This window comes from Peromyscus eremicus, chromosome 1 (genome assembly GCF_949786415.1).
Source record: "Peromyscus eremicus chromosome 1, PerEre_H2_v1, whole genome shotgun sequence".
NCBI lineage: Eukaryota > Metazoa > Chordata > Mammalia > Rodentia > Cricetidae > Peromyscus > Peromyscus eremicus.
Window position 1 is genome coordinate 93,525,393 of NC_081416.1, and position 122,386 is coordinate 93,647,778.

At 37.8% G+C, this 122,386-nt stretch overlaps 8 protein-coding genes across 8 annotated transcripts; 5 read left to right on the top strand and 3 right to left on the bottom strand.

Moving 5' to 3' along the window:
- Positions 1–11,322: 11,322 nt before the first annotated feature.
- Positions 11,323–12,267, bottom strand: LOC131900462 (olfactory receptor 5P4). Its single transcript, XM_059251674.1, has one exon. The coding sequence runs from the start codon at positions 12,259–12,261 to the stop codon at positions 11,323–11,325; it is 939 nt and encodes a 312-aa protein (XP_059107657.1). The 5' UTR covers positions 12,262–12,267.
- A 17,557-nt stretch (positions 12,268–29,824) lies between these two features.
- Positions 29,825–43,577, top strand: LOC131909244 (olfactory receptor 5P53). The gene is made up of 2 exons (XM_059260752.1): positions 29,825–29,911; positions 42,627–43,577. Exons 1-2 carry the CDS (start codon positions 29,825–29,827, stop codon positions 43,575–43,577), a joined length of 1,038 nt encoding a protein of 345 aa, XP_059116735.1.
- A 5,154-nt stretch (positions 43,578–48,731) lies between these two features.
- Positions 48,732–49,670, top strand: LOC131900472 (olfactory receptor 5P56). Its single transcript, XM_059251683.1, has one exon. The coding sequence runs from the start codon at positions 48,738–48,740 to the stop codon at positions 49,668–49,670; it is 933 nt and encodes a 310-aa protein (XP_059107666.1). The 5' UTR covers positions 48,732–48,737.
- Positions 49,671–58,774: 9,104 nt separating this feature from the next.
- Positions 58,775–59,740, bottom strand: LOC131900479 (olfactory receptor 10T2-like). The gene has a single exon (XM_059251697.1). The coding sequence runs from the start codon at positions 59,738–59,740 to the stop codon at positions 58,775–58,777; it is 966 nt and encodes a 321-aa protein (XP_059107680.1).
- A 13,753-nt stretch (positions 59,741–73,493) lies between these two features.
- LOC131900485 (olfactory receptor 10T2-like) lies at positions 73,494–74,459 on the bottom strand. Its single transcript, XM_059251709.1, has one exon. It carries the CDS (start codon positions 74,457–74,459, stop codon positions 73,494–73,496), a length of 966 nt encoding a protein of 321 aa, XP_059107692.1.
- Positions 74,460–95,153: 20,694 nt separating this feature from the next.
- Positions 95,154–96,098, top strand: LOC131900495 (olfactory receptor 5P6). Its single transcript, XM_059251721.1, has one exon. It carries the CDS (start codon positions 95,154–95,156, stop codon positions 96,096–96,098), a length of 945 nt encoding a protein of 314 aa, XP_059107704.1.
- Positions 96,099–107,276: 11,178 nt separating this feature from the next.
- Positions 107,277–108,218, top strand: LOC131900504 (olfactory receptor 5P4-like). The gene has a single exon (XM_059251733.1). The coding sequence runs from the start codon at positions 107,280–107,282 to the stop codon at positions 108,216–108,218; it is 939 nt and encodes a 312-aa protein (XP_059107716.1). The 5' UTR covers positions 107,277–107,279.
- A 9,093-nt stretch (positions 108,219–117,311) lies between these two features.
- On the top strand, positions 117,312–118,256 carry LOC131900510 (olfactory receptor 5P50). Its single transcript, XM_059251747.1, has one exon. The coding sequence runs from the start codon at positions 117,312–117,314 to the stop codon at positions 118,254–118,256; it is 945 nt and encodes a 314-aa protein (XP_059107730.1).
- Positions 118,257–122,386: the final 4,130 nt, after the last annotated feature.

Consider the following 122,386-nt stretch of genomic DNA (forward strand, 5'->3'; position numbering starts at 1 on the left):
AGATAAAGGTAAAATCAGTAAATCAGATTTACCCACAAATCTCAAAACTTACCACTTCAAACAAGAATTCATTATGAAATAAGAAATTCAAAGTCACTATGATTTTATAGCTGCAAAGCTGTCTCCACTGTCATTGTTTGTCATTGAGAATAAGTCCCTGCTGAGGCTCTGCATTCCAGTGTGAGTTCAAATCATCAGGGATCAACACATCATTCCTAATGAGTGATGAGCAGTTCATTTCACACATACACAACTTCTTTTCAAGGAGTCTCTCAATCTCAAGTGGTCTTTTCCTCTTGTGTAACAATTAACATTCTTCCATCTGATAGTTGTTCAAAGCAAGTGGTAAAATTATCTCAGGTGAATACTGTTTGTTGTGAGACAATGTGTAACTCATATTTTTCACACTGGATTTTTGCACATTTTTATTGTATTGTATTCTAAATCTATTCAAGAAATTACTGTATTTTTATTATTTCAGACAATTTTTAAATTTAAATGTTTTGATCATGTTCTTTCTCTTCTTAAGAATTTACAGGTCCTCTCCTTACCCATTCAACATTAAGTTCTTTCTCAAACAAACAATACAACAACAACTACCCCACCCCAAAAGCAAAGAACAACAAAACCACATCTAAATAGAAAGCCAAAACATTGTGTATATGTACCACATTTTGTTTATCCATTCTTCAGTTGAGGGGCATCTAGGTTGTTTCCATGTACTGGCTATTACAAACAATGCTGATATGAACATAGCTGAACAAGTGCTCTTGTGGTATGATTGAGCATTCCTTGGGTATATGCCCAAGAGTGGTATAGCTGGATCTTGGGGGAGATGGATTCCCAATTTTCTAAGAAAGCGCCATATTGATTTCCAAAGTGGTTGTACAAGCTTGCATTCCCACCAGCAGTAGAGGAGAGTTCCCCTAGCTCCACATCCTCTCCAGCATAAGGTGTCTTCAGTGTTTTTGATCTTAGCCATTCTGACAGGCTTAAGGTGGTATCTCAGAGTTGTTTTGATTTGCATTTCCATGATGATTAGGGATGTTGAGCAATTCCTTAAATGTCTTTCAGCCATTTGAGTTTCCTCTGTTGAGAAGAAAAACAATGACATCATGAGGTTTGCAGACAAATGGATGGATCTAGAAAAAAATCATCCTGAGTGAGGTAACCCAGACTCAGAAAGACAAACATGGTATGTATTCACTCATAGGAGGATAGTAGATGTGCAACAAAGATGATTGGACTGCTACTCACATCACCAGGGAGGCTACCTGGAAAACAGGACCCGAAGAAAGACACGGGGATCGCCCAATGACGGAGAAATGGAAGAGATCTACATAAACAGCCTGGACATGAGTGGGGGTAATGAAGGGCGAGGGTTGAGGGAAAGAGAGCTTGGGGGAGAGGGAGATTCCAGCTGGATCAACAACTGAGAGGGAGAACAAGGAATAGGAGACCATGGTAAATGAAGACCACATGAGAATAGGAAGAAGCAAAGTGCTAGAGAGGCCCACAGAAATCCACAAAGATACCCCCACAACAGACTGCTGGCGGTAGTCGAGAGACAGCCCGGACTGACCTACTCTGGTGATGGGATGGCCAAGCACCCTAATTGTCGTGCTAGAAACCCCATCCAACGACTGAGGGATCTGGATGCAGAGATCCGTGGCTGGGCCCTGGGTGGAGCTCTGGGAGTCCAATTGGCGAGAATGAGGAGGGTCTATATGAGTGAGAATTGTTGGGACCAAGGTTGGATAAAGCGCAGGGACAGGTAGCCAAACGAATGGAAACACATGAACTATGAACCAATGGCTGAGGGGTCACCAACTGGATTGGGCCCTCTGAATGGGTGAGACAGTTGATTGGCTTGGTCTGTTTGGGAGGCATCCAGGCAGTGGGACCGGGTCCTGTGCTCATTGCATGAGTTGGCTGTTTGAAACGTGGGGCCTATGCAGGGTCGCTTGGCTCAGCCTGGGGGGTGGGGGACTGGACCTGCCTGGACTGAGTCTACCAGGTTGATCTCAGTACATGGGGGAGTCTTTGCCTTGGAGGAGGTGGGAATGGGGGGTGGGCTGGGGGGAAGATGAGGGGGGCTGGAGGCGGGGGAACAAGGGAATCCGTGGCTGATATGTAGAAGTGAATTGTATTGCAAAATAAAAATAAAAAAACAAAAAAAAAATTAAAAAAAAATCAAAACACCAAATTGTAATCAAGTAAAAGTACACTAAATACTGGAGTCCATTATATGTTGTTCAGCTTCTCCTAAACATTCAGCACGTCCTGAAGTGTCACTTTATTGTAGAAAACCTAGTGGCTAGTTTTTCACTCATTCATTCACTTATTTAAAAAAATAACAAAATAAAATATAATGAGATAACACACAGACTATCACTTTGTATTTGGACAAGACAAACCAAGGAAAAAAGACCTAGAAAAGGTCCAAGAATCAGAGACCCACTCGTTCTCACACTCAGGAATCCCATAAAATCACTGAAGTGATAACTGCAAGCACAGAGAATATGGCGCAGAGCATGCTGCTTCAATCTCTGTTGATTGAGAGGGCCTTACATACTTTGTAGCTGAGTTGGTGTTTATTTCTCTCCGAAGTGCAGAGTACCTTCCAGTGCAATTAACACTAGTCAGTAAGGATGAAGGCTCTAGTTAGGCACCAACCCAACTTATTCGTGATCAATGAGATATGTAAGTGTTGTCTTCAGCAGTGGGGCCTTAACATCAGTTTGTGGAGAGCAATCAATAGTATTGGAAATAGCTTGAGTTTTTTGGGGGTGTCCACTAGGCACCTTTGGCCAGAAACTCAATTAGATGTAACCCATTTCTGGCACTGGAGGTTTCACTTGGTGGTAAGAGATGTCCAGTTGGGCTTTGTCTCCCCAACTATTTGGTAAATCCATTTAGGTTTCTTTCATGTACTTATATATTTAAAGAACCAATAGGTTTCCATATGACACCTCAAATGGCCCTTGGAGTTAGTTGGCATTTCCTCATTGCTCCTTTACCTCCGTGTTCCCTCACCATTTAATCCACTTGTCCCAGTATCCTCCCACTTTGTCTCTAATTATATATTCTATTTCCATTTCCTTGGGATATCCTTCCCTCCATGCTAGTTTCTTCCTATATACCTAACTTCTGTGGTTATACAGATAGTAGCATACCTATTGAAGGGTTAAAATCTAACACTCTATTTAAAACCTAACATACTCTATTTGTCTTTGGGGGACTGGGTTACCTCACTCAGGGAGTTTTATTCTAGCTCCATCTATTTATCTGCAAATCTCATTATTTCATTTTTTAAACAGCTGAATATCTCATTATATAAACGTACTACATTTTCCTGATTAGTATAGAACTATTTGCAATCTTCTCCATGTTCATAAAGTCCTTTCCCGTGTTTAAGACTATCCCCCACTTTCTCTTCTATCAGACGCAGGATAACCAGTCTTACATTGAGGTCTTAGTTCCATTTGAAGTTGAGTTTTGTGCAAGATGGTTAGTATTGATCCATTTGCATTCTTCTCCATGAAGTCATCTGGTTTGAGCAGCACAATATTTTGAAGAAGCTGTTCAGTCCATTTGTTATTTGTATATAGGAAGCTCTGATTTCTACATATCAATTTTGAATTCTGATACTTTTTCTGAAAGTGCTTATGAGCTGTAGAAGTTTTCTGGTGGAGTTTTTGTCATTTCTGCTAGTAGGCTTTTCTGTATTTACAAGAATTATGAGACTTAGCAAAAAAGAGAAGGTCTGGAATTTTATAGCAGTGTGCCAGGCTGTGTACATGGAGTTATGTGTATTTGCCAAAGATCACAGTAGAGCTAAGAATTCTGAGACCAGGATTCAGGAGTGCAAGAAACTAGAGAATTGAATTTGAAATTCTCTGAGCCATATTTTACTAAGAAATTTGCATATTTTCAAGATGCACAGCAACTGGCTGGACAAGAGTCAACTGGTAATCTGAGTACAGATTTTAGTTTTTGTAGTTCATTTGTCAGTAAGGTAAGTTTGAGAAGGGAGTGAACCAATAACACCATCTTTTATTTGTGATACCTTTAGTTCAGGAAGACTTTAGACTAACCTAGGAAGACATGGTGCTCAACTACAAACAGCAGCCCAGACTGCAAGTGCTACCTGTAGTAGATTGGAATGCAATTATATATATTATACAAAAATATATATTATACTATATGCGGGGACACCAGCTGCTTTCCTGCGTGACTGGCCTGTTTTAGCACAGTATTCCCGTTTTCTCAAAGGGGTCAACCTGATATTTCAATTTCTTGGACTCCAAAATAAAATGAATAGTAGAAGAAGATATGTTTGTCTCATTTGTGTAGTGTTTATCTTCACTGTCTATCACTCAATAATTAAAAATAACAAGGTGTGCAAAGGGAGGGCCAAATGAAAATAATTCAGGCATCACAAATACACACACACACACACACACACACACACACACACACACACACACTGAAAATGGAAGGAAGGAAAGACATCGCAGCAGGGGCAGGGAGAGAAGGATGAAAAGGGGTGGGACAAGAAAAAGAAAGTAAAATTGAATCTGAGACATGAAACATAATTGAGGGATTCAGTAGGAGTGTTACTCGATCACAACAGAAATTAGGGTTGTAGCTGACAGATGTGTCAATAGAAAATTGTAGCAGGAATCTTAGAAGGTCTTATTAATAAAATAGAACCCAAGGCCAGTTATTGGTGTTAATGCTGGTAGATCAGAGAGACAGAACAAGCCACAGCTAACCTCACCTTGCCAACTTCTCAGCTGGTCTTGTTTCCTCAGACTGGAAGCCTCTAAGTCCTCATCCAGAATGGGTCTCAGCTGAATTGCTGCTAAAAAGCCTGAAAGCTTAACCAGGCCAAATGCTTAACCAGGCCAAATGCCTCTTGTTTCTGGTCCTCATGCCTTATAAACCTTTCTGCTTTCTACCACCACTCCCTGGGATTAAAGTCTGCTTTCTGGGATTAAAGGCGTGAGTCACCATGCCTGGCTGTTTCCAATGCGGCCTTGAACTCACAGAGATCCAGAGGGATTTCTGTCTCTGGAGTGCTAGGATTAAAGGCTTGTGCTACCACTGCCTAACTTCTAAGTTTAATATTGTGGTTGTTCTGTCTCTGACCCCAGATAAGTTTATTAGCATGCACAATATTTTGGGGAATACAATACCACCACATTAAATAAATATTACAGGATGAAATGCAAGTAGCTCAAGAGCTTCCTAAGAGATGTGAAGTGATCTAACACACGGATAATTGAAGTTCAAAATGGGAGGCCATGAGGAGGAAGACACGTTTGAAGGCAGTCACCAATAAATTCCAAAATTAGAGAAAGAACATGAGATGAAAAATTTTTTTAAGTCTGAAAAAATCCAAACATGGTAAGTATGAGAACAGTTTACATTTAGGAAAATTATGAAAAAACTATGGAAAACCAAAAAGGGACTGAGGGCAGAGGTTTTAGTTCAGTAGTAGAATGCTTACTTAGCAGCTGAATTTGATTCTCAGTGTTATAAGAAAGAGGTGAGGGAAAGAGACGGAGACAGTGACAGACAGAGAGACAGAGAGACAGAGAGAAGATAATGGAAGATAAAATGTGTATTCCCTTTAAGAAGCAAAAATTAGAAAATGACAGGTTACATTGTTTTGCTGCCTTGGGGACCAGCCTCCAGACAGCCTAGAACTGGAAGTCACAGCTTCAGCATGTAGTAGACTTTTTTTTTTTTATCTGAGCGGGTTGAGGGAAAATGACACTCACACACTCTCTTGATGGCTTCCTTCAGACCTTTCCTTTATTCTTCTTTTGCAGTCTCTATTCTTTATTTTCCTTGTGATTTCCTATTCTCATTCTTGATGTTTTCCTTCTAACTCTCTTTATTCTTGATGTTTCCCTTACAATTCCTTCTAACTCTCTCATTCTTAATGTTTTCCTTCTAACTTCTTAATTCCTAATATTTTTCTTCTAACTCATTTTAATTCTCTCATTCTTTATGTTTTCCTTCTAACTCTCATTCTTGACATTTTCCTTCTAACTCATTATTGATGTTTTCCCTCTAGCCCATTTTAACTCTAGCTAACTCTATCTCTATTCTTTCCCTTACAGCTTATACACCCCAGCAAAATCCTTCAGGCAAAATAAAAATTACAATGTTGTTACATTCTTTTTTCAAGTGAATAATTATAATGAATACAAAACAAACAGTAAAAAAAATGTATGTTTCCAAATCCTTTATATGATCAAGCATTTTATATATTACAGGTGAAAAACAAATTGTCCCAAGAACCTACATACATTCATACCTAAGCACCTTGTTAGAGATTAATTGTGTAGGCAAGCAAGATATTTTTCTCAGTCAGATCTTTTACTGGCAAGCTTCAGTTTTGCAGTTACAAAGAAAGGACCAATTACTTTATTACTTACCTTTAAAGGTAATCTTATAAAGAATCTTAGAGGAATCACAAACGTAAACTTTTATATATGAAAAAGAATCAGTTAGCTCTACTTTAAATCTTTGGGGTGCATACCAACTCATCAATAGATTTTTGTATCAGGAGATCGAGGGCAAAAATGGGCACAGGCAATCATCACCTTTGTCATCAACCAATCCTAACAAGGAAAGTCCATCAGCTAGTAATAATTGTGCTGCTTTATTCTTGTTCCCTGGCCTTAAAAAGTTCTACCTTAACTATGTGTCTTTCTAAAACTTTAGATTATCTTCTTGGGTTTTTCACCTCAAAGCTATTTAACAATAACATCTTAGTCTAAGCTTATTTTCAAAGCTTTGTTTCAACTGTAATTCACTCTGAAGACTGTGAACACATCTACCGCCACTAAGGTTAAAAGAATTTAAGCTAGCAGGGCTAACTGGGACTCAACTGATTTTCTTAATCATTAACCTAAGCCACAGTCTGTACAGCTCCTCAACAGACACTCATGTGTTCTAGTTGTGTGACACTTCCTTGTTTATTTCTTTATCATCAAAACTCTATTTAAACTAACATTATTATTATCAATTAAACAAGACAGCTTAGGAAGGAATCATCTTTATACTAATCTATGGGTAAACATGCCCAGTAGAATGGGATGTTTCCATGACATAAACACACTACGTTAGAGGCAGTGGGGATCTCCTCACACCCATTCATACCATGTCAGATACCAGAGGAAAATGGCAGCAGGAAACGTGAAAAGGCACAGCAGAAGCAAAGACATTCTGGGACCGTAGGTCTCGGGGTCTTGCCTGTCCAAGATTGGCCCATCAGAGAATTTCCTCCTGGTGGTCTGACACCTTGAACTTCAGTTGCCCCCTGCTGCTCCTCTGACATGGCCACTGGCAACATTGAAAAGAAATGATAAAAACTATACTCGAGTGAAATTTTCCGTGAAAATTTTTTAACTGTTAACTCAGATTTCTATCCCAAACAAAATATCACTCAAAATTGAGGGTGTAAAAAGGAAATTTTTGACAAAAAGTAACCTGTTAAAAATTCATTATCAATAAACTTACATTATGGAAGGAACAATATTTTTAAATAAAAATCAATTGAAGAAAACAATGGATTGCAAAATCTAAAATCCATATATAGTAAACTAAGTGAGGTTCAAGAGAGAGTAGGCAGTAGTTTTGAGAAATAATTAGCAGTTTTGGCTTGTGTGGGTTAGTAGCTGATGTCTCTGCCAACAAGCTTGTAGAATCAGGTTAAAATGAGAAAAAAAAAACAGCTCTCATAAGTAATCTTCTGCAAAGCTTTACTGAAAATGATCACATACACAAACTTAAACATGTGACTGATGATTTTTGACTAGCACATGTGCTCCTGTAACTATTACCCCAATTACAACCCTAGGAATTTATCCCCTGCCCTTAGACTTTTAAGCATCGGTCCATTGCTGTATTTTAAAGAAACTTGAGAAATTTTATGGCTCTGAAGTCCTATCAATTTTAAGGGAGGGAAATTTTACTGTAATTTATATAGGCCAGGAAGTTTTCAAAAGAAAAACGGGTTAAAACAAAAACAGATTTTAAATATTTCCCAGTTGGAGATATCTCTCTCTCTCTCTCTCTCTCTCTCTCTCTCTCTCTCTCTCTCTCTCTCTCTCTCTCTCTCACACACACACACACACACACACACACACACACACACAGTGTATGAGAACTTTGGATTGCTCTCAGTGGGAGTAGAATCATTATCATTGGTTCTTGTTTATTAATCTGTTCAGATAAAATTCTTTTCATTGCTCCTGATATTCTTTTTATTTTTGTTATTTCTTTTTTAAAGAAGGCATCTTTTAGCAGGCATTCATGGTATCCTTCAAGCCTCCATTCTCCTCTCTTCCAGGAATAAACTAGCTGATAGTGAAACTTGAGGGTAAAGTAACATGCAATTGTATTTGTTTGCTAGGGCTACTATAGTCAAGTGCCATAAGCTAGATGTCTTATATAGATGCAATTCATCTTGTATTTCTGGATGCTTAGAGTCCAAGAACAAGGTATTGTTAGGACTTCTTCTCAGGGTTCTGAAGGAGAATCTGTTCCATGTCTTTCTCCTAGCTTTTTGAATTTTAAGGTAAATGCTTGGCTTTCATTGGCATATAGCAGCAGCATCCATATCTGTGTCTTCTTTTTAACATAGTTTTGTCCTTTGTGATGTTTTCATCCAAAACCAGGCCTTTAGTCATACTGGATGGGGAGCCCAGTTTACTCCAGTAGTTATCTTCCTAAAAAATTATATCTGCAATGAATCTGTTCTCAAATACAGTAACATTCAATGATCCTGAGAATTATAAGTCCTCCATGCATATTTTAGAAAGACACAATTCATCCCTAAACTGCACCCTAATCCATCATTCCCTTTCTCTTGGGAGTGTCCACACCCTCAGCACTCTAGGCCATATGGTAAGGTAATGGGTAAAGACGTTTCTTTGGTAAGGCCTGAATGTCTTCCCATCACTGGAAGGTAAGGATCAAACTTTAGATCTCAGTGTATAAAAACAGGGTTGGGAGTTTGGCTAAGTAGTAGACAGCTTACCTAGCATCCACAAGATTTTCGGCTCTATGTCCAGCAACAAACCAAAAACAAACATGAAAGCATGTGGCCATCTACACAAACTGCATTTTCTAGCATCGGTTCTTTTGTTTGCACAGGTAACGTCTTCCTCTTTCATATTTATTCAGAACAAGGGAGAAAAACATGAATCTACCTCATTCCCAATGCCAGATCTACCCACACCCCTTACAGCTGGGTGAGTTAAAACTTGGATTCCTTAGAGGTGAAACACATGAGACATATCTCTATATGAAATTATAATAATCAGTTGCGGAAATTTTAAACTTCCAAACAAAAAAGGCTCAGATAAAGATGTGATAAATATGTCACATATCTTCCTTTCGAATGAAGAAAAAGGATGGAGGTAGATTGACCATTTAGATGAGCATGCAGTAAGGTCCATCCATGTCTGTGAGAATATACTTTTATAGTTTGTATATCAAATTCTATGTTCCATTTCCCCCCACATTCTCAGCTTATGTGTTTGAATATTTACTCCACGGCTAGTGGAACTGTGTTTCAGGGAGAAGGCTGTGGAATCCTTGGGGCTGTGGCCTAGCTTTTGTTGGGGGCATGCCTTGAAGATGACATTAGCTTCTGCTTGTGCCCTAAGATCTCTGCTTCTGGTCTCACCACAATGTGATAGGCCATAAGCTTTTGGCACCACAGGCCAGACATTCCAGGGGCCATGTTTTCCCACTATGATGGACTTATAATCCAAAATAACTGTTCCTCCCTTCAGTTGCTTCTATCAGGTACTAGGTCACAGAAATGGAAAAAAAAGATGACATTTTACAAAGAGGTGGTATGTATTAACAAAGGAGATGAAAAGGGATTATTAGTGAGAGATACAGCCAATTCAGTAAGACACACTGGGTTTGAGAGTCTTGGAGCAAAGACCAATGAAGAAGTTTGTCTGTCCTCTAAGGAAGATTACTTTTGGGGACAGAAATACTATAGCCTTCCTCAAGAGCAAATTGTGGAAAACAAGATGAAGATGACCAGAAACAGACAATGAAAATCTTCAGCCAACAGAGTTCAGACTCCCAGAATGATGCTGAAAGTCTTTTCCCAGGCTGAAGTCAAACCCTAGAGTGCCACCAGCCATGTATGTCTGTGCAGGCTTCCATTCTAGAATTACTGCATTGGTGAAAGTCTAGTTCCACAATGATATAGGCAGGGAGGTATAAGTGAACAAATTTCAGAACCATAGCGAAGAAATCCCAAGGCAGCTTCCAAGAGAAGAGGACATTTGCTCAATCTGACCAGTGAAAAGTCAAGGATAAGAAATCAGCTTGTGCAATGGTGTTGTCTCCAAACCTTTACAGGGTTTGTCCAACACTACAACTGTGTTAATAAAAATGCATTCACCAAAGTTTTAATCAGAAATCACTGTTAGAAGAGCTACAGGGAGAAACTGCCACAGACAGACTGATCATGAGTAGGGTAATCAGCGATCACAGATACCTCCATGAGAGGTTATAAGAGAGTGGTAAGGGCATTCTCTGATTGAGCCATAGTTTCCTGCCTATTTGCTATCATACAAAGACAGTTTCACCATCCTGTTGTCATCCTGCGGAACAATGTTTGATGCTAAATTACACTCTAATACCTATGTATGCAGACCCCAGTCAGCAAATCTGGATGAGATTCATTTAGTTTCCTCTATTATCAGGTTTGTATCTTGTAATGGCAAAATACAGGGATTATGATTTTTTTTCATTCTGAATCAAATTAAAAGAAAATAAACAGATTCTTTTTCTGAGAGACTATCCTCACTGTTTCCAGAAGTTAACAGAGTCATTTACCATGTAAGAGCAATACCTTTAGAGAGGAATGACCTGAATCCCTAACTTGTCAGACATACCATTTGTTACACATTTACTGGAAATTTCATTCCTAAGTGTTATTTTAAATAGGAGATTGAAAGACATTTGAGCTTTGAAAGACATCTATTCAAATAACATTACAAAATTGGCAAATGGGGAATATTTAAAGTTATAAACTATTCTCTGAAGTTTTCTTACCTTTACAAAAATCCACATTTCACTTGGATGTAGCAGGTGTCCATGTAAATGACACTTTTTAAATTATAAATGGAAATAAACATCAAATTTCTGTATGCATAGGAGCTTCTCACTATGTAAATGTTCAGGGTATGGATAAATAACATGGAAATATCAATCACCATTGTTCCTTACCATCACTGAATTTATTAAGTATGGAGTTTTGTCTGATTTACTTCAAGGGAACCAAAGTGTTCTGGCCATTAATTTTTTCATAGCCTCTTTCACCTCCTTGTTCCTCAGACTGTAGATAAGAGGATTCAACATGGGGATCACCACTGTGTAGATCACAGAAGCCACTTTGACCTGATCAGCTGAATAGCTAGACTTAGGCATCACATACACAAATAAAACTGTCCCGTAAAACAAAGTAACTGCAGTAAGGTGGGACGTGCAGGTGGAAAAAGCCTTGTTCCTTCCCTCAGTAGAGCGCATCCTTATGATTGAGAGTAGGATGTAAATGTATGACACAATGATGGTAGATAGTGTGCTCACAAGGACAGATGCCGAAGAGATGGATGGTGATATTTCAGCAATATAAGCATGGCCACAAGAGAGTTTCACAAGTGGGAAGAGGTCACAGAAAAAATGGTTGATTTTGTTTGGGCCACAGAAGTTTAGGTTCACAAAACAGCCTGTGAATGATGAGGCGTTCATGCATCCACCTAAGTAGGATGCCCCCAGCAGGAAGAAGCAGACTGATGGGGACATCTGAGTGGAATAGAGCAGGGGTGAACAGATGGCCACATAGCGGTCATAAGCCATGGTGGCCAGCAGGAAGCATTCTGTAGTTCCAAAAGCTACATCAGAGCCAAGCTGGGCTGCACAGCCAGAGAGAGGGATAGTAGTTTTTTCTTTTAAGAAACTGATGAGCATGATGGGTGTAACCGATGTGGAATATCCAATATCCACAAAGGCTAGATGGCTGAGGAACAGATACATGGGAGTGTGAAGCTGTGGGCTGCTTCGAATTAAAAGGATTATACTGATATTTCCAAATACAGTCACTATGTAAACTGGTAGAAAAAACACAAATAAGATGGCACGTAGTGTAGGACTATCTGTTAGTCCCAAAATAATGAATTCTGTCACCATGGTGTCATTTTCAGTCTCCATTCATTTACCCAATGGTGCCCACTGGAACCAGAACCAGAGGAGAGTCATTGGCTGAAATGGACCTGCAATTAACATATGCACCTAAATGTAATCTTATAATTAAATTTTAAAATGGCAATTTTCTTAGTCATAGAATGCTTTGTAAATTTTCTTTTCAAATTTCATAAGATATTATAATAAGAAATTCAATTATTTTAGGATCCAACTGTAGTTGTTGTAGTTGTAGTTCCTACTAGCATATGATACAACAAGTTTATTCCATGTATATACAGGAAATACATATATGGGGATCCACAGTAACATTTATTTTTATAGCACAAACTGATTAACCTAAATGTTCATGCAAATGTTGACTCTTAGTTTTCCTATCCCCAATCACAAACATGCCTCTGCCCCAGTGTTCTCTCCTCCAGTAAATATAGCTTCCAATTTTCTACTTGTCAGGCTAATAACAATAGAACTAACTTGGACATTTTTATTTTTATGACCTGCTAAAATAAAAGAAGCCAAATTCTTCATTAAAAAAAAAAAATCAGTACCAAGAACTGAATGTTGTCTGTATTCAAGTTAGAAAGACTCATCACAATTCTTATTATCACTCTGGTATAAATATACTAAACATTTTGCAAAGTGTCTCAAGACTCTTCTTTACTCCTTTATGGGATTGTAGGAAGTGATAGGAGTCTAGATATTGCTATATCTTAACATCAAGTAAATAAACAGAAGCGTTTGGGAGCTTGCATTAGATATGTTTTCATATCACCAGTTCTAAAAAGCAGTGGTCAGGAAAGGGAAGGGGGTGCATTTGGCATAGAGTAAGAGAGCTAGAGTGGTCTGGATAGAAGTGGGAAGCTATAATAACTAGCAAATTATAATGAAAGAAAGGCCAATTCACATTTCAAAATAATGGTCCCTTCGTTCAAGATACAGAGCATGAACCAGGACAGGGAAAATGTTAGTCCTATCCACCCATTTTCACAATTCTAAGACCAACAGAGTCTTTAGAAATATTTGGTTTTTCTTCAAAAACTTCTACCTGAGGTCCAAGAAACAACACATATATAGCAATCAGCAATGCATATATTTTATTGAAATTTATCAAGTTGTATTAGGTCAAAGTTTCTCTAGTACTGTGAGTCACAATTCACCAATTATTGTGGCTTCTAGACAAAGATCTATAGAGACAATCTTTCTTAAAAAAATAAATGTATGAAAGATATAAATGTTTTCAAGGTGGGATGTGGCTGCCTGCAAGAAGACAAAGCAATATACAGAAATATAATGGAGCCACACAAACTGAGAGCCAATTTGTACCCCGGCCCCCAGTGCATGGAAATACAGATAAATGACAAGGACTTTTAACCTCCTGTTTTCAACCTGTACAAAGGAGAACATACATACCACACTTGATTCCTTTGTTTATTTATAAGTATGAATAAAACACTGTTCAAACCATAAAGAAATAGCAAGAAGGTCTCAGTCTCTTACACTTTACTCAAGACAAATAGCTTCCGTGACACTTAGGAAATTCAAGTATTCCTCTATCCTTGAAATGCTAGAAGTCTAAGTCAGTAACACATCTATTACAACACCCAGAAGGGGCTCCAAGGAATTCTTATTGCACAGCAAAACTACTTTTAAGTGAGTTTTTTGATCATTTGGGATACAGCCCCAAGTAACTTACTTCCCTTAAAATTACAAGTTAATTGCTTCATTTCTTTGGGAGAATTATACTGACAATCCAGTGGGACAAAGAACTTATGAGTATTCACCTACTTGTCCAGTGGGACAGAAAAAATAAAATGTGCATGTGATTATATATAAGTGTATAGATTAAATATTTTTAATTACCCATGGGTTTAATTTGTTTTTAATAAAATGATTTGCAAAAGGAAATGACATCATTTGGCTGTAATTTAACTGTGGCACTTCCAAAATATGGTTGTATTCTGTGGTCCAGATTTCATGTTACCTATTCAGAGATGAGTTGGATTCACCAGAAGAATTTAGTTTACAGCCATGCATCCAACAGATCTGAAATATCATTTTCAATAATGAAATCATGTTCATTTTCAACATATTATAAGTTTGTGATAGGAGACTTGAGATGTAAACTACACCTGCAGGCAGACACTCTCCGCATTCTCCATTGCCTATTAACATTTATGATTTACAACAGAATAATCAAACTTACGCTAGCATTTTAATGACCCTGCCATGCACACTGACAAAGCAACTGTCAGATTGTCCTAGCCATGATGGACACTTGCAATGATCTTAAACTGGGGCTTCATTTTCTCTAGGCTAAAGTTAGTCTCTTTTCATCTTGGGTTTAAGGAGTCCATTGATCATGCCTCTTTAGTAAAATGCTAAGCCAGGCAGCCCACACTCAGAAGATGTAGAACTTTAAATGAACCAAGTCCAGCTAACTAAGAAATTGACTGCAAAGCTTCATCTATTCTATAAACACACAGTTCATTTAGGTTGTAAGAAAGTGCAGAGACTGAAGAATGGTGTAAACAGCTGGCCAACAATTAAGTTAAAATATTCCAAACTGCATGAGAGAATGAAATTAATTTCATATCTGTCTTCCCACTAACATTTTGTTCACAGCAGTTGATCTGCATGTCTACTATCTGTGACTTTTTATATGCATATTTAATGATCCAATTCTAGAATACAGGAAGAGTTAAATAGATGTTTGTTGAATTCATGTCAATTTGCTTAAAATCTTTCACATATGTCATGGTTAAATGATGATGGGTTAAGGAAGAAATAAAGAAAGAAATGAAAAAATTCCTAGAGATCAACGAAAATGAAGACACCACATACCCAAACTTATGGGACACTATGAAAGCAGTACTAAGAGGGAAATTCATAGACTAAATGTCCACATAAAGAAGTTGGAGAAATCTCACACTAGTGACTTAACAGCACACCTGAAAGCTCTAGAACAAGAAGAAGCAAAGTCTCCCAGGAAGAATAGACGCCAGGAAATAATCAAATTGAGAGCTGAAATCAATAAAATAGAAACAAAGAGAACAATACAAAAAATTAATGAAACAAAGAGTTGGTTCTTTGAGAGAATCAACAAGATAGACAAGCCCTTATCCAAACTAACCAAAAGACAGAGAGAGAGAGAGCATCCAAATTAACAAAATCAGAAATGAAAAGGGGGACATAACAACAGACATTGAGGAAATCCAGAGAATCATCAGGTCATACTTCAAAAACCTCTACTCCACAAAACTGGAAAATCTAAAAGAAATGGATAATTTTCTGAATAGGTACCACAAGTTAAATCAAGACCAGATAAACTATTTAAATAGTCCAAAAACCCTTAAGGAAATAGAATCAGTCATTAAAGGTCTCCCAAGCAAAAAAAGCCCAAGACCAGATGGTTTCAGCACAGAATTCTACCAGATCTTCAAAGAAGAGTTAACACCAACACTCTTCAAATTGGTCCACACAATAGAAACAGAAGGAACATTACCAAACTCCTTCTATGAGGCTACAATTACCCTGATTCCTAAACCAAACAAGGATACAACAAAGAAAGAGAACTACAGACCAATTTCCCTCATGAACATTGATGCAAAAATACTCAATAAAATCCTGGCAAACAGACTCCAAGAACACATCAAAACAATTATCCACCATGACCAAGTAGGCTTCATCCCAGGGATGCAAGGGTGGTTCAACATATGAAAGTCCGTCAATGTAATTCACCATATAAACAAACTCAAAGGAAAACACCACATGATCATCTCACTAGATGCTGAAAAGGCATTTGACAAAATCCAACACCCCTTCATGATAAAGGTCTTGGAGAAATCAGGAATACAGGGAACATACCTAAACATAATAAAAGCATTTACAGCAAGCCGACAGCCAACATCAAATTAAATGGAGAGAAACTCAAAGCTATTCCACTAAAATCAGGAACAAGGCAAGGCTGTCCACTCTCCCCATACTTATTCAATATAGTACTTGAAGTTCTAGCCAGAGCAATAAGACAACATAAGGAGATTAAGGGAATACAAATTGGACAGGAAGAAGTCAAGCTTTCCCTATTTGCAGATGACATGATAGTATACTTGAGTGACTCCAAAGATTCCACCAAGGAACTGATACAGCTTATAAACACCTTCAGCAACATAGCAAGATACAAGATCAACTCAAAAAAAAAAAGTAGCCCTCCTATATACAATTGACAAACAGACTGAGAAGGAAATCAGAGATACATCACCCTTTACAATAGCCACAAATGATATAAAATACCTTGGGGTAACACTAACCAAGCAAGTGAAGGACCTATATGACAAGAACTTTAAGTCCCTGAAAAAAGAAATTGAAGAAGATGTCAGAAAATGGAAAGATCTCCCATGCTCATGGATAGGCACGATTAACATAGTAAAAATGGCAATCTTACCAAAAGCAATCTACAGATTCAATGCAATCCCCATCAAAATACCAACACAATTCTTCACAGACCTGGAAAGAATAATACTCAACTTCATATGGAAAAACAAAAAACCCAGGATAGCTAAAAGAATCCTGTACAATAAAACAACCTCTGGAGGCATCATGATCCTGACCTCAAGCTCTACTATAGAGCTACAGTAATAAATAAAAACTGACATGTGGACCAATGGAATCGAATTGAAGACCCTGACATTAATCCGCACACCTGTGAACATATAATTTTTGACAAAGAAGCCAAAAGTGTACAATGGAAAAAAGAAAGCATCTTCAACAAATGGTGCTGGCATAAGTGGATATCAATGTGTAGAAGGCTGCAAATAGATCCATATCTGTCACCGTGCACAAAACTTAAGTCCAGGTGGATCAAAGATCTCAACATAAATCCAGCTATTCTGAACCTGCTAGAAGAGAAAGTAGGAAGTAGTCTTGAATACATTGGCATGGGATAAAACTTCTTAAAACTAGAAGGCTAGCTGAAAAAAAAAATGTTAGTAAAGCATTGACTTAAAAACAAACGTGTGTGTGTGTGTGTGTGTGTGTGTGTGTGTGTGTGTGTGTGTATGTAACCATGTTGGTGTGGACTACAGAGAAAGAAAGCTAGAAACCATGAAGAGAGTGGATTCTAGGATCTCATAAGACTAAGGAAATAGAGTGTCTCTTAAGCTTCTAGAGCAGATTTGTGCTTTTGACTCCTTGGCTGCATATCAGTAAGAGTCATACTAGACATTCAGAAGTATAAGATAACACTTTTGTATTTCTTTAAGCCACTAAACTGTATTAACTTCTTTTTTTTTTTTTTTTTTTTGGTTTTTCGAGACAGGGTTTCTCTGTGTAGCTTTGCACCTTTCCTGGAACTCACTTGGTAGTCCAGGCTGGCCTCGAACTCACAGAGATCCGCCTGGCTCTGCCTCCCGAGTGCTGGGATTAAAGGCGTGTGCCACCACCGCCCGGCTGTATTAACTTCTTATGGTTTAATGTAACAGTCCACTCCTTCCTTTGCTGCTTGGAAACTGATACCACACATACTGTCTTACACTTTTACTTAAGGCACTTTTATAATTCTTCAAGATAACAATCCAAACTGGCAAGTGTTATCTTTCAACTGGTACCATAGCCAAGTCTTCCTCAGGCTGGAACAACTTGCCACCAGATGACCAGGTGAATCTGTGAGAGTGGAGCTGGCCTAGGATCTAATTGAAATATTTTCTTGGCAGGTGGATAGTCAGAAATGGTGGTATCCAGACTGGTTTTGGTGAGCTGAAGCCTAGAAAAGACTTCATTTAAAAATGGAAGATCCCATCTAAGACCCTTATTGAGTCTACCAACATGCTGCCTTCTCAGATAAGACTATTTCTCCTTGTATGTTTCCATAACATCTTCTAAAGACCTACACTTTATCACTTGGTAATATAAACTTCAATTCTTTTTATCTGTCTCTCGTGACTGCATGGTCATCACTTTGAGGACTAGGGCTAGAACATTCACTTATTTAACATCTGCCTCTTGATAACATTTTAGACTTAATCAAATCATGAACATCAGGTGGATGAGTGGGCATAAGGATGAATGTTATACATGAGCTTCCTAGAACAGAGTTCTGAGACACTGATAATCTATATTCTAAAGATCTAAGACACTAAAGACAGTTGACAGTGTACAGGAATTGTATAGGATGCATAGAGTTCATGACACATTTAATCTGAGAAACCTCAAGTAACTTGAATTAATAGCTTTAGTGACCCTATGCAGAAATTTGTTTGTCACACTGGGAACTCTGATCTCTTGATCTCATAGTGTATTCCCCTCATATTCACATATTCCTTCATATTAGATGAGATTCCATACTTTCCCATAACCATCTTTTACCTAGCTGTACCCCTGAACTCCTAATCCTTTATTTTATCCTATTCTACTGGAAAAATCTTAATACTCTATAAGTAAATAAGCAGCTACTTATGTAAAGAAGAAAGAACAATCATACTGAATGGACTTTCCCAATTTCATCTGAAAAATATAGGTAGAGTTAGGAATGATGAGGAATACAATAAAAGCATGTGCTAGATGATGGAGGAAAAACTAAAACTTTCATGGACTTAATACTCAATATACCTAGCTCATTCCTTGTCAACTTAAATATACCAGCTGCAGCTACATTAGGAAGCACCTTAGGCCATTGTGTTTTGTATCATAGGAGGTTTCAAAATACATACTAAGGACAGTCTTAAATGAAATCTGGAAAGGCTATGTATGCAAAGAATCCTCCTCTGCTTACTTTTATATAATTACAAAGAAAATAAACATTTACTAATTATGTTGCTTGTTTCTTTATTCCTAAGCCACAGTGGAAATAAAATTTTATCATGTGCATTCACATAACGTAGTCACTAAATGCCTGTGAGGACAGAACGATCCTCTAAGGTCCAGTGTGACTTTCTCTTTTCCTATTATGCTACATAGGAAGTAGTTGTAGACAGCACCATGGTATCCAGTACTAATTATGTATGTAGTGCTTAGCCCTAAATAAACTTATATGGGTACTTTATCCAGAGAGTTAGCATCTGAGTAGAAAACATTCATCCCTCATTATTTAGAGCAGAAAATAATTTAATTTGTATTATTTGATATTAAAACATTACTGCAAAATCTGAAAGTAGAATTTATGAGGCTTCCATCAAATTTTCAATTTCAAGGCCTTACTGCCACAAGTGATTTTTCTCCCAGCACTCAGAAAAATTGGACTTGATATTGAAGACCGTGAAATCACTGCACATTGTGTAATATAAGAAGTATTAAGATTAATCAAATATTCACATTTTCACTAAAGAAAAAAGTCAGCTTCTTCAAACATTATACTTTTTCTTTAAACGCATTTTTCACAAAAGACAAATGATGTGTGAGCACCAAAAGGGGTCTAATATAACACAAATAATTTTAAATTTTAAAAACAAAACTTAGTCTGATTCAGAGAAAGAATTCCAAAAACTGTTTTTCTAATGGAATTATGCATAAAACAGTGAAAATATAGGGCTGGAGATATGACTCAGCAACATTTGTTGCTCTTGCAGATGACCAGGGTTTGATTTTGCAGATGGCCAGGGTTTGATTTTCAGCCCCTACATGGTTGCTCACAACCCGTGGTAGCCCCGGTGTCAGGGTATATGACACCCCTCCCCTGACTTTCCTGGACACCAGGCAAGTACACAGTGGGCAGGCATACATGCACACAAAACACCCACCAATATAAAAATAAATAAATCTTAAAAAAGAAAACAAAAAAATCACTTCTAGAGTCAATAAATAAATTGTTCAAAAACACTATAGAATTATGCATCATATAGTTCTCAATAGTGAAACAGCTCAAGAGTACACTAAGTGCTTCATCTCCACAGGAGTAAGGTCATCCTAATTATCCTCAGTAGGATGTCCTTATTAACAGATTACTAAAAGATAAGAGCCATCAACTAAGAGAGAATTTAGGTTATCTTCCAAGTTGGCTGGGCTACAGTTAACTAACAGAGGAACCACAAGAGGAATCCTGTTGAGAACAGCATCTGTTTTAGTTAGGGTTTTTATTACTGTGAAGAGACACCACAACCATGGCAACTCTTATAAATAAAACATTTAATTGAGGGTGGCTTACTTAAAGTTTCGGAGGTTCAGTCCATTAAGATCATGAAAGGGAACATGGCAGCATTCACGAAGATTTGGTACTGGAGCTGAGAGTGCTACATTTTGCAGGAAAAAGGAAGTCAAATGACTCACTAGGAGGTAACCTGAGCATAAGAAACCTCAAAGCCCACCCCCACAGTCACACACTTCCCCCAACAAGGCCTCATGTCCTAATAGTGTCTCTCTCTTTGAAGGTTATTTTCTTTCAAACCACCACAGCATCCTTCCAACACCAGCCCCATTTAGATTTCTGTAAAGCTAGAGACCATCTTTCAGACTGATAATTGATGGCAATGTTATCCTCATTCAAAGGATTTCAGAAGCTTCTACCATTTTAATTCTAAAGGCTGCATTCAAAGAACACAGAATTTAGGTGAAAATATTTATGCTTTCAGATGCAAAAAAATGGTGGCCAATGAAAGGATAAAGAAAAAAATCAGTAAGTGGTGCTATCTTAGTAGTTTATCTTTATTATTTTTATGCTGAAAGTCTCTTGATAATGAGATGATAAAAATGAGTCTAGAATATTATAAATATAATCTCAAATTTACTTAGAACATTGTCCTTCACCTGCAAGAGCAGACTTCATTATACTGTTTATAATTTCAAATATTTCAGGACCAGCAATGTGCTTTAGCCATCAGTTTTCTCATGGCTTCCTTAACATTTTTGTTTCAGAGACTGTAGATGAGGGGGTTCAACATGGGGAGGACCACTGTATAGAACATAGACACCACCGTATTTCTGGTCCATGGAGAAGCTGGACGGGTGCATCAGATAAATGAATGTGATGGTCTCAAAGAACAGAGTGACTGCAGGGAAGTTGGAGGTGCAGGTGGAGAAGGCCTTCTGGTGGCCTTCTGTAGAGTGTATCTTCAGGATTAATACAAGGATGTAGACATACGACAGGGAGATGATAAACAGTGACCACAACAGTGGAGCCTGAAGAGACTGTGGAAATGGCTTCAAATGTCAAAGATTCTGTGGCATAGGACAGCTCGGGAAGGGTGGAAGCCCACAAAGGTTTTCTAGTGAGATCTGAGCTTGCTTTGCACAGCAGAGCTGCATTAGGGGATGGCTTGAACACATGCAAAGTCACCAGGTGTTTGGAATGGTCTACACCTGGCTGTGCTGGGGGGAGGTTTTTTGCTCCACCCCTTGGCATTCCTTTTAAAAGTCCTTTAGTAAAGACAGAAGGGGCTGGTGGATTAGGATCCAGGGCCTCCCGAGCTGTCCTATGTTTTCTGTCTCTCTATATATACTTTTATCTACAAATCTCTCACTTCTCCCTACTCAAGAGTACCCTGGGTCATAAAAGTGGTGGCTAGTCTGCCACAGAATCTTTGACATTTGAAAATGCTAATTCAGAATGCAAAATGGTGGTTAGGTGTAGCTAGAGTTTTTCTGGTCCTGCCTGGCCCACAGTCAGGACAAATCTCTCTCACCTGCCAGTCCCACAGCCACTTAGACCCAACTGAGTAAACACACAGAGACTTACATTGTTTACAAACTGTATGGCCACAGCAGGCTTCTTGCTAGCTGTTCTTGTATCTTAAATCAACCCATTTCTATTAATCTATAAGTTGCCACATGGCTCGTGGCTTACTGGTACATTACATCTTGCTTTTCATGGCAGCGTCTGGCAGTGTCTCTCTGCTTCAGCCTTCCACTTCCCAGAATTCTCTTCTCTCCTTGTCCCGCCTATACTTCCTGCCTGGCTACTGGTCAATCAGTGTTTTATTTATTAACCAATCAGAGCAACACATTTAACATACAGAACATCCCACAGCAGTTAGGCCTTTAAAATAAAGATCAGCACCAATAGATGAATAGATTAGAAATAAAGCTGATATTTAATCTCATACTTATGATGCTACCTTGTTAGGAAAAGTGATTTCTAAAAATTTTAAGAAAAATCAAAATGTCAGATGTTTTAATTGGGGTAAACAAGGTCATCTGAAATGAACTATAAGCAGGGCATTCTTAGAAACAATGTTTTTTTGTAGAGATAATCCAAACAGAAGGCCCAGCCTTATGGAGTATGCAGAAGGTGTGGCAAAGGCCAGCATTGAACCAATGAATGAAGATCAACCAGGGACAGGTATAATAACTCTTTGCCCTTTGGAAATACCTTAGGGGCCTCCAACAGTCACCAATATCAAATGTGATTCAGTCATTCCCTGTCAGCATTGGAGAAACTCATTCACAAAACAATTGAAGGACTTGATACCTGTTATTAAAAACCATACTGTTCTGGATGTGATCAAGGACAGAACAGCTTCAGTTGATAAAACAAAACAAAAAAATATCAGGAGAGACCATACAACAGATATTTTGGCAAACTTCTATAAGTGATCAAAGACCAAAGCTAAAAATACAAATAAATAGCATTGTAATTGAAGGATTACTAGACATAGGTAGAGATGTAACAATAATTTCACCAAAATCTTGGCATCCAGATTGGCCTCTTTAGGAGGTAAATATTCAGCTTTTAGGGATTGGAACTTTATATCAGGTAAAACAAGTAAAAGGTGGGTCAAATGTATGGGGCCAGAAGGACAGATAGGAAAATTAAAACCATATGTGGCTAACATAGCAATGAATTCATTGGGGCATGATTTGTTACAGCAATGGAAAACATAGATTAACATTTCTCCAATCTCATAAATAAACCATAAAAGAAATAATGATTCTGAGAGGAATTTTAAAGGTATTATCAAGAATAGTCACAGACTCTTCAAGTTGTACACAAGCAGGGCAAAGAAACTGTTGATCTTTCAAGGGTACTAAAAGCCCTACCTTTAAAATGATTAATTGACAAACCTGTGTGAATAAATCAATAGCCTTTGACATCAGAAAATTACAGGCACTAGAACAGCTGGTATAAGAGAAGCTAAGTGTTCAACATATTGAAAAATCAACAGTCCTTAAAATATTCCTATATTTGTCATTAAAAGGAAATACAGAAAATGGAGAATGGTAACAAATCTATAAGCTGTAAATAAGGTAATCCAACCAATAGGCTCTTTAAAACCTGGAATTCCCTTTCCTTCCTTATGACCTAAGGGGTAGTCTATTACAGTGATGGATTTAAAAGCCCGTTTTTATAATATACCTTTAAAAAAGAAGATAGAGAAAAATTTGCATTCACAGTGCCTACTTTTATTAATGACCAGAATATTGAAAGGTACCATTGGAAAGTTCTTCAATGAGGATGTTAAACAGCCCTACTTTGTTTCAATATTTTGTAGAATAGTCATTAGAAATAATTTGTAAACAGTTTCCTCAATCTATAATTTACTGTTATATGAATGATATCTTACTGGCTGATTCAGATACAGATACTTTAGAAAAGATGTTTGATAATGTAAATAGAATTTTGCCTTGTTGGGGATTACAAACTGCTCCTGAAAAAATACAAAAAAGGAGATTCTATTAATTTCCTAGGGTATATGATAGTTTTATAGAAATCTAACCACAGAAAGTACAAATCAAGAGAGATCAATTACAAACTCTTAATGATTTTCAAAAATTGCTGGGAGATATTAACTGACTATGGCCCACAATTGGTTTAACTACTCAAGACATAAGTAATTTATTTCAAACATTACAAAGTAATAAGAACTTAAATAGTCCAAGAAAATTATCATCTGAGGCTGAGAGAGAATTGACTTTGGTAGAAAAGAAATTACAGGATGCACATGTGGATTGCTTGGATCTGGGGCATGATTATATTCTGATTATTTTACCTTCTACACATTCTCCCACCCACAGGAATTCTTATGCAAAGAGAAGATAATATCTTAGAATGGATATTTTAGCATACAAACAGAATTAAAAATTAAAGGCCTATGTAGAAATTTTTCCTAAATTGATTCTGAAAAGAAAAATGAGGCTTTACCAGTTAGCAGGAGTAGACCCAGCTGAAATTGTGGTACCTTTTACTAATGCTGAAATTATCTCATTATGGGCAGAAAATGAACATTGGCAAAGAGCTTGCATTATTTCTTGGAAGAGATGAGCAACAAAATATTCCAAAAGCAAGAGGCTGCTGTTTATAAAAAGAACTAATTAGATCCAACTTCATATAGTAAAAGGGACACCAATTTCTAGAGCCCCATGTTCTATACTGATGGAAATAAATCAGGAAGGGAGGATTATAGTCAGGAAAAATAAGTGAAGTGTTACAAAGCTCAGTTCAAAAATCAGAATTACATGCTATTCTCCTGGTGTTCTTAGATTTTCTAGAACCTCCTAATGTAGTTACTGAATCTCAATATGCAGAAAAAAAATTGTTTTACATATCAAAATTGCTGAACTTATCCCAGATGATTCAGAATTAACTTTCTTATTGATTCAATTACAACAAATAATCAGGAATAGAAATTATCCCTTGTATATAACATATATCAGATTACATATGGATCTAACAGGATCTTTAGCAGAAGGTAATAATGAAATTGATCAGCTATTGGTAGGAAATGTGCTAAAAGTCTCAGTGTTTCTTAAGAAACATTATGTTAATGCAAAGCTTTTAAGAAAGATTTTTCTATAACTTGGCAACAAGCCAAGGAAATTATAAGGTAAAGTTCTACTTGTTCTTTGTATAACCAAACTCCATTACCTGCAAGTAGTAACCCTAAAGGTACTCAAATAAATGAAATTTGGCAAATTGATGTGTTTCATTTGCAGAGTTTGCGAAATTGAAGAATGTGTACCATATCATAAATACCTATTCAGTCTCCTCCATGGAGACTCCACAGCTGTTGGTCCAAAGTTCATGAGTTCCCACTAGTTTGGTTTGGTTGTCCCTGTAGGTTTCTCCATCATGAACTTTTGATGCCCCTTGCTCATAGAATCCCTCTTCCCTCTCTTTGACTGGACTCCTGGAGCTTGGCCTGGTGACTGACTGGCTGTGGATCTCTGCATCTGCTTCCATCAGTTACTGGATGAAGGCTCTATGATGAGTTAGGGTATTCACTAATCTGACTTCTGGGGTAAGCCAGTTCAGGCACCCTCTCCACTATTGCTAATTGTTTAAGCTGGGGTAATCCTGTGGATTCCTGGGGACTTCCCTAGCACCCAGTTTTTAGCTATCCGCATGATCTCTCTCTCTCTCTCTCTCTCTCTCTCTCTCTCTCTCTCTCTCTCTCTCTCTCTCTTTCTCTCTCTCTCTCTCTCTCGTTGCTCTTCTACTCTTTCCTTGTTCCAGCTCAACAATCTCATTCCCTTATGTTCTCATCCCCCATCCCCTTCCCTCCATTATCCCCCTTATCCCCAGTTTACTCATGGAGATTTCAACTATTTCCCCATCCCAGGGCAATCCATACATCCCTCTTAGGGTCTTCCTTGTTAGCTAGCTTCTCTGGAGCTGTGGGTTGTAGTCTGGTTATCTTTGCTTTACATCTAGTCTCCACTTATGAGAGATTACATACCATGTTTGTTCTTCTCAGTCTGTGTTACCTCACTCAAGAAGATATTTTCTAGTTCTATCTATTTGCAAATTTCATAATGAGACTGTTTTTTTGCTGCTGAGTAGTACTCCATTGTGTATATGTGCCACATTTTCTTTATCCATTCTTTGGTTGAAGGGCATGTAAATTGTTTCCAGGTTCTGGCTATTACAAATAATGCTGCTATCAATATAGTTAAGCAAGTGTCCTTCTGGTATGATTGAGCATTCCTTGGGTATATGCCCAAGATTAGTATAGCTGGTTCTTGAGGAAGATTGATTCTCAATTTTCTGAGAAGTTGATTTCCAAAGTAGCTGTAAAATTTGCACTCCCACCAAAAATGGAAGAGTATTCCTCTTACTCCACATCCTCTCCAACATAAGCTGTCTTCAGTGTTTTTTATCTTAGTCATCTTGACAGGTGTAAGATGGCATCTCAAAATCATTTTGATTTGCATTTCCCTGATGACTAAGACTATTGAGCAATTCCTTAAATATCTTTCAGCCATTTGAAATTCTTCTATTGAGAATTTTCTTCTTTGATATTCTGGTAGAATTCTACACTGAAATCATGTGGTCCTGGCCTTTTTTTCCTTGGGAGACTTTTATTGACTGTTTCTATTTATTTAGGGGTTATGGGTCTGTTTAAACTGTGTATCTGGTCTTGATTTAATCTTGCTATGTGGTACCTATCCAAAAATTGTCCATTTCTTTTAGATTTTCCAATTTTTGTGGAGTATAGGTTTTTGAAGAATGACCTGATGATTCTCTGGATTTCCTCATTGTCTATTATTATGTCTCCCTTTTCATTTCTGATTTTGTTAATTTGGATGTTCTGCCTTGTGGTTAGTTTGGATAAGGGCTTGTCTATCTTGTTGATTTTCTCAAAAGAACCAAATCTTTGTTTCATTGATTCTTTTTATTTTTCTCCTTGTTTCTATTTTATTGATTTCAGTCATCAATTTGATTATTTCCTGGTATTTATTCCTCATGAATGAGTTTGCTTCTCTTTGTTCTAGAGCTTTCAGCTGTGCTGTTAAGTTGCTAGTGTGAGATTTCTACAACTTTTTTATGTGGGCATTTAGTGCTATGAATTTTCCTCTTAGCACTGCCTTCATAGTGTCGCATACGTTTGGGTATGTTGTACATTCACTTTCTTTGAATTTTTGGAGGCTTAATTTCTTTCTTTACTTCTTCCTTGACCCATTGGTGATTCAGTTGAGCAGTATTCACTTTCCATGAGATTCTAGGCTTTCTGTAATTTTTGTTGCTGTTGAAATCTAACTTTAAGCCATGGTGGTCTGATAAAATACAGAAGATTATTCCAAATTTTTTCTGTATACTTCTTGTATCTTTATGGACATGTCCTTCTTTAGGCTGGGAAAGTTTTCTTCTATGATTTTGTTGAATATATTTTCTGTGCCTTTGAGCTGGAATTCTTCTCCTTCTTCTATCATTATTCTTAAGTTTGGTTTTTTCACTGTGTCCAAGATTTCCTGGATGTTTTGTATTAAGAATTTGTTGGATTTAACATTTTTTTGACCAATGAACCTATTTCCTCTAACATATCTACAATGACTGAGATTCTATCCTCCATCTCTTGTATTCTGTTGATTATGCTTGTATCTCTACTTTCTGTTCATTTACCCCAATTTTCCATTTCCAGAATTCCCTTGGTTTGTGTTTCCTTTATTGCCTCTCTTTCAATTTTCAAGTCTTGAACTGTTTCCTTCACCTGTTAGATTGTTTTTTCTTGGCTTTCTTTAAGGTATTTTTTGATGTCTTCCAATTTTTTGTTTCTTTTCCTCCATTTCTTTCAGGGTTTTTTTTTTTTTTCTTTTTCTCTTTAATGGCATCTATCATCTTCATAAAATTATTTTATGAAGGTCATTTTCTTCTGCTTCTGCTATGTTGGGATGTTCGGGTCTTGCTGTTGTAGAATGACTAGGTTCTGGTGTTGCTGTATTGCTCTTTATGTTGTTGAATGTATTCTTATATTTCAGTCTACACAATTGGGTTGAGGTAACTGTAGGTATAGGTGATGATTCTTCCTCCAGTTGGTGCAGGTGGTGCCTGTGTCTCCAGGCTGCTCTTCCTCCAATTAGTGCAGATAGTGTGCCTCCAGTGGCCTCTGATGCCCTGGGGGATGTTTGCTGATCAGCTGCTGGGACTCTTCCTCCAATCAGTGTTGGTGGAGTCTGTGCTTCTGGTGGCCTCTCTTCCTCCAATTGGTGTTGGTAGAGTCTGTGCCTCTGGTGGCCTCTGGTTCCATGAGGGATGATAGGACTGCTGACTGTTTGCTGGGGCTGTGATGCATGGAAGAGGAGCTCAGAATGTGTCCAGAGCCTAGGGCTTAGAGAGTAGGGTTGTCCAGCCAGGAGGCTAGCCACTCACCTCTTCCTCCAATTGGTGTTGGTGGAGTCTGTCCACTTGGGACATTTATGTATCAATATAAAAGAAAGATTGAATGTTACCTGATGGTCAAACATTACCAGAACAAACTCCAGGAATCTTCTTCCTATAGCAGGGCTTCCTTATGTAGGACTTGGGACCATTTGTAAAGTAAGACCATAAGTATCTCACCACTAGACACACTCATCTTTATTAGTATACCATTGAAAATCCAGTGGAAAAAATCCAATGAGATGAGAAAATTGGGTGTGTCTGTGTTTTCATATATATTGTGCTGGCTGTGATATTCCATAAAATCCCAAGGGCTTCATTCTCTTCATTATTAACAGACAGTATTACAACTGCAAAGATCCAATTGGTTTTATAACTTGATTTGGATAATTGTAATTAGCATGGGCTAGGCTGTGATCATCGATCATCGATGATATCTCTGAGAAGCAGGTGCTTGGAACTACTGTCCTGGTCATCATTGTGTAATTGTAGTTATGCCTTCAAGCGCTGCAGGTAGAGATGCAATATTTGCCTCTCTGTGACAATATTCTACATTTTAATTCAGTATTAATGTTTTCATATGTATGTTTTTACTCCAAACCCTGGGCTCCTAAGTTTAACAGCAAAGCAGTTATTAAAGACACTTCTTTCTAAAACCAACATTATGTCTAAGCTAATGTTCCCTTTTAGATGAACCAAAAGTCCCTTCCATGTTCCTAAATTTTATATGATGTCCAATATGTGATGTTATTTTTAGATTGTTCTGAAATTTTAATTATGAATGTTTTTGATATAATGCCATGAATATGTTAATTTCCTTTATGCTTTAAAGTGATTCATATAATTTTTTTATAACTATTCAGCTATACTGTTCCCAATGCTTCATTGCATCACTGTTTTTTAAAATGTAGACCAAGAAATAGAAATGAGTCAAATGTTTCATAGCATAAATTCAAAATAAATATCTCTTTAGACAAAGCCAATATTATTTGACATACAATTTACATTATTAGACACAAATTCTTGTTTTATCCGATGCCCTCATTTTTTACTTTTTATAGTTAGCATACAAAGCAATGGGTTTCATTATGCATTTTCACACATGTGCATGTGTGGAACTGATTTGTTTAGTCTAGGCTGCTGAGACTGCCCACTCAAGTGAGGGGCAAAGCCATGCCATCAGGATACAGCTCTTTCATACCAGCAGTGAGGGGTCGGGCCATCTCTCCTGAGTGTGGGACCAGCTCTCCCATGAGGGGCAGAGCCAGCTCTTTTGCTGCAGTGGCCGGTGAGGGCCAGGGCCAGCTCTACCAGGGCCAGCAAAAGGAGGTACCAGCTCAGCACAGCTCTCAGATTTCAACATGCATGGTTCCTATGGACCCCTATGGTAACATGGGCCACAGAGATCAACACAGACCCTAGCTGTAGCAGGATCCCAGATACAGGCATGGTCCTTGGCAGCAGCTTGGATCTGGATGTCACCATGGCCCCAGTAGCAGCACTAGCACCCAGATCAGTATGGCCCTAGTGGCAGCATGGCCCTAGGACACCAACATGGCCACAAGTGGCAGCTCACCTGGGAATCTGTGTGGCTTTTGGTGGCAACATGAGCCATGGATGTCAACACAGACTCCAGCTGAGGTAAGACCATAGACCCAGACATGGCCCTTGACAGCAGCCTGGGCTCAGATGTCACCATGGTCCTGGGTGGCAAGCAGGCCACCCTCATCAGTCTGTTCCTCACCACATTCGCTTTTTCAGTTCTCTCTCTTTCCATAGCACATGAACAGGTTTGCCTCTCTTTCTCTCTCACTTCTCCACCATATATTTGCTCCTCATAATGGTGCCAACCCGCCCTATCCTTGCAGTGCTGGGACGGCCTGTGGAGTCTTCAGCCAGCCTGGACCATGAGCTACATTTCCTTTTTCATCTTAAGACATTTTCTTCTCTTTCCATGATCCCCTTTCTAGATTCATTACACATACAGAGAATTTTAAATCTAGGTCCTATATGATAAAGAAAATATGAAAATATGGAATATTTGTCTGTATTAATCAGGCTTTGTTTTACTTAATGAATTCCAGTTCTATCCATTTCTTGTGGATATTAAGGTTTCTTAATGGGTGAACAGGGTTCCACTGTTTATATTCCAATTTCTCTTTCATGTAATCGCACATATAATCTCACAATTACATCTTAATCTTATGGATATATATATGTTCTATATGACTGTTAGACACTTAGAGGTCTGTTCTTCATCCTTGGCTTACTGACAGTGCAAACTGTCCAAATGAGTATCTTTGGAATAGATTATAGGCAGAACTTTCACAGATTTTATTCATGAGCAAAATTGCAGGTGTTTCACCTTGTTTGGATCAAAGCCCTTCAGAAGACTTATGGCAAGCTAGAGTGACAGTGCAGGTGTCTAACCAAGGTTATTAACACAACCGAAAAAATCATGCCAATTCTTCACTTTCCAAGTCTAGCCTATAAAAGACCTATGTCTCAAGTTTATCTAACCAGGCTCTGATCAGTCTTACTCTTGAAACCTTGAAACCTTGTGTTGCCACAGTAGTGGCTCAGCTCTTTGTTGCTTACCTTAGGGATGTGCTTTTGACCAATGAGAGGTAACTCTTGTAATTTTTTTGTTGCTTCAAGCCTCCTACAAAAAGAGAATTTTTAGGATAGATGAGGAGAAGCAGGAGGATTAGAACAGAGAATTGGAGCTAAGAAATTATATACAATTAGGACAAGAAAATTAGAACAATAGAGGAGACATGACTGGAACAGCACACACACATGTGAACTTTTTTCTGTAAACCCTCAGATTAGAAATATCCTAAATTCCCTTCACTTCAGTGCATCATCTGACCTGAACCCTGAAAGGGATCTTAGGGCTGGACCCCAAAGGCCCTGGTTATGTTAATATAAAGGCTTTGAGTGTATACCCAAGGGCAGTGTAGATAGGTAATGTGATAGTTGTAGTTTTTAGTAAAGTCTGTATTCTTTTACGTGGTGGCTGCACAAAGCAAAATCTGCACAAGCAGGTTATGAGTTCTTCTTTCCCTACATCTTCACCAGCATCTGCTGTCTTTACTTTCTCTAATGACAGCCATCTGACTCAGGTGAGGTTGAATATCAAAGCAGCTTTAATTTATATTTCCGTAATGGCTAAGGAAGCTAAATGGTTTTTCAAATGTTCGTTGGCTATTTTCAATTCTCTTGAGATCAGTTTATTTAGCTCATCAGTGCCTTTGTTGATTTAATATATTTTATTTATTTGTTTTTTTTGTTTATTGTTGTAGCCTGCTGATGAGTCAACTGGGTATCTGGGTGGAGGTGTACAGATTGTAGAGACAATGAAGAGAGAAGAGTCAAGAGGACTGCCAGTCAATGCCAAACAGCCCTGAGTTTATTTCACAGCCAGCTTATATACAGTCTTGAAGGACAGAAGTAGAACAATGCACAGCACAGGCATTCAGCCACTATCTATCCTGTCCTTGAGTCAAGGAGCAGGCAGTTTCATTTCCTATCTCCATGTACCTCTGGCTGGCATGAGCAGCCTGCATCTAGCTAGATAGTATGTTCCTTCCCATGGGTTAATCAGGACATTCTTACAGTCCTTCAAGGAGACTCTGCGGGCTAATCAGGACTTTCTCACAGCACTGAAGCATGCAAGCTTGAACTCTATTGACTCAGAATAGACTTCAGATTCAAACTGGGAAACTGAGTCAGTTGTGGGGTCCCACAATTTATTGCTTTTTTTTTTTTTGGTTTTTCGAGACAGGGTTTCTCTGTGTAGCTTTGTGCCTTTCCTGGAACTCACCTTGTAGACCAGGCTGGCCTAGAACTCACAGAGATCTGCCTGCCTCCTGAGTGCTGGGATTAAAGGCATGCGCCACAACCGCCTAGCTAATTTATTGCCTTTTTGAGACAGGATTCCTTGTGTATCCTTGGCTGTCCTGGAACTATCTCTGTAGAACAGGCTGGCCTTGAATTTACAGAGATCTCCCTGCCTCTGCTTCCTGAGTACTGGGATTAAAAGGATACACTTCCATTGCCTGGCAATACATTTTATTTTCAGTATTTAAATTTTACAGTTCTCTACAAATTCTGGATAAAATTCACTTTCTAATGTGCAGTTACCACACTATTGATTTTTTTTTTTCAGTTATGTAGGCTATCTCTTGGCTCGGGTGTCAATTCCTCTGCTAAGCAGAAGCTTTAGATTTCTGTTAATCCTATTGGTCAATTATTGAGATTCCTATGTCTTTATATTGAAGACTTGCTTTTGAAGGTTCTAGCAGGGGAGTGCAGCTACACATGTTTCCTTGGCTAAAGAATGCTATATTGGGGAGGTCATCCTCTCACTGAACAGCTTTGGAGGCATGAACATGGATTGGTGAGGGAGAAAGGCAACAGCTGTTAGCTAGACAGATCAGTAGAGTCAACCTTGGTGACCTCTGGAGTGACAGATGTTACAGCACAGATTGCCCTTATATCCTACGCCTATATCTTAAAATGTCTTGCTTATGTCTTCTTTTATCCATTTTGAAGTTTCAGATTTATATTAGAGTTGTTGATCCATTATGAATTGACTTTAGTGGGGGTAAGAGATATGGATCTAGATTCATTATTCATTATGTGGAAATCCAATTAGGCCAGCACCACTTGTTAAAGAGCCTGTCTTTTCTCTAATGTGTGCTTTTGATACCTTTATTAGAAGTTAGGCTAAGCTGTATAGATTTATTTCTGGGTCCTCTATTCTAATCCACGGCTCCTCATGCCTATTTTTACAACTGTTTCATTTTGGCTTTTATTTATTAATTAATCCTGTGTGTGTGTGTGTGTGTGTGTGTGTGTGTGTGTGTGTGTGTGTTCATGTGCATCTGTGGTTTGTATTGTGTGTGTCTCTGTATGTATTGCACATACATGATTGTGTGTGTGCCTGTGCTTGTACATGTGTACAAGAGGCCAGAGAAGGATGTTGGGTATCTTCTCTATCATTCTCAACTTTATTTTCCTGAAGAAGGGCCTCTTGTTGAACTGGAAGCTTGTAGTTTTGACTATGCTGGCAACCCAGTGAGATCACACGTTATACTGCTTTCTGCTTCTGGTGCTGGGGTTACAGGATTGTGCAGGCACAAAACCTGAAGCTCTGGTTTAGCTAAGGTTTCTGGCCCTGGGATCCTCCTGTCTTAGTTCACCCTAACAAGTGCTGGGGCTATACATGTGCACAGCTGATCCTGACCGGTGCTAGAACTTCAAATTCATATCCCTATACTTCCACCACAAGGAATTTATCCACTGAGCTACTTCCTAGCACATTCTCTAGCACTTTGGGGCAAGTTTCTTGAATAATTTTCCAAACCATACCTATTAACTACTAAGGGTATTCAGGAAATATTATCTAGACAAATGCTATACTTTTGGATGTTTATAGATCTTACAGTAATTGTTCTCACAATTGTACCAATAAATAGAGGTTAACTATTTAGGTTAGAAAAAAATAAAGGAAAAGAAACATTAAAATAAAGGACTTTAAAAGTGTTCATGATGCCGGGCGGTGGTGGCGCACACCTTTAATCCCAGCACTCGGGAGGCAAAGGCAGGCAGATCTCTGTGAGTTTGAGGCAAGCCTGGCTACAGAGTGAGTTCCAGAAAAGGCACAGAGCTACACAGAGAAGCCCTGTCTCAAAAAAAAAAAAAAAAACAAAAAAAAGTGTTCATGATTAGGAACTGAGAAAATATTTAAAAGGATAGATAATTAACTTGATTATATTAGAAAATGTTTGAATCACCTACTCCAATATATACATATTTGAAATACACAGCCTCATAAATGTGCTAGGATACAAAATCAACACAGAAACTTCAGTAGCCTTTCTATATATCAATCATGAGCTAATGGATAAAGAACTTAGGAAAAAAAGAAAAAACACTCCAAAACAAACCTAATTAAAGTATTGAAAGATCTACATAATGAAAATGTTAAAACACTGATAAAATTAGACACTTGAAAATCAACAGAATTAATATTGCAAAATTAGCTTATGTTGCTAAAAGTGATCTATAAAGTCAACATAATTCCCCAAGATATTTTTCAGATGTAGGAAAAACAATGCTAAAGATTAAGAAGATGCACAAAAGCCTACATAATCCTGAGCAGAAAAAGAAATCTGGGTGGTATCACTGTACTTGATTTTAAATTATATGACAGGGTCATAGTACCAATATTGTGCTGGCACGGAAACAGACTTATAGACCAATGTGATAAAATGGAGAATATGGAAACAAATGTACAGAGCTACTACCATTCAATTTTGACAAAAGCCTCAAAAAATAGACTGGCAAAAGCAATCTTCTTTCAACAAATTATGTTGGATAAATTGGATTTCCACACAAGAAAGAATGTAACCATATTTTCACCCTATAAAATCAATTTAAAATGATTAAAAACCAAACATAAGACCTGACACATGCAACTGCTGGAGGACCACAGGAGTGAAGCACTTCTAGATACAGACATGTGAAGGACACTATGAAAAGGACAATGGTAGCACAGTAGATAATCCCCAGAAGTGACAAAGGGATTTCATGAACTAAAACTACCACAGAGCAGAGGAAATAATCGTCAGAGTGAAGAGATGGCACTCAGAATGGGAAACATTATTTGCCAACTGTATATCAGATAGGGGATTTCTGTCTGGACTCTATAAGGAATTGTATAAATTAAACACTGAAAAAAACAAACCATCCAATCAGTAGAAAAGCTAGAGAACTCAATTTATGGTCCACAAAAGAAGAAATACATCTGGTCCACAAATATTTTAAAAAGTATTCAGCATGCTTAACTGTCTGGGAAATGCATACTACAACTGCTTTGAAAATCCATCTCATCCTGGTTTGAATGGCCATCATGAAGAAAGCAAATTACAATGGACGCTGATATAGGGACTGAGGGAAGAAGAATGCTTACCCTTGGAAGGAAGTAAACTGGGCTAATCACTATGGAAAGCAATGTGGTGGTTTCTTAAAAACTCAAGAGTAGAGCTCTAACATGACCCATCTGTACAACTCCTGGTATACATGGTGGGCAATCTAAATCAATGTGCTAAGAAAATACACATCCATCTTTACCATGTCACAAATCACAATAGCTAGGCTATGGCACAAACCAAGGTGTTGATAAACATAAGAGTGAACACAGAAATATAGTACACAGATGCACACACACACACACACACACACACACACACACACAGGCACATGTCCTGGAATTTACTTTTTAGTCATGAAGAATGAAATGCAGTATGGATGCAGTAGGACATAACTATATAAGAAAGTTTACTCAGTCTCCTAAAACACAAATATCACATTTATTTCATATACTGAATCTAGATTTAATTTTATATAGGTATAGGTGTGCATGCATGTGTACATGTATGTGTGTAGGATGTGAAAGCAGAGTGGGGTAAAATGTGAGAGGGAAAACAGTCTTAAGGGAAGAGAGACATGGAGGGAGGAAGAGAAGGAGACAGAATGCATATGACATGATAGCAGAAATGAGGACTCTTTGGAGGATGATTAGGGACCAGCAAGAGGGGCATCAGGGATAGAATAAGTACTTGGGTGATGAAGGCCAAAGCATAATGATATACGTGTACAAAAATGTCATAGTGGAAATGGATACTTTGTATCCTAACTTAAATTTAATATAAAAGTGGGATGGAGTGGTTAAATGCTTGTATTGCTTTTCCAGAGAACCCAAGTTCAATTCCCAGTATCCAAATTAGCTGGCTCATAACTGCCAGGTACTCAACCTCCAAGGGATCTGATGCCCTCTTCTGGACTTTCCTAGACACCTGCATTCATGTGCACATACTCCTATATATGTAGGCATAATATAATGATAGAATAATAAAGATAAATCTTTAAAAATTAGTAAGATAATATAAAATGTAATTTTGTGTAACAAATTTAATATACAGTCATTGAAATTATGATAAAAATGAGGAAATTTTGTAAATGTTTTTGTGTTAATTCTAAAATTCATGTGGATTTGAATACCAGCTGAAAAGGGGAAATAGTTGTAGATAGGAAGAAAAAAGTTTGATTATTTATAACATATCTTTACCTTTTAAAAATGCACAAACTCAGAGTAACCAGAAGTATTTTCTCTTTGCAATTCTTTATAGTTTATGGTTCTTGTGCTGTACCTAAAACTTTGTCCAAAATATTTCCTTTCACATTTATCTTCAGAAATTTACTTTCTTTCATTTGGAATTGTATCAATGGAAATTTTTAAGTTAGTTTTCTTTCGTAGTGCAATATAGGACTAGTGGGTCACCATCCATCCTTGGTGAATTTGTAACTATTTCACTAACAATTTTTGGATCCACAATGTGGTCTGTGTCAATCAACTTCATACCAGGGTTCTAGTGAACATGGACCTTGCTATTTTCTGGGTGACTGTCTAACTCCAGTAGCATGGTCTACAGGGTTGGCATAAGAATGCATTCTTACTTTAATATATATGTTATATGCAAGTATACACACACACACACACACACACACACACACACACACACACACACACACACACACACGGAGGTTGGACTCTGCAGAGATGGTGAGTCTGTTACATTTCCTTAGGGTCCATGAGAATGCTCCTAAATGGAAGACTGAGAAGTCTTTGGGCAATCAGAACTGACAATGTATGATTGGGAAATACTTAAAAATGTATCATATCATAGTTTTAGTGAATTACTGAGATGAAACTAAAGTCTTTAGGTCTGCCTGTATGGTCACAAGTTCCTTTACTCATGCAGGCAGTAGGTCTTATATTGTACTTGACAGAAGTCGGAGCTGCCTTACAGGGTCATTTCAAGATCCACAGTGAGGCCTTAACTTCATCTGTAGGAGAAGAAAAATACTTTGATGGCTTTGTGTTGAAGAATGCACATGTGAACCAATGATCCTAGAAGAGGCATAAAATAAATGCATGGTGTAGAATAAGAGGACAGACAATGATAGCTATGTGTAGCACCATAAATCACTTTCAGATGCTCTGCATTCTGGTATTTGTCAAAGACTTGTATAAATGATGTATGCCTACATTAAATGCTTAAAACACAAAGGAATGCAGAGTATCTAAATGAATTGAGTTAAATATTTAATGCACTCAGCTTATTGCCTGCCATGTAATGTGGATACTCAGCTGCCTCAGAAGGCCTTCCTATGTTGTTGCATTGAGGGGTGTGAAGAAATAGGCTCAAGATACCTAAAAAATGAATCTTATATACAGAATTCTATCATCATCTTAATATTTCTTCAGGAAAATGAACAATGTTCATGATGTACTATTTTACCTTTCATTTTGAACAGGGATTTTTTATTTGATTTAAAGTTTAACTGAGAAGTCCTCTTACATCCCCACACTAGCTAGCATCAACTAATAAAATAAGTAATTTTTTATGAATGTCCTGTATTCTTCTGGGAGAACACAAATCATTTCACTGGCTTTCAGTAAACAATGAAAAAGAATTCCAAAGAACACCATAGCATGTAGATGCCCCCTAGAGAGGGCCAGCCAGGCCTTAATGAGTCACCTGGTTTCAGAAATCATTTCTGTACAAAAAAAAAATCCTAGAGACCCACCTCTCAAAGGGACAGGCAGGAATATCCCCAAGGATTCCCCATGTTTGCCAGGAACCTCTTTTCTCTCCCATCATGGTCAAAGACATCCATCATCATCCCCATTGCATGTGTATCCTTGGCCAGTGAGAGTATTCAATAGTTCACATTGTATTCATCCTCCAACTATTTATAAAAGTAAATGAAACACATCTTCCTAAAGTTCCTACTGGAATTCAGCATCAAAACTCTATTTCAAAATGGTAAGTACAATAGTCATGGTTTTATTTAAGATGGATTTTCATTGGTTTAAGAAGGTGAGCCAAAGAAGCCCTATGGTGTTCCTGATATAGCTATACTAGTTGGACCTGGGAAGCCAAGAAAATATGGGTCTAACACAGCCAAAAACACTGCTAACCTTGAAAGCTGATAATATGAAAAAAGAAATCTGGAGGAAAAGCCTGATACTAGAATTGGATTAGGTTCCTAGTCTTATGTTCTTATGAGAGAGGATATTAGAGTGGTCAGAGCCCCTGGCCTATCGTGCCAAGAATAAATGCCAGTCTAGAGGTCAAAAACTTAAGTGTGTAGTAGGGAAGAAACAAAAGGAAAGTAGTGATCAGCATAGTACACATAAGAATGTCTTAGTCCAGACCTGGGCAGGTGTCAGAGATTGTACTTACTTGGAGATATGTGATAGGAAGACCTGGCATGTAGAAAGGAAAGTTATGGTCTTCAAAACATGGAACTACTGAAACTACCAACATTTCGTTTTTATTTAATTCCAGCAAATCTCTTCCTTCAGGGTTCAGGGAACCCTGCAAAAGAGGAAGCAAAAAGATGTAAGAGCCAGAGGGGATGGAGGACACCAAGAAAGCAAGACCCTCTAAATCAGCATCATCAAAGTTCATATGAATTCATAGAGACTGGGGCAACATGCACAGGGCCTGTATGGGTCTGCACCAGCTCTTCTGCATATATACTATAGCTTCGAGTTTAGTGTTTATATGAGATTCCTGAGTGTTCAAATGAGTGGGTCACTGATTCTTCTCTTGGGCTCTTTTCATTCTGTTTGTTTTTGTCCAATTCCAATGTCTTAGTTTTTTGTCTTGTCTTATCTCTTGTATTACATTATATTATATTATTTTATATTCCCTTAGACACCTGTTTGTTTTCTAATGAGAGACAGAATACGAGTAGATCCAGATGGGAGGAGAGGAGGGGAGGAACTGGGAGGAGTAGAGGAAGGGGAAACTATAATCAGGATATATTATGTGAGAAAAAAATCTATTTTCAATAAAAGGGGGAAAGAAATTACTAGCACAGCTATGTGACAAAATACCTTTGTAGGTTTATAGATACCATTTCTTTTAATTTCAAAACAAAGCTGTAGTATATGGACAAATAGCATCACTGAACAAACACAAAAAATGAGAGCCAAAGAGATTGCCATGTGCAGGTTAACCCTGCTGACAAAATGCCTTCTTTGTCAAGTCCTGTTCCCCAGGAATCTGCAGCCAGTGCAGAGTGACTCCTAACACTGTCATAATGAAAGCAGGATTGACACTACTGAACTGAGATCAAGGCAGGAAACACAAAGCATAAATGCTACTCTGTGCATAGCCTTGTTTCATCAGACCAAAGTATTTTCAGAGTCTGGAAAGAACAGCTTCAAAGGATCATGTAAGCTTGGTAGAGTTAGGATGAACTTTCTAAGAAATTATGAATATTGATTTTTATAATAAAGAAGGCAGTGGAGACATGATAGCTTTATTTAAGTATTTTAATAATATGTATAAAATAGTTTGTACCATTGCAATATTAACAATTAATGCAATAAAAAACACATTTTTAATAGTAGAGCTGACATCAAGGAAGTAATCTGTCGGTTGCTAGTGTTATTTGAATACAATCCAAAACCATCAGAGAAAAGATAGAAGATATTCTTGAATGGGCTACAGATAGCCAACTATGGAGCCATTGCCCTTCATAGTTAACATATTGAAAGAATGCAGGCTCACCATCAGAGAAACTAAATGTTTATTTTTACTAAAGGAAAAACAACTGGAAACACTAAGGAACTGATATATTTGAAAGATAGTTAATACTGATATTACTGTTGTGGTAAATGTTTAAATACCTAAGAGCTGCACAAACATTGTTAGCAGAAAATTGTATACTACGTGTATTATATTTAATTAGTATGAGGAGACAATCACAGCATCCTCTAACATGACTCTTGAAAAGTATACAATTAGAAGAGAGTATATGTTATAGGGGGATAAATTTAGAGAAGTGACTGAATGTAAACTACAAAGTTCTGAGTATCAAGCCAAAGAAGATGGTATAGGTTCTATGAACTATTTCACATCCCAAATATTACTCAGGGATATGAAGTACCCTAAACTCTTCAATCAACAAAGGAAGCCACAAATCAATGAGCTATAGGGAATAATTTGGCTTAATTTTTTTTATTACTGAAAATTAAGTAGATAAACCTACCTTGGATCCCAAAAGATAATTAATTGTTTTGGATTACTGCCCTAAGAAAATCAAGTAAGGATTGGACAATTATGATAATTTGTCATATTTTTCATGTTAGTATCATGGTAATTGAGGTATTTTTGGGATTCCTAGGTGTGGCAGTTAACAATTGTACAGGATAAATACCTGAAAAAATGATAATCAATTAAGTTATGTTCTATTCATTCAGAGCTTATGTGTATCTCAAAAATTATGTGGGTAAATATTCACAATGTAAACCAAATTCATATATTGCAACTTTAACTAAATACAGCACTATTAAAATGTATCTAAGTTGGACATACTGACACATACTTGTAGTTGTATACAAAGCTTTTACAAAGCTGAGGTAGGAAGACTGAAGTTTAAAGACAGCAAGACCCTGCATGTGCTTATGTGTGTACATGCATGTGTATTATATATGTATATATATGCAAACTAATATATATTAATGGAAAGAGAATACTTATAAATGTACCAAATTTCTTATTGTTGATGTGTATGATGCATATTTTGAATTTTCAAGTTTTCCCCCAATGTTGTTATATAAGTTTTTAAAAATCAGAACTAAAGAACCATCATTTGTAGTACCAAGGCAGCACTTTCCATGAAGTGAAAGTTATTGGCTCTTTTTCTTTCTGAAGCCTGTTTTTCTTTTTCTTTTATTTTAATATTTTATTCTTGATACCCAGAGCCTATTCAGTTCACTGTTCATGCATGCATTCACCACTTGTACATTCAATTTTATGCCCAAGCACTGGATATTTGTAAGAGAAGTGTAAAACCCTTATTGACAAGACTATGTCATTTAAGAAGAATGAGAGAACAAAAGGCCATCAACAAAAGGCCAGTGTCCTCACTGGGAGTGGAGACATCTACAGCACAAAGAAAGATACTTTGATCTATCTTAGGAGTCAGAGAAAGCTTTGAAGAAAAAAAATAATGTTGAAAGATGAGGATAAATCACCTGAAAATGATAAACAGCTGGTTTGGTGTCAGTAGTGGGCAAAACCACCCTGAGAGACAAGATTATATTCAAGGATATATGTGATGTGTATTGTTTTAATGAGGTTATGTTATATCATGAAGATTTGAGAAGTTACTCAAAGAATGTAATGAATAAGAGGTCACTATTTTATATTATTGTGAAACATAGAAGAAAAATAATGAAAGAAGTGAGGCAAATGTAACAAAATGCAAAAGAAGAATGACCAGAGCCTTGACGACAGAGGTAACAAACAAGAGATGAGGATGTGAACTGAAAAAAAAAAAAAAACTTACATTTAATATTCTTGGTCTATCCTATGCCCATTTATAGCCATTCATTGCCCACCTTGTAACTATTACATGAAGTCTTTTAGAATGTATCCTTAGGCTTCTAGCCTCTACCAACACCAAAGCTAAGGGTGTAATCAGACAGGATCTGAGACCTATAACAGAGATTTCCCCACTATTTCTGTAATCTACTTACCTGATGATTCCACAAATATATTTGTAAAGTGACTTGAGTTATGGCTTTCCTTTGTCCTGTAACTACAAAAGCCTTATAAAACTGTTATCACATAGGATAATGGTAGTTGTAGCAAGCTGACTCCATGTTCCTGGGCCATGATCACTCAATTAACTAGAGAATAAACTAGTTCTATGACCTTTGAGGTGACAGCTATGTTTTTGAGTTAACAAAGTGATAAAATTGGGAAACAAATGTATATAGTTATTTTTTATTATATGTGGTACAATAAGAAAAAAGCAAGGAAGGTTCCCAAGTTGCAGACAGGAGATGCTGGATAGTATCAGCACTTGATATGAAATGCAGGTGGAGTGGTTGAAGAAAAGGATTAGTTTGGTATGGGAACCCATTGTTAGAGGTTTTTTTGAGATTTCAAATAAACAATGAGCATCATGAGAATAAATAGATATTGAAATTATGAACCTGGACCTTTGAAGAGAGATCCTAACAGTGAAGTATTGAGTAGTGACATTTAAGAAATAGTACATGCAAAAATAATGAATGACAGAAAATGAGGCTCATCATTCTCATCTTATTCAAAGAAAAAATACAAAACCACAATTCCAAAGAAGGCAGTATATACATGAGAACATAACCAAGAATAAATATGAGGAAAATTTAAAAAAATTCAGCAATGTGAAAAATCAGAACATTTTAAAAACAAATTATTTTCATTTTCCTCAACAGGAACAATTCACACAAAAGAACGAGGCTGGAAACCATACCATTGTGACAGAGCTAATCATTTTGGGACTAACAGAGGACCCTACACTGTGCATAGTCTTTTTTGTAATATTTCTAGGAGTGTACATTGTCACTTTAGTAGGAAATATCAGCATCATCACGTTGATAAGAATTTCTTCCCAGTTGCACACACCCATGTACCTATTCCTCAGCCATCTGGCTTTTGTAGACATTGTATATTCAACCTCAGTCTCAGTTATAATGCTGATGGAACTCCTTGGACATGGGCTGGCCCTACCCGTGGCTGCCTGTGAAGCCCAGCTCTGTATTACAGTGTCATTTGGATCGGCTGAGTGCTTCCTACTGGCTGCCATGGCCTATGATCGCTATGTAGCAATCTGTTCACCTCTCCTCTACTCCATGATCATGTCCCCCAGGCTCTGTTTTCTACTGCTGGGAGCTTCCTATGTTGGTGGCTGCATGAATGGTTGGACATTTACTGGCTGTTTGTTAAATCTGTCCTTCTGTGGACCAAACCAGATAGATCACTTTTTCTGTGACTTCTCCCCTTTGCTGAAACTGTCCTGTTCAGATGTCTCTGTTATTGGAATCATCCCCTCTATCTCTTCTGGCTCCATTATTGTGGTGACAGTGCTTGTCATTGCTGTCTCCTACATCTACATCCTCATCACCATCCTGAAGATGCGCTCTACTGAGGGCCGCCAAAAGGCCTTCTCCACCTGCACATCCCACCTCACTGCAGTCACTCTCTACTATGGGACCATTACCTTCATTTATGTGATGCCCAAGTCCAATTACTCTACTGAACAGAACAAGGTGCTGTCTGTATTCTACACAGTGGTGATCCCTATGCTTAACCCCCTCATCTACAGTCTGAGGAACAGAGATGTGAAGGATGCTCTGAGGAAGGCAACTGTCAGAGTATATTCATAGACCTTCTTCAAATTTAAGAAATGGATGATTTACTTTGTCACACTTAGTATTTATCACATGATGCTTAACTGATTGTTTAATATTAAATCCTGTTTCTTTGCACTAACTCTTACCTTTATACATATCATTTGTGGGGCCACTTGAAGTCAATAAAGTGATAGGAATAACAATTGCTACTATACAACTTCTGCAAGATGTCAAGATCTTTGCCTTTGTGTTATTTATGTAGCAAACAATGATTTGTGCCTTCTGTGTGCCAGGATAAATTTTAGTTGCATATATGAATTTACCTATTTCTCACAATAACCTAAGTAAGTAGCACTATTGTTTTATTTTGTGGAAAATTTCCTGGAGAAAGACAGAAAGTAGAATGCCCATATGCTCACGAAGAATAATTGAAGTCATTTGTATATAAGGAGTTGGTCTCTAAAATCATGTGGCTTCTACATTTAATTTCCCAATGAATCTATGAGTTAGGGCATTATAAATAAGAAAAGGGAGCCTTGTTTACAGATGAGAAGAGTGAGCCTTGGAGAAATAGAATAGTTTTTACAGAGGAGTGTGGATTCAGCACTGACTCTTTGCATCATGTACTTAACATACACTCCACCACAATGGCACTTATCTTTTGATAAACACCTCTAATACTCTATGGGAACATTAGAGGTGCATTTTGACTCCATGAGATCATGGAACTTTATAGTTTTGTGACTTCCACATTTCCAGACATAAAAACTTTCACAAAATCAGTGAAGGATGTAAACAGTCTCTGTACTGAAAACTGTAAGGCATTAATGAAAGAGTGTGAGATTAAAAACTGATGCAGAGATAGGCATTGCATATGTGAGCTGGAAGAATTCAAACTGTTAAAATAGCCATATTCTGTAGAGCACACATCAGATTCAGTGTAACTCCTACAAAAATGTCAATGTTTTCCCTAAAGAAGTGGTTAAAAACATCTTTAAATTACAGAATCAGGAAAGATTTTGGATAGGGGAAGAAATATTAAGTAAGGGATAAAACTGGGGTCATCATCTTTTCTGAATGCAAATGGCTTTATTGATTCATGACTCAATGAACCATGGATACTCAGATATATCAGGGGAGATTCTTTAGTTTTTCTAGTAAACAACAGTGAGAAAGAAGTCCAAACACCTTTTTTAAAATGTCAGTTTTATATCTACAGAGCTCTAGAATAATTTTTCTACTTCTTCAGCAAAATGGGCAATGAACCCAAGTACTAATTTAATTTACTACTATTCTAGCCTGCTATCTCAAGACTCCTTTTAATTTTGATTCAGAGTTTATTGTAAATGGAGAGTAATATTATCACAATGCCCCAAACTAAAAAGACAAATTATTACTTTCAGTGTCAAATATTGTTCTGGGAAGCCATATGCTATCTCTTTCACTTTCTGTAAATAAGTAACAAAAGAATTCCATTGGATGCTATGGCAAGTGGGTGTCACCTGGGGAGAGTAAGCCAGGACTTAATGAATCATCTGGTTCCATAAGCTATTTCTGTCCAAGAAACACATATACCTTTCTCTTGAGCGGCAATCAGCAATAATCCCTGAAGGTTTACCTTGTTTGATTACAGCCTTTCTTCCCCTCTTTTAAAATGCACACAAAGACACTCAACTTTGTATTTTCTGCATGTGTGTGGCTATGATCCTTGACCAGTGATTGCGCTAATGGTTCACATTTCAGTGTCCAGAACCCAACTCTCTCTAAAAATAAAATACATCCACTTCATAAAATCCTCTTTGGATTTCAGTGTCAATATCAACTCTAAATGGTAAATGACAGATTAATGTACTTTATTAGGATGGATTTTTAAATAACTTAAGAATGAATTGAAAATTATCAAGCACTTTTGAGCTCTTGACCTCTGTGGTAACCATGCCCTCACCAAGAGGCACTGTGCAGTGGATTTCTGGCATACATAGAGCAGTATTCTTAAGGCATGTGGGTACTGCAAGGATGGTCTGTGGCAAGCATCATTGTTACTGGACTTCAGGAACTGAGATGAGGAGAGGAAATCAGAAACAACAGCCTGTTTTCAACTAGGTAAGGTTCACTCTCCCAAACACTCTATTTCCCACCACAGTGACTGATCCTTTGAGGGAGAAGATATTTGAGTGGTCAGTATACCCGATCTAGGCTGATAAACATGAAATCCAGTGTAGAATTCTCGATATTAAGTGTCCAATGGAGAGGAAAAGAGAAGCAAAAAATTAGTCTATGTATTATATATTTAAAGAGCAGAATTCAGAACTGAGAACACATAAGTACTGCACCTCTTGTCTTGTTTTTGGATTTATGGTAAAGCTACCTGACATTTTGAAAGCAAAACTACAGTCATCAAAACACTAAATCATTGTAAAGCTACCCAAACTTCATTTCATTTTATTAAATAAAGTGATGCTTAACTCCTATATGTGACCAGGTCCTCTGGCATTTCACAGATATCACTTCCTTTAATCTCACAACAAAACTGTACTACAGGGCCAGTTTTCCCATTGTTCAAGTTAGAAATATGTTGAATATCAAAGAGTTTAAGTGTCATGTGTAATTTAATATAGATGACTTGTGTTTCTGACTTCTTTGCTTCCACTTACAACTTGGCAGTTAGTGCAGAATGACTAGTGTAAGTCAGAATGATATCAGGGTTGCCACTTTGAACTCTGCTTGAGTCAAAAGGCAAATAGCAGGAAGACTGGGTGCTTGGTCTGTTCTTCAGCCCTGAGTATGTTCAGACTGAAGAAGACTTCAAGGGAGCTGGAAACCATGCTGCAGGTACGATAGAAAAAGGAACTGTGGGTGCTTTTTTTTTTTTAAGAAAATGGAAAGCTTCAAATATCTCAATGATTTTATATAGAAAGTTGAAGATTCGTACCATTAAACATATGGTGAATAATTGATAATGTTAAAAGAAAAACACCTAATGATAGGGCTAACATCAAAGGAAATAATCTACCTACTATAACGGTAACTTAAAGAGGAAGACCCAGGAAAGAAGAGACGGGGGACAATCTTGAATGAGTTGCAGGTTCTTGGCTGTTGATTCACTGAACCTCCCAATTCACCAAGTCAGGTGATCAGTTGCACCAACAGATGGATTATATGCTTATTTACTCTGAGGAAATTGAAAAACTTAAAAGAATAAATACATTTAGAGGACATTTAATACTGATAGCATTATAACTTGTAATTGTTTAACTCCTTCAGAAATGATAATATTGTAAGGAGACTATTATGCTTATGAGAATATTATACCATGTTTGGGGAGATGAAGAATATTAACACCTTCAATCAAGATGCAGCCAACAACACAACCCATCAATGAGCAATAGGGAACAATTTGCTTAGTATTTTCTCTATTGTAAATCTTAGTGGTGAACTTACCATGAAGCACAAAATACACTGTTTTTAAATTGTTGCCTTTAAAAAAAGAACTAAGCATGGGATTATTTAAATATATGTAAACAAGGCACAGTGGCACATGCCTGTACTCTCATGTTGAAACATGATTATCACAAGTTTGAGATGAGCTAGGGCTAGTCTATGTATAGTAAGACCTTCTCTCTCTCTCTCTCTCTCTCATACACACACACATATATATACATGAGTGTATATATATATATATATATATATATATATATATATATATACTTATCCAAAAATTTTAGCACATTTTCTGCCTAAACACTGGGTATTTTTAAGACAAAGGTAAAAGTTATTAATGGTAATATGTTTTAATTGAGGAGAAAGAAAGGTAAGCAAGCCATAGATCATGGTGCAATGTACACAATGGCACTTCAGACATCTGTAGAAGCATATGTCTTCAAAGAAAGTGAATCAGATCCATCCTTATGAGACCTAGAAGGCTTTGTAAAGGAAATAATCTTGAAGGCTGAGGTTAAGCACCTAGGATAACGACGGGCATCTAGGTTAGTGTGAAAACTGCATGAGAAGATGCTGAGAAACAGTGAAATGCAGGAAGAGGTCAGAAAGGATACTGAGTGTTGTGCCAATGAGGTTATAGTTCACCATGAAGATCTGAAAAGAAAATCAAAAGAATTAGATTTTGGCATTATCAGCTTTTTATTAGAAAGAAGTCATTATGTCATATTACTATAAAGTACAGACAGAATGCAGAATAAAAATGACCAGGAACTTAAGGCAAGTGGGTACACAGAGGATGGAAAAGGGAGCTGAAGAAAGGAAAATTGGAAATAAATTATAGACAAAAGCAATAGGATTTAACTAGATGGAGTACAATATGAGGAAGATGGCTGGGAAGTCTGACAAGTTGCAGACATGAGATTGTGAATGAATGAGCTGAGTGGGATGGGGGGCTTGGAGAGATGGCTCAGAAGTTAAGAGCACTAGCTGTTCTTGCAGTGGACCTGAATTTAATGCCCAGCACCCACATGGTGGCTCACAACTGTCCATAACTCTATTTCCAGGAAATGCAATACCCTCTTCTGATCTCCATGGGCACAAGGCATGCATCTAATGTATTGACATGCATGCAAGCACAATAATCATATACATAAAAATAAATATATATAAAAATATTAGTGGAGGGGTTGAAGAAGACTATGGAATGACAAAGTTTGAAGTGTTTATAGGATTTCTAATTGATTGGCACATGAGGAGACTCTCAAGAGATCATTGAAATTATGGACCTTGACATTGAGGGAAGGATCTCTGAAGTCAAAGTTTGAGGATACCTTGTATAAGTATTACATAAAAAGAAGAAGATAAGCCAGGCGGTGGTGGCACACGCCTTTAATCCCAGCACTTGGGAGGCAGAGGCAGACGGATCTTTGTGAGTTTGAGGCCAGTCTGGTCTACAGAGTGAGATCCAGGAAAGGTGCAAAACTACACAGAGAAACACTGTCTCGAAAAATAAAATAAAATAAAAAAGAAGAAGATAACTGAAATAAGCAGGGTGATTCTTAACTAGTCCCATTTTATTCAAAGAGGAAGGAACAAAATCCCTAATTCTGCAAACCACAGATATTTATAACTTTGTCAAAGGAAGAGATTACTATTGAATCTGTGGAATAATAAAAAAATTATAGTAAGTATGAAACAACCCTAAAGAAATGAATTTCTCATTTCCCTCAACAGGGACATTTCACATTGGAGATGGAAGCTCAAAACCACACCACCGTGACAGAGTTCATTCTTTTGGGGTTAACAGAGAATTCCACACTACTTGTCATTCTCTTTATGATATTTCTAGGAATATATGCTGTTACTTTAGTAGGCAATATCAGCATCATCACTTTAATAAGAAGCTGCCCCCAGCTCCAAACTCCCATGTATCTGTTCCTTAGCCATCTGGCTTTTGTGGACATTGGGTTTTCCACGACTATCACACCTATAATGCTTACAGGATTCCTTGGATATGGAATGGTACTCTCTGTGGCTGCCTGCGAAGCCCAATTCTGCATTGCAGTGACATTTGGGACAGCTGAGTGCTTTCTCTTGGCTGTCATGGCTTATGACCGATATGTGGCCATCTGCTCACCCCTGCTCTATGCCACACGTATGTCCCCCAGGATCTGCTTCCTCTTAGTTGGGGTTTCCTATGTAGGTGGATGTGTGAATTCATGGATGTTTACTAGTTGTCTGCTAAGTTTGTCCTTCTGTGGACCAAATCAGATAGATCACTTTTTCTGTGACTTCCCTGCTGTGTTGAAACTTTCTTGCTCAGATGTTTCCATTATTGGAATTATCCCCTCTATCTCTGCTGGATCCATCATTGTGGTCACAGTGTTTGTCATAGCTATTTCTTACACCTACATCCTCATCACCATCCTGAAGATGCGCTCCACTGAGGGCCGCCACAAGGCCTTCTCCACCTGCACATCCCACCTCACTGCAGTCACTCTCTACTATGGGACCATCACATTCATCTATGTGATGCCCAAGTCCAATTACTCTACTGAACAAAACAAAATAGTGTCTGTGTTCTACACAGTGGTGATCCCCATGCTTAACCCCCTCATCTACAGTCTGAGGAACAGAGATGTAAAGGAGGCCCTGAGAAAGGCCACCATCGGAGTATATCCATAGAGTGTAAGGATTTTACTTGTGCATACCTCTATAATTGCCTGCCATCTGCTGATCAATTGTTTGTGTAAGTTGAAATCCTATTCCTTCGCAACAACTCTCACCTTTCTACACTTCTATAGTAAGAAGACACCTTAAAATCTGTCAAGTTATAATAATACAGCAATAATTATTACTATTATGGAACTCTGCATATATCAAGATATGTTTAGTTGTCTAGTTTATGTAGCAAACAATAATTAATGCTTGGCATTTTAAGACCCTGTTATAAATAAATTATATATTAACTGATTTATCCTGACAGAAACCAAATAAAGTGGCATCATAATTTTTTATTTTGCAAAAAAATTGTCTGGACATAAGAAAATGAATGTTGATCAACCATAAACTGATGAAAGAGCAGAGATGTGAGATTGATACTAAAACTGAGAGACTTGGTCACTAATGGTCTTTGGCTTTGCATTTAGTTTCTATAATGAATCTATGAGGCTGGCATTTTAAATTATACTAAATTTACATATGAGAAAATCAAGCCTTGGAGAAATCAAGCAGTTTCTCCAGAGAAGTGAAGAGCCATTCCCTCTGATTCTATGCTCCATGCAACACAGGTGTTGATTTAATTCCTCTGGTTCTGTTTTCCACACACCTGACCTATATCATACTATGATAAATCTAATGTGAGCACTTTTGTGACATGATTTGTCCATGGTAATCAAGCCTCAGTTAGTACATCAATCTTTGGGGACAATTGGCTTTGTAAAGAAGGTCAATTTTATGCACACGATAACCAAGTTAGATGATGCTACTTGTACAAATTTGGCTAGCATTCCATTCATGTTTAAATACACATCAGAACCACATTTCTGATGTAATGGTATATATAACAATTTAGAAGACCATTTTGACCAAAGAATTTTGATTAGTGCTTCCACAACAGTCAAGGTTCTGTGTCTATGAAAAAATTAGGATAAAAAAAATCCCAGCCGGGCGTTGGTGGCACACGCCTTTAATCCCAGCGCTCAGGAGGCAGAGCCAGGCGGATCTCTGTGAGTTCGAGGCCAGCATGGGCTACCAAGTGAGTTCCAGGAAAAGGCGCAAAGCTACACAGAGAAACCCTGTCTCAAAAAACAAAACAAAAAAACAACAAAAAAAAATCCCCCCTACCAAAAAAAAAAAAAAACAGAGATAATGTTACAGGTTACACTGCACAATTTTCTTGCAGAAAGTACACATCACATCATCATGACTTCTGGAAAAGTAGGTGAAAATGGCTTTCACATGGGAATCCCGGAGCACAGGCTCAGTTTAGTGTTTATCTTTTAAAGCAAAAGTTAGAACCTCATTCCTTAGGACAATAGGGCTGGAGACATCAGGGTTTGGAGATATTTTTTAGAAACTAACAAAATGAATATATTTATGGTTTACTAAGCAAAACTTTAGAGTACAATATTAGTTAGAGGATAATACAGAACAAATGAAAACTAACAGATATAAGTGAAAATTATAACAATGTTATACCAGCCATTAAACTTCTCATATCTTAATATTTATTTACTTTAAATACATACTAAAAAGTAGACATTAAGTAATTTATGGAAAGGACCTGTCACACAGTGGAACTGAAAACCATGCAACTGTCCTAAGAGGGCATTCCTTCTCCTGTTCATGGAGAACAAAGCTTCAGTCATAAAAAAAAAAAAAAAAAAAAAATCTCTGTGAATAAGTCGTTTCCTTCTCCAGTTAAGCACCTTGCACAGATGAGAGATACAGACCTCCAAGGGCTATTTTTGCCAGTTTTGTTGGAAACACAACTGTTGGACACAATCTCAACATTTATTAAATGCCAGGTATCATGCTTGTGTGGAAACAATTAAGCCACTGTCTCACCTAAAGTAATTAAAATACTATATAGAAGTCACATGTTTCCAGAAGTGCTTGGTCATTTACACATACAATACAAACAAAAACAAAGAGGTGCAATAGGCCATAAGAGGGGACACTTTTATCAATCAGGATTGTAGAATAGTGTTTTCTTTAAGAAACAGGACTCAAATTGCTCAGGAAATAAGGCCAAGTTCCCTATGGTTAGAATATGTGTATCCCTCAATATTGTTTTTTAATATAATTGAGGTAGGTTGGATCTGATTTAAAGAACCATATAAAGATCCACAGTAAGGCCTATTTTAGTGGGTCAGCCTGTAAGTGAAGAAAAATATTCTGATGGATTTATGTTGAAGAACATAATTGTGTAGCCAGACAATTATTTTCTACAACAAAATAAAACACATTCAGGTCCTTGACTAGTCCAAAGAGATGTAGAAATGATGATGGACAATGTGAACCCTCAAGACATTTAATGCAGGTGGCATGTAGGGCAAATGATTCAAACATTTCCTATTCTTCATTCTTGCTTACTGTCTCAGTGGAATGCTAGTGCTTGGATGCCTCAGAATAGATTCAGTTGCTTCACTGTGGGGTAGGAAGAAAGAGATCCAAGACACCTAAAGAAGGCTCACTTCCTCTTACTAATTTACTGAGTTCTGAAATAATTTTATTCCTCTTCAATAAAATGAAGAACAAGTGGAAATAATCATTTCATTACTTCCTGCTCTGTCCACCAAATCTAACACTTGTTTTCAATTTGAAAGTTTATCAGGAAGTACATTCTAGTGTACTAACTCTACCGAAGCATGTAAGCTATCTGTTCTGTTCATTGGATATTCAATTAGGAAACAAACATCTTCACTTTCCATATACAAAGGATGAGTGTTGGAAAGCACACCATAGTTTATGTATGTCCCCTGGAGAAGGACAATCAGACCTTAAAGACATAGGACATTTCTGTACAACAAACTCAAGAACTTTTTTGTCAAAGAGATAAACAACAGTGGTCCCCAAGACCTTGTCATATTTGACGAGAACCTCTTTTCTCTTGTATGATGCACACAGGTACCCAACATCACCCTTACTATGTGTAGGGATTAAATTCCTTGGTCAGTGGGGACATTCAATTATTCATCCTATAGAATACATAGCCTCGCCGGGCGGTGGTGGCACACGACTTTAATCCCAGCACTCGGGAGGCAGAGCCAGGCGGATCTCTGTGAGTTCGAGGCCAGCCTGGGCTACCAAGTGAGTTCCAGGAGAGGCGCAAAGCTACACAGAGAAACCCTGTCTCGAAAAACCAAAAAAAAATAAAATTAAAAAAAAATTTAGAATACATAGCCTCCAGATATTTATAAAAGTAAATGGAATAAACATACTTATAAAATCCCATCATAATCCCATGTCAGCACTCTGCTCTTAAATGGTAAGTAAAAGGGCTTTGGGTTAAGATGACTTTTCATTTGTTCAAGAAGAAATAAATTTACAAACTAATTTTGTTCATTTCATCACTTACCCTGTAGAGAGCTTGCCATCCACAGGAGAGGCACTGCAATGGCACCTGTTCAAATAAGCCAGTCTGCCCAGGGTAACTAGGAGTGTGGAGATGGTTTGTGGCAGCCAAAACCATTGCTGAGTTTGAGGAGCTGAGACTATAAAAATGTCATCAGAATAAAAGGCAGGTATTTGGTTGGGAAAGGCTCTCACTTCTGTTCTTATTTACATTGTAGGTGACTGATGCATTGAGAGCAAGAGTATTTGAGCAGTTAGAGTCTCTGATTCAAGCTCAGAAGCCTGAAGCTAGTAGAAACCTCTGGACCTTAATTATCCAGTGAGGACAAAGGGAAAATTAAAAATAAGTCAGTGTATTACACATACTGATGGCTTAGTCAGGTATTGAGAAGGTGTTAGAGACCATACTTGCTTACTGTGGATTTATGATAAGGTCTTTTGACATGTTGTAACACTATAATTCTTTTCAGATCATGGAGTTATTATTGAAAATCTGCCGGCATTTAATTTTCATTTAATTAAAAATGTTTCCTACCCCTAAAGTGTGACCAAATGTCTCTGTTATTTGCATATAATCATCTTTATTAATCTCACAACAAAACTGCAATGGACACACACTCCCATTGTCTAAGTACAGAAACTGATATTCGAAAGGATTAGCTATCAAGTGTGAGTCAGCAGAGCTGGAAAATGTGAAACAAAACATTGGCTTTGTTCAGCTCTGTTCTGCAACTCTGTGCAGTCAGCACAGACCTCCTCTAAATGGCATCATAGTGAAAGTGGGGTGGCCACCTTGAGCTGTGATAGAGACAAAGGACAAACAGCACAAGCAATGCTCAGCACTTAGACTTATTCTTCAGGCTTAACTATTTTCTGAGTCTCAGAAACGATTTCAATATGTCTCAATAGTCCATTGCAGTGGAGTGACCAAAGAATGGTGGATTCTGAATTTTAGAAAAAGGAAGGCATCAGAAGTGTAATAGCTCTGTTCATGATTTCAATTATTTATGTATAAGATAGTTAAGCACAGTGCCAGTACAGGCCAGAAGAGGGCATCAAATCTCCTGAGACTGGAGTAACAGACTGTTCTGAGTCAGCATGTAGGTGCTAGGGATTGAAGCCGGGTACTCTGGAAGAGTAGCTGGTGCTGTTAACTGCCCAGCCACCTCTCCCTCCAGTCCTGAAAACACAATTTTTTTTCCTTCATTTTTCTTTATTAAGAAAATTTCTACTCACTCTACATACCACCCACAGATCCCATCTCTTCCCTCCTCCCACCACCCAGCCCTCCCTCCCAAGCCACTTCACATCCCCACAACTCCCAAATCAAGGTCTCCCATGGGGAGTCAGCAGAGCCCAGCACACTGAGCCTAGGCAAGTTCAAGCCCCTCCCCACTACACCAAGGCTGCTGTGCAAGTCATCATACCACAGGCACTGGGCTCCCAAAAGCCTGCCCATGCACCAGGGATGGATCTCGATCCCCCTGACTGGGTGCTCCCCAAACAGTTAGAGCCAAACAACTGTTTTCTGTATCCACAGGGCCTAGTCCAGTCCCATGGGAGCTCCACAACCACTAGTCTACAGTTCATGGGCTTCTGCCAGTGTGGCTGCTCATCTCTGTACATCTTCCCATCATGATCTTGATGTCCCCCCACATGAAGAACCCCTCCTCTCTCTCATCAATTAGATTCCCGGAGCTCAGCCTGGTGCCTGGCCTTGGATCTCTGCATCTGCCTCCATCAGTCACTGGACAAAGGCTCTATGATGACCGTTAGGGTATTTACTAGACCAGTCACTAGAGTAGACCAGTCCAGGCACCCTCTAGACCACTGCCAGCACTCCCAGGTGGGGTCATCTTTGTGGATTCCTGAGAGCCTCTTCCTATTCCCATGATGTCCTCATCTATTATGGTATCTCCCTCCTTGCCCTCCCACTCTGTCCATGTTCCTGCTCAACCCTCCCATTTCCCTATGTTCTCATCCCCCACTCCTCACCCTCCACCACCCACCACCCACTGCCAGTCCACTCATGTAGATCTCATCCACTTCTCCTTTGCTGGGCCATGCATGTGTCCCTCCTAGGGTCTTTCCCTGTTAGCTAGCCTCTCTGGAGCTGTGGATTGCAGTCTGACCATCCCTTCCCTCACATCTAGTATTCACTTATGAGTGAATACATACTATGTTTGTCCTTCTGAGTCTGGGTTACCTCACTCAGGGTGATATTTTCTAGTTCTGTCCATTTGCAAGCAAATTTCATGATATAATTTTTTTTAACTGCTGAGTAGTACTCCGTTGTGTGTATGTGCCACATTTTCTTTAACCATTCTTCAGTTGAGGGGCATCTAGTTTGTTTCCAGGTTCTTGATATTATGAATAATGCAGATATGAACATAGTTGAACAAGTGTCCTTGTGGTAAGATTGAGCATTCCTTGGGTATATGCCCAAGAGTGGTATGGCTGGGTCTTGAGAAAGACTTATTCTCACCTTTCTGAGAAAGTGCCATACTGATTTCCAGAGTGGCTGTACAAGTTTGCACTCCCACCAACAGTGGAGTAGTGTTCCCCTTGCTCCACATCCTCTCCAATGTAAGCTGTCTTCAGTGTCCAAAAACACAATCTTAATGATAGCGATAACATCAAAAATAGTGGGATACCTGTTACTACAGTACTTATACTCACTGGTGATCATCAAAGAAATAGACAGAAGACATTCTTGACCAAGCTGCATCCATCCCACTATTGCTTCTCTGCACTTCACCATGCGCTCAGTCAAAGAGCTGAGTCCCATCAGTGGAGAAACTCAATGTTTACTCTAAGGGAAGAAATTTGAAAATATTTAAGAAGTTGGTCCATTGAAGAACATATAATACTGATATTACTGTTTTAGTGAGAATTTGAATTCTCAAGAAATTGCAATAGTATTGTTAGCAGAAGTTTGTATTTCTATAAACTATAACTAGTACACATGAGTAAAAGGTGTAGACTTCTGTTAATATGGTTCTTGAATTGTATAAAATCTGAAACAAGCATATGCTATAGGGAGAGGCATTCAAAAAGTAACTGAAGGTGCCTAAGAAGCTTTGTGAGTATCATGATAAAGGGTTTGAGAAGCATTACATATTTTACTCTGATGATTTCTCAGAAACATGGGAAATAATCCTTCATCAAAAAGAAATGAGAAGTCAACAAAACACTCAATAAGTCAATGAACATTAGGAAACAATTTGGTTTAATTTTTCCTTACTGAAAACCATGGAGATAAACATATTTTGAACATAGAACATAATTCTTTCAAATTAAAACCTTAAGGAAAATAGCAAGAATGGGATTATCATTTATACTTACATTTATCATATTTTGTCATGCTATTCCCACGATGCTTGATTCAAGTTCTGGGATTTCTGTTTCTGACAGCTAAAGGTTGTAGAAGATGAGTGTCCAAAAATAATTATTATTAATTATTGCCTATCCACTCAGTGTGTTATTACACAAATCTCAAAATTATATCTTCAGTTATAATGTAAACCAATTCTTATGATGCAGGCCAAACTAAAAACAACAGTTTTAAAAGTATATCTAAGTCAAGCATGGTGGCGCATGCCTGTAATCCCACCAGCTGGGTAGCTGAAGCAGGGAGATCAGGGCTTTTATGCCAACCTGGAATACCTAGTGCTATCTTGTTTCAAAAGGAACTATAGTGTATATATGTGAGTTCATGTGTGCATGTCTGGGTGTGTATCATGTACTAAAAGGCATATTAAAATGTAAAGTGAAAATACTAGGAAATATACAACATTTCTAATGTTTGACACATGCTAATAACTACAGTTCAAAGAAAAATTTCTTTTGAATATTTCTGGTGTCTTTTTTCTGATATTGTTATACAGTTTTTATTGAGAAACAAAATAAGCCATCATATATATATATATATACATATATATGTTAAATTAACATATTTTATTGATTCTTTGGAAATGTCACATCATACACCCCAATCCCAATCCCACCACATCTGCCCCTCACCCCTCCATAGAATCCACCAAGAAGAAAATTTTAAAAATATGAATTAAAAACAAAACAAGTAAACAAAAAACCCACTTTGCTCCACCATCTTTCCCACCTCTCCAACACCTCTTCATTCATCTTAGTGGCATTGAAAGCTGTGGCACATCATGCAGTATACCCTTTTGTCCACTTTACTTGGGAAGTTCATTGCAATAAGTTGTTGGTCTAGTTCAAGGCCTCTGGCTTCTGGTACACAATCAATACTGGACTCTCAGGGATACTCATCTCAGATATCCTACTGTCATGGAGTCATGGAGATCCATGTGACCTTTGGTGACAACATGGGCCATGAATGTCAACACAGATGCAGGCTGCAATAGGACTATCTACTCAAACATGATCCTCAGCATGGCCCTGATGTCAGCATGGCCCCAGGTAGTAACAGACATTTATTTTTGTTAGGGTTCACAGATCACCCCACAAAAGACCACCATTCACATATGCAAAGGCAAAAGTGTTTATTTCTCCAGAAAAAAATAAATGTAATAAATCATATAAATGACCTCAAGGACAAAAATCATGTTATCAATTCAATAGATGCAAAAAAAGCCTTTGAAAAACAGTCAGCATGCCTTCATGATAAAAGTTCCAGACAGAGTAGGACTGGAGAAGAACAAACTTCAACAATAAAGGCTATATATGACAAACTGCAGCCAACACTATCATAAATGGATAAAACCTCTAAACAGTCCCACTAAAATCAGGAGACAGGACTGTCCTCTGCCCCCACTCTTTTTCAATACAATTCAAGAATTGCTGTGATTTAGAGGTTTAGAGTAAGTTAGTGACAATTCCATCTAACTTTTATTTCTTTGCTGCAAAACGCAAAGAGCTTTTTGACAGCTCTTATCTACAATGTCAATGGTATGGTAAAATATATATTTCTTTTAGGGTCACTTCTTTTATCAGTTTTTTATATTTTTTAAAAAATTACAACCCTCTTCCCCTATATGTTTGTATAAAGTTCTAGCAAAATACTTTCTTAAAATTCTTTGTCATTTTTCTGCATTGTGGTCATTTCTCCAGGTCAACTCTAAACATGTGGGTGTGCTATGTTGTTTCCGTTGTAACTTTATTCCTACTTCCCTTCTTTCTGTCTCTGTCACTTCCTCTTTCTCTATCTTTTACTGTTCATTATAATATTTTTTCTTGTACAAAGGCAAATGTTATGAAACATGATTTTTTGAAACAAATTTTGTTATGTCTACTATATGCTGTCTCTCTATATATGTACATTCAAATATATAATAGTATCCTAATATTTTAAAATCCCATCTAGTTTTTAATTGTTTCTTTTATTTTGAGATTATAATATAATTATGTCATTTCCCCTACCCCATCTTTCCTCTGAACCCTTCCATATACTCTTCCTTGCTCTCTTTCAAGTGCATAGTCTCTTTTTTAAAAAATAAATTGTTTTTACATACATAAATATTCCTACATATATAAATCCAAATTGTTCAGTCTGTGTAATGTTACTTATATGCTTGTTTTCAGGGTTAATTACTGGTTTTGTAGTAAGAAAAATATGAGAATAAAACCCATCATACAATTGGACAACATTTCAACTGTTTTATGCACTGTCATGATTTTTATTGGAAGTACTCCACTTTTCCACATTTATTTAACAAAATCATATTGACTTTTCAGATGTTCTGAGCTCTTTTATTTACCATTTGAGGGAAGCCCTTAATTACATGACCCAGTATTTTCCTCAGAGCTGTCTGCATGTCTTTGTTTCTTAGACTGTAAATGATGGGGTTGAGGAGAGGCGTCAGAACGGTGTATGTCACTGCTAGCAGTGTGTCATTCCTGAATGTGTCACCATTCTTGGGCCTCAGATAGACAAAACAAGCAAACCCATAATGTATGAACACCACAGTGAAATGAGAGGAGCAAGTTGAAAAGGTCTTATACCGTCCTCTGGCAGAAGGCATCTTCACAACTACTGTCACAATGAAGATATAAGAAACCATGATCAAAATAAAGCTGCCCACCAACACAAAGATGGTGAATGCAAGGAGAATCATTTTCTGAAGAAAAGTGCAGTTACAGGCAAGGGCAACCACAGGTGCAATGTCACAAAAAAAGTGTTGAATGATGTTGGAGTTACAAAAGGACAAGTTGAATATTATGATGACAATGTACAGAGAAACTGAGAAGCCAAGCACAGCAGAGGCCATGATGAGCTGAAGGCAGATCTTTTTAGTCATAAAAATGGGATAATGCAGGGGATTGTGGATGGCAGTGTAACGGTCATAGGACATGGCAGACAAGATGAAACAGTTGTTGGCAGCCAATCCAAAGAAGAAAAACATCTGTGTGGCACACTCAGGGAGAGAAATGGTCTTGCTCTCTGATACCAAGTCCACTAACATTCGCGGTAGGATCACCATAGTGGTGCAGGTTTCTGAAAAGGACAGAGCAAAGAGGAAAAAGTACATGGGGGTGTGAAGGTTGTGGTTGAGCTTGATGGCCACCATGATGGATGCATTTGCCAGGAGGATGGTCACATGGGAGAGGAGAATCACAACAAAGAGCAGATTCTGCAGTTCTGGGAAGCTGGAAAATCCCCACAGAATGAATGTGGTCACTGTGGTGTAATTGTCCATCCTCCTGGTGGTAGCAATTTTGCCCCAGAAGTTAATGTGTGCTTTAGGTCAAGACTGAGGCGACCGCCTAAGTGCTCTGATATCAGCTGGCCTTCAAACAGGGGTTTCTGTTCAATGGTCAAAGAAGTGCTAATGAGAGAGCATGTAAAGGGTGACTTAAATACCTGTGGCTGAATTCAAGGTCAGAAGCAAATATAACAAGAAGAGAGATTCTAAATGATTAATTTATAAATTATGTGTAGTTTCAAACATTTTTTAACAGTCCTCTCTACTCTACCTCACCTTGCCTGTTTTTTCCCTTGTTAGAGAAAACTTCACAAGACAAGAAAGTACTTAAAAAGTGCTCATGTTTTCACCCACCAGTGCAAGACTAACATCTGTAAAATGTGTGTATGATCTAGTCCAAACTTGGTCACATAGGGCTTTGTAGTATTGACTGTACAATCAAATGAGGTGCAGGAAAATTATCTGCAGACTTACAAACATTCTCTCAAAATCATCTTGTATTCCCTGTGCTGCAAGAACACAGCAGCTGTATGGATGAAGTTGTACCAATGAGTAGATCTGGTAAATAAACTTACCACGTTGAAATATACACGAGATTCTTCTCTATAGCAATAACATGAAGCTGGGAGGCTTTGGATAACTGTCTCTGAAACAGGTACATTATTGGGTTATAAAGTATTAGTTTCTTTCTGGTGGCATATTTGTAATATGATCATGAAGTCCTGGTCCATTTTTGAGTTTTTAAGAAAGCTTCCAATATATTTTACAACTAATGTTCTTGTGAAGAAGTTAGCTTTAAAATGTAGATGTGGTAAGAATTAACTCATGTTCTTCATGCCATTTTCCCGTATTCTCATTAGTTATTGAAATAGTCACACTATATGAAGTGACTGTATAAAAGTAACTAGAATACAACATGGGGTTTAATTACAGGCAATTTTTAGGGGAGAAAAGAAAGGCAATGGGAAGACATAGTTGTGGGGTGTGGGGTTAGGAAAAGAAAGGGGTTCATTGGGTGGTCTTCTGAAAAAATACATCTGTAAGTGGAACATACTGACATGTAACTGTAATCCTCATTACTCAGAAATCTGAGGCAGGGGGATTTCTCCAGCCTGAGAATTCATGGTCAGCTTGAGCAAATTTATGAAAAGAAAAAAGGAAACAAATAATATAAAAGGAAATTATTTTAACTAAATAGTATCTTTGTTACATCTTGAATTTCAAGAAATAAAATATAAATGAGGCACCCCAATAACCAGAATTTTCTTATCCCTAGAAATGAGGTAGTCAGACTGTATGCCAGACAGAATTTCCTCATTCAACTTCCCCAACAATTGTGTGTGATATTTCAATCCTTATATCACAGAAATTGAAACCAAGGCACAGGGTACAAAACTACCAAAACTATCAAAACTCAGTGCATTGATTCTACCAATAGTTTAATATGTATGACTTGTCAGACCTGGGTTTGATGAGAAAGATGCCATGGAATGACATTTAGATGAGTTGCCCTGCCTATGATAGAGAAAGATACAATCCATTTAAACAACACAAAGTGATTGAAGAATATACTACCTTCTACTGTGGAATCAGGAATTCCTTTCAGTGTTGTGATGGAAGATGGTTAGCTGCTCGTCTTTTAAAGGTCTGGGGGAAAGTATGTCAGATATTTAAAAAAAAACAGTAAAGATCCTCATCATGGGAAAGAGCTACTCATATTCAAAGAATATCATGTACTTGGTGTAATTGGGTTATGCCTTCTTGAATGCCTACTACATCTGAGAGTAATAGTATTGTGCTCACACTTGAGGTAAGAGTGCAGTGGCTTAAATTTGGAAGGTAGAATAGTTTGTTAAAGATGGATCTGGTATTCACACACAGATGATGTGCCTCTGAATGGAGAAGCTGTCCCTGTAAATACAAATGCCATAGAGTAACACTCAAGTTCTACCAGTCCCCATAATCTTCTCACAACAACCTTCCCTCTATGGGGGAACTTCCTGATGTCCACCAAGCCTGTCATGTTCTGTCCTCACTCTTTAATACATTGCTGCTCTGACTTGCACTGCTCTCCCCTCTCCTCATTCATCTTCGGCTCTTAAACCACAGCCTTTTCTTCCAATCCAATTCAAATATTGTCTATTTAAGAAGCCTACTAAGCACTGTGATTGAGTTAATGAATTTTTCTACATGGCATCTGATTTTATTATGACATTGTACATGGTCAGTTCCTACAAGTTTCAGGGCAGAGGAAGAGTTTATCATTTTGTAACTCCTCCCTGAGGTCAACAGGACCAGCAAGCTAAAATACCCTGAAATTGCCAAAAGAAGGAGAAATGAAGAAAAAAAGTCACATCTTCTAAGTTAGCATGGAGGTCAGAGAAACAGTTAGAAAGCCCCGAGTGTCTGGGAAGCATTGCTTGTGAGGCTGAGCTGCACATATGGGTTTGGATAGCACAGGCTCCCATGCTCAGGGGATAAGTATCATCAGAAATACATGGCCAGAATAGAAAAGAAATACTTTGTCTAAGAATAAAAACCTCATATTCATTCAGCTCTGACCTTAATTTTTTTCTAATACTATACAAGTGAATTTTAAAATGTGTCTAAAAAATATTCTTCTACACAGCAGTTCCCTTTTGGGTCACCTTAATGTAAGTAGATTAGTAAATACTAGGGAAAGAACACAAAAAGGAACTCCCAAGAATGGGAGTGGTCTAGTGAGCTGAGGAAAGCATTCAGAAAGCTGAGAGGATTGGGGATGGAGAGGTGACTTGGAAGATAAGAACACTTACTGCTTTTGTAAAGGGCTGGAGTGAACCCAGCACCCAGGTCAGGTGACTCACAACCACCTGTAGCTCCAGTTCCAGGAGATCTGACTCCTTCTTCTGGCCTCCACCAGCACCTGTACTCATGTGCACAGATACACAAACAAAAATTAAAAATCATTCTTTAAATCTGAGAAATGTTTATTTTTCACACAGTCTGCGCCATGCCAATTCTGCAGTTGAAAGGGAAACAATTAATTTTCATCCCCCAAAACCCTAGATAGACCCCAGTTTTTCCAGACCCCACTCTTGCAATGAGACTTGGAGAAGTTAGTTTGACATATTTCTTTGAATCAGCGAGGAGATCTACAGGGATTTTACCCTTAGTCTTGATTTGAAGTTACTTTGTCCTTCACCATTTGAAAACTCAAGGGTGCTGTTAACCACTGAACTTTCTAGAGGCATTTAAAATGTTGGTCAGGTGAAGAGTGTATTGTCCACCAGAATGTACTGCAGGTACAACTAATTCCTATTTGTTGGGTGACTTTCAGTGGTAAAATATATTGACTATTTGTTACCAGTCTTTGGGAAAGTGTACTTACCTTTCTTCAAACCTAATTTGATTTCAACTCAGATGCATGGCAGTTACTGATATTTTAACTGTCCAGAAAAATTGAGGCTAGGTTTTATTGAGTTGCAGGTGGTAGAAAATATTTAAAAAAGAGAGAGAGATCCGCCAGGCAGTGGTGGTGCATGCCTTTAATCCCAGCACTGAGGAGGCAGAGCCAGGCGGATCTCTGCAAGTTCGAGGCCAGCCTGGTCTACAGAGTAAGATCCAGGACAGGCACCAAAACTACACAGAAACCTAAAAAACAAAACAAAACAAAAAACAAAGAGGGGTTGGGAATTTAGCTCAGTGGCGCAAGGCCCTGGGCTCGATCCTCAGCTAAAAAAAAAAAGAGAGAGAGAGAGAGAGAGAGAGAGAGAGAGAGAGAGAGAGAGAGAGAGATCCATGGATTTTGTTTTATATTTTTTATCTAGAGTTGTATTTCCAGGTTTCATGTACAGATTTTCCCTTAATTCCACCATAAGAATGCTTGTTGAGCTTATAAATCATAATCACATAGTGATGATATCAAATGGTCCAAGGAATGAGTAGCAAAGTGATAAATAATGAGAAACACAGGAAGAAGACAGCTGCCAGTGGTGTATAGTGAAATTTAACCACAGATGAAACAATGGAAATAGAAGAACCATTTTATTTATAAATATATAGAAGTATATTTTCAAATACACATATATACATATGAATTTTATACATCATATATTTTATATGTATTTAAAAATATATCACACATTTCCAGCCCAGTGGTATCCTTATTATCTTTATCATATTCTCCCTATTAACCCTCACAAGGATTTGGTAATTAGTAGATGTTAAAAATAAATATTCATGGCAGATAGAAATGAAAATTAAATTCACACCTCATACCAAAGAAGGATAACATCTAATCTTTTTAAAATAATGAGGGGAGCTGTATGTAGAACTTACACATCATGCAGTCTTCTTCAGTCCTTTCTGCAATGTTATTTAAGAAAAAATTTTAAGACAGTTTCCCCTGTGCATGCCTGTGGTGAGTTCACTTCTACCTGAAGTTGAGTTCTCTTATGACAACAGGGCAGTGTCTTTCCAGATCCTGTGGCTGGAGCTAAGTTTGGTGCACCCCTAATGAGATCCACAAGGCCACCTGAGACCATTACCCCTTGCATCACTTAGAGCTTTCTGTCCCCAGCAGGAGAACAGCCCCCTGTAGACCTAGAACTCTTTCTGATGTCCACAGATATTTTTTAATTTCATTTTTTTACTTTGTTCTTGTCAATCTAAAAAAAGGAAAATGATTGAAATTCAACTTGTTGAAGCATGTTTGAAAATGGATGAGTCCTCAAAGGGCATTTTACTTCTTATTTAGTACCAGTCTTTATATTTCTGAAAACCCACCAAGGCTTAAGAGTCTTAGGTCCTATGTAGATGTCCAGGAAAAGTTCTCATCAAGTAAGGCTATCACCTGAGAATTCACCTAGAAGAAATTTGGGGAAGAGAAAGAACACATGGAGAAAGTGGTTGACATGACTGCTCTCTCATGAAGCAACTCTTGGTAATAGGCCTTTCTGAAACAGAAAATCCACTGTCACCAACTATTACATATTGGTTCACAATTTTTGTAATGAATTATTTTGACATTTTTTAAGCATAATGCCACACTGCAACAATTACACTGAGAGTGTTAGTATATTTACTTCTTAGATTTTCCTGCATGGTGGTACACAATACACTGCTCCATGTCTTACTGCATTTAAACAATTATACCATATCCACTGATAATAAGACTCAGAAGAAATAAGAGATGCACTGACTGCCCTGTTCACTCTTGTGTGTGATTACTGATGATAGTTGATGTTTGAAAGCTGAAATGAATATTCAGCCTCTCTACAGGTGTATGGAGTGTCGACTCCACAAGTAAACATCCATGAGAATCTAATCATGCCACAAAGCCTTTTGATGTTCCCCTTGATTGTACTAGATGTCTGCATGTGGAAGAATATTAACAGATCCATACTTATCACCCCATATGAAACTCAAGTGCAAGTGGATCAAACACCTCAACATAAAACCAGATACACTGAACCTGATAAAAGAGAGAGCAGGGAATATCATCAAACTCATTGGCACAGAAGAGTTTCTGAACAGAACATAACATGGGCACTTATATCAACAATTAGTAAATGGAACCTCATGAAACTAAAAAGCATTGCAAAAAAAACACTGTCATTTGAGCAAATAGGCATCCTACAGAATAAGAAAAGATTTTCACCAACTCCACATTCAATAGAGAACTAGTATCCAAAATATATAAAGAACTTAAGAAACTAGATATTAAAAAAACAAATAATCAAATTTTAAAACGGGGTAAGGTCTAAACAGAATTCTAAGTAGAGCAATCTCAAATGGCTGAGAAACACTTAAAGAAATGTTCAACATCCTTAGCCATCAGAGAATGCAAATCAAAACTACTTTAAGATTCCATCTTATACCTGTCAATAACACAGCTGACAGCTCATACTGGGGATAATCTGGAGCAAGGGAAATCCTCATCCACTGCTGGTAGGGGAGCAAACTTGTACAATCACTATGAAAATCAATATGGTGATTCCTCAAAAAGATGGGAATAGATTTACCACAAGTGCAGCAACACCACTCTTAGGCATATTCACTTCATCCTACTGTAGTTGAAGTTTTCCTGTGTCCACCCAGCCCCTGCAGCCACTCAGACCCAAGTAAACACACAGAGACTTATAATGCTTATAAACTATATGGCTGTGGCAGGCTTCTTGCTAGCTAGTTCTTATATCTTAAATCAACCCATTCCTATTAATCTATAAGTTGCCATGTGGCTTGTGCTTACCAGTACTTTACATCTTGTTTCTCATGGTGGCAGTGGCTGACAGCATCTCCTGACTCACCCTTCCACTTCCCAGAATTCTCCTCTCTCTTTATAACACCTATACTATACTTCCTGCTTGGCTACCAGCCAATCAGCATTTTATTTATCAATCAATCAGAGCAACACATTCACAGCATACAGAAATACATCCCCAGCAGCCTACCACAAGGACATTTGCTCAAGCAAGTTGATTGCTGCTTATGATGGTTTGAATAGGTTATGGTCCCCATAGACTCCTATGTTTGAATGCTTGGCCCATAGAGAATGGCCCTCTTAGGAGGTGTTGCCTTGTTGGAGTAAGTGTGGCATTGTTGGAAGAAGTGTGTCACTGTGGAGGTGGGCTTTGAAGTCTCACATATATTCAAGTCATGCCTAATATGGCAGTTCAGTTCCTGTTGCCTGTCTAGAATTCTCATCTCCTTTTGCAGTACCATGTCTGTCTGCACACCTCCATGTCCTACCATGGTGATAATGGACTAAAGCTCTGAAATTGTTATGAGTTGCCATGGTCATGGTGTCTTTTCACAGCAATAGAAATCCTAACTAGACACTGCTCTATTCATAATATTCAGAAATTGTAAAAAGCCTAGATGTCCCTCATCAGAAGAATGAATAAAGAAAATGTGGTAATACACAGTAGAGTATTAATCAGATGTTAAATTTTTTTTTAAAAAGACACCATGAAATTTTCAGGCAAATGGATGGAACTAGAGAAAGTCATCCTTAATGAGATTACCCAGACACAGAAGGATAAATAGGGTATGTATACACACACACACACACACACACACACACACACACACACACCATTAAGTAAATACCAAGCTACAAACTGTAGACCCAGAGAGATTAGGTATAGAGGAAGAGACTAGGGGGACACATAGATCTCCCTAGGAGGGGAAAATATAATAGATTTTATGGGTGAACTCAGGGCAAGGGGATATTAGAATGGAGGATCAGGTGGGGAGTGGGAGAGGAAAGGGGGTTGAAGGAGGGAATACAGCAGAGGAGACAGATGGAAGTGTCTCATTTGAGGGATGGTATGGAAATCTAATGCAGTGGAATCTTTCTAAAATATCATAAGGTAATCCTAATGAAGTGTCTAAATAATAGGGGAGGCTAAGTCCCAACTGGCCATCTCTTGTCAGTACTGGGACTGGGTTACATCCAATTGAGTTGTTGGACAAAGGAATCTCATGGAAATCCCCATGTAACCCAGGTGTTGCCAAGACAATAGGTTACTCTCCACAAACTGATAGCAAGGACCTTTGCAGAAAATAGCACACAATTCATTGAACACAGAGAGGTTGAGCTGATGCCTACATAGAACCTTCACCCCTACATTCTAATGTCTTTGGTATGGGAAGCTCTGCAGGCTACCAAAAGAGAAGTGTAATCACCAACCCAGTCGCAAATCTTTTGGTCTATAATGCTGTCCTGCCTGCAAAATATTCTTAGGGAAATGTTAGCATGAAGCTTATGGGAGTAACCAATCAATGTCTGATTTTACTTAAGGCCCACTCTGCAAGATGGAACCCATACCCAATACTACGTGAGTGACCAAGAACCAAAGACTAAATAGACAAGAGGCCTAAGATAAAACCAAATAATACTGGTCTTAAAAAGAAAGAAAATGTAGTGTTATAATGATGCTCTCTATACTCATAGATCAGTGCCTTGTTTGGTCATCATCAGAGAAACTTCCTCCTACAGCAAATGGGAAAAAATACAGAGACCCACAACCAGACATAAGCACAGAAAGAAAGACCTTGGAACACTCAGCTATAAATTGGATGCTTCTATCAAGTCCTTCCCCTCAGGGCTCAGGGAACCCTGTAGAATATGAGGCAGAAAGAGTGTAAGAGCCAGAGGGATAGAGGACACCAGGAAGGCAAGACCCTCTAAATCAACCAAGCAAAATTTATATGAACACACAGAGACTGAAGCAGTATGCACAGGGCCTATAAGGGTCTATGCCAGGTCCTCTAAATATATACTGTGGTTTCAATTTAGTGTTTTTATGGTATTCCTGAGTACGTGAATGAATGTGTCTTTGACTCTTGTGCCTTCTCTTGGGCTCTATTTCTTCTGTTGGTTTGACTTGTCCAACTTCAATGTTATGGTCTAAGTTTTAACTTACTATATTGTAGTGTTGTCTTCTTCTCATCTCTTAGAAGCCTGTTCTTTCTAAGTGAGAGGCAGAAAGGGAGTAGATCCAGATGGGAGAGGAGGGAGGGGAGGAATGGGGAGGAGTAGTGGGAGGGAAAAGTATAACCAGGATATATTGTATGAGAAAAGAATTTGTTTTCAATAAAAGGGAGGAGGAGATGTACTGAAGTTCTGCTCAGTCTGTAGGAGGAAGAACTACATTACAGATCTTCACATGACAGTGAAAATGTTTAGGGGGCATGGGGACTAGAATTTCTGTCACCACATTTTTGTAAAGGACATTATGCACTTATAACAAATTTACATTTGTTTTATCATTTAATTTTTATGCATATATATATATATAATCTTTTAGGTATGTGTTCAAGAAAATTATAGATATCAGTAAATTTCCCTATAATTATTTCTGTTTACAAATTAATAGCAACAATTCATTATTTCTATCTGCTTTATAGTCTGCATTTTAATGCAAATTTATATGAAGTAAAATATACAAACATTCCATGTTTGATTACTATGCTAGGTTGTCTAACTAGCTTATTTCTCACCAACCTGAGAACCTCACCGACAGCCCTCCACAGTCAGTAGGCACAAATCTATGGGTATAGCAGAATATCATTAGAAATCATTTCATTGACTTTTTTTGTTAGTCTTGTTTGGTTCTATCCTAGATCTCCAGACTATCCAGTCTCTGGGTCCTGGACCTCTGGGCAGTGTCAGGGTGGGCTCCTTCTTGTGGTGTGGGTCTCAAGGCAGACCAGTCATTGGCTGGTCACTCCCCCAAGTTTTGTGCCACCTTTATCTTAGCATACTTATAGGCAGGACAAATTGTAGGCTGAAGGTTTAGTGACTGGGTTGGTGCCCCAATCCCTCCACTGGAAGTCTTGCCTAATTACAGGAGATGGCCAGTTCAGGCTCAGTATCTCCCATTGCTAGGAATCTTGGCTAGAGTTACCCTCTTAGATTCCTAAGAGTTTCCTTTGCTCTGGGTTTCTAGCTCATGCCCAAAATGCCCCCCAATTCCAGCTGTCTCTCCAAATACTCTTTCCCTCCATCTTCCCCCAACCTGATCCCACCCTAGCCATCCACCCATGGTATCTATTCTATTTCCCTTTCTCAGGATGATTCATGCATCCCCCCCACCTTGAACCCTGCTTATCACTCCTATTCTCTGGGTTTGTGAATTGTAACATGGTTATCCCTTACTTTACAGCTAATATTCACTTATATGTGAGTACATAACATTTTGTTTTTCTGAGTCTGGTTTACCTCACTCAGGATGATTTTTTTCAAGTTACATCCATTTGCCTACAAATTTCATGACACTCCATTGTGTAAATGTACCACATTTTTTTCCATCTTTCAGTTGAACGACATCTAGGTTGTTTCAGTTTGTGGCTGTTATGAATAAAGCTGCTACAAACATAGGTTAGCAAGTGTTCTTGTGGTGTGATGGAGAATCCTTTGGGTATATGCCCAAGAGTGGTATCAATGAATCTTGAGGCAGATGAATTTCTAATTTTTTGGGAAACAGTCATATAGATTACCAAAGTGATGTACAAGTTTTCACTCCCACAAGCAATGGAGGAGTGTTTCCCCTTGCTCCACATCCTCTCCAGCATGAGCTGTCTCTTGTGTTTTTGATCTTGGCCATTCTGAAAGGTGTATGATGGAATCTCAGAGTCATTTTGATTTGCATTTCCCTAACAGCTAAGGATATTGAACATTTCAAGAGCTTCTTGACCGTTTGATATTGCTCTATTGTAAATTCTCTGTTTAGATCTGTACCTCATTTTTAATTAGATTGTTTGGTTTGTTGATGTCTGGTTTCTTATGTTCTTTACATAGTTTGGAAATTATTCCTCAGACCTAGAACATCTGACAGACTTTTCTGTGAAGAAAGAATTTTGAAGGACTGGCCTACTTTGTCTTGGCAAAATTCATCAGATGACTTCCTTTGTGTCCTGCTTGTCTCATTTGGACAGCATACTGTCAGCAACCATGGCAAGGGAAGTTGCTTCCCCAGTAGCTGGCTTTGTCACATTTGAAGCAAATTCCATGTGGAAGTTTTTCATGCCCATCATCTTCATTGAAGTAGATTGGTGCTGCCAGGAGCAGATACATCTCACTCTCAGGAAAAACCTTATGTTACTAAAACATTTTAATGCCATATTCTGTAGATCTCTGAAGTGTTTGAAGATCGCTCATCTATCTAAAATGTATCTCTGTTTAACCTTGAAAACATACCTAACATGACTATAGGTTTGATTGTTAAAGGTGACTAACTACTAACCTGCATTTCTTAATTACCCTAAACAGTTTGTAATAGTATCTTTCAAGGACAAGAACTTTACATTAAATTTTGAAATGAACTACATAGGTACAATACCTTAAACAAGAGTAGAAACATCTATACAGTATGTTCTAACAAAAATAACCTTAAATTTGTATCAATATAAAAAAATCCATACCAATGTAAAATATTTGAGACTAGTAGTTGCTTTTTAGTTTAAAAGTAAATTCAGTAATTTACCCTTATATCCTATCATTTCTATATCTCCCCTTTTATTTTCACTATATAAGAGAGAAAGAAGGATAGAGGAAGAAAAAAGAAAGGAAGGAAGAATGAAAGAAATCCCTTAATCCAACCTCTATTGTTTAGTTTCCTCCCTGACCATGACCAATAACAACTTGCAACTAATCCCCCTAAATGACAACAAACATCTATAACCCACCAAATGACCAAAAAACCACTGACCCCACCTCTTGGGAATGTGGGCATCATGTTCTTAAAATTATTTCCTGCTTTCTAGGGGGCAATGTCATCTCTAAAGGACCCTGAGAAAATCTGAATAATGGTCAAGACCTGGGAGAGCTAGCTGTTTGGTTTGTTGGGATGAGAAAGTGTAGGGCTTATCTAAAGTCCTGGCTGGAGTAGTGTGTGAAGCTAGGCCACCTTAGCTAACCACTTTGAAGTTGTCCTGGAAGCAGATTTTTTAGGAAACAGCAATAAAGGCATTCTGTTAGGCTGTATCACCTGGGATATTTGCATTATCTTCATTGGTGTCTGGTCCTTTTATCCTGGAAACATGCAAACTTTTAAAGCTAACATACATATCTTCATTAACACAAGTATGGGATGTGCTGTGTGCACAAATCAGCTAAAGATGATTCTCTGTTTTATGTTTGAGCTGGAAAAAGACATCTGTCAATTTTATAAATCCATTTGAACTGCATAACTAATCCATAATATAGCCCGCCATCCATGTCATATGAAAGAATGGCACATAATAAGTCATGGGGACTCTGTAGCCAACAAGACTTTTCATGTCTCATCCATTCTCAGAGCTTTTCCATTTAGAGAGATCAGCATATATGTCACCTGTATGGTAGTTTTTCTTTGTTTCTTCCTTCATGTCTGCAGCCAAGATTTTCAGGATGTCTCCCTCAGTCAAATCTAATCTTTATTAATTTTGAAGGAATCAATAGCTTTTCATTTCATGTGGGAAAAAAGGCATAATCTTTCCCCCAACAAAACACATTTCCTAACTTCCATTCCAAAGTTAAGACATCCTTAAAATTCATAGGCTGGTTTAATTTAGCAGTTTTTTCCACAATCCAGTGTCTCTCAGCAGCTGTTTGTTTTGCTCATTAGCACTTAAAAACTTAAAGTTAATGAAGCACTATATAATGTCTGAACGTCTGTGTTAGGGTATTTCCCATCCTTATGTGACTTGTCCTTTTTATATTACTGTACTCTTTCTTTAAAAGACTTTATTATTTTTAGACTATTTTTCTGACTGTCTATACCTATTTTCTTTTCTTTCTCCAGCACCTAAGCATATTTTCAAGCATACTGTACCTGTTCAGAGTTTTTCTCCATCTGTATCTGGATTTCTGTGCACCTGCAGCATTTATCTGACCACATGAACAAACATTAAAGAGCCAGGCCATCCACCATGACCAGCCCAACAGGAAGGGGCAGTTGCACACAGCAAGCACTCACAAGCTGGCCAGAGAGACTGCAGTGTCTGTGCACTGTGGCTCCCGTGCTCTTCTGTGCATCTGTAGGTTCCTTCTGTGGCTCTGCTTAGCACATGGCACTGGCAACTGGCTCCCCACCGCCACTTGGGTCCATCCAGCAGGCTACCCCATTGGTTCTGGGCTGCAGCCATTGCTTGCCTTTCTATGAAAGCCTAGCCTCACACCCTCAGGCATTAACCTGCCAGAGACACTGTTCTTGTTAGGGAGCTGCATCTGGATTCTCCCCCAGAACTTTTCTCAGCTTTCTCAGACCCTATATTTGACTATACATGCTGCTCACTGGGCAGCAATTATAGCTGAACTTTATTTGGACCACCAGCTCCTGAATAATGACATGGAGACTTTTATTAATTATGAAAGCTTGGCTTTAGTTTAGGCTTGTTCCCAACTAGCTCTTAAAACTTAAATTAGCCATTTATATTTATCTACATTCTGCCATGTGGCTCGTTACCTCTCCTCGGTACCATATGTCCAACTTCCTCTGCATCTGGCTGGTGAATCCCCTACCTCAGATTCTTTCCACAGTTCCTATCACTTCCTAGAAGTCCTGCCTATCGACTTCCTGCCTAGTTATTGGGCTTTCAGCTCTTTATTAAGCCAATCAGAAGATGCTTTAGGCAGGTGAGGAAGGACAGAGACACATCTTACAAAAAGTTTATCCCAACCGAGGGAAGAGGATGCTACTAGGGAGAAGTGGGCAGGCTCTAAGGAGTGTTAGTAGGTGGTGGGTAGTGTCTTACCTGGGGTTATTAGTACCAGAGTAGTCTCTGATACCTAAGCTCTGCTTTTTAATAGGAATAAATCATCCTTTCAAGTTGACTTTAAATTTATCAGTATTGTGATCATATCTCATATTCAGTTCAGTAGAAGTGTTTGTGCTTCCTCCTTTGTCAGCCAATCACACTGCTAATTTCTACTCACTATCCCCCTCCCTCCCCATCTCTCCCTCTTCTGTTTCTCCACCTATATCCCTAGCCTTCTCATTTCTTCCCTAACTTCTTCTCTTTTCTTTTTTCTCATTAATATAATAATTCTTTTCCACCAAAGCAACTACAGTCATGAAAATAGTGTTCCAAAGCATTCTGATATGTCTACTACATGTATACATGTTTTAAAACCATGATCTATTTGCTGTAGGAAAGTGGTGAGACCAGGACACTTTAGGCAGTTAGATAACACTTTAATTGCTTTGTATATTAAATAATGGTCTTTTATGGAAATATCCAATTTCCCACTTTGGTTGTCACTGCTCAATAGTTGTTCTTAAGTGTTCAGGGCCTTTTTACTTGCCAGGCAAGGCAAAATTTTGTTGACACTATGTAGTACCTTCCTCAGGGCTGTCTGCATTTCTTTGTTTCTTAGGCTATAAACAATGGGGTTGAGCAGAGGTGTCAGTACTGTATATGTGACAGCCATCAGCATGTCCTCACGGAAGGAGTCACTGTTCTTGGGTATCAAGTAGACAAAGCAAGCAAATCCGTAGTGCATAGACACAACTGTGAGGTGGGAGGAGCACGTTGAGAAGGCCTTATACCTCCCCTGTGCAGAAGGCATTTTTACAACTAGGGATACTATGAAGACATAGGAAATCATGATTAAAACAAAACTGCCCACCAGAACAAATGTAGAGAGCATAAAAATAATCATGGCATGATGAACAGTGTAGTTACAAGCAAGATGGACCAAGGGTGAAATATCACAGAAAAAGTGCTGGATATTGTTGGAATCACAGAAAGACAAGTTGAATATGGTGAAGGTAATGCCAAAAGAACAGAGGAACCCAACCACACAAGCAGCTACCACAAGCTGAACACAGACCTTTGAAGTCATAAGGATATGATAGTGCAGTGGGCTGTGGATGGCAGTGTAACGGTCATAGGACATGGCAGACAAGATGAAACAATTGTTGGCAGCCAGTCCAAAGAAGAAAAACATTTGTGTGGCACACTCAGGGAGAGAAATGGCCTTTCTCTTTGATAACAAATCCACTAACATTCGCGGTAGGATCACCATAGTGGTGCAGGTTTCTGAAAAGGACAGGGCAAAGAGGAGAAAGTACATGGGGGTGTGAAGGTTGTGGTTGAGCTTGATAGCCACCATGATGGATGCATTTGCTAGGAGGATGGTCACATGGGAGAGGAGAATCACAACAAAGAGCAGATTCTGCAGTTCTGGGAAGCTAGAAAATCCCCATAGAAGGAACATGGTCACTGTGGTGTGATTGCCCATCCTCCAGGTGGCAATGATTTTTCTCCAGGGGTGAATATGTGCTTGAGGTCAAGACACTGAGATGATTGTGAGAAGCTTCTGCACTGATGCCATCTGTTACTTAATCAAGACTATCAGAGTTACTATGAAACAATTTAATGGAAGAACCTGTACAAAGGGAAGTGAGGACAGTGAAATAATCAGCAGATAAAGGTACTTGTAGCTAAGTTTGATGACATGAGTCAATCTCAAGTACCCACATGTTGGAAGGAGAAAAATGACCACCAGACATGTAGCATGGTATGTACACACACACACACACACACACACACACACACACACACACACACCCCACATATAAGCACATGCACAAATAAATTTTAAAAAGTAAATGAATATATGTATATATGCACAAATGTGGATCTCCCTGAAGTCAAGCCAGGAGCCTAACAGTTGAGGGAAAAGACTCTAGTATCAGAATCTGCATGAAACTCAAAGAGTTGCTCCAAATGTTTTCTTGAAATCTACTCACAAAGCATTCCTTAACACTTTTCTCCATTTGGGATCTACACTGAAGAAAACAGAGAATATAAATGTCTCAGTTGCTTGATTTTGATATGCCACAGTTTCCAAATATGTTCTTCATCAGATGATGTCCTGGCCCTTCGCATTGTTTATTAACCTAGTAATGGAATGTACACAGTAACTGAGTAACTTGCTTTCAAATTGACATGATTTTTTAAAATTCTGCAGAGACCAGTGAGAAATTCTCAAGAAACTTTCACTTTTTTCAGTGTTGTCCTGGTCCTGTTACTATTTGTATTCTCCACCACCCAGTGACTCCAGGAATGAATTTACCTCAATGACCAGATCAGATGAATAAATGAATTCAGCATGTGTAACTTGCACATTCCTATCTTAGTATAGTAATTGAAGATAGAGAAATAGCAATATCCACATAAATAATAAAATTTATATTAGTACTTTTAAGCATAACATAATGTTTAAGTTCCTAAAGAAGTTAAGGCCTCATCAAAGCTCTTGTCCAATGCAAACATGATACAATGAACTCATTTGGAGTATCAAAGCTCTATCCACTGCATAGATGATGTAATGAACTCCCTTGGAGTTAACATGATCTGAAAGACACAGCCTCATTCCAGATTTGCAAATTTTTGTCACAGTGGTCTGATGAGCTTTTGAATTTTTAGCAGAACCCCCAGCGCCTTTTCTAGCTAGTGAAGATAACATTTCTCTTTGCAGTGCAGGCATGAAAAGATCCAACTGAAGTTTCTCACACCAATCTCCCACAGTCATATTTCTATCTTGTCTGTTCCTTTAGGGTGCAATCTATGAAGAAAACATGAAAGGAAATTACCAGGACTCTTTACAGAATTTTTCTTTTTAACCTCAGCTACTATTAAAGGTGAAGGACAAAAATTATAAGAAAGTTAGGTAGAAAATGAAGACATGGAAGAGAAATAGAGAAAGATGCTAGCTAGAAATTATTCAGTAAGATTCACAAAGATTAAATTAAAATTATGAAAGACAAAACTATATTCTTATTTGAAGAGTTGCTATTTCCTATTTGCATTGTGTATTTAGGTGCAGAAAATAATCCAAGCCAGAAAATGGGCACATATTTCATACTTACAATATGTCACAAATGTGTTGGGGTCAGATAGTGCTATCTCATAGAATCCTCACAAATCATGTGGTGTGGGTGGCATTTAGATTTACAGAAGAGATTTAGGTGCAGAATGTTTAGGTATCTATAAAGGTCATTAATTCATTCAACATATATTAATTAAATGCTCATGATGTTCCAGACACTTAAAACTGAATAGGAAACACAATGTCGAGTTCTGTGATATGGCAGTGCATGCGGCTCTTTAATCTATTAGGGAAGACCTCTCTGAGGAGGTGACATTCTAAGATGCAGAGTAGAATGGCAAACTGCATGGAACATGTGAGGACTGGTGAAGAGAACATCAGTGGCATAGGGAACAGTCAATACACAGAGCAACAGATCTACTTAGGCAGCTTTCACTCAGACTGTTAGAGCTAGCCTTCAAGTTCACCCCACAGACTCTTTCTCTGAAGGTTTCCTGGTTAATTTACTTCTAAAGGAAATTTTTTCTGTTCTTACTTATTGAACTACAGTTTACTCTATATTATGCTCCTGTTTGAGCTCTTATAAAAATGCTCTTTGCTGGGTTTTGGGTGTACATGCTTATAATCCTAGCACTTGGGAGGAGACAAGCTGATCAGAAGTTCAAGGGCAACCTTGGCTATGTAGTAAATCCAAAGGCAGGCTGGACTAATCAAAATACTGTTTCAGAAACAAACAATCACATTGTAATTTTTTCTTGTACATCTCTAGTGTCACAATCCTTTCAAGTAATGAACAAAAGGTTGGTTTTTTTTTTTCTTTCATACCTTTCATCCTGGTAAGTGCCTTAAATAATTACAGAGCTCAGAACTCTATTGACATTTTGGTTTCTATGTGAAACCCTCTAGTCTGCTATTCCCCAGTGTCTATCACACAGAATGAATACAGGGGCCTCCTCTTCCCATTCCTGTGGTGTACATATTTCTGGCTTCTTAAGTGTTATATTTGTACCCATGCTGTGTCTTCATTATAGTTGCTTTTTTGATCCTCATTGCTTACAAGGGAGGTGGTGCTAATAACTTCCAGTTCCTAATGTTTTAGTTAATACTTCATATGTCCTAAAAAGTGCTCTAAGAATAGCTACGATATTGACCTTGTTCGTGATGAGGAAACTACAGTTCAGAGAGGTGTTTGATTTGCCGAAGGTGATACAGGTGGTATGTCTATCTGGATGGCACATTATAGAAAGGTGTTGAGAGAATGGAGAACGATTTACTTGCCTCGCTGCCTACAAAGCCTCCTCCCCAAACACACATGCTCTATCATGAGTTCGAGGTCTCACTAATCCATCTTCATTTGTTGTCAGCTACATAAGAGTAACATGCACTATTTCTAAAATGCAGCGCATTCTTTCTTGACTCTTCTGCTTTACACACTTTTTTTCTGAATTAAAATGCATGTCTGCTTGCTCTTTTTTGCAAAAACAAAACAAACAAAAATAACTTTTTGACAAGACAATTCGAATACCACTTACTTTTAGAAGCCTTAGTAAGTCGTCCTGGCTGGTAGTCTTTTTTGTTTCTCACTTTTGGATTAATATAACTTTTATGGTGATGAGAACTTTTCCCCAAGAATGATCCCCAAAAAAGACAGAGGTTTGTGTTAACTTTCATGTGCCCCAACTTTTAGCCTAAATTGAGTGAATGCAGTTTTTGAGTACTGTTTTTGTAATTTCTGTAGAAAAATATGGAAGTCCCAGAGTCTGAAGAAAGCCCTCCACATGTGCTAATTCAGTTCACTTATTAATTCCTCCCCAATTACATTATTTGATCCATTTGCCTGTATTTCAATGTGCACTGAAATAGTTTGCTGCCCTCTTAATGGGTTTTAAAAATCATGTCATGAACATGAAGTCATGGGGAGAGGTGCTTTATACATGCTTGCTTAATTAAATGAATGAATGTGTGACAATAAAAGCAATCAGATGCCTCTTGAAATTCCAGCTGTGTAACTGAGCATCCAGGAGAAAGATGCTATCATTATTTCTTATTTGAGAGATTTCTGTATTTGCTGTAGTATCAATTCTCACTCAAGCAAAAATAATCTTCCTTCAGGCGTTTTAGAATTGCTAGAAGAGATTATCAAAGTGCTACACCCCCACTGCCCTCACACACATACCACACACAAGTTTTAGGAAACTTTCTAATTCATACCAGGTTATATGTAGCTTGACAATGTTTCTCAGCGACTTTAGTTGATAGTTTTAATTAATTGATCTGGTTAAGATGGTTCTTGTATATGTCAGTGGTAGCTTCTGATATCCTCATGTTATCCAGGTGTAGCTGACTGGGGATACAACTATATAATATTATTTCCATTCTTACCAACGACTCTGACAGCCACTGAGGAAAAAGATACCTGTAACACTGGATCTACTATCATCTTTGTTTTACCCAGCCATAATCCTCTTTATACATACCTCCTTCTTTTGCTTTGATATTTATACTCCTGTTTATTTCACATCATCAAAACTTTCTACACAGGGTTTTCTGCTCTACCAAAAATGAAGAACTGGTAGTATTGTTAACTTCCAGCTTGTCTGTGCATATAATTTCTTTGGTACTTCCTAACAGGCTATAAACCCCCACAAGCACTTGATCATTAGAACAATATTCTTTAAGAGCAAAACTGCTCTAAAAATGCCACCTTGTAACAAAGAAGACTCACTTTCCATTCTTTAAAAATAATGAAGTAAGTAAGCTGCAAGGAAAATTTAGTCTTACAACATAGGTGCGGCTTTTAGCAGGTCTTGTGGTTTTATATGTCATAACTCAGGGGTAAGTTTCAAGTATGTCCCCTTTCAGATGCCGGCAATGAATCCCTTATGAATTTAGACTCCATAAAGGCAAGTTCTGTGTTCATTTGTTGTCAATGCAGCTCAGTACAATGAACTTTTTAATGAGAGTCCTGAGGCCACAGGGGACCATCATCTTGAGATTCTTGCTTCTAGGTGCAAGCAGAGTTGTACTCAGCATCATACGATGTGATGCCCATAAAAATTGCTTTTCATCTTCAACACCATGAGGAGTTTTCAGTTATATTTCTGTGGTTCTTCTGAATAACAATAGAAGTAATTTAAATTTAATCTAGTGAAAATGTGTCTTGAAATGTATGTAATTCCCACAGGCATATTTTGCTTCTTATATACCATTTGCTCTAATTTTAAATTCTGAAAATTTGCCAAGTCTCTTCCATCCTATTCACAGGACATGGGACTGAGGTGCCATGAGAAGTAATTGCCTGGGGATCATGCATAAACACCATACAGTGTGATCACTGTGATTGTTTCTCATAGGAGTGACTTTGTTGAAGAGAAAGCCCACCTTACTCCAGTCCCCAGTGATGGTACTCCATCCTTAGTGCCCAGCAAAGCTTCCCTTTACCTGTCTCACCTGCTTTCCCCTCAGCATCTTCATGGTCTTTACTATGTGATCTCTAATATCTTCTGTTATAGTATTAATACTGTTGGTGAGGCAATTGATGCTCTGTCTTAAGTTCTCCATTTCCCTTGCTAGTCTCTATATTTCTTCTTTTTGAAAATCCCCTTTTCTATCTAGACAATTTCTTTGATACTTGCTAAGAGGCTATAAACTGTCACAAGTGTTTAATCATTGTCTTTTTTTTTTTTTTTTTTTTGCTTTTTTGTGTTTTCTTTTTTGGTTCAGAACAAATCATACTTCTTCCAAGAAACTCCAGTTTGCATGATATATAATAACAGAGACAGAAAGCACAGTCCTTCAGAAGGAAGCCCGCAGCAAAAGGAGGCAATCTATTAAGAAAGAGCACTTGGAGTGGCCTCCACTGGGCACAAAAACATCACTGCTAACAGATACAGTGGCTGATGCGCAGGTGTATAAAACAATGATTTTTCCCTTTTATTGTTGTACATTCATTAGACATAGCAATGGGTTTCATAGAGGTGTAGTCTTTCAAGCTTATCATACATTTTTGACAAGATCCACCCTATGCCATTCCCTCCTTTTATTTTCCCTTTCTCCTTCCTGCTAGCCTCTCTGCTTCCTCTATTCTCCCTTCTCCTACCTTCCTACCTTCCTTTTGTCTCTCTCTGTATCCATATGTTTAATGTTTCTATAAGGAATTATGAGGGCCATGATAAAATTTTAAAATATTAATACATTCAAAAGAATAAAATGTACTTTTTATATGTTAATTTTGTGTCCTGCTCCTGGATGAAGGTACTTACAAGTTCTAAAAGTTTTCTGGTTCTGTTTTTGCTGTCTGTCATGTCTGATCACATTGTCTGCAAATAGTGATGCCTTTACTTCTTCCTCTTCTGTCTTTACTCTATTTCTTTATCCTGTGCAACTGTACAAGCTAAGGCATCAAAGACAGCCTGAATAAGACTGGAGTACTCCTCTTCTAATTTCTAATTTCAGTGGAAATACTTTGAGTCTTTCTCCACTTATTATAATGTTGGCTATGGCTTTGTCCTACGTAACCTTTATTGTATTGGTATATACTCCTTTGATCCCTAGTTTCTTTAGGACTTTTATAAGGAAGTGAAACTGAAGTTTGTCATAGTCCTTTTCTTCAGCTAATAGTACACTTATGTGATTTCTTTTGTTCATGAGTCCATTCATGTGATGTGTTGTTTGTTGATTTGCCTAGTCAAACCATCCCTGTATAGCTCAAATTGGTTCACTTGGCCATTGTGAATGATCTTTCTTATATGTAGTTGTAGTTGGTTTTTGTTTTTGTTTTGTTTTGTTTTGTTTTTACTTTATGTCCCTTTTGGTGGTCGACCCCCCAGCTCACAAATAAATCACATGGAGGCTTATGAATGCCTGGCTTTAGCTTGGCTTATTTCTGGCCAGATTTTCTTAACTTAAATGGCCCCATCTATCTTTTGCCTCTGGACTTTTATCTTTCTATATTCTGTATACCTTTCTTTACTTCTTACTCTGTGAGTTGCTGTGTAGCTGGGTGGCTGGCCTCTGATGTCCTTCTCCTTTTCTTGCTCCTTGATCTTTTCTCCCCAAATTTCTCCTCCTATTTATTCTGTTTGCCTGCCAGCCCCACCTATCCTTTCCCCTGCCTACATAATGGCTGTTCAGCTCTTTATTAGACCAATCAGGTGTTTTAGACAGACAAAGTAACACAGCTTCACAGAGTTAAACAAATGCAGCATAAAAGAATGCAACACATCTTTGCATCATTAAACAAATATTCCACAGAATAAACAAATGTAACACATCTTTAATATTCCACAACATGTAGTTGAATTGGATTTGGAAGGATTTTATTGATAGATGTTTTGTCCACCTTTATCAGGGAGATTATTCTGTTAGTTTCTTTCTGTTTGTGTCTTTTTCTATTTTTGTTATGAATATAACATTGACTTCTCAAAGTCAATTTGGCAGAGTACATTTGGAAGTTTGAAGAGCACTGGTGTCAGTTATTTTTTCAATGGTCTAATAGGATTCATGTTTGAATCAATATGGACCTTGGTTTTTATTTATTTATTTATTTTTAATTTTATTTTATAATTTAATTTAATTTTACATATCAGCCACGGATTCCCTTGTTCTCCCCCCTCCCCCCCACCTTTCCCCCAGCCCACCTCCCATTCCCACCTCCTCCAGGGCAAAGATTACCCTGAGGATTGAGTTCAACTTGGTAGATTCAGTCCAGGCAGGTCTAGTCCCCTCCTCCCAGGCTGAGCCAAGTGTCCCTATATAAGTCCCAGGTTCCAAACAGCCAGCACATGCACTGAGGACAGGTCCTGGTCCCACTGCCTGGTTGTCTCCCAAACAGATCAGGCTAATCAACTGTCTGACTTATCCAGAGGGCCTGATCCAGTTGGGGGCTCCTGAGCCATTGGTTCATAGTTCATGTGTTTCCATTCGTTTGGCTATTTGTCCCTGTGCTTTTTCCAACCTTGGTCTCAACAATTCTCGCTCATACAAACCCTCCTCTTTCTCGCCAATTGGACTCCCGGAGCTCCACCTGGGGCCTGGCCGTGGATCTCTGCATCCAGTTCCCTCAGTCATTGGATGACGTTTCTAGCACGATAATTTGGGTGTTTGGACATCCTATCACCAGAGTAGGTCATTTTGGGCTGTCTCTCGACCATTGCCAGTAGTCTATTGTGGGAGTATCCTTGTGGATTTCTGTGGACCTCTTTAGCACCCAGCTTCTTCCTGTTCTCATGTGGTCTCCATTTACCGTGGTCTCTTATTCCTTGTTCTCCCTCTCTGTTCTTGATCCAGCTGGGATCTCCTGCTCCCCTAAGCTCTCTTTCCCTTGACCCTTGCCCTTCATTACCCCCATTCACGTCCAGGTTGTCCATGTAGATCTCATCCATTTCTCTGTCATTGGGCGATCCCTGTGTCTTTCCCGGGGTCCTGCTCTCTAGGTAGCCTCCCCAGAGTTGTGAGTAGCACTCCAGTCATCCCTGGTTTACATCTAGTATCCTCCTATGAGTGAGTACATACCATGATTGTCTTTCTGAGTCTGGGTTACCTCACTCAGGATGATTTTTTTCTAGATCCATCCATTTGCCTGTAAACCTCATGATGTCATTGTTTTTTCTCTGCTGAGTAGTATTCCATTGTGTATATGTACCACATTTTATTTATCCATTCTTCAGTTGAAGGGCATCTAGGTTGTTTCCATGTTCTGGCTATTACAAACAATGCTGATATGAACATAGCTGAGCAAGTGCCCTTGTGGTATGATTGAGTATTCCTTGGGTATATGCCCAAGAGTGGTATAGCTGGGTCTTGGGGGAGATTGATTCCCAATTTTCTAAGAAAGCACCATATTGATTTCCAAAGTGGTTGTACAAGCTTGCATTCCCACCAGCAGTGGAGGAGAGTTCCCCTAGCTCCACATCCTCTCCAGCATAAGCTGTCTTCAGTGTTTTTGATCTTAGCCATTCTGACAGGTGTAAGGTGGTATCTCAGAGTCGTTTTGATTTGCATTTCCCTGATGATTAGGGATGTTGAGCAATTCCTTAAATGTCTTTCAGCCATTTGAGTTTCCTCTGTTGAGAATTCTCTGTTTAGTTCTATAGCCCATTTCTTAATTGGACTGTTGGGCATTTTGATGTCTAATTTCTTGAGTTCTTTATATATTCTGGATATCAGTCCTCTGTCAGATGTGGGGTTGGTGAAGGCCTTTTCCCATTCTGTAGGCTGTCACTTTGCCTTGTTGACCATATCCTTTGCTCTACAAAAGCTTAAATTAATGAAACAAAGAGTTGGTTCTTTGAGAAACTCAACAAGATAGACAAGCCCTTATCCAAACTAACCAAAAGACAGAAACAAATTAACAAAATCAGAAATGAAAAGGAGGACATAACAACAGACAATGAGGAAATCCAGAGAATCATCAGGTCATGCTTCAAAAACCTCTACTCCACAAAACTGGAAAATCTAAAAGAAATAAATAATTTTCTGGATAGGTACCACATACCTAAGTTAAATCAAGACCAGATAAACTATTTAAGTAGTCCAATAACCCCTAAGGAAATAGAATCAGTCATTAAGAGTCTCCCAACCAAAAAAAGCCCAGGACCAGATGGTTTCAGCACAGAATTCTACCAGATCTTCAAAGAAGAGTTAATACCAATACTCTTTAAATTGTTTCCCACAATAGAAACAGAAGGAACATTACCAAACTCCTTCTATGAGGCTACAATTACCCTGATTCCTAAACCAAACAAGGATACAACAAAGAAAGAGAACTACAGACCGATCTCCCTCATGAACATTGATGCAAAAATACTCAATAAAATACTGGCAAACAGACTCCAAGAACACATCAAAACAATTATCCACCATTATCAAGTAGGTTTCATCCCAGGGATGCAAGGGTGGTTCAACATACGAAAGTCTGTCAATGTAATACACCATATAAACAAACTCAAAGGAAAAAACCACATGATCATCTCACTAGATGCGGAAAAGGCATTTGACAAAATCCAACACCCCTTCATGATAAAGATCTTGGAGCAATCAGGAATACAGGAAACATACCTAAACATAATAAAGGCAATTTACAGCAAGCCAACAGCCAACATCAAATTAAATGGAGAGAAACTCAAAGTGATTCCACTAAAATCAGGAACGAGGCAAGGCTGTCTGCTCTCCCCATACTTATTCAATATAGTACTTGAAGTTCTAGCCAGAGCAATAAAACAACATAAGGAGATTAAGGGGATACAAATTGGACCTTGGTTTTATCAGTTGAGTGGTGTGTGTGTATGTGTGTGTGTGTGTGTGTGTGTGTGTGTGTGTGTGTGTGTGTGTTGTATTCCTGTGAGTGTATAGGCGCACATGCCCATGTGCATAAATGGAAGACTGAAGATGACATGGGATGTTTTCCTCTACTGATGTGCACGTTGATTGCTTTGAAGCAGAGTCTCTAACTGAACTGGAAGTTCACTATGTCAGCTAGCAAATTTCAGTATTTCAGTTTGGCAGTCTCAGAATCTGTCTGTCTCTATGCCTCAATGCTAGGGTTACAAACATGCACAGCCTTGCTTAATATTACATGTGGGTGTTGCAGACTCAAACTTGGGTACTTATGCTTTGCAGAACAAGTGTGCTCCCCATCTGAGCCATGTCCTCAGATTTTTTTATTAATACTGTTTTATTGTTCTTCATAGATATATTTCTAAGTTGTTTATATTGGTTTAATTTCAGTAGGTCATATGTCATCTAGAGTTTTTAATCTAATATGATCTTAAGTTTTCTAATTATTCCCTAATTATTATCTGGATATCCTTCATGTATGTAGTTATATATCTCTTTTTATCTCTAATTTCATTCTTATTTTTAGTTAGTTTTGCTAAGGGTTTGTCCATTTTTTTATGTTTTTAAGAATCAACCATTTTATTTAATCATTTTTTATATTGTTTTAATTTCCATTTCATTAAATTTTACTCTATCTTTATTATTTATATCTGTGTAGTGATTTTGGTTTCACTTTTCTTGTATTTATACCACCCTTGAATGTCCCTATTCCCTTCACTAATTTCTTGACCTTGGCCTTTATCAGGTATTCCGATTGAAAAACACATCTAAAGATTAAAATCTAGCATTCACTCAGTTCTATGCATTTACTTGAGAATTACTTCATTTTTAACAGATGAATAATATTTCATTTTGTAAGTGTACCTCATTTCCATCATTTGCTCATCATTTGATGGACATCTAGGCTGTTTTCATTTTCTAAAGATTGTGAATAAAGTAGCATTAAACTAGATGAACAAGTATCTCTGGGATAGGACATAGAGTCTTCTGAGCATATGCCTAGGAGTGATGATATAGCTAGATCATATGGTAGATCTATTTCTAGCTTTGTGAGGAACCTCCACACTGATTTCAATAGTGGCTGAACCAGTTTGCATTCCCATCAGCAATGAGTAAGTGTTCCCCTTTCCCTATATCCATGGCAACATTTGTGGTCGTTTATTTCAATATTTGCCATTGTAACTATGGTAAGATGAAATCTCAAAGTAATTTTGGTTTTTATTTCCCTGATGGCTAAGTATGTTGTATACTATTAAAATTATTTATCATTCACTTGCATTTTATCTTTTGATAACTCTCTATTTAGTTCCATGCCCTATTTTTTAATTGTGTTGTCTATATTCTTGATGTTCAGTGATCATTGTATATTCTAGTTACTAAGCCTCTGTCAAATGTACAGCTGGTAAAGTTTTTTCCATTCTATAGCCTGTTTCTACACAGAAATGGTATCCTTTGCTGTAAAGAATCCACCAGAAGACAGTACCACTCTTAACAGACATACATTTTATGTCAGTGCATCCAATTTCACAAAACAAACAGTACTGGATACTTGGACACAAATTAACCTTAACAGAATAATAGTGGATGACTTCAATATCCCATTCTTACTAACAAACAGATCATCCCAACAAAATTTAAGTACAGAAGCATTTGATTTAAAGGACTTCATAGATCAAATGAACCTAACAGACATCTACAGAACTTTCTCTCCAGACACTGTATAATACACATTCTTTTCAGCAGCGCATTGAGTTTTCTCTATAATACAATCAATAAGACACAAATCAAACTATTACAAATGTAGGAAAGTTGAAATAACTTCCTGTATTCTGTCTGTCCATAACCAAATATAGCTAGAAATCAACCACAGAACATGCATTAAGTCATGGAGGTTGAACAACATTTTTGGATGATCAATATGTGACTGAAGAAATCAAGAAGGAAATTTGAGATTTTCTAGAACTGAATTAAAATAAAACCAAAATCTAATAAAATCTGTGGAATACAATTAAAGGAGTCCTAAGAGGCAAATTGATAACTACTTATGTTTAAAAACCAGCAATATCAAGTGAATCTTACAATTTTGTTGATCTCTTAAAGTTTCATGGTATTTATTTATAAAATGGAATAAGCATTTTGTTTATATTTATTCCTTTAGTTAGATTTATTTCAAGGGATTTTTGAGACCATTGTAAATGATAATTTTCCCTTGAATCCTTTTGTTTGTATAAAGAAAGCTATGTTTATCATTTGTATAAAGAAGGCTAGTGATTTTGTGTGTTAATGTTAATTTTGCACACTGCTACTTTCCCAAATTTGTTTATCAGTTATAGGAATTTCTAGTGGAGTCATTAGGGGCTTTAATACATAGAATCACATCAAAGAGTGATAGTTTGATTTTTTCCTCCCTATTTGTATCTCCTTTTTCTTTTTTCAATTATTTTACTCTGGATAAGACTTGAAGCACTATATTAACCAGAAGAGGAGAGAATGGACATCCTTGTCTTGTGCCTGGTTTTAGTGTGAATGATTTGAGTTTTCTCCATTTAACATGATGTTAGTTGTAGGCTCACAGTCTATTGTCTTTATTTTGTTGAGATGTGTTCCCAGTAACCTTAGATTCTCTGGTGTTATATGCCATTCTGATGGTATTAATGGATTTTTTTTGGAACCTCTCAAAACAGTTACTGACTTAATATGGCAAAAGAGTGGCCTTACATATTGAAACTGCTGAATTTATCCCTGATTAGTCAAAATTAACTTTGTTATTTATTCAGTTACAAGAAATAATCAGGAATAGGAATCATCACTTATATATAACTCACATCCAATCCCATACTTGTCTTCCAGGCCCTCCAGCACAAGGTAATGATGAGATTGATAAACTATTGATAGGAAATGTGTTGGAGGCCTCAGAATTTCATTTTAAAAACATGTCAACAGTAAGGGTTTTTTGTTTGTTTGTTTTGTTTTGTTTTTCAAGACAGGGTTTCTCTGTGTAGCTTTGCGCCTCTCCTGGAACTCACTTGGTAGCCCAGGCTGGCCTCAAACTCACAGAGATCCACCTGGCTCTGCCTCATGAGGGCTGGGATTAAAGGCGTGCACCACCACTGCCCGGCCTTTTTTTTTTTTTTTAATAGTAAGGGTTTAAAAAAGTATTTTCCCATAACCTGGCAACAAGTCAAGGAAGTTATAAGTAAATGTCCTACTTATTCTTTATGCATTCGAACTCCACTACCAGGAGGATATAACCCAAAGGGTACTCAGAGGAATGAAATCTGGTAGATGAGTGTGTTACATCTTATAGAATTTTGAAAATTGAAATATATACACCACACCATTAATACCTGTTCAGGTATCAATGGACAACTGCTCTGAGTTACGAAAAGGCTGATTCTATAATCATGCATTTGCTAGAAGTTATGGCCATCATGGGTATACCTGTACAAATTAAAACTGACAATGTTCCAGCATGCCTCTGGTAAAATGAAACAGTTTTTTGCTTATTACAATATAAAGCATGTTACAGGTATACCACACAATCCTATAGGCCAAGCAGTCATAGAAAGATCAAATCAAACTCCAAAGGTTATGCTAAATAAACAGAAAGAGGTAAAAAAAAATCCCCAGAAATATATTACATAATACTTTATTAACTGAATTTTCTCAATGTTAATGAGAAAGGAACAACAGCTACAGGGATACATTGGATACTAGAAAAAAATTACAGAATTAAATCAGCCTATATACTTTAAAGATGCGCTGACCTCAGAAAGGAAACCAGGATATGTATTATGTTGGGTGCGAGGTTTTGCTTTTGTTTCTACAAGAGAAGACGAGCTATGGATACCATCAAAATTGATAAAGGTTCAATTTGAACAAGAGAGACCTCTTAATTAGAAGAGGTGATAGTTCATCAACCAGCAGGACCATTCAATTTAAATTAACTTATACAACTAACTAATGTTTTTCATTTGGTCAGATATAACTTGCAAAAAGGAAACCCCCAAAAGTTAGGATTGGGGAAGTGTTTTGTTTTTATCTTTCAGGAGAATGAAGCCTAAGAAATCTGAAGAACACTGGACAAATGAGACATCTGAAGAAAAAGGACAAATCATCCAAAAAAAAGTCCCATGAAAAAGATTTTCTGCAACGAAACATGACAATGCCTAACAGCAACTTAGAACTCTCCAAAAAGATGATGGGACCCCACAACGATGATTCCATCAGGACAATGATAATAACATTAAGCTGACAAACACCACCCAAAGATCGGCTTTGGACTACAAACTGATGAGAACAATTTTGAGATGGCTAAGATGATCCGGATTCACAGACTACTCGAGCAAGGACTTGAGACAAGCCTTGCACTTTCCCATTATGCAGAGACCGGACAAATGATATAGCTAACTCTCCCAGGACTTGAAAATTAACCCACAAATTTTATTGTCAGGATTCCCTAAAGACGCCTTCACCCCAAGACAGTAGGAAGTAATTTTAAGAACATGATGCCCACATTCCCAATAGGTGAGGTGGGTGGTTTCTGGTTATTCAATGGATTATGGATAATTGTCATTGTTTAGGATGGTTGGTTATAAGTTGTTAGTTGATAATGGTCAGGAAAAAAGCTAAACAAAGGGGATTAGATTCAAGGTTCTTGTTTTAAAAAAAAGAAAAGGAAAGGAAAAAAGAGGATATTGATATAAGATGAAAGGTAGATTACTGAATCTACTCTGAGAAGAAAAACAGAGGATATAGATATGATAAGATAAAAGGTAGATTATTGAATCTACTCTGAAAAGAAAAAAGATATAGAAATGATGATAAAGGGTAGATTATTGAATCTACTCTGAAAAGAGAAAAAGGGAGGATATGGATAGGATAAGATTTAAAAGTAGATTATTGAATCTACTTTTAAAAGGCAACTACTAGTTTTAAATATTTTACATGGGGCTGGATTTTTGTATATTGAATACAAATTATTTATATTGACACAAGTTTGAGATTGATTTTGTTAGAAAATACTGTACATATATTTCTAATCTTGTTCAAGGTATTTTACCTATACAGTTCATTTAACAATGTAATGCAAATTAATAGTCCTTGAAAGTTATTATTACCAACTAATTAAGATATAAAAAATGCAAGTTAGTATTTAGTCACCTATTACAATCGAACTTGTAGTCATATTAGGTATGTTTTCAAGGTCAAACAGATATATTTTAGATATACAGGTCATCTTCAAACACTTCAGAGATCTACAGAATATGGTATTTAAGATATTTTAATAACATAGATTCTTTTTATGACTATGAGACATGTCTGCTCCTGGAAGTACCAATATACTTCAGAGAAGATGATGGGCATTGAAGAAACTCCATACAGAGTTTATTTTCATTGTGGCAAGTTAGCCACTGGGCTAGAAAGTGCCCTTACCTCAACTGCTGACAGTAAGCTGTGCAAAATGGACAAGCAGGACACAAAAGAAAGGACTGCTGAACCATGCCAAGACAAGGTAGAAAGGCCCTTTAGAAAATCCTGCTTCACAGATGAGTGCATCAGATATGCTAGGCCTGTAGGCCGAAGACGGGTGCCCCAATGTTGCATAGAAATCTTGGGTAACTGTCTAGGCAGCCAGCTGTTTCTGTCATTTCTCACATTTTTTTGGAAGTCACTTGTTTGCACTTCCTACTTACTTAGGTAATATTATTTCCTTCTCAGGTCTCTAATGGAGTTGAAGATTAGATGGCTTTAGCTATGGTTTTCCTTGTTAAAATTCAGAAAATAAACTCACTAAAGAGGTGTAAAGTATATAAGTTTGAAAGACATCAAAAGATATTTTTAGTTAGTAATACAAGTTAGGATAAACATGAATTAGGTACAACACTTGGGACTCACAAAAATAGGATAGATAATGGAGTATTTTCTCTGAATTTGTCAAATGTTAACAGACTAGAAATTGTTAATGTAATTCTTGACTATATATTGTATATACTTGTTGTACTTATTGTATATAGTTTTTCTTATATTAGTTATAACCTTCTTTTATTACTTTACATTAAAAGGGGATTAGTTATAACCGTCTTTTATAATTTTAGATAAAAAGGCAAAATGTGGTGATATATCGTGTACCCTAATAAATCTTGCCTGAGGATCAAAGGATAGAGCCAGCCACTAGATTAGACAGAGGCCAGACAGTGGTGGCACACACCCTTAATCCTATCATTTGGGAGGCAGAGTTCAGTCTGGATCTCTGTGCGTTCAAGGTCACACTGGAAATAGAGCCAGGCAGTGGTGGCACACACCCTTAAGCCCAGTACTGGGAAGCACACATGCCTTTAATCCCAGGAAATGACACCTAGGCAGAGAAAGATATATAAGGCGTGAGGAAACAGGAACTCATTCTTGACTGAGGATTTCGTAGCGGTAAGAGCTAGTGGCTGGCTGTTCTGCTTCTCTCATCTTTCAGCTTTCGCCCTGATATCTGGCTCTGGGTTTTTTAATTATAAGACCATCTAAGATTTGAACAACACTCTGGTACTTTTATTATGAAAAGAAGTTGGAGGGGTTTTTTTCTACATTTTATTTTATTTTTCCATTTTTCTTTATTAAGAAATTTTCTACTCACTCTACACACCACCCACAGATCCCACCTTCTCCCTCCAAGTCCAAGTGGATCAAAGACCTCAACATAAATCCAGTTACACTGAACTTGATAGAAAGTAGGAAGTAGTCTTGAACGCATTGCCACAGGAGACCACTTCCTAAGTATAACACCAGTAGCACAGACACTGAGATCAACAATTAATAAATAAATGGGACCTCCTGAAAGTGAGAAACTTTTGTAAAGCCAAGGACACAGTCAATAAGAAAAAACAGCAGTCTACAGAATGGGAAAAGAAGTTGGAGTTTATCAAAGGCTTATTCTACATCTAATGTGTGGTTTCTATCCTTTAGCTTATTTATGCAAAAAGCTACATTTATTGATTTACATATGTTGAAACATCCCTACACATCAATGATGAAATTGACTTGATCAAGGTGGATAATCTTTTTAATATGTTCTTGAGTTTGATTTGCAAGTGGGTTTTTTTTTTTGAGAATTTTGTGTCTGTGTTCATCAGAGATACTGGCCCATAATTTTCTCTTTTTGTTAGGTCTTTACTTGAGTTGGGTAACAGGATAATATTGGCTCCATAAAAAGAATTTGGGAATATTTCTTCATTTTCTACTTTATAAAATAAGAAAAAATAATAGCATTATCTCAAATAATTTGATGGTGCATATTAAAGCCTTGGTAAAACAAGAACAAGCCAAACCAAAATTAGTATATGGAAGATAAACGAGATCAAGTAAGGAATTAATGAAATGGAAATTAAAAAGCAATAAAAAGAACTAATGAAACAAAGAATTAGTTCTTCAAAAGGATAAACAAGATAGACAAATTTTATCAAAGTAACCAAAATAGGGTGAGAAAATCCAACTTAATAAAATTAGAGAAGAAAAGAGAGACATTATAATGGATAGCAATGAAATTCAGAAACTAGAAGGAAGAACCTTAAAAACTTACATTCCTTTTAATGCCAGCACTCAGGAGGCAGAGACAGGTGGATCTCTGTGAGTTCAAGGCCAGCCTGGTCTACAGAGTGAGATCCAGGACAGGCACCAAAGCTACACAGAGAAACCCTGTCTCCAAAAAAAAAAAAAAAAAAAAAAAACCTTTACATTCCATTTAACTGGAAAATCAAAAAGAAATGGATTGATTTCTAGGTGACTATGATATATAAAATGTAAAATAAGATACATTAACAATTATGCAAAGAGCAACAAAATTTGTAGTTGATAGGTTGCCAGACCATTGTTTGTGTTCCTTATATGAGACATTCAACTACATGGAATTAGTTGGTGGAAATAAAATGAGTAAATTTAAAGTGATTTATTAATTAACTGTCATGTACAAAGGCATCCCAAACATAGGAAAATCAATTAAGACAGTGATTACAATGAAGAAATGGAGTGAAGTGTATACAGTCTAAAGGAATTTAGGGACCAAAATCAAGTGGGCTTGTCCCTGGCGAGTACCTAAACAGTCAGTTAGCTTCTAAGTAATGGCTGATGATGATAGGTGTGGTCAGTTTTAAAGATCTGGGCCTAAAAGCTGGAGTGGGGAGAACAGAAGCAATGTTGGAACTTCAGGTCATTTCTGGGTCATTTAAATCCTGGTGACAGTAGTAGTTCAGATTCTGTATTGTACATGTAAATCCACAGTGACCTGTGCAAGCTCAAGCCAGACAAAATCCCAGCATGGACAGGGAAGACTGGTGTGGATTCCTACCTCTTGCTGAAGTCTATTGGAAATTGTTAGCTGCTGAGAGGAGAGCCAATTTTTCTTTAAGAGTGTGATCCTATACACAGATGCCCACACGTGCACAATTTTATGGGAAACATAAATGGCTTGAAGGGTTTTTTTAAAAATGGGTGTATAGGAGGGGGGTGTTGCCTTGTGCAGCCTTGGTGCGGGGGGGGAGGGGCTTGGACCTGCCTCATCTGAATGTACCAGGCTCTGCTGACTCCCCATGGGAGACCTTGACTCGGAGGAGGTGGGAATGGGAGATGGGTTGAGGGTAAGGCTGGGGGATGGGAAGAGGGAAGGGGGGGATATGTGGTTGGTATGTAAAAAGAATAGAAAATTTCTTAATAAAATAAAAAAGGAGGAAGGTTTTGATATGGGAGGAGTTGGGGTGAATATGATCAAAATATATAAAATTCTCAAAAAATTAATAAAAATAATTATTTTTAAAAGTTAAAAATAGCAAATGAAAGAGAGCCAATGTTATCCTTTTGTATATGCAGCTGAGTACTCATTAATCTGAAATACTAATATACACATAAAACTATTAGTGTGTCAGATAATTTATTATATTTCTTATAATTAACAAACGAAAGTGCACTTGTACTTACATAAAAACAAGAATGAGAATTGATGGGATCCTTGAAGATTACTTGTATTTGTGTGAAACAAACCAGTCAATAGTCACTAGAGAATGTGATAATAATCCCTGGTGTGTTCTAAGTCACATTTGACTCTCTAAACTCATCAGAGAGATCTTCTAATGAAAACAACAATAAAAGACAGCTTAGACATGTGTAATCATAACTTCGGGTTTCTGTCTGCAATCTGAACTGATTCTCATTTTTATGAGGTGAGATTTAGGCTTTTACGAATAAATCTGGCTTATGGATTTTACTTTGCTGTTTGTCAACATGTATATGTACTCTTCAAAATTGTGTCCACAAGCTGTCATTTAGAAATAGAGTAGACATAATCAAGCAATCAGCATCTTTGAATGAGTTAAATTAAGTTTTTCTTGAAATTAACTAGAATTAAATTAAATTATTGTAGCTAAATAGGCATAATTCAGTTTACCAATAGTCCTCATTTATACAACTATACTTCCAGTATTCTACACAGGTTTAACCACATCTAAACTTAGCACTCAAACATAATGTTAAAAAATTGGTCTTTGAAATGATATGACAGTCCTATACCAAAATATCTTCTGGAAAGACCTACTTTGTGTATTATTGAATCCCCCTAACATTGTAAACACTAGACAGTTTGGATAATGACTAAGATATAAAGGCAAAAATCTTGGGACGTGAGTCAACCTGACCCCCAGCTACATGAACCTTAGTCCACTTTTTAATTGTCTAGTACCAAAACGTATTCACTAGCACACTATGCTGAAACTCATATTATTTTAAGTCAACATGCTGCAATTAGAGAATATCGTTATGTTAGGAAAAGATTCTATGCAGATAAACATCAACAATCCTGTTCTAAATATTCCTGTGATTTTGCATAATGATTAGATTGATATTTCAAATGGGCAAATAAAATAATAACTTAATTGTTATTATTTAGAATGGTAACTTTATAAAAAGATTTAATTTCAAATTTCTTTCTGTTTCTTCATTGTCCTTTCGATAAGATTGAACAATTTTGTTGATTTTCTTAAATGTCTTGACAGACATTGGAAACTATGTAAATAAGTAGGGACCTTTTTATACATTGGCCATTAAAACTGAAAATCTAATCTATTTTCTTTCTGTTTACAAGATATCCAACTCCATTGTAACTACTAATTAATTTCACTTGAGGAATAGTTACAACAAAAAGAATAAACTAAATTCACCCTGGAGATTCATATTCTGATTTCATTACTACATAGACAATCTTAGGTAACTTAGTGGACATTTTCCCACTTAGTTTCCTCATCAATAAGTTGGTAATAACAAAAGTACTTAAATAATTTCATGGATATTTGAATAGACTCAGATGTAAAACGGTAATTCTGTGCCCATCATCTAGTAAGCATGGCATAAATGTTAGCTGCTACTCAGGCTCCAGTGTCTCATCCTAGACACACACATTTTTTGCTATACCAAGACAATTAAATATGCTCAAAAGCTTCATTTTTTAATCCTTGCATTTTTAAAAGCATATTTATGAAAATCCACAGTGCTTGAAGCATGTTTCGTGTTGTTTCAGTTAAAGTTTTTAAACTATAGAGATTCATTACACATAAACATATAAACATTGGGACACAATTCTTAGTACAAAATGAAATTCTAAGTTTCAGTTTTAATAATGTATTTGTTTATAAAACTTCCATCTATGAACTAATGAGAATGATATATTTATAAATCCCTTCCTGTAATATCTCCATCACAGCCTTGATTTGGCAGCAGCTACATTGACCCATGGCTTTCCTGGAGGACGGGAACCACACTGCAGTGACAGAGTTCATTTTATTGGGCTTAACAGATGACCCGGTCTTTAGAGTCGTCCTCTTCATCATCATCCTGTGCATTTACCTGGTGACTGTGTCTGGGAACCTCAGCACCATCCTCCTCATCAGAGTCTCTTCCCAGCTCCATCACCCCATGTACTTTTTTCTCAGCCACTTGGCTTTTGCTGACATAGGCTACTCATCTTCTGTCACACCCAATATGCTTGTCAACTTCCTGGTGGAGAGAAATACCATCTCTTACTTTGGATGTGCCATCCAGCTTGGTTCAGTTGTCTTCTTTGGATCGTCTGAGTGCTTCATTCTGGCTGCCATGGCTTATGATCGCTTCATGGCAATCTGCAACCCACTGCTTTATTCAACGAAAATGTCGACACAAGTCTGTGTCCAGTTGCTTCTAGTTGCTTACATAGGTGGTTTTCTTAACACTTGGTCTTTTACTGCATGTTTCTATTCACTAGTCTTCTGTGGATCCAATGGAGTCAATCACTTTTTCTGTGATTTTGCTCCATTAGTAGAACTGTCCTGTTCTGATGTCAGTGTCTCTGCAGTTGTTCCCTCATTCACAGCTGGATCCATCATAGTGGTGACAGTGTTTGTTATAGCTATTTCCTACATCTACATCCTCATCACCATCCTGAAGATGCGCTCCACTGAGGGCCGCCACAAGGCCTTCTCCACCTGCACCTCCCATCTCACTGCAGTCACTCTCTTCTATGGGACCATCACATTCATCTATGTGATGCCCAAGTCCAGCTACTCCACAGATCAAAACAAGGTGGTGTCTGTGTTCTACATGGTGGTGATCCCCATGTTGAACCCCCTTATCTACAGCCTCAGGAATAACGAGATTAAGGGTGCTCTGAAGAGACAGATAGGCAGGAAAATATTTTCTTAGAGACATCTGTTTTTCTTTGGGATGTTTTATTATAACAATACACACAAACTCTAAGATTAAATCTTTTTTCTTTTGAAGCCTTAAGTATGCCGACATTCTTCACTGCCTCAAGACTACTTCACATGAAGTAACTCTGCCCGCAGTGTGCTTTTCTCTTCACCAAAGAAATGTCAAGTCACAGAAATTAACACATCCATCATCTCACTTCTTTTTGTGTTAGAAATATTTGCAACCTACTCTTCAAGCAAATTTATAACATACAATAAAATATGATTGACTATCTTTTAATAGGTGGCCAAACATTCATTTTATATAGTTAGAGCTTTGTCCTCTTTGGCCTGTGTATCCCATTGTCTACATCTCCTGCCTGATGACCAACAGTGTGATCTTTCTTTGAGTTTGAACTTTAAAAAATTTCACATGTAACTGAGATTCTGAAATGTTTTTCTTTCTGCATATGGATTATTTTCAGTAGCACAAACAACTCAAATTATATCCATATTGCTGCAGGTGAAAAGAAACTCTATTGAGGCTGAAAAAGCTAGTGTGTATGTGTGTCTGTGTGTGTGTGTGTTTATGCTCTAATTTTTTTACACATTCATCACTGACAGTTACTTAAGTTGTTTCTATGTCTTAACTGTCTTGAATAAAATTGATGTGGTAAATGAGATAACCTCATGAGTGGCTAACTTAATTTTATTTGGATGTATACCCATAAAAGGAATTACTATGTCACATTTCTAGGACACTTGAATGTTCTACTTTTGCTTTGTAAAACTTCCGTACAGTTCACATAATGACAGTGTCTATTATGTGTATAGAACAGTGTACAGGGGCTTTGTTTTCCCTGCCCTCTCTCACCAACACTTGTCATCGTTTGTCACTCCTTTGGTGTGTCAAAATCAATGTCCACTTTCACACTACAAAAGAACTACAAAACAGCACCATTGATCAAATTCCAGCTCCCATTTCCAAAGGCTATTTGGGCAGAAGAAGAAAGTATGAGAAAGTGAACAAGAGCATGTTCTCACTGAGTGCTGCAGTCTGAAGCAGCTCCTGGGCGTGAGGAAGAGTTTCCAGGCAGTGGGGCAGGGGGAGGCAGATGATAATGAGTCCCAGAGAGCCTCAGTGTTCACAGCCCCTTCCCCTTAGGAATTCCACTGCAGGCTTTAACAATAGCTTGTGATTGGCTTCACTGTTCCTCATGACTTTGGACACTGATTAACATTTTCTGAACTCTCATTGCCATTTGTATGTCTTCCATAGAGAAATGTCTGTTCAGTTCTCTGCAGATTTCAAATCAAATTATTAATTTTCTTGCTATGGAATTCCGTTATTTCCTTACCTATTCAGATGTTAAGTGTAATCATATATCAGTTACCAAATATTTTCTCCGAATCTTCACACTGCATTTCCTTTTTCTGTGTTGTTTTCTTTGATGTGTAAAAGATTTTTAGTTTAATGTTTATATTTGATTTGTTATTTGAGTTTTTGGTGTCAAAGCAGAAAAAAAGCCATTCCCAGAGCCAATATCAAAAACATATTCCTTATGTTTTATTCTAGTTTATCTAACTCAATGTATTTTCCAAATTCTTTTATTTTCCTGCAAACCTTTTACTGTTTTTAACTTAAGTTCTTTTTATAGCAATGTATTTTGATCACATTTCACCCTACAAAATTCCAGTGTGTGTGTGTGTGTGTGTGTGTGTGTGTGTGTGTGTGTGTGTGTGTGTTTGTATGTGTGTTTGTGTGTGTATGTGTGTGTGTGTGTGTGTATCACATTTTCATATCCACTGATCTATTGATGGATATCTGGGCCTATTCTATTTCCTAAGTATAGTGAATAAAATAGCAATAAACATAGATGTGTATGCATCTCTGTCATAGGACACAGAGTCCTTGTGGTATATGCTAGCTGTTATAGTTAGGTAGTATGGCAGTTCTGGTTTTAGCTTTTTGAGAAAGGTCCGTGCTGATTTCTGTAATGGCTACACCAGTTGCCCTCCCACAAACAGTGAATAATGTGTCCCCTTTCTCTGTATCCTAGCCAGTATTTGTTTTCATTTCTCTTCTAGATAGTAACCCAGTAGACCAGGATAAGATAGACTTTCAAAGTAGATTAAATCTGCATTTCCCTGATGCTGAATTGTTTTTAGCTGTTTCTTCGCCATTTATGGAGCAAGGAGATGTCATAATGTACGTGAGAAGTCATAGTGCACCACAGAGATGTCATAATTGAGATTTGTTATATAAAAATAGAATATTTTCATAGCACAATGAACATTATAGTATCTCATACAGCATTATCATAGGGTGGTATAACAATGAAATGGCAAGAGGGGGGCGCAAAACCACAGTACATCTTTGCAGCGGCACAACTTTGATATGAAAATAGGACATTGTCACAGCACAGTAAAGGATTGTGGCATCTCAGGGAGCATTACAATGGCACAGTGGAACATTGTGATGCCAGAGTGGAGCATTTCATTTCACAATGAACTTACAAGGCCACAATATATCACTATTGATAGTTGTTATGTAAAATTGATCATTTTAATGTCACAATGTAACATTATGATGTCACAGTGGAGCTGTGATGTTGTAAGGCAAGATTCTATTGTCATTATCATATCACATGGTATCACATGCAGAATTGTGAAGATGGGACTAAAAAGATGGTTTAGCAGCTAAGCTTGCCTACATCTCTTGCAAAGGACTGTAGTTCTGCTCCTAGCACCAATGTTGTGCATCTCACAACCACCTGTAACTCCAGATCTGGGATAGCAAATCTGTCTTCTGGCTTCTGTGTGCACCAGCAGACATGTACATGGGCACAGAAACACACATATAAATAACAATAAAATCAATCTTTTTGAAGAAAAAAAGCTATGAAGGCAAAATGTGCCATTGTGGTATCCCATTAGAGCACTACAATGTCATGGTAGAGTGGTGTGACGGCACAGCCAAATTATGATGGCAAGTTGGAGCTGTGGTATCACAAGCTGACGTTGTGTTGAAGTTGCTATTTTAAAGAGATATCTGTGTTCCCATGTTAATTTCAGCATTGTTCATAATAGCCAACCTAAGTGTCCATCAGTGAGACAACAGAAGATAATGTGGGAGGTGAATACAATGGATAACTATCCATGTGTAAAGAGAAGAAAATGATATGATTTACAGTATGAATGGGACTTCTGAAAGTTTTCACACACTCTTCTGTTGTCTCCCCGGTGGACACTTAGATTGTTCTACCATCATGGTTATTAGGAGCAACACTGAAATGAACATGGAAACACAGATATCTCTTCAAAATAGCAACTTCAGTTTTGTGGGAATGTATGCTCAAGAGTAGAATTGGTAAATCTTATAGTAATTCTATTTGTTTTATTTGAGAAACCTCCATACCACTTTCCAAATTGGCTGTAGTAACTTACACCCCCATTAAATCTGCATGATCATCCTTAAAAGTGTTATAGAAGTAATCACACAGTTGGAGTTCAGGTAATATAGGATGGCTGTGCTATGCTGTGACTAAGAGGGAACACCTTTTACACTGCCTGAAATTGAAGTGTAGCTATGGTTGGATATTGTTTCCATAATTATAGTTAAGTAAATGCTTGCTTAACAGTCCAGTAATGTCTTTCCAATAGACACACGTTATTTCTTAAAATTATCAGGATAAAGTTTTCCATTTCCTATCTAGCAAATTTTCCCCATTTTCCACACCAACAGATTCCTCTCAGTTTTTGACTCAAATAACACTTTCTCTATGAGGATTTCCTTGTCACTCTGCTGCTAAGGGCCATGCCTGGGCCTGTGCTCCTACCTCAGCCAGGATCTGTGCTAACATCTGTGGCCCATGTTCCCACCAAAGATCACATAGGTGCCTGGAGTCCGGGCTGCCACCTATGGCCATGTTGGTGTCCAAGAGCTGTGCCACTGCAGGGGCCTTACTGATTTGAGTGGCCTGCACTGCCACCCAGTGCTATGGTGACTTCTGGGCCCACAATGCAGCTGAGGGCCATGTCTGGGTCCATGGCCCTACTGCAGCCAGGTTCTGTGTTGATGTCTGTTACTCCTATTACCATCAAAGGCTATGCAGATGCCTGGGGTCTGGCCTGCCACCTGAGGCCATGTTAGTGTCCACGAGCCATGCTGCAGCTGTGCCATACTCATCTGAGTGGCTCTGCTGCTACCTGGGGCCATGCTGACATCATAGCCTGGCTGCTGCTGAGGGCCATGTCTGGGTAGGTAGTTCTACTGAAGTCCAGGTCTGTGTTGCCATCCATGGCCCATGTTGTCACCAAACGTCACATGGATGACTGGGGTCTGAGTCTGGGCCACCACCCATGGCCATGCTGGTGTCTAAGGGCCATGCTCCTGCCAGGGCCATACTGATCTGGATGATCTGCACTGCCAATGAGGCTTTGGTGATATGTTGTGGAATATTTAACTCTGTAAAGATGTGTTACATTTGTTTATGCTATGGAATATTACTTTAACTGTGTAAAGGTGTGTTACATTTATTTATGTTGTATTTGTTTAAAGACGAGTTATATTAGTTTCACCTTGCCTGCCTAAGGCATCTGATTGGTCTAATAAGAAGCTGACTGGCCAATATCTAGACAGTAGAAGGATAGGCAGGGCTGGCAGGAAGAGAGAATAAGTGGGAGGAGATATCTAGGCTCAAGAGAAAATGAGAGAGAAGAGAATGAGGGAGAAGGAAAGGGAGACGCCTAGGGCCAGCAGCCAGGCAACGAGCAGCCAGCCAGCCATGGAGACAGAAGGAAAGTAAGATATACAGAAAGAGCTGGGTGGTGGTGGCGCATGCCTTTAATCCCAGCACTCGGGAGGCAGAGGCAGGCGGATCTTTGTGAGTTCAAGGCCAGCCTGGTCTACAGAGCGAGATCCAGGAAAGGCACAAAGCTACTCAGAAAAACCCTGACTCAAAAAACAAAATACAAAAAGATATGCAGAAAGAAAGAAAGAAAGAAAGAAAGAAAGAAAGAAAGAAAGAAAGAAAGAAAGAAAGAAAGGTAAAAAGCACTGAGGCAAAATATAGATGAAGAGAAACAAATTAATTTAAGTTATAAGGGCTAGTGGGACAAGCATAAGATAAGGCCAAGAATTCATAACTAATACAAAGTTATGATTTGGGAGCGGGTTGTCAGCCCAAAAGAAAGCCTGTTACAGTGACATCCAGGCCTGAGATGCTGCTGAGGGCCATGTCTGGGTCCGAGGTCCTGTCAATACAGCTGGGGTCTGTGTTGATCTCCAAGACTCATGTTACCACAGGGGTCCATAGGAACCAGGAGAGTTAAATTTCAAGGGCTGTGCTAAGCCAGAAATACCCTTTGCTGGCCTTGGGGGAGCTGCTGCTGGCCTTTGGTGGCCACTGCAGCAGAAGAGCTGGCCCCACCTCTCCAGGGAGCTGGTCCCACCCCTCACCACAAATATGTTAAAACTGGTCCCAGGCATGGGCATAGAAGATCTGGCTCCACCCCTCACCTGAGAGGGGTAGTCCCAGTGTCCCAAACTGACCAAATCAGCTGTCACCCAGACCCACATCCAGGGCTCTGAGTTGGCCCACCACAACATCTACCCCATCTATGCCCTGCCAGCGTCTGTGAAGGAACTGGTCCTGAGGAACCATAGCCAAAGGATCTCCATGACTCCATAACAGCAGGATCTCCAAGAGGAGTATCATGAGGGTCCAGTATTGATAGTGTACCAGAAGCTAGAGGCCTTGAACCAGACCACCAACTCATTGCAATGAACATTTCCAAGTACAGCTGAGTGGACAAAAGGGTATACTACATGACACACTGCAGAACCCAATGGCACTAAGATGAATGAAGAGGTAGTGGAGATGTGCGAAAGATGGTGTAGCAAAATGGGTTATTTGTTTGTTTGTTTTTGTTTTTAATTAATATTTTTTTAAATTTTCTTCTGGGTAGATGCTATAAGGGGTGAGGGGCAAATATGGAGGGACTGGGAAATGAGTGGGATTGGGGTGCATGATGTGAAATTCCCAAAGGACCAATAAAAAATATGTTTAAAAAACAAAGAAATTAATCTCACTCTTTTTTTCATATACTAGTGAGCTTTACCAAACTCTCCATTCTGAGAAAAACTGAAAAATGAAAATCATCTTATAGAAAGAACACGGACAGAGGTGTGCCAATTGTATTGTTTGAGAATTCTAAGACTCACGGTGTTAAGATTTTGCTAGATTTGACTGCCTTCTGTGATCTGTTTGAAATCAATCAATTTATGCTTGTGTGTCAAAAATGTAAACAAAACTCTGTCAATGAGAAGTCTCAGCCCAGATGTTACTCTATCTTAGCACACATAAAATGAACACTGGTTATATGAGCATCTTAAACGACTCAAGCCCTTATATACTGAAAAAGAGATGTTATATATTTACTCTTAAGTTCCTTCAGATGTTACTGTGTTTACTTTTCTATCTCTACTGTCAAAATAAAGTCCAGAATTATGAAGGGCACCTAGAAGAGTAATACTGAATACATAAATGAATGAATGGAAGAAAGAAAAAAGAAAGAAAGAAAGAAAGGAAGGAAGGAAGAGGGGAAAGGTCATGGAATACGACGTATGACATGAAAGCAGAGGAAGGCATTATTGGGGGAGGAGAAACCACGAAAGAGAGAAGACAAAGGGATGTGGGGGAGGACAGTAGAGGTGAAGGATGAATTTGAGCAACATATAATGATTCATGATGCATATGTGTGAAAACACATAATGAAACCCATTACTTTGTATACTAACTATAGAAAGTAAAAAATTAGGGGATCAGATAAAAAGAATTTGTGTCTAATAACTTAACATATATTTTATATCAAATAATGTTCGCTTTGCTTAAAGAGATATGCTGTGAAGCATTTTGACCTATATTTCCATTTCTTGGTCTACATTTAAAAGAAAGAGTGATACAATAAAGCATTAAGAATAGTAGTGCTGAATAAAGAGCTATTAAGAAACTATATGAGCCGGGCGGTGGTGGCGCACACCTTTAATCCCAGCACTCGGGAGGCAGAGGCTGGCGGATCTCTGTGAGTTCGAGGCCAGCCTGGGCTACCAAGTGAGTTCCAGGAAAGGTGCAAAGCTACACAGAGAAACCCTGTCTCGAAAAACCAAAAAAAAAAAAAAAAAAAAAAAAGAAACTAAATGAATCACTTTAAAACATGAAGGAAATTAACATATTTACGGAATTATCTCAAAAACATTTATAATTAAAATTTTTCAGAACAATGCAAAAATAACATCACATGTTGAACATCACATGGAACTTGGGAACAAGGAAGGGACTTTTGGTTCATCTAAAAGGGAGCATTAGCTTAGACATAACGTTGGCTTTGGAAAGAAGTGTCTTTAATAACTGCATTGTTGTCTAACAAGGAGCCTAGTGTTTGGAGTGAAAACATAAGTATGAAAATGTTAATACTGCATTAAAACACAGATCACTTTCACAGAGAGACAAATATCACATCTCTACATGGAGCACTTGAAGGCATAACCACAAACCACACAGTGATGCTCAGGACAGTAGTTCCAAGCACCTGCTTCTCTGAGATGTCACCAATGACCACAGCCTAGCCCATGCTAATTACAATTATCCAAATCAAGTTACAAAACCAATGGGATCTTTGCAGTTGTAATACTGTCTGTTAATAATGAAGAGAATGAAGCCCTTGGGATTTTATGGAATCTCACAGACAGCACAATGTATATGAAAACACAGACACAACCAGTTTTCTAGTCTCATTGGATTTTCTCCCACTGGGTTTTCAATGGTATGCTAACGAAGATGAGTGTGTCTAGTGGTGAGGTACTTATGGTCTTACATCACAAATGGTCCCAAGTTCTACATAAGAAAGCCCTGCTATAGGAAAATGATTCCTGGAAGCTGTTCTTGTAATATTTGACCAGCAGGTAACATTCAATGTTTCTTTTATATTGATACATAAATGAGCCAAGTGCAGGCCTCAAGGCTTCTTCTGAACTAGTCAATCTCAGGCCAGAACATCACCTCTACTTCTTTTATTAAATAATGTTTTATTTATTCTTTGAGAATTTTATACAATGTATTTTTATCATATTCATTTCCCCTCCAACTTTTCCCAGATTCCCACTCCCTACTCAACCAATTCTCTCTCTCTCTCTCTCTCTCTCTCTCTCTCTCTCTCTCTCTCTCTCTCTCTCTCTCTCTCTCTCTCTGCGTGTGTATCTGTTTGTGTGTATGTGTGTGTATCTGTTTGTGTGTGTGTATGTGTCTGTGTATCTGTGTGTGTGTGTGTGTGTGTATCTGTTTGTGTGTGTGTGTGTGTGTGTGTGTGTGTGTGTGTATGTATCTGTCTACTTGTCTCTCTGGTGTGTCTGTCTGTCTTTCTGTCTCTCCCCCCCTTTGTCTCTGTGTGTGTGTGTCTGCCTCTCTTCCTGTCTTTCTCTGTCCCCCCTGTGTGTGTCTGCCTCTCTGACTCTGCTTCCTCCCTCTCTCTTTATTCTTTTTCTTAAACCAATTCACTCCAGTTTGTGTTGGCCATTTACTTCTGGGTGTGATGCCTGTCTTGGAGTGTGATCAATATACTAGGTGTCACTCCATTGAAGAAAACTGACTTCCCTTCTCCCAGAAGTAATCAAATTCCAATAGCTGCTCAGCTAGTAGTGGAACTTTGCGCCTACCCTCCTCTATGGTGGGGTTTTTGTCTGGCTTCAGCTCTTAAGGTCTTATGAGTGCTGTCACAATCGCTGTAAGTTCATAAGTGCATCTGCCCCCTTGAACCTGAAAAACACTGCTTCCTTGAAGTCATCCACTGCTTCTGGCTCTTATAATCTTTCTGTGCCCTCTTCTGCATAGATCAATGTACTTTGAGGGAAGAAGCATGATATGGATGTCCCATTTAAAGCTGAGAACTCTGAAGTCTCTTATTCTCTGTATATTGTCCCATAGGTGATTTCTGTGCTAATTGCCATCTACTGCAAGAAGAAGCTTCTCTGATGAGGGCGAGTGATGTGCTGATCCAGATACAGCAATAAGTCATTAGGAGCCATTTTATTGTTTGTACTTTTAGTTAACACTGCACTGCTTGAATCCAAGTGGTAGGAAATCAGACTCATAGAAGTGCATTCATCCATGAATGGATACTTAAATTACTTCCATATCTTGGCTACAGTGGGTACTGTTAAGAGAAACATAGAGGCACAGATATAACATAACATATCCTGCTCCAGCATAACAATTTCTGTGGATACATACCCAGAAGTATAGTTATTGCATCATATGGAAATTCTACCATTAGTGCAATGGGAATCTCATACTGTTTTTCCAAAATGACTGTGCTAATTTAAAATCCAAAGTGGAGCATGCACTGAGATCACCTTAGAGATTTAATTTACAGTTACCTCATTATTATAGACATTGACTATATTTTATATTTAATTACCTAAATTGGCAATCCAGGAATTCACATGAAATATATTAGGATATTTCCTGTTAACAAAATTTCCTTTAATAATAGTCTGTGTTCATTTTATTGGTCTGTTGAATCTCCTGATTAAACTCCTCATTCATTTTTATTAAGTTAACTGACTTCTTAACATCCCTTTCATATGAAACTATCTGATGCCCCCATGTGGCTAACATAAGCATCTAATACTTTGCTAACATAGTTCATAAGAAACCATAACGTAGCATTACAGAATACATTCTTTTGTTCATTCTGCACAGTTCTAACAGTACAAATAATGACCTCAAATAATATTGTTTGTCATACTTTTCTCAGGATTAATCTCTATGTGAAATTTCCATTTATAATAATCTATAATCATATTAACCAGATGATGTTAAGCTGTCCCAATAAATTAACCTTGGGAACTTAGTGTGAACTAACACAGAATAGCTCTGTGTGGTGGTATTGTGTTCCCCCAAATATTGTGCACCCTAATAAACTTATCTGGGGTCAGAGAACAGGACAGCCACATAGAGGATAGGCAGTGGTAGCACACGCCTTTAATCCTAGCATTCCAGAGGCAGAAGTCCATGTGTTCAAGGATACAGCCAGGCATGGTGACACACGCCTTTAATCCCAAGAAGTGAGCCTTTAATCACTTCTGGGTAGAAAGCAGAAAGGTATATAAAGTGTGAAGACCAGGAACTAGCAGCATTTGGCTGTTTAAGCTTTTAGGCTTTGAGCAGCACAGTTCAGCTGAGATTCATTCTAGATGAGGACTGAGAAGCTTCCAGTCTGAGGAAACAGGATCAGCTAAGGAACTGGCGAGGTGAGGTAGCTATGGCTTGTTCTGCTTCTCTGATCTTCCAGCATTCACCCCAATAACTGGCCTCAGGCTTGATTTTATTAATAAGACTCTCTAAGATTCCTGCTACACCTCTGTCTCACTTCCACTGCATGTACCTACCATATATTCCCTGTTCTCACATTTGAAGCCAGACTTGTAAGAGGTGCCACTATATTGTAGATGTAACATGTGAAATGTGCCACCGTGGAAATGAAGAGAGAGTTGTCCATGGTATTCTAATTTAATTTTGAAAACACACACACGTTACACATTAACTTTCACAACAGATTGGCATTCACTGTCCACAGTACGAAATAACTACAAAAAGACTGGGAAGGGTGGGCCCCAAGGGACTGAGAAATAGAGTTGAATTAGATACTGTAAACACCAACATGAGTCCATCATTTCAACTATTTGCGATCTCAGATCGTCAGTGTTCTATGCATTCACGGAACTATTTGGGATCTCAGAACATCAGTGTTCTATGCATTCACTGAACTATTTGAGATCTCAGAACATCAGTGTTCCATACATTCACTCAACTATTTGGGATCTCAGATCATCAGTGTTCTATGCATTCATTCAGACTCCTGACTTGATCTGTGAGTGAGTCCTGCATTCTGATCTAAGGCACTGTTCAGTTTGTATCTGTGGCCTTAAGATAAATGGTAATTAGTATTCTGAAATTATGCATGTTGTTACTTGATTTCAGAACACTTGGGGGAGAATAAGCATGACACCAAACTGAGATCTACATTTATTTTTAATGGGCTAAATATGGAGTGGAGTGTACCAATCATGAGGTCATTTAATGTATTCTGATAGCCACTGGCTTTTATTTCAATAGGAATCAGCTCACAAAAGATGGAAACTGGAAACCACACAATGGTAACAGAGTTCATTATTTTGGGGCTAACTGAGAACCCCACCCTTTGTTCAGTCTTCTTTGTATTGTTCCTGGGGGTCTACCTCATCACTGTACTGGGCAATGTCAGCATAATCCTGTTGATCAGAAGAAGCCCTCAGCTTCACACCCCCATGTACCTCTTCCTCAGCCACTTGGCCTTTGTGGACATTGGGTACTCCAGCTCAGTCACACCTGTCATGATTGTGGGTTTCCTGAGAGAGAGAACCACCATCCCCATGGCTGGCTGCATAGTCCAGCTTGGTTCTGATGTGGTCTTTGGGACTGCTGAGTGCTTCCTGCTGGCTGCCATGGCCTATGATCGCTATGTGGCCATCTGCTCACCCCTGCTCTACTCCACTCTCATGGCTCCCAGAGTCTGCTTCATCTTATTGGTTATTTCCTATGTGGGTGGATGTGTGAATTCTTCATCATGCACCAGCTGTTTGTTGAGCCTGACTTTCTGTGGACCAAATAAAGTCAACCATTTCTTCTGTGACCTCCCACCCCTGGTAGAGCTCTCTTGTACCCATGTTTACATTGCTGAAATGTCTCCTGCCATCTCAGCAGGCTCCATCATAGTCATCACCCTGTTCATCATCATTGTTTCATACCTCTACATCCTTCACTCCATCCTCAGAATGCACTCTACTGAGGGCAGGCACAAGGCCTTCTCCACCTGCACCTCTCACCTCACTGCAGTCACTTTGTTTTATGGGACAGTTACATTTGTTTATGTCATACCAAAGTCAAGCCATTCACCCAACCAAATTAAAGTGGTGTCTGTGTTCTACACAGTGGTGATCCCCATGTTGAATCCCTTGATCTACAGTCTGAGGAACAAGGAGGTAAAAGAGGCCATGAAGAAATTGATGGCAAAAACACATTCCTCATTTTGAACAAAATTCAATATGAATCTAGAAATTACTAATCAACTATTTGGGGGACATATATTATAAATATATAATGTCTATTAGCCTCACTTGTGTGTTGTGTTTATGTATACAAAAGCACATATGTGTGCGGGTGAATGTGCATATGGGTTTACATATATATCTCAAGGCCGGAGGACAATCTCAACTGTCATTTCTCAAGACATCATCTACCTTGAATTTTTCAAACGGTGTCTCTCAGTGGCCTAGAACTTGTCAAGTAGGCTAGGCTGGTTGACCAGTGAGTCCTTCTGTCTCTGCCTCCCAGGACTGTAATTACAAATATGCACTATCCCATCTAAATTTTATAGAAGCTCTGGTGAGCAAACTCAGATACTTGTAAGGCAAATACTATACTGACCAAGCTATCTCTCCATCCATACTAGGTTTATTTTATGTCCATATACATGTCTATATGTTGTTAATATAAGCTGTAATTTATCACTATCTAGAGTCACACAATCTAGGGCTCAAATTAAATGTAAACATGTCGAGGTTATTATACTTTTTCTCCACTCCACAAATAATTTAGGGAATCTGTGGTTAGAAGCTTTTTTCTAGTTCGATGTTATTTTATAAATTACCATCTTGGAAGTACCATGTGCTCCATTGCCAGGCAACTGATGACAATGTTCCCCATGTTCCTTTATCTGGAGGTCCTGGTATGTCTTCTTCAATAATGATATAATAGTTTAAATAATGAAGCTGCGTAGTACATACATGTCAAGGGGAATAAAGTAAACTGATTTAATTCTTTTTTTTTTTACTTTCTTGATAAGTTATTGAAATGGGTTTTAAAAATGCTTTTTGTGGGACTTTGATACAGTTCTATATTTTGAAGCTGCATTGCTTTTGTGGAATTCAGCTGAAGCAATGTTTGCACTACCTTCTGGCTGCCATGGCCTCTGATCACTATGTGCTGCGATCTGCTTGTCCCCGATCTCCTCAATCCACATGTGTCCTAAAGTCTTCATCATCTCATTTAAGCTCCCTTAGATCCCCATCTGGGTGGATATGTGAGCTTTGAAATTTTACTAGTTGATTTTTGGGTCTGTCCTCTACAAACAAAATTAGATGGGTAACTTTTTCTGTGAAGTTACTTCATTGCTGAAACTTTCCTGCTCAGACATCTTTTGTTGGGATGATCACCTGCATATCTTCTGGCTCCATCACTATTGTCACAGTGTTTGTCGTAGCTGTCTCCTCATCTATGTCCTCATTGCCATCCTGAAGATGTGAGCCATCCAAGGCTTTCTCCACCTGCACCTTCCAGCTCACTCTGGTCCCTCTGCTCTATGGGACCATCACATTCATGTACATGATGATCAAGGCCATCTACTACACTGAACACAACTAAGTAGTGTCCATTTCTACATAGTTGAAGCCCATGTTGAAGTCCCCCATCTACAATCTGAAGAAGGCAACTGCTAGAATATACTCTTAGATTCTACTCTTTGTTTCAAAATGAACTTTAAAGTGTTCATTTACCAATATCACATTTCAAACCTACCATATACTATTTTCATGATTGATTAAGTTGAAAAAAATTATATATATATATATATATATATATATATATATATATATATATATTAAACCTAGGGCATTATACATGCTGAACTAGCACTTTACCCCTGAGTACACCCCCCAGTCTTCCATGTCTTTGTTCTAATTCTCACTTTTAAGCATTTCTAAACTAATAAAGAGGCAACTCGAGATCTATTACAAGGGTCCTCCACCTTCCTTTCATGCCATCTGTCACATTTCTAGCATTTATTTATGTTTATTTATTTGTGCTTTTACAGATTCTATTCTTTACCAATTCAGACTCTGGTCATTGTTAACAAATTAATTATAGCCAAGCAGGGTGGCACAGGTCTTTAATCCCAACACTTGGGAGGCAGAAGCAAGTGGATCTCTGTGAGTTCTAAGCTGAAGCCACCCTAGTTTACAGAGCTAGTTCCAGGAAGGCCAAAGCTACACAACAAAACTCAATCTTGAAAAAAATTAATTATAGTAATGTAAAATAGGATAAAAAGACACCATTCTGGATTCCTATGGTATTGGTTACTTTTCCCTTTTGGCCACATATGATTTACTTGCAAGTTAAAAAATACTAGTAATAGAAGTAATAGAGCCCCTTTGTGGTATTGTAACAAAGAGATGAGCTGAAATATCTAACATGTTCGGAATAAGAACTGACACATTGTAAGTGTAAATTAGTATTTACTGAATAAAGAAAGTGATTGCATCTACAGTTCAATAACAGTGATCATTTCTGCTACCATTATATAAAGGATCTCAAGGAAAGAACAGATGGTCCAGACCTCAAGACAAGACCACTACCCTCACCAGCCTCAAATTCAGTTATGAGTTTTGCTAAGACAGTGATTCTTCCATTAGAAGGGTTACCATACAATAGAGAAATCCCATCTCATCATCCCATGTGACTCAGTGGGTAGAGGACAAGTGGGGACTGAGAACAGGGAATAACCACAGATCTGAGAGTCTCAGTTTAGAATTTCACAGCTCCAGGGTGAGGGAAGGCCAATTTAGAATTCCACAACCCCAGGGTGGAGAGCAGGAGAGCCTAGATACCGACAAGCCCAAAAGTACATTTGGCAGGAGGCACAGGTCAGGGAGAAACATAAATAAAGTTAGCCTAAACAGCCTACAGCAGATATCATCAACTGAGAATCACTATAGAGCTCAGTAGCTCTAAGCCTGTAGCCTGAAGGTGGAGCAACATCTGTTTCTCATTGCTATAGAGCCTGGGAACTCTGATGTTTCAGCAATGTGCTGAAATACCCACAGCTAAATTTCTGCATTGGCTAATTAATGCAGAGGAGGTCTTGAAAGCATGAAAACATGTCCTCCACATATTCAAATTCCAGTGCTGTGATAGTTTATAAATCCCCAAAACATGTGGGAGACATTGCTAGCTGTGATATTAGCCACCCCAGATTGTATGACCTGGAGTGTAGGAAAATCTGTCCAGTCCATACACTGCAAATCTGTGTGTGGCCAGCAGAGGTCCCTGGCACCAAAGAAGGAAAGCTATCAAAGTGAAGACAGCTTGCTGGGACCTCAGAAGCCTGTCCAAGGCATTCTCAGCAGCTCCTAAATGGTAGGAAAGACAAGAGCCCAGATTCAGTTGACTTTCCGTCAGCCACCAGACACTTCATGAGCATGCTCCAGGTTTTGAGAACCCAGAAAGAAATTGCAACAACATTTCATCTTTTTACAATATTTTCATCTTCTTGAAGATTTATTTTTATTTGTATGTGCGTGTGTATGTATGTACTCATGTGTGTGGATACCTGCAGAGGCAAGAAATGGATATTTGGATCCCCTGGGGCTGGTGTTACAGGCAATTGCAGTCTGCTCTTTGGGTGCTGACTACCAAACTCAGTCCTCTGCAAGAGCAGCACATGCTTTTGACTTCCTTTTTTGTTTTTTTTATCACACTTTCAACAGTATTTATACTTCATTTCATTTTTGAAATTTATATCTTTATGCTATTTCCCTTCATAGAGTCATTTTAATGCAGTTTTTTTTTTTTTTTTTTTTTTTTTTTGGTTTTTCAAGACAGGGTTTCTCTATGTAGCTTTGCACCTTTCCTGGAGCTCACTTGGTAGTCCAGGCTGGCCTCGAACTCACAGAAATCCACCTGCCTCTGCCTCCCGAGTGCTGGGATTAAAAGCGTGCGCCACCACCGCCCGGCTTAATGCAGTTGTGAACATTATTAGGCAACATATTTTCTTTTTAAAAATTTTTTTTGTTTTCTGTTTTAGCCACTCTGTTTTCCTGTCTTCCCTCACAGCAGCTGTTAGTAGTATTTTCACATCACCTTGTTTGTTTTCTTTTAAATCAATCTTTTTTATTTCTCTTCTTGCATTTATCTATCTGTCCTGAGTTTTTTTCATTATTGGGAAATATTTTTTCTACTTTTCTTTTCACTAATATCTTGCTCTTCTCCCCTCCATAGGAGTCTCCATATTCCCCATATTTTTTCTCTTTTTCCCCATTTTTCCTGCCTCCTTCACTTATCTCTTTCATTTATTATTCCCCCACTTACTATAAATAACTTCTAATTTCATAGCATGTTCTACAGTGGCTTTGTCTATCTGTGTTTTATGGTGATTGGTGCTGACTTAGCAAGTTTTATTCAATTTTGGTTATATTTCTATGTCCTGAAAGGTATGATTTTACTGTTATAATGGTTTGTTTTCTTCTCTCTGAGTGGTACTAACATTAAGACATTAAGAGTAGGCTACTCAGTAAGAAGATGCTCTCAAAAATATCCAAACCATAGGATGCACAAATTGTAAGGCTGGAACTCAAGAGACACGCATCAGCAAGAAATCATGACTCCTCTAGGAAACCCCATCTCCTCAACTACTAAACCAAAAATTTGAAACACAGGAAATAATGAAGACTTAATTGTAAAAGTTTACTGGTTAAAAAAAAAAGACAAATGACTTGGATAGAGGAGTATTCAAAGAAGCAAATGAATTCAGCCCCAGACCCAGAGAGAAAACTCAGCAACAGAAGAAAAAGTTAGAAAAAATGCATAAGAACATAAGCAGTATAGATGAAAGAGTTACCAACATGACAGAAAACTTCAGCAAAGAAACTGAGATTTAAAAAAAAAATAGAAATGCTGGAAATAAAAAGACCAGTGAATCAAAAGTAAAACTTGTTAGAAAGCATCACAAATCAACTCAATGAAGCAGAGGAAAGATTATCAGAAACGCAGGCCAATAAAACAATATATTCAGACACCAGTAAGGAAAACATTAATACAACCATAAAAGCTACAGCTACAGTCAAGACAATGAACCTAAGAATCCATGAGCAGAAGAAGGAGCTGAGATAAAGAATAAAAGCACAGAGAATCAGTTCAATAAAACAAGAAGAGAAAATTCCTGCAAAATCTAGACAGAGCAATTGCCATCTAAATACAAGAGGGATTTAGAACTCCAAATAGCCAGGAATAAACCAGAAATTCCAGAAAGTTGTCAAAAACACACAGGAAAAAAATATGTCAAAAAACTGTAAGGAAAAGACATGAATTCAAGCACAAAGGCAAACTCATCAGAATAGCATCAGAGCCTTCATTAGTAACCCTGGAAGCCAGGAAAACATATTGCAAGCCCTGAAACAAAGTAACTGTCAATCATGGTTACTCTATCCAGGAAAGCTTTCTTTAAATATTGGTGGAGGAATAAGGACATTTCAAGACAAGCATAAACTAAGGCAGTTTGCATTAATGTATAACACATATATATGAATGATAGCATCTTGCATGACTGGATAATATTTCCAGACCTTTCCATTCCCATTAAAGAATGAAATGTAAACATTTGTTCATAGCCTATGAATCTCTGCATGGTTTACCGTGGCCTCATTTTTTAATTTCTTGAAGTTCCTGGGATCTTTGCATTTGTTGTTTGTGTCTATCAGCCTTTTCTCCCTTGCTTGCATCACTGGGTCCTTTGCCATTCTCCCTCAAATATCAGCTGATGTATCTGGATTTTCTCATTAGGCTGCTTAAGCTGGCACTGCAGCTACCTTCCAGCCATCCTGTGAATTCACTGCTTTGTTTGTTTCTTCCACACCATGCTTACCATGTTAATTTTTATCATTTTTATTTATATATGTATATGTGTTTGTGTTAGTGTTTGTGTGTATATATACATGTGTGCTGTCTAGATTTATGTCAACTTGACACAAGCTAAAGTCATATGAGAGAAAGGAACCTCAATTGAGAAAATGCCTCCAGAAGATCAGGCTATAGAAAAGCCAGTAGAGCATTTCCTTAATTAGTGATTGATGGGGGAGGGACCAAACCATTGTGTGTGGTGCCAACCTTGGGCTGGTGGTCCTGGGTTCTATAAGAAAGCAGACTGAGCAAAACATGAGGAGGGAGCCAGTAAGCAGCACTCCTCTGTGGCCCCTACATCAGCTCCTGCCTCCAAGTTCCTGCCCTGTTTGAGCTCCTGTCCTGACTTCCTTCAGTGATCTACTACAATGTGGAAATGAGGAAGTCCAATAACCCCATAAACCCGTTCCTCCCCAACTTGCTTTTTGTCATAACATTTCATCGCAGCAATAGAAACCCTAAGCCAACATGTATGTATGTACGCATTCCCACAGAGGCCAGAAGAGGGCATAGAATCACCTGAAGCTGGAGTTAAAGGCAGCTGGGAACTCCCTGAAGTAGGTGCTGCAAGTGAATTCCATTCCTCTGCAAGAGGAGCAAGTGTCTAAACTGCTGAGCCATCTCTTCACCCTGGCATGTTCTGTGTTTATAAAGCTGGTTTATTCTTACTTTTTTTTTTCACTGAAATCTAAAATTCATGAAAAATATTTTATTCATTAGCTTATTTTCAATATTTAATATAAATTGAAGGAGCTTATTTTCTACCTTTGGCCATAAAAAGTATGTGTGTATTTTAAATAGTCATGTTATTTCCTCCCTATATTTCTAAAATAATAATAATAATAATAATAATAATAATAATAATAGAATGCCCATTGTTTACCATGAAACATTTACTCGTAAAATGAAGAGGTGTTGGATGCAATGTTACCTATTTATATTTTCAATTTTGTATTTTTTTAATTAATAAATTTTATTCTTTGACAATTTCAAACATATATATAATGAACTATGGTTACTCTTCCCTCAACATAATTTATTTTCCCTCCAATCCTGGCCAGCCTTCATTCTTCCTTACAAATCTCTTTCCCATTTTTACAGGTTTTTGTTTTGTTTAGTGTCCCATAGAGCTATCTGTGTGACATTGAGTTTGGAACTAACCAATCATCAGAGATAGCAAAGTAAACTTTGGAGCAATATTTAGGAATGGGACAACATGTTGTATTTTACTCATTATAATCATTAACTAAAAGTGTGCCATTGCTTACTTTATAATAGACATGTCTAGATGGACAGAATCCTTGAAAACTAGATGTGTTGATATGAATTGAACTACTCAATATTCACTTGAGGCTGTGGTCATGTTCCCTGTTGGATTTGAATTTACTTTTGAATTTCTGGCATCTTCAGAGACCTATCTTCAGTCAAACATTATAAAAGATGGCATAGCTACCATATACTAATAACTGTAAGATGAATGAATTTTTTTTCAAGAGGTAAGATTTGAGCTTTTGTTTACCACTGAAGAGAACTATACCTTCAAATAGTATCTGTATCTAAAAGCCTTCCCTTAGCAATAATGCAGATAAATAACAAGCAGTTAAGGAGAAAATAATTTCAACTGGAGAAAATTAAATTTCCATTGTAGAGTGCACATGGACAAACCAGCATGACCAGTTTATGACCCCTAAGACCAGAAACCACATAGTCTCTAACTATGTAAACGTATCACTCTGCCATAAGCCTAAAACAGTGAATAATTTTTAAGCACTTGGAATTTATCTTTAGAAAGTTTCTTTTAGGACAATTTGCTTCCTTTATTGATTAGACAGATGCTCTAGCATCCCAGACACCAAACACTTTGGGGGAAAAAAGGGAAATAAAGCCAAATTGTGGTGGGGTGAGGGTGGAGTAGCAGGGATGAGATTCAATTTGGTCTCTAGGTGAATGAACCTAAGTATGCGTCTTGACATTTTTAAAAGATTTGTTTTTATTTTATGTATTTATGTGAGTGCCTGTGTGCATGTATGTGCAACCATATGAGTGCCTGGTGCGCAAAGTGGTCAAAGGAGGGACCTGGAACCCCTAGAACTAGAGTTACAGGCAGTGAGATATCTAATCTGGGTGTAGGAACTAAACCTAGGTCCTCTGCAAAAACAACAGTGCTCTGAACCACTGAGCCATCTCTCCAGAGCCACTTCTTAACTTTACAGGCTGGAAGTTTTGTCATCTGCATACTATGTTAAAAATCATATTTAATTCCATTATGCTTCAGTTAAAACATTGTTACAGTAGGAAATAGTTTGGCATGTTTGAATAAAGGTTAATAGTTGTGTTTGATTATTAGTCATGTGATATTTAAGATGATTTCAGAAAGCGATGGCTGAATTGGAAATATTGAAGTATTTTTTAAATTTTAAATAGTGACTTCATTTGTAACTTTGAAATCTTCTCTATATATTCCTTGTTATATGAAAGATATCTGACTTCTCAGTTTAATATTTGTCCTAGGACATAGTCTCGCTTAACCAATAGGCATTGTGAACTAGATAGCGAAGGAGGCCCCCTGTGCTGTTGCATCAGAAAGCTGGGGAGTCAACCAGCTGCTCTCATTTTTCTCAGCAATATTGTGACTGGTATTTACTTGACTGGTATTTACTTGATTTCATTTACAATACAATTACAGAGTGAATGAAATGAGTTCAGCTTGCCTGCATCTGATACCCTGATCGCAATCTGCTTCCTGTGTAAATTTATGTGAGTAACTTAATATTTTCAACTTCAGTTTTCTTGTCTATAAAAAAGAAACAACAAAAGTACCTAATATTATCCCCTGAAAATTAAAATATATCTACATATAAATTTTAACTTCCAGGCTGGTAATTTAGTAAGCATTCAGGAAACATTGCTGCTTCCTCTAATCTTTATCACATAACCCTAGATTTAGATGCTGTAATCATTTTGTTATACTTATGATTCCTTTTTAAAATCTTATCTTTAAAGCTCTTTGAGCACATTTAATAACATTTAATTATATACAATATTATATATTTCATATAAATACCACTTAAGGAAATATTTTCCTACAAAGCTGTATCTACAGAGCATACTTGAAACAAATTATCTGATGTTGCTGTTAAAAACAATTTTTGAAATATGGGAAGATTCATTGCAAATATATAAATTCTAAAACTGTGGAGTAAACTAACAGTTAAATAAAGAAAAATTAGTTTAAGTTTTTCTTCAATGAGTTTTCTTGAAATGTTTTCTTAAATGACATATTTGTTTATAATAGCATCCATATATGAGTTAATGAAAATGATGCTACATATTCATAAATCCCTTCCTGGAATATCTCCATCACAGCCTGGTTCTGGCAGCAGCTACATTGACCCATGGCTTTCCTGGAGGATGGGAACCACACTGCAGTGACAGAGTTCATTTTATTGGGCTTAACAAATGACCCGGTCCTTAGAGTCGTCCTCTTCATCATCATCCTGTGCATCTACCTGGTGACTGTGTCTGGGAACCTCAGCACCATCCTCCTCATCAGAGTCTCTTCCCAGCTTCATCACCCCATGTACTTTTTTCTCAGTCACTTGGCTTCTACTGACATAGGCTACTCATCTTCTGTCACACCCAATATGCTGGTCAATTTCCTGGTAAAGCGAAATACAATCTCCTTCCTTGGGTGTACCATCCAGCTTGGCTCAGGTGCTTTCTTTGGGACACTTGAATGCTTCCTTCTGGCCACCATGGCGTATGATCGCTTTGTAGCAATCTGTAACCCACTGCTTTATTCAACCAAAATGTCCACATGTGTCTGTATCCAGTTGCTTGTAGGATCTTATATAGGTAGTTTACTTAATGCTTCCTCCTTTATTATTTCCTTCTTTTCTCTTCTCTTCTGTGGACCAAATAGAGTCAATCACTTTTTCTGTGATTTGGCTCCTTTGGTAGAGCTCTCCTGTTCTAGTGGCAGTGTCCCCATAGTTCCTGCCTCATTTTGTTCTGCCTTTGTCATTATAGTCACAGTGTTTGTCATAGCTGTTTCTTACACCTACATCCTCATCACCATCCTGAAGATGCGCTCCACTGAGGGCCGCCACAAGGCCTTCTCCACCTGCACATCCCACCTCACTGCAGTCACTCTGTTCTATGGGACCATTACATTTATCTATGCGATGCCCAAGTCCAGCTACTCCACAGACCAGAACAAGGTGGTGTCTGTGTTCTACATGGTGGTGATCCCCATGTTGAACCCCCTCATCTACAGTCTTAGAAATAATGAGATTAAGGGTGCTCTGAAGAGAGAAATTAACAGGAAAATATTCTCTTAAGTGATGTCTGTTATATTGTAGAATTTAATATAGTAACAACATCCTACAGATAAAATAATGAAGTGAACTAAATGCCTGTGGCTGAAATATATGTTCTGATACATATAATTAGCCACTTGGAAGCTTTTTAGTAACTGTAGAGTGTAGATGTTCAGATATTAAGTAATAAATCATATTTTCATAGTGTTACATTCAATAAATTTAAATAAACTCATAATTAACAAAGTAATTATTTTTATAAAAAGTAACTTCCTGAAAATTATTTTTCACTTTCAGTCATTTGTTTTTAAAAATAGTTATCTGCTATAAATTACAATCATGGAACATTCAAATGATTCAAATAATTAAGGATGTCTGCATTTTCAACAGTAGCTCATTCTGCAATGTGCATAGTAAGAATAGTCATTTCTGGGGATACATTTTGAGAGAAAATGACAAAATTCCTGGAGTTGTTTTCAGATTTATTTTATAAGTGTTTTTCCTGTATCCTTGGAGTTGTTCTTCCTGGAATACAAGTGACTGCTGGGAATGGGTTTGTGGACTCATAGCATTGTGGTCTGGATCCCTGCTCTCTGGATTGGGATAAGAAGCAGGCTTCTCATGAAAAAAAAAAAAAAAAGGATGAAAGATCCCTGATTAACCAACTCTCCTGAAAAATCTTTCATTTTCCTTTGTGGTGCTGGGAATGAAGCCCAGTGCCTGGTACTTGGTTACCAAGGTCTATATCACTCAGCCATATCCCCAGCTCCGCCTGAGAGTCTTATCTGGGTTCATCGATGACCACCACTTTATTTGTCATTCTCCATCCTCTTTCACTTCCAGTAAGGGACTCCATGATTCAATCCTTTTATGGATTAGAAGCATGAGAATAATTTATTTATCTTCCTTCTCTGCACTCGTACATTTGGTTATAAAATTTTGCAGGATTGGAAGCCAAGATTTATTTACTTCTCTCTGTCTTCATTGTCAATGACTGCTTCAGGCTGAACTCTTTCACAGTCAGTTTATCACAAATAGTTCCAGTGAAATGGTTAACTTTAGCTGTCAACTTGATAAGGGTGTGGTGTCCAGGTGCTTGGTCAGACACTAGTCCAAATGCACCTTTGATGATATTTTTTAAAGACATGCTTGACATTTTGACTAACAGTTGCCAAAAGAAAATTCCTAATATAGATGGGTCTTGTCTAATCAGTTAAAGGCCTTGAGAGAAAGCCTGAGGTCCTCCGAAGAGGAAAACCCTTGAAACTCTAGACCTCTAGGCTGCTGTTTCAATTCTTGCCAGTATTTTCAAGCTGTTTTCCTACTTAACAGACTTTGTACATGCATATATAATTTGAGAAAAATTTATATATATACATATATAATTAAAATGAAATCATACATATAAAATGTGTAATAATATTGGAAGAAATATATGAACATTTAGTAAATATGTATAAAAGTGTGTAACTGTGAATATCAATGTATTTTTGTGCATATATACATAAACTGCTGTCCTGGGGGAAGCTTAATGAATACAATCCCTAATGAATTTTCTTATCTTTCCATCTTCCAAGTCATGCTGCATATAACTGCCACAGTCATATATCTAAATAAATTACTTTCTTCACCAAAACTCCAAAAGATTCTAGCCTCTAACTTGGAAAGGGCCCATGAGACTTGGGATAAATGAGGTTTTAAGAGAGTGGGATGGTGAAGAACAAACTGGAAAGAAGAAATTGTAGCCCAAAGGATACAGTGGGGTAGGAGGAGCCAAGGAGAAATAGGAGAACAGAGAAATGACCAATATGAAATATGTATGAAAACCTGTTACCTTGTTAATATTATTTTCAAAATATAAATAAAATATTTTTAAAGACCTTAGATATGGCCTTCTTCCCCTTCTCTCTCTTGTGGTATTTCCTTTCCTTTCAAAATTTTGAGCATGCCCACAGTCTTCTGCCTCAAGACTCTCACACACAGCTCTACTTGCAATGGCCTCTTCCCTTCACTGATGCAGCACCTATTTAATGTTGCAGACACCAATACACTCTTTGTTAAGCCACTTCTAAAGAGCCTTACTGGATCTCAAAACCTAAGATCACCACTATACCCCCACAGGTATTTGTTTTTTACTTCACTGGTAATTATACAGTTAGGGTTTGATTTTCACCTGTGAATGCTGGAAGCTTCTTATAGAGAGCTAAAGTGGTACCCCAATGTCTAATTGTCACTTGGATCATAGAACACGGTAAACTTAAATGCAAATTTGATATGAATGAAATAAAATACCTAATAAATTAATGGGAGATGAATGAAGGCTTCATCTTATTTGAACTGTTGGTGCCACTGGGTTCTAAGCCACATTTTGACAGTGGCTATAACTGAGGTACACACAGCAAATATCATGATTACAAACACAACTTTGAAACTGTGAATCCTTGTTTTGAAATTAGACAAAATGTTTAATATATCATGTTAAGATAGTCAAGTTTTAAATTTTTAACATCGGAATAGAGTGTGCTAGATACCATTGTGATATTTTCTAACAAAATGTTGTTTTGAGATTCTTTTCGTCCTATATCTTCCACTTCTTATTACTTCTGTTGCCCCTTGTAGCCCCAGCTACTGATTCTTTTCCTCTTTTGTGCCCCATCTGTCTTTTTTCCAAACTCTCCTTCCTCATCTCCTGAGCTGAGCGGCTTAAGAACATCTCACCACTAGGGGGCTCTGTTATAAAGTTCTTTCTAGCAATCCTTTTTATTTCCAAGTAAGCACAGAGTTCTCCGAGTATCAATGTATTCTATGGTATAGACTATGTGCAAGGAGCCTAAAACAGAGTTGAGATCATATCTATGTCAAACAATCCATTGGAACTTCCTAATACTAAGGGAATTCATAATTTCCGACATCATAGAACTGCTGTGAAAATTTAAGTGGAAAAATAAGGTATTTGGGGAAACTAAATTCTCTGGATATAAATAACGGTCCCTTATCTTCTAAACAGAATCTTTGTGGGTTAGCTACTTACTTATGTGGGGCCTCAGGTTACTTATTTTAAATTAAAACTAATAGGACTTACTCATTGGGTTGTTTTAAAGAATGGATGAGCTAATGAAAGTAACATGCTGAGAATGATTTCTGATACTTTGTTAAGTACAGATTATTGCTGCTAAATAAACTAAATAAAGGAGGAGCGGATGGCATCTGAAGAAGGTCAATAACAGTAATTACAACTATTTCAGATAGATAGATACGTACATACATACATATAGATGGACAGACAGACAAAGATGCATAAATAGACAGATTATAGATAGATAATAAATAGATAAATATATGATAGATACAATGATACATAGATATATGATGGATACAATGATACATAGGTGCATAGATATATGATAGGTACAAAGATACATAGATGTATAAATTTTAGTTAGATGATAGATACATACATACATATATACATAGATGATGCAGAGAGAGGGAGAGAGAGAGAGAGAGAGAGAGAGAGAGAGAGAGAGAGAGAGAGAGAGAGAGAATGAGATAAGAGACTGATGAATGTATAGATAGATCTCATTGCCTCCCAAATAGATAGATTACATATGTTTGAAACTGAAAATTACTGTGTGGGGGTGACATACACCTTCAGTCTCAGCACTCAGGAGGCAGAGGCAGGTAGATCTCAGTGAGTTCTAGGCCAGCCTGGTCTACAGAGCAAGTTCAAGGACAGCTAGGGTTAAGCAGAGAAATCTCGTCTCAAAAAAAAAGTGAGAATTACAACAAAGAATGTTCTTAATTTAAAGAACCACATACATATCAATCGGCAGGTCCTAAGGATGATACTAGTATATGAAAACTTTAAAGGTTATCTTCAATTCAAAGAACATAGCCTATGAATATATTATAACAGTTGACTCTCTTAAAACCTCCTTTACCTCTTTGTTTTTCAGGCTGTAGATGGAGTGATTCAACATGGGGATCATCACTATGTAGAACTCAACCACCTTGTTCTGGTCCATGGAGTAGTTGGGTTTGAACAACAGAAATGAAGACAATCAATTCATAGTAGAAAATGACAGCAGTGAGGAGAGAAGTCCATCTGGAGAAAGCCTTGTGTTGCTTTTCTGTGGATCATGTCTTCAAGG

What these genes read in the sequence shown, in the direction of transcription:
- LOC131900462 (XM_059251674.1), bottom strand. Translation starts at nt 12,261, where the DNA reads ATGGAGACTGAAAATGACACCATGGTGACAGAATTCATTATTTTGGGA.
- LOC131909244 (XM_059260752.1), top strand. Translation starts at nt 29,825, where the DNA reads ATGGCCACAAGTGGCAGCTCACCTGGGAATCTGTGTGGCTTTTGGTGG. An exon ending in CAACACAGACTCCAGCTGAG is followed by an intron (nt 29,912 to 42,626) that starts GTAAGACCATAG and finishes TTTCCTCAACAG; the next exon opens with GAACAATTCACACAAAAGAA.
- LOC131900472 (XM_059251683.1), top strand. Translation starts at nt 48,738, where the DNA reads ATGGAAGCTCAAAACCACACCACCGTGACAGAGTTCATTCTTTTGGGG.
- LOC131900479 (XM_059251697.1), bottom strand. Translation starts at nt 59,740, where the DNA reads ATGGACAATTACACCACAGTGACCACATTCATTCTGTGGGGATTTTCC.
- LOC131900485 (XM_059251709.1), bottom strand. Translation starts at nt 74,459, where the DNA reads ATGGGCAATCACACCACAGTGACCATGTTCCTTCTATGGGGATTTTCT.
- LOC131900495 (XM_059251721.1), top strand. Translation starts at nt 95,154, where the DNA reads ATGGCTTTCCTGGAGGACGGGAACCACACTGCAGTGACAGAGTTCATT.
- LOC131900504 (XM_059251733.1), top strand. Translation starts at nt 107,280, where the DNA reads ATGGAAACTGGAAACCACACAATGGTAACAGAGTTCATTATTTTGGGG.
- LOC131900510 (XM_059251747.1), top strand. Translation starts at nt 117,312, where the DNA reads ATGGCTTTCCTGGAGGATGGGAACCACACTGCAGTGACAGAGTTCATT.